Here is a 130,070-nt window from a genome sequence, read left to right on the forward strand (position 1 = left end):
TAAATATTCAAGTGTGTGCTGCGCATTTTACAAAAAACTGTTTCCTGAACCTGGGAGAGTAGCCCACAATGCCAGCTGTACACAAAGGGTTAAGGCTATAAAGTGGGGCAATTCCAACTTTGCAAGTACAGTCTGGCGCTTCTGATTTACGGCCTGTAAATACGTTTTCATATTTAAAGAATTTGCTACTGAATATTCAAACAGCAACAATAATGTACAGTATGTGGAAAATAATATGATTTTTGAACCTCAAACTGCATAAACACATTGCATTACACCAAATACACAAAATAATGTTCTTTTTAGCAACATCATATGACCCCTTTAAAAACAACCCAATACAGCCCAGCAGGCTGAACCCAGCATTTTTTTTTTAAATGCTGGTTCAACTCATGGTTTCTAAAAAAAAAAATAAAATAAAAAAAATAAATAAATAAAAAAAAAAAAGTGAAGTATGTTTACAGTAATGCACTTGCCATATTCATATTTATTATGTCGACCTAGTTTCATGGCACAGCAACTTTTTGCATTTGTGTACTAAAGGTAAAATGCAACTTTATTTTCCAGTGATTTGAAGGAAAAAACCTTATGCAATTACGGCTAAATGAAATGAAAATTAAATCAAGAATGATGAACAGGCAAAGGGGTAGGAGGGATCAGGGTGAAATATGTGTTATGATTGTGTATATATATTGGACATGATTTGATCAACAACACTAATAACAATCTGAAAAGACCCTACAGACGTCCATCACCCCAAAATCAGTCACCTGTCCCGTGTGAGACACCTGAGAGAGATGGATTCTGCTACCAATCAGAGGTGAGTGGCACTTTCGTCCTCTAGTAAAATCAAGCATATCCGTCCCTCGGGTCGAGCTTAATTGCCATGCAGAGGAGAGGAGAGAGCCTGTCACACTTGACCTTGCCTGACATTAGAGTATTGTATATCTGCAATGCTAAATAATGAGGATATCACAGAATCAGGTGCTCAGGTATGAATGGGGATTACTAAAATAAAGAAAGAACGGCATGCACACCAAAGTAATAAACACAAAATCATTCATCAATTAGACCGCTGCGTCCGCCCACCCGGGCTCCGTCCCCGACCACTGAACAGCAATAACCCGGATTGGCCTCCATATTTATATAAATCTTCCCAAAGTGCCGTGTATAGGATAATGGGGGTCATTCACAATGGCTTTCAGGAGGTTTGTACCTTTCAAGGGCTCAAACGAGACCCATCATCCTCTCCTACAGAAGGCTTTTCTTGCTGTACGTGCGCTGTTCGCTAAGGAAGACGTATTGACCGGTCCGGGGCAAAAGGTGACTCACTAAAAACACTGTTGTACATCAGAACATGAATCGCCGTTCACAATGCATTGTACCAGTGTGGAGTATTTCTAAGTGAAATATAGCATTCAGTTACTATATTACAAAAAAGGAGGCCAGGATTTGATAAGGTAAATAAAGAGAAGGTAAACAGAGTTGTTTCTGATGTCTTGTTGCTTTTAAACCTTTTAAAAGTTCAATAAATCCATAAAAAATATTTGTTAGCACAATGGTTTTCAACACTAATAATAATCAGAAATGTTTGTTGAGCAGCAAATCAGTATATTAGAATGATTTCTGGAGGATCATGTGACACTGAAGACTAATGAGTAATGATGCTGAAAATTCAGCTTTGATCACAGCAATCAATTACATTTGAACAGATAATGACATAGACAACAAACATTTAAACAGTCTTTTTTATTTTAAACCTTATAAATGACCACCAAACAAGAAAGGCCTCACTTTCATGCTGACAATGGGAATAAAAGCAGTACACAGACATAAAAAGACAACAGACAGAGAATACTGAACATTCACAGCTCATGTTCAAATTGATTTCCTGTGTCCTACGAAGTCAATGTCTTCTTGCTTTGTTTCAATAGTTTGCCTGTTTGACCTTTCCTTCTCATCTTCTTTTGGCTGAATTTAGTCTTAGTGTTTGTCTGTGGCCTTTTCAATTTGTTGTGTCCAAACCCGTTCACATTACACGTCCCAACAAACTGAACAACTGCTCCAATGATGACAAACCAATCGTAAATATATATATATAAACACTCAGACTTTGTGTGAACGTAGAGGACACCGTAACTATACATACAGATATGTTGTGTTGACATCATTTTTTAAAGACAGCTTATGAAAAACTATTAATAGAAAAAAAAACGTTAGTCTTAGAAGGCATTAATGGAACTACTTCACTTAAGTTCTTATAAAGCATGCACTGAAAAGATTTAATGTGTTCTCTTATATACAGTATATTTTTTAATGCAGACACACTGTTTGATAGAGTCACAAAAAAATGGGATGTGCACTGTCACATAAAACTAAGCCTAGTGGAGTCAAAGCACAATAATGGCATTGTTTTTGTTGCATGCAACCTCAAAATCTTGCTGACGACTCAAGTATAAACCAGGGATAAGCCCAAAAGTACATTTCAGTTTTGGTGCAAAAAGTTAGCGTACATGTACGGCTGAATATCTAGCCTCTTTAAAGTGTACTTCACTTGATAGGGTGCACAAACAGACATTTGTCACATGCTCATTAGAAAGTTTCATCCTTGTTCAGCTTCTGCACTATGAAGTTATGAACCTCTTTTAGAAAAAAATTAAAATCATTTCAATACTTAACCAGAAATCAGCACAACTGTTGAAGAACAGGAGAAAAGTGTTCAATAGAAACAATTCACACAGCTAAATTCTGGACCAGCTTTAGTTTATGAATAGTTTAGAGGAAGGAAGGAAGACCAGAGAAAAGAGCTTTGCAAAAATCAATAAGAGAGGGACAAAGATGATGAAAATATGCAGATAGAATGATATTATTTACATGGTCCTAAAAGGATAAGGTTCTATCAAGGATGACACCCAGACTCTTAACCTGTGATGGAGAAACGGTAAGATTTTGCCTAATTAGATTTTGTGCCTACAAGGAAGATTTCGGTTTTACCACTGTTTACCACTGTTCCATATTCAAGGAGCCGTAAATAAATAATAAATAAAAGAGGGCCCAAAACTGAGCCTTGGGGAACACCAGTGATAAGTTGAGATTACTGGAGATTGAACATTTGAGTTGTACGAACTGTAACGTGTCCCACCTTCTTTGATTTGACTGGCCATTACAATCATTTTGACATTGACGAGTGCTCTTAGACTGCTGAGGCAGAAAAGGGTTAATATTGTTAACTAAAATGAAAATTAAAACCATAAAAAATTACTAAATGTTAACTGAAATATTAAAAAAAATAAATAAATAAAAAATTCAGCTAGTTGCCAAGGCAACATTTCTCATTTTCATTTAATTTAACTTGAAATGCTAAAATTTTCAAATAAGAATAATAATAATAATAAAAAAAAAAAAAACATAAATAAAAGTAATACTGAAATAACAGTTAGGCTTTTAAAACTTTACTTTTAAAACTATTTCTCATCCTATAAACAGACAGATAAGATTTCTAACCATGAAGACTGATTCAAATCACTCACTTATGAGGTTTCATTTCTGCATTAGAAAGCAGCTGCTAAGCAGGCAGTGGACAGTCAGGCAGCTCAATAGCCAATATGTTGTTTAAAGGCTTTTTTTATTAAATCATTGACAAACTTTTTATGCAAAGATGGCAAATTTATTCACAGCACTAATGTTTCTGCAGTCCACTTTGGTTTCTGCTGTTTATTTTGCCAGCATCTGTTCGGCTCTCAGTGTCACAACAGTCTGTCAGATGCAGCCTCACGCTGAGCTAATTGTTAATGGGAAGCTGTGTTTTTATCTTCCATTAACCACGCCTCTAATGACAGACAGCGAGACAGATACACGTGTCTGACCTCTGCCACTCGAGCTGCTGTCTGTCAGCACAACCGAAACACCCAACATGTGGAGCGTCACCAGTCATGAAGGTGTTCGCAAGTTAACCGTCACTGTTATTGGTCATTATTATTGGTACAGTACAGTTCAGTTTAAGTGTTTGGGGGGGGACAGAAAATAAGAAAAACAAGTTTTTAGGTGGCGACTTAGGGATAGTAAAGGGATAATGAGGGTTAATGAAAATTAATGAAAGGGATAATGAAAATTAGCCCAGGATTTACTCACCCTCAAGCCATCCTTGGTGTATATGACTTTCTTCTTTAAGACAAATACAGTCGGTTATATTAACAAAAAATGTCCTGGCTCTTCAAAGCTTTAAAGTGGCAGAGAACACTGTAAAAAAAAAAAAAAAAAAAAAGTTAGTTTTTTAGTTAGTAAGTTGACTCAAATTTTTTTTTTTTTTTACAGTGAATGGGGGTTCAGATTTGGAAGCAAAATAAAGTGCATCCATCCATCATAAATAGTAATCCACACAGCTCCGGGGCGTTAATAAAGGTCTTATGAAGAAAATCGATGCATTTGTGTAAGAAAAATATCCATAATTTAATTTTTATAAACCATAATCTCTAGCTACCTGTTAGTGAATGCAACGTGAGGTGAGTGGATCCAAATGCAAGCTTTTATTCAAAGACATGGTCATACACAGGCAGGGTCTAACACTGGCAAACTGGTATACTGAGGGCAACACACAAGATTAGTCCAGTAAACAGACGAGGGTCGATCGACGGCAAACGTAATCCAGGGGGCAAGGTAAACGGGTAACCCACAAGACAGGCTAGATTGTAGACGAGGGGCGAACAGAGTCCGTAACGGTGAGAAAACAGGGATAATCAAAGATGATAATTCCAGGGCAGGTGGCAGACAGGCAGGACGAGATAAACCAGGCTAGGATCAAGATGCAGTTATAACAAGACAAAGAACAAGGCTTCACGAGACTTTACTAGTGGCTCCGTAATGCTGCTATCACCATCACAGTGATATGCACAAACAATACTCGCCCCTGAATGATGGTAGGGGCCTCTACAGTTTTTATGATGGATGGATGCACTTTATTGGACTTCTATTGGACCAATGAATCTCAACACCCATTTACTGCCATTATAAAGCTTGGAAGAGCCAGGACATTTTTTAAATATAACTCTGATTGTATTCGTCTGAAAGAAGAAAGTCATATACACCTAGGAAGCCATAAGGATGAGTAAATCATGAGGTAATTTTTATTTTTGGGTGAACTATGCCTTTAAGTGAAATGGCCATATCATTTAATTAATGTGATGCACATTTTGAGACAACATCACAATAAACATGAAGGTCTTTCAACATAGTTTTCTACTTTCAAATTATAGCTATAGATTTAGCTTTTTTAATGCTGAAATTAAGTTGTAAAAAGACAGATAAATTATACTGACCTACATCATGTAATATCTTGGCTTACTGTATCTAAAGACATTAAATTGATTAGGTATGGTATGGTCTTTATACAACCCCAAATCAGAAACATTTGGGACAGCACACTAAATTAAAACTAAAACAGCAATTTGTAAATAACATTTGATGTATATTACAGTTAAAATAAATAAATAAATACATTTTTCCCATGAATTTTATCATTTTGTTTGCTTGTTTGCCCAAAATAAACATGTATATATAATTTGACTCTTGCAATGTTTCAAAAAAGTTGGGGCAGAACTTGTGGATGTACTGTAGTTTCATATTATTGTGCTTGAAAAACGTTTTAAGTAAGCCTGAGCCCATGTGGTTATATCAGCTATGAATGAATGCCGATTAAGTGCCGTCTCAGGAATTGGAGATAACGGGAGTTACGTTTAGGCATGTGCCCTTGCCCTTGCAGATTTCTGTGTGGATCATCATTTGTAAATATTTGAACAATTTTCTAATGCATTTGTTGGCAAACTCATAATCCTCAACCCATCTTTGCTTCTAAGGACTCAGCCCTTACTGGGTGCTGGTTTTGTACCAAATCATGACTACAATCACTTGTTGACATCACCTGTTTCAAATCACATCATTATTTAACAATATTCCTCATTATAGTGCTAAGCTCCCTCCTGTACCAACTTTTTTCTTAATGTGTAGCAGACCTGAGTGATCAGGAATGGATGTAAATTTAAAAAAGAAATGACAATGACCACACAAAACATGAAATATATTGTGTTCAGACTATCTGTAATGAAGAAGTCAGAGAAATTGCACAAATCACTTCTTTCTTTATTAATCTGCAATTGCCATACTGTCCAAGCGTTTTATGATTTGGGGTTGTAATAAATCATTTTTATCTTTCAGAAAAATAATAATATTTTTGATTAATATTACATTACAATGTAATTTTTGAACCCAAACCAAAAATGTACAGTAATTTGAGAAAATAATACATTTGGCTATAATAATTGAACCAAGTTGATCCAAACATCACTTTTTTTAGTGCAGCTTCATAGAAATAATCAGGAAAACTGTGTTAAAATGTGTAAAAGTTGCAAATTTCATCAGTTTTAAAACAACTTCAGTTTCAGCTAGCAGCTCTACAGAAGACAACATGTCATTATTCAGTTCAGTGTTGATTCAATTCAGGTCAAAACTGCAAAATTCATCAGTTTTTAAGCTCCAAACGCATCTCTACAGAAAACAAGAGTGCCATTAATCAGCTTAGTTCAGAAGTAGTCCATAACACACTTGTATTGCATTTAAGGAATACTGTATACATTTCTATCAGTCTTGTCTTGGGAATTGAATCCATGACTTTTTGGTTGCAAGTGCTGTTCTTTACAGTTTGAAATACAGGAATGCATTTGATTATGTTTTTCTCTTTTACTACTGACACTTGTTAAATGCAAGTGGTACAATCTAAAGACGTGGTGCACCAGGCATCAGTGCGGCCTTGTCAAATAAATGGGTTGATCCAAAGTATCACTTTTTTCAGTGCAGCTTCACAGAAATAATAAGCAAAACTGTGTTAAAATGTGTCATTGTTGCAAATTGCAAATCAGTTTTAAAACAACTTCAATTTGAGCTGTAAAGCAGCTCTACAGAAAACAACAGTTTCATTATTCAGCTCAATTCAAATGTATCCGTCTGTAAACCATTACACAATTGCATCAAATTTAAGAAAGATGCATTTCCATCAGGTCTTGCATTTCGTGGGAATCAAACCCATGACCTTAGTGTTGCAAGTGCTGTGCTCTACAGTTTCAACTACAGAAATGTATCTGATTACATTTTACACTTTTACCATTAACACTTGTTAAATGCAAGTGGTGCAATCTAAAGATGTGGTGCACCAGGCGTCAGTGCGGCCTTGTCAAACACATGGGCTCATATCTCCTCATAGGAGCCTCAATGAGCCGTCGCACATGTCCCCCATCTGCCGGGACTTCATAGAAGGACGCAGATGGAGCTCTCGAGCTTTTCCATCCAACTGGAGCCAGAGCAAATGGAGGAGAACGCATGAGCACAGGTGAGAAAAAATCAGCCGCGAGAACGTGTAGAACGCAGCCGCTGCAGCGACCGATGTGAAATGCAATCTTCTTCTTATAAACCACCGCCGCGGTTCATCTTATAAGGCGCTCTCATTTCGCTCTGCCAGGTGTAATCTCGCCAGTGCTTTTGCAGCCACGGGTGCACAAAAACTAAAAGGAAAGGAAGCCAAAGGATGCGACACAGAGGTGAGAAAAACAGCGGCCGCCTCAGACGGAAAAAGACATATAAGTTTAATAGTATCCTTTAACATCTCCTTAACCCGGCGCGCGGGACTCCCCTCGGCCCCCTCCAACCCGCGGCCCCGGGCGCCGCTCCCTCGAGGGCTGTTTGATTCTCCTGTCAGGGGGGCCGCAGGCGGCGGGCCGCTGATGAGCTGCTCAGGCCACCGTGAAATGCACCATAACCTGCCAGCGCGAGCGGCCCCGGCGAGATTGCCGTATTTACTTTTTAATCTGGCCGCCTTAATACACACGATAAAAACTTTGTCACATTAGATGGTGACAGATGGGCCCGGAGATGTTATTGCTGGTCCAGGGGCCGGGTGGAGAGGGAACGGCGTTCGGGGGGATGGGTGAGAAAACGGCAGGAGGGAGGCGGCTGACCGCGCTTGGCCCAATCACGATAATTTTTCATCACTCCAATTACATTGCTGAGCGCGCTGCCACACACGCACAAACACACACACACAACCGTACGCGGCGACGGCCATGCAGTTCAGTGACATCAATAAGATAAAATGAGGTGCCCTCACGGGTGTCTCTTCTGCACAGTCTATTTTCTCTTAAACAAGGCCTAGGCTGTGTTTGCAGTGGAATATAAATACATTGGGGCCATTCAAACCGAATGCATTTTTCCATTTCAATGTGTTACTTTTTCATAATTTTTCTATGTAAACATGCACTAGGCAGATGCGTTATGACTGTTGCGGTTGCATTTTGTGCATGAGCGTTGCATTTTTTAAATGCCATGTCAAGTTAAAAGAACTTCAACTTTTACATGTAGCGCCACTCATCAATGTCAGTTCCAAAACAGTGGACCAATCAGACAACCCCGGAGGTGGGGCAAGCATTGCAAGCTTTTGTTTACAGTAGCAAGTTGGTATGGCAATCGTTACTGTTTCATGTCTCAGAACCCTCTCCCGTTTTGTGCTGTGTTTGTTTAAAAAAACATACCTGAGTGTTCTTTTTTTCTACACAAAGACACGTTCTGTGTAAACAGTCCCTTATACTGCATTCTCCAGGTGTTTGTTTAGAACAGTTTGCAAGGGGTCATGAACTGAGAAATCAAAATTCCCTTGATCTTTTGACATATAAGATGTCAATCTACAACTCCAATTCCAGAAAAGTTGAGACATTTTGTAATATGCCATAAAATCAAGAATATGTTATCTGTTCATTCTCTTTAACCTTTATTTAACTGACTCAAGTACAAAGAAAAAAAAATTCCACTGTTTTCACTTGCCAACTTTTAATTTTATTTTGTAAATATAACCAAATTTTGATTTTCATGGCTGCAACACACTCCAAAAGTTGAAACAGAAGCATAACAGAAATATAAAAGAAGCATCAACTGTCCCTTTGGTCTTTGGTACTGAGAACTCAACGCTCATTTTTCCCAGAAACAAGCTGAAAGAAACACAGACTCGTCTGAGCACAGCACACATTCTCATCGTCTTTTTTGACTATCTGAGATGAGCTCTGGCCCAGAGAACCCCATGGCATCACTGCATAGAATTGATGTATAGAGCTTTCTGTTGGAGTAACAGAAATTCAAGTTGCATTTATTGATGCAGCTGCAGAATAAGTTAAGTGACAGCAGTTTTCTGAAGTACTCCTGAGCCCATGTGGTTGTATTTAACACCGCAGTGTGATGGTTTCTTATGCAATGCCACCTGAGGACTCAAAGGTCATGCACATTCACCTGAGGTGTCTTGTCTTGCCCTACACAGAATGACTCTGCAGAAGATCGTCAATGCCTGCTTCTACATCACTGCCTGTTTAGCCCGGCCTACCAATTCACTCATGTAAATAACGAGAGTGTCAATAGTAGGTCTATGTAGAAACTAAATGATAAACTTTATTTAAGTTCCAGACTACATCAGTAAGAACTTGGTTCTGTGTTCACTTCATTTTACCACAAATTTGTTTACAAACATGGCACAATTCGAAGCAGGATTTTCAGAAAGATTGAAACTAAAAGAATGCAGTGTCGGCTATATTGGATCCGACAGTAATGTCCCAACACACAAGTGTGAGTAACTGTTTTTATTACGTGGTCACTATTGCTTTGTCTGTTATTACAGATGATTACTGAGTATTCATGCATTGTTAACCTAAATCAGAGCAGCATCCATCTATGAAGGGTGTACTGTCAAACATACAGAAGTGTTATAGATAAATAAATCGCACACAATCAAATAATTCCAGCGAACAGCTCTGATGCAATCAAATCTGGAGAACTAATGATCATTTTCAGCCATGTATTAGTACTGACTGAAATTAGAAGTTATTATTATCCAGTCTATAAGACTGATTTGTGTCTTAAAGGAATAGTTAACCCAAAGATGATAATTTGCTGAAAATATGCTTACCCTTAGGCCATCTATAATGTAGATGAGTTTGTTTCTTCATCAGATTTGTAGAAATATGTCATTCCATCACTGTCTCACCAATGGATCCTCTGCAGTGAATGGGTGCCGTCAGAATGAGAGTCCAAACAGCTGATAAAAACATCACAATAATTAAGATGTTTTTAACTTTAAACCATCACTTTTGGCTATAATCCATAACAATGCTTTCAACAGTGAACAAGTCCATCTCCAGTTGTTCATCAGCTGTTTGGACTCTCTGCAGAGGATCCATTTGTGAGCGAGTGATGGAATTTCTACAAATTTGATGAAGAACAAACTCATCTATATCTTGCCAACAAGGTAAGTAAATTTTCAGCAAATTTTCATTTTTGGGTCAACTATTGCTTTAGAACAATTTCAACCCAATCCTGTATTTTAATTAAGTGAACTTTTTTGCAACCAACATATTAATTTCAAATATCTTATTATAGTAAAGCTACAGTTACTATTAACATGTGAAACAGACACTTGTGAATTTGCCTGTCAGCATAGTCCCTAGTGAGAGACTGTGTTTGTTCTTGTGGTGTGTAATGTCAAGGTCAAGGGTTCGATTCTCAGGCAATGTAAGAACTGATCAAATGTGTACCTTGAATGCAATGTAAGTCGCTTTGGATAAGAACATCTGCCAAATGCATAAATGTACATTTTTTGTAAACGAAGATTTGTGAAATCTGAATGCCGCTGTATTATTACAACAGGAGCAGAACGTTTATGCCCCATATGCATTCACAGCTGGCAATATAATCACTGAACATTTGTTTTTATTAATTCTTTCTTCATCTCAGTCCACTGCATTTCCCTCTGTCTGTCTCTCTGTGCCTCCGGCGGCCCGAGTTTACCAACTTTGATTCCCATTTCCCTGTCTTTAATTTTTGGCTAAATGTAATAAGCGGGTTTGTTTGTGAAATGAATGCGGTCGGTGATCAGGAGAGCGATGAACAGCTGCTGGGGTTGCGGCACACTGAACCATCGCCCCGGCTCTCCGGCTCTGTGTCGCTCTCTCCCAAGTGCCATGCTGGCGTAAGCCGCTAATGAAAAGAATGTAGTCACAGATCTCATTTTTCAGGCAATTCTTGTGTAAACGGGAGATTTTCCAGACTATGCGCTCTGCTGTGAAGGGGCTCCCATAAATCAAGCGGGCCTCCTCCTCCGCGACTGTGACGCCGCGCGCTGCTTGACACAGATGTGCACCTTTCGCACACAATCCCAGTGACTAGCACAGGCTAACGCGACAAACAGCAGCTGGAATAATCAGAGACGCTCAACTTTTTGCCTAAATACTACACTTTTTGATGTTGAAATAATTTCTCATATTCCAGGTGAATGTTTGGACCATGGGCGTCGCTAGGCCACTTTTAGGGGGGGGTATATGACTGCTCAGCCCCTCTAAAAAACCTGCGATCAGCTCCACTCTACACAAATTTGTGATCAGTCAGCTTTAAATTTCATATGAAAATGGCGGCAGACTTCGGCTCCTCCCTGTCTTTCAGCGCGTTTTTCAATCCGCAGACTGCGGTGGCGCAGAGCGAGAGGACAAGGTGTGTGTTCATCAATAGATTGTTATAATATCTGCATCTGTGCAGTTCTTTGTCATAAATACAGTTTACAAAATATCATGGCGAAGCAATCTTTTTCCAAGTTTTCGCTGTGTTCACCCCTCGTCACACCACAGCTGTTTCCTCCAGCGAAAATGAAGCCCTTAACACATATGAACACATACTTTAAAATTTTAAATTATACTACACAAATTGTAATATAAGTAATAGAAATATATTTAACAAAAATGAGATAATGATACTGAGTGAATGCTCCTGACACATATTATACGTCCATCAAATACTTTTACTTAAAACTTGCTAAATTCCAGCCTCAGCCCAATCAGAAGTGCCAGTGCTTACATAGAAACCTATACAAAGTAACCAGAAAGAAATGATAATTTTAAAGAAATGCGTCAGATGGATTTACAGGCTTTTGCATCTGAACTCATCATATATATATATATATATATATATTAAAATATTATATGTGTGTATATATATATATATATATATGTATATATATATATGCATGGTCACATTATAAGTAAGCAATACCTGAGGTTAACCCTTATGAAAATTAAACCATGGTTTTATTATAGTAAAAGTGTAGTAACCATGTTTTTTGGTGCATTGATTACCATTTGTATAACCATAGTTTTACTGCAGATACCATGGTTAAACTATGGTTAGTGTAGCAAGAGAATGATTAATTTGTGGTTACCATGGTTTAACTACAGTAACCATCAAGCTCTGTTTTACAATGGCTCTGGCGTTAAAAGCGCTACATTTTACGATTTACGTCACATTAAGTGCGCCAAAATGGTTCAATTTAGTACTGAAACTTTTCAAACAACATTTGAAAGCTGACTTTGTTTAAAATCACAAGCAGGGTTGCCAATTTGGCTTGAGATTGAGTGAGATTGTGAGACAGAGCCTGAAAGCGTGTGTCTCACACCAAATGCGTGAGAGTTGGCAACTCTGATCTAATCAATACAGTTGAATACTGCAATAAGTTTAGTAAACCACCCCTATTAGTCAAACATTTTTTTTTATTTTATTTATATATTTATTATTTTATTATTAGGGCCCGAGCACCGGTGGTGCGAGGACCCTATTGGAATTGCTCCGTTTATTATTATTATTATTATTATTATTATTATTAGGGCCCGAGCACCGGTGGTGCGAGGACCCTCTTGGAATTGCTCCGTTTATTATTATTATTATTATTATTATTATTATTAGGGCCCGAGCACCGGTGGTGCGAGGACCCTCTTGGAATTGCTCCGTTTATTATTATTATTATTATTATTATTATTATTATTAGGGCCCGAGCACCGGTGGTGCGAGGACCCTCTTGGAATTGCTCCGTTTATTATTATTATTATTATTATTATTATTATTATTATTATTATTAGGGCCCGAGCACCGGTGGTGCGAGGACCCTATTGGAATTGCTCCGTTTATTAGGGCCCGAGCACCGGTGGTGCGAGGACCCTCTTGGAATTGCTCCGTTTATTATTATTATTATTATTATTAGGGCCCGAGCACTGCAGTGCGAGGACCCTATTGGAATTGCTCTGTTTATTCTTCTTCTTCTTCTTCTTCTTCTTCTTCTTCTTCTCCAAAGTAAAAAGTCTTTTTGAGGGCCTAAACATGCTCGAAAACTCATGAAACTTTGCACACGCATCAGTCCTGGTGAAAATTTACATCTGATATGGTTTTCAGAAGTGGGTGTGGCAAAATGGCTCGATAGCGCCACCTATAAAATTTCAACGGAGTGCGCCTCGAGCTGCGTTTCACGTACATGTACGAAACTCGGTACACAGGTGTAGCACACCAATACCTACAAAAAAGTCTCCTGGTACAACATCCTAAACCCAACAGGAAGTCCGTTATATCGAATTTCCTGTACGATTTTTGTGCAGTTTTTGCCATTTTCAGGCCTCGTACTTTAACGAACTCCTCCTACAGTTTTTATCCGATCATCTTCAAATTTGCTGAGTGTTATCATAAGGCCCTTGCGATGTTAAATTGCGAAGCTTTTGAGTTTTCGTCGAGGGGCGTGTCCGTGGCGGCCTGACAAAATTTGACGTGTCGCCATGAAAAAGGAAGTGGCTGTAACTCAGGCAAACAATGTCCGATCTGCCTCAAACTTCACAGGTGTGATAAGAGTCTGGTCCTGAACACATGTCAGTGCCCATATTCAGTTATAGTCATAGCGCCACCTGATGACAACAGGAAGTGACATGTTTAACACTGTTACGGACTCCTAGCAACATATTAAAAAGCATTAGCAAGTTTTAAATAGGCTAGCAACATGCTACAGTCATGCTACAACATGCTAGCAACACTTAGCTAAGAGCTAATGCATGCTATTAATACAAAGAAAAAGAAAATTGCTGTAACTCATGCACACAATGTCCAATCTGACCCAAATTTAATATTCAACATGCTACAAACATAGTAAAGCATGCTAACAACACTTAGCTAATATGCTAAAGCATGCTAATAATACTATAAAACAGGAAGTTACTTTAACTCGGGCATACAATGTCCAATCTGCCCCAAACTTGACATGTTTGATAAGAGTCCTGGACTGAACACATGCCCATGCCCGTATTCAGTTATAGTCATAGCGCCACCTGCTGGCAACAGGAAGTCACATGTTTAATACTGTTGTGGATGCCTAGCAACATTTTAAAAATATCAACAAGTGTTAAATAGGGTAGCAACATGCTAGAAACATGCTAAAACATGTTAGCGACACTTAGCTAAATGCTAAAGCATGCTCTTAATGCAATGAAACAGGAAGTTACTGTAACTCAGGCATGCAATGTCCAATCTGCCCCAAACTTAATATGTTTGATAAGAGTTCTAGCCTGAACACTACGTGCCTATATTCAGTTATAGTCATAGCGCCACCTACTGTCAACAGGAAGTGACATGTTTAACACTGTGATACACTATTATCAACACACTAAAAAGCCATTGAGTGCTAAAGTAGTTAAAAACACACTCAAACATGCTAGCAACACTTACTTAATGCTAAAGCATGTTGTTAAAGACATAAAACAGGAAGTTACTGTAACTCAGGCATACAATATCCAATATGCCCCAAGCTTAACATGTTTGATAAGAGTCCTGGCCTGAACACATGCCCATGCCCATATTCAGTTATAGTCATAGCTCCACCTGCTGGCAACAGGAAGTGAGATGTTGCACTCTGTAATGAACGCAACATTTTAGAAATATCAACAAGTGTTAAATAGGGTAGCAACATGCTAGAAACATGCTATAACATGTTAGCAACACTTAGCTAAGTGCTAAAGCATGTTATTAATGCAATGAAACGGGAAGCTACAGTAACTCAGGCATACAATGTCCAATCTGCCCCAAACTTAACAGGTTTGATAAGAGTCCTGGTCTGAACACATTTACATAACAATATTCAATTATAGTCATAGCGCCACCTACTGTCAACAGGAAGTGATGTTTAACACTGTGATACACTATTAGCAACACACAAAAATAAGCCAGTGAGTGCTAAACTTGCTAAAAACACACTCAAACATGCTAGCAACACTTACTAAGTGCTAAAGCATCTTGTTAAAGCCATGAAACAGGAAGTTGTTGCAATTCCTGCAAACAATGTCCAATCTTCCCCAAACTTCACATGTTTGATAAGAGTCCTGGCCTGAAGATATCTACATGCTCATATTCAGTTAAAGTCATAGCGCCACCTGCTGGCAACCGGAAGTGACATGTTTAACACTGTGATGGTCTATTAAAAGCACAGCAAAATATGCCATATTGTGCTAAATATGCTAGACACACTTTCTAAGTGCTAATGCATCCTATTAATGCCATGAAACAGGAAGTTGTTGTAACTCAGCCATACAATGTCCGATCTGCCCCAAACTTCATATGTTCGATAAGAGTCCTGGCCTGAACACATCTAAAGGCCAATATTCCATTACAATTATAGCGCCACCAGCTGGCAACAGGAAATGACTTGTCTTACACTAACTCAAGCATACCATGTTCAATCTGCACCAAACTTCATATGTTTGATAAAAGCGCTGACCTGAAGACGTCTACATGCCAATATTCAGTTATAGGCATAGCGCCACCAGCTGGCAGCATGAAGTTTGGCACATCTAAATGACTTTGATATATTCCTCCTAAATTTACTATGTTAAAAGCATAGTGCCCACCGTTCGCTGTTTCCCTAAAGCCACCGGTCGGCGGTGAGCCCGGGTGCGAGGGCCCGTTCATCGCTGCTTGCAGCTTTAATTATTATTATTATTATTTATTATTCTCCAAAATGAATCGCATTTTTGAGGGCCTAAACATGCCCGAAAACTCACGAAACTTTGCACACGCATCAGAACTGGCGAAAATTTACGTCTGATATGGGTCTCAGAAGTGGGTGTGGCAAAATGGCTTGATAGCGCCACCTATACACTTTCAGCGGAGTGCGCCTCGAGCTACGTTTCAAGTACATTTACGAAACTCGGTACACACATGTAACACACCAATACCTACAAAAAAGTCTCTTGAGGTAAAATCCGAAACCCAACAGGAAGTCGGATATTTTTAATTTTCCAGCAAATTTTGTCTCATTTTTGCCATTTCCAGGCGTCGTACTTGAACGAACTCCTCCTAGAGATTTATTCAGATCAACACCAAATTTGGTCAGTCTAATCTAAAGGCCTTTGTGACATTAAATTGCGAAGATCTAGAGTTTTCACCAGAGGGCGTGTCCGTGGCGGCCTGTCAAATTTCGATGATTCGCCATGAAAAAGGAAGTTGTTATAACTCAGCCATACAATGTCTGATCTGCCCCAAACTTCACATGTTTGATAAGAGTCCGGTCCTGAACACATGCCCATAGTCATATTCAGTTTTAGTCATAGCGCCACCTGCTGACAACAGGAAGTGACATGTTGTACTCTGTAATGAACTCCTTCTAAAGATTTATTCAGATCAACACCAAATTTGGTCAGTCTACTCTAAAGGCCTTTGCCATGTTAAATTGTGAAGATCTTGAGTTTTCGTTGTAGGGCGTGTCCGTGGCGGCTTGACAAAATTCGATGTTTCGCCATGGGAATAGAAATTGTTGTAACTCAGACATACAATGTCCGATCTGCCCCAAACTTCACATGTTCGATAAGAGTCCTGGCCTGAACACATCTAGAGGTCAATATTCAGTTATTATCATAGCGCCACCTATTGGCAACAGGAAATGACTTATTTTACACTAACTTAAACATGCAATGTCTGATCTGCACCAAACTTCACATGTTTGGTAAGAGTACTTGCCTGAAGACACCTAAAGACCAATATATGTAATGTCTTACACTAGCTCAAGCATACTGTGTTCAATCTGCACCAAACTTCATATATTTGACAAAAGTGCTGGCCTGAACACATCTACATGCCAATATTCAGTTATAGACATAGCGCCACCAGCTGCCAGCAGGAAGTTTGGCACATATTCATGACTTTGACATATTCCTCCTAAATTTACTATGTGAAAAGCATATTGCCCACCATTCACCACCGATCGGCAGTGAGCCCGGGTGCGAGGGCCCGTTCATCGCTGCTTGCAGCTTTAATTATTATTATTATTCCCTCATTGGCGGCTGAGCCCCCTAAAATGAAAATCCTAGAATCGCCCCTGGTTTGGACCAAACTATAAGCAGTCCATCAGCTGGCTGATTTAAAGAGTGCAACGCCATGACACGACAACCAAATAAACACAACAGCATCATGTATAGAAAAGAACAGTTTATCACACTTCATGTCATCCCAAACACACATACTGTAGGCTGCTTGGAAAAACATGCATCTAAACATGCATTCAGTTCATGGAAGTTTTCAGCTGAAATAAACACTTTCACACAAATTATGATTATCCATTAAAAAGGACAATTCCTTGCACAATACTATGTTACCACCCCATCAACTAAACTAATATATATTGACGTTATCTTCACATAACCAGCTCCACATGTATGGCTTTTCTGATGTAGTATACTTAGAGGTCTTACTTCCAAAGTTCCATGATACTGTATTTACCACAACCAGCATAATAAAATTGCAGATTTTTCAGATAAAACTGAACCTGCTTTTAGTGCCACTTATTTAGCGCACATAACTCACACATTTCATTTTGAAAAGTGTGGCAAAACAAGCAAGAAGCAACATTTTTCCAAAGAACAGTGAGCTGCATGTGATACTTTGGCATGAGAAACAGACTGAAAATATTTCCTTTGTCATAGTGCTCAATTCTTATTTTTTGTAATATATTCAAAAGTTCAGATGATGTGGCTGATCATGTGACTTTCCAAATGCCTTTTCCGCACCATTGAAGGGCACTTCAGGAATGGGGTGCCATTTGTAGGGACGTTCTAAACAAAAGTGAACAACTGAATTTTATAGTGTTTCTTGTCATTTTTTTTAAAAACTGAAAATGTAAATTACCATCCACATTCATTTTATATGTAAGTGGCCTAACTGTTGAACTGTTGAAACTTTCATTTTGACAACCCAGAGACTATTATTTTGACAGCTCTGAGAACACCTGCATCTGAGCACAGAGCTCCACAGACCTTAGTCAGGTTAGATGCCAAACTGAATTTAACACAGATGAAAATGAGGCTTTGAGGGACAGATATAAGGCTCATGTACACCAAGAATAATAACTATAACGATAATTAAACACAGTTCTAAATTTAAAAGAATAGAAGAGTTCACACTACCATTAGGATGAAGGACACAAAGAATATTGTTGAAATCACTTTCAGAACTTTTTTCTTCCAGCTGATGAATGATAAAAACACTGACAGCCAATCAGACTCCATCATGCTTTAAAGTGCTTGAGCTTTTAAAGTGACAGACAACAAAACTGCAACATGGCTTCATAACAAATAGAATGGTATTGTGCATTGGTGTGCTAATATATTTACTTCTACAGTATTGTTATCTTTATATTTATTGTTTTTTGTGTAAATGGGCCTTTACAGTCTTAGCAATGGAATTCACTGCATAAAAGTTCTGGATCACATGCAACTTTCAGAACTGTTTTATGCAGTTTTGTCCAAGATTGAAAATCTTTTGGAAAGGTATTTCATTAGCTGAACAATCCATATGTTGTTAAACAACAGTACAATCCATTGAGGAGACTGAGCTTCTGTCCCTCACAGCCTCATTTTCGCTCCTGTCAGAAATGAAACTCTGACTAAGGTTTATTCTCTGTTTTTATTTTACCATCTTTATGTAAAAGTTCTTTCAAACTAATCTTAAAGTAAGTGGTATATGAAACAGGAGCGTTTGCCTTCCTAGTAAGAACAAGCTGTCAGCATTCAGAAAATATGCATTTATATCATTTAAATAAGACATTGAATATCTAATAAATATTTAATTCTACAAACCTAACAAACCTTAGAGAATCCAGCTGTCAGATACCTTTTAAGTGTGCATTTGTTTATTTTATATATTAATTCAATTTTAATTATTTATTTCTAATTTAGTAAATGTCAAATAAATATACATTTCATTGCAGCATGTGTTATTTACTATTTTTAGATCAAATCCTATATTTCAGTCACCCTGCTGTCTAAACACTTCATCATCAGCCATCAATTAATCAATCAATCAATAAATAAACAAAACAAAAAAAAAAAAAAAAAAAAAAAAAAAAAACAGACAACCACTAGGAAATAACAAGCAGCTCATACATATTACCTGACAAGCAGAGGAAACAGTGGAAAAGCATTAACAACACAACTGTGTTACAATATAGAAACATGCTGAACATCAGCAACAGAACTGAACTCTAAAAGGACCTTCATCACATCCTCCCTACTAATACAACAACCTACACACACACACACACACACACACAGAGCAGCCTAAGGCAAGGCAACCGGTCGGTGATGCCTGCCTGCCTGCATGCAAGCCACTGAAATGGGTCATTTTTTAATTAAATACAATATTAATTACTGCGAGCATCATTAACGATATGTGAGATTTGACTAATTAGTGTAATAGTTTTGGAGTCACGCTCATTAAATATGAAAATTACAGCGGTCTGAAGAATCGCTTTCGTGATCAATCTTGTATGGACAGAAGGGAAATGATTTAGAGAGGCGCTTTTATTGTACAATTATCTTCATTACAACTCTGCCATACTTGAAGAGAAAGAGAGAGAGGCAAGCGCCGAGGGGCCACGGTGGAAAGGGGCCCGCAGCGCTCAAATGCAATCGACTGCCTTTAACAAGACGAGACACGGCTTCAGTGATGGAGGCGCTCAGGATCGCTTTTTGGTGGAAATGACACGATGTGCGTGTGATGCCTTCAGTCACACTTGTTTGGCCAAAAATGCCGTTCCGATTGGCTGAACCAAATGGTTCGGGTTAACTCTCAATATGCTGTCAATGTGTGCCATAAATCTGCCAAAGACAAGCCTATAAACTTCATTAGGTTTCAAGAAAACTAAAACCATTAAAAAACCTTTTAATCACCGAAATAAACAGTAAAATAAAACATTTTAACATTTTTAAGCGAGGAAAGCATTTCAGGAGTTTTCTCCATATAATGGACTTCATTGGTGCCCCAATTTTGAACTTCCAAAATGCAGCTTCAAAGGGCTCTGAACGATCCCAGCCAAGGAAGAAGGGTCTTATCTAGAGAAACGATCAGTCATTTTTTTCAGAAAATAAAAATTTGTATACTTTTTAAGAACAAAAGCTCATGTAGCACAGGTTCTGGGATGCATGTTCACGTACTATTGAATCACGTCGAAAGGTCACACGGCACGTAGGCGGAACCACAGACCCAGTGTTTACAAAGCAAATGCGCAAAGACTAAGAAAGTGCAAGTAAGTCAAACGCTGTTTACAAACAAAAAGTTACAAGGATGTCGGACAATTCTGAAATTGTAGGAGAAAATAAGATAAAATAAGTTTTTCGCCATTCTCTACCTTTTTGAGCTGGAGTACACAGACAATGAACTTAGACTTGATTCGTAGTAGTGATGAGAAGTTCAGATCATTTTACCACAGACACACCCTCCAACGGAAATTCAAGATCTTTGTTGTTTGTTTTTGATCTGTTTAAATCTCTAGGAGGAGTTTGTTTGAATACCATGCCTGGATTGGCAAAAATGGCACAAAAACTTGTCAACAAAATTCAAAATAACAGACTTCCTGTTGGGTTTCGGACTTTGTACCAGAATACTTTTTTGTAGGTATTGGTCTGTCACGTGTCTACCAACTTTCGTACATGTATGTGAAACATAGCTCAAGGGGCACTTTGTTGAAATTTTATAGGTGCTGCTATCATTTTGAAACACCCACTTCTGAAACCCATATCAGATGTAAATTTTCGCACTGCTGGTGCGTGTGCGAAGCTTCATGAGTTTTCGAGCATGTTTAGGCCCTCAAAAATGCAATTCATTTTGGAGAAGAAGAAGAAGATGAAACTGAGCAATTTTAATAGGGTCCTCGCACCATCAGTGCTCAGGCCCTAATGACAAAAACACAACAAAATTACAAAAACTTTGACTAAATTTAAACAAAATATAAAAGCAATTTTTTTTTTTTTTTTTTTTACTAATTTAAAGGGGCCATTAAATGGAGAATCAAAATGGTCTTGATATTAACACTTCAGAGGATACACTGTAATAAAACAGTGAATTTTCAGAACTCAAAACTAACTCCCCAGTTTAAAGTATGAGTTATTCTTTTCTAATCTTTTGAAACAACTTGAGTCTTGGGAAGTGTGACATCATGATTTTCCCTTGAAACACCCCTTCCAAATAAATTGCTATCATTTTTATCATTTATCACTTCATCTTGGCAACTGTGCTGCATGTAATTTTCTTGACTGTACTAAAGCATGATACATAATACATTTGCAGATATTCAGGAAACATGCTAAGTTCACATACCTTTTTCTTTGAAAAACAATGTTACAGTCAGTTATTCTACTTTGTGAATTCTGTGTCAGAACATCTGTTTTTGTTTTGGTCTGTGTGACTCCACCCACTGCCAGTTTATCTAATAATATTTTGACAGCCTGGGTTGCCAGTTTGCAGAAAACACAGCATACTGCAGCTATGGAAGCAAGCAAATGAACTGGGTCAAAGACCACAGATTCTACAGAACCTAACAAGCCTCGAGATCTAAAAAGCTCTATGACCACAGGCATATTAAAACGTAGATAAATCAACTCATCAGTATACAGCGTAAGGTTTGTCACGCTTGTTCCTGTTGCGTCCTCAGTCTGGCAACCCATGTTTGCGGTGAGTCTGAAGGCCCAGGTATACTTTACTTTCTGTGTTCCGTTCCGTCTCGGGCACAGCCGTGTCCGCACAGCTTTCAAAGCATACTCATCCGCGGATGAGCGCGGATTGCCGAGTTCGACAAATGCGCAGTATAATTGTTTGGATTTGCGTCTCTGCTGCCTTTTTCTTGCGTGTGCACTGTTGTATGCGGCTGTCTGCGAGTCCTTCTAATGACAAAAATTACGTACTGCGGACGGTACATGGATGCGGGTACAGGAGAAACAATATTTGAATTTAGTCCTCAATACCCATTTCAACCACTAGCTGTCAATATTACATTCGGCACCTTTAAAGAAAAAAGTGCAGTGAAGTTTTTATGGGATCTCCACATGTAATGCTTACTTCATATTCAAAGATGCTAGCCAATCACAGCCAATGATGGGAATAACAGCGTTATAAATAAACGGCGTTACTAACGGCGTTATTTTTTTTACGAGTAATCAAACGAATTACTTCCCCAGTTACAACGCTGTTACCGTTACTGACAATGAAATGTGGCGTTACTAACTACTTATTTATTTTTTAGTTAATCTGAATTGATGCACTGTGTACCTGATGAACCGTAGACTCACACCCACGCAAAGAGAGATATAGAGCGAGAGTGTCTTATATACCATGCAGAATTGACGCGCTATATGTAAACAATCCTTTGTTGTATTTTCCTGTCCAAATAACAGAGTTCCTTTGGAATTCTTTAGCTTTTAAGAAGTGCCGGTTTCTCCAGTAGTAGGCGGAACTAATGCGCAAATCGCAATCTTATTGGCTGGCGCTCACCTATTATCTTCCCTGTTTTGATTTCAGCAAATCAGTTTGAGCGAACGCAGTCAACGTGATTAATATTCATGAACCCAGCAGCTCATTAATCCTTAGTGCATTTTATATTGTTATTGGTAGTAGAATTCGTAGTAGTTTTGTTATTTATCAGTATCATTTTTATTTTTTTTTATTTTTTATAGAAACACTAAATGACAAACAATATCTTAAGCACCACCACCAAGTTCAGTCAACATGACAAATATGCATTCATACATGGTAATTATAATTACTAAAGTTCTAATTACTAAAGTTTAATGCTAAATTATTATAATATCATATTATAATGCTTGACTGACTGATGCTATATGTACTTTCAGATATTTAAAAACTATAGGTATTTAATATTAGTCTGGTGAATAAACAACAACAACAAAAATTTACCAGCCAGTGGAGTGTCTGTAGAAGGTTGATAATATTTATAACACTTTTTTTTTTAATTTGATAGGTGTCTCTCACATTGTCCCACAGCAACACTAAAATACATTATAGTAAATTAGTGTACAATGTTTTATAATAATAATTTATTCTATTTAGTGTCCATTTCATTCATTGAACATATTTAATATTGGGGACATTCAAGTTATTTGACATATTTGAGCATTTTTTTTAAAGTAACACAATAGTTACTTTCCCCGGTAATTAGTTACTTTTTTTTATAATGGTGTAACTGATTTCAAATCAGCACAGTGGCCTGTCTCTGCTCAGTCACAGTGACAAATGACAATCATTCATATATCTGTTAGCTGTGAAAACGCTGTCACGACATATCAAAACATTTCCCTCTACGCCTAGCATGAGATGTGAAAAGTTTGTGGTAGGAAGCCGCAGTAAAGTGATACGGTGCTTTGAATCTCGGGTGACCTTGTATCTTTGATGCCCCTTTTGAATATCTTCATTTTAACATAAATACATCTCGCTGGCGCTTTAAATACATGCAATAATGCTATCGGCCGGCGAACTCGAGTCCACTCATAATATTGTAATGCTCACCTCCAGTCGAGGTGCCCGATAACCAACGCTTTATCACATTTCATTTATTTTGTATTTTATACGGCCTCTGTCTTTGTGAAACGATTGCACCTGTTTTGATCTGATTAATTTTGTGCCAGCTCAAACAATTATTTCTCATCTTTATCAGTTAAAGGAATCACCCTCCTTTTATGGGTATCATTTATAACAAGCGGACAGCTACCTGTTTATTAGAATTTCAAGCAGCATATCGCCAGCGAGATCTTTCACCGTCCATATTTACATTTCAACTTTGGCTAAACAAGCATGACAAATACACACACACACACACGGGCAGCAGGCCTCATTTTAATACTGCCCTCTCTCCCCCCGTTCAGACGCGCAGACTTTATGCAGAAGTCGTCCGGTGGAGCGCGAGCGCGGGGACCTGACAGCGCACCGCGCTTTGAGCCGGCTTTACGGTCAGAATGAGCGTGCTGCAGATTACAGGTGCGTGTCGATCAGTGTGTGTGTGTGTGTGTGTGTGTGTGTGTGTTGAGCGTCTGTTCACAGTGTGTGCGCGCGTGCGGACGGCAGACAGAGAGAGGGACAGAGATCGTGACCCCGGGAAACGCAGCCACGGCTCTGAGGCGCAGGGTAGGAATACAAACATATTTGCATGTGCCACGGCCGGAGCCGCATTTGACATCTCAACAGCTGTTAATTATGAACTGGCCTGCCGAGAAGTCGACAGAGCTGTGAATATGCAAAACGAGGAGGAGCGGCCAGGGCCCGTCCAACACGCGTGTCAACTCCCTCCCTCCCTCGGCGCCGCGCTGCGCACGCTGAGACCGCGCCTGCCGGAAACGTCAATCATTCCTGTGGCCGCGCACTTGACTTAGGAAACTTACACGCACTTCTATGGCAGACCTCTGTTTTTGCCTGTCAAATCGAGCAAATACTGCAAGACTGCATCTTTTAGTAGCACTAGATACTTAAAAACAGATACTTCAGTTATGTTAATTCCCATTTAGTCTGTATGCTCCTAAAAATAAAGCTTTCAAAATGGGGTTTTGCAGCAGTTTTTTAGAACAACAATTTCTAGTTCCTCAAAGAACCTTTCAGTGAACAATTTTAAACTATGAAGAACCTTTTGTGCAATGAAAAGTTGGATGTTTTCAGTGCACATGGAGTTTGTTAAATATAGGATAAAAGTATTTTATTAGCATCTCTGCTCTAATCATTTATGTGAATCTGTTCAAAATGTCCTGTCAGTGAACTGATTAAAAAATAATAATAATAATAATAATAATAATTTCAAGCAAATACATAGAGCACTGTGCAAAAGCCTGTTAGAATGATTTGTGAAGGATCATGTGACACTAAAGACTGGAGTAATGATGCTGAAAATGCAGCTTTGATCACAGAAATAATTTACATTTTAACAGCTATTCACATAGAAAACAGCTATTTTAAATTGTAATAATATTTCACAATATTACTGTTTTTACTGTATTTTTGCAGCCTTGGTGAGCAGAAGAGGCTTCTTTCAAAAACATCTTAAAGGGGTCATCAGATGCCCATTTTCCACAAGTTGATTTGATTCTTTATGAAATGAAAAGTCTATAATATAATTTGGTTAAAATTTCTCAATGGTGAAAAATAAAACCCTTTTTACCTTGTCAAAAACAGCTTTGTTCAGAGCAAGCCGTTTCTGTGCATTTCCCTTTAAATGCTAATGAGCTCTGCTCACCCCACCCCTCTCTTCTGTGGGGTGAGAACAGTTCTCTGAGACACTGTAAACTTTAGCTGCACTTAGCCTCGAAAGTTGCTAACTTAGCACATTATTTGGAAATGCAATTTGCAAAGATCCATAAAAAACCCTTATACTCACTTCTGCTGAAGGTGAAGTGAGACATGAAAGATTTGCACAAACATAGATGCATTCAGGTAGATCGGGGGACGCATTCTCTTCAACAACCAAAGTAATCCTCTGCATCTTCAGCAGCTCAGAAGTTGAAATGTTCATTTTGACAGTAATTGTAGTAAATGACGACTGCTATGATCATTATTACATCCAACAACAGAACACCTCAGTGGAGACATTCTCGTCTTCCCCTGCTCAGGCATCGAAACAATGGCAGAGTGTTCACAACTCACTCAGGGTGGGTCTAAGGTAAGACGGCCATGTCAATCAACAGTCATGGGAGTGGCCTTGGTCTATGTCAGTGGTTTCCAAACTGGGGGGCGCGGCAAGGCTAGTGTACAGCTGATTTTTATAGAAATTCAAAAGAGATAAACGGCCGAAAATATCTGCCAAGCAGTCCGGCAGCGTTCAGCGCTCACCACTCAATGTGTGACGCTCCGCTCAATATTCCACTCTATGAATGTGCGTTCCGTTAAGTTGATCATGGCCCATATGAATGCTCCACTGGTGTACTGCTTATGCTCAGCGGAAATACAAAGACTGCTCAAATATCGCGCCGACAGAAAATTTCTATGTATACTCCGTTCCTGTTTCCAATAGCATCGCATACTGTGCTGTAACATGCTGTAGTACTGCTGTACTGGACAACGCTGGTAAAATGACGCTACCCTCTCGTGACAGTATGCTCTGCTCATGTGCTCTGATAATAATAGCTTTGTAGACTATACATTATTTTGATAATTAGTCAAAAAAAAAAAAAAGTTATATCTGTGGCTCATAAAAGTTGGCTTGTCATTTTTTTTTTTTTTTTTTATTCAGTATCATTAATACTATTGAGTTAAATTAAAAAATCTTACAAAATGACTATATTTATTAATAAAATAATAAATAATTATTACAAAGCAGTTTCAGTTTCAGGCAAGAATTTACATTTCGGTACATCCCTAGATTTTTATGTAAAAAGAAACATTTTCAGGGAGATACAAGACACCACTGTGAAATTATCTTGCTTATTATACGGAATTTCATCATATTTTATTACCTCAAGACGACTCACAGTACCCGCTGCAGCTGTCTGTTATCAGCTGTAGCGGCTTTTGTCGTAAAATAACAGACCACTAGATGGTGCAATATCAGAAATATCAGAAATGAGAATTGCCATTAGCCAAGTAAAATTATGAATGAATGACGCATAGTAGTTCTGCTCTAAGCATGGACAAGTTTTTGAAACAACAAGTGCCAGGTAAAGTAGATGATGAGTGTACTTCAAAGATCGCAACTACAACAAAGAGAAGAAAATATGAAAAAAATCTGTTTAAAAAACAATGAATGCTGTTACAAAGTGCAAAAAATAGTACATAGTAAAGCTGCATGCTTTACTTTTAATGTTTTTACTCTAAAAGTGACTAGTTCCTTGTTTAGTTCTTGTTTAGTTGTCACACACTGAATTTTAATTATTACTTTTCAAATAATTCCTTCTGAAGTTGTGTTTATGTTTATGTGGGGGGGTGGGGCTTGATTTTTTTAAATTCTGCCAAAGGGGGGCCCGGCAGAAAAAGTTTGGGAACCACTGGTCTATGTGACGTCACACAGCCAAGAATCAGAGAATTGACTTGAAAAGGGGTTATGATTTATAGGAATTAAAAAAGAAAACAGAGTTGGATTTTTATCATTATAGGGTGGTTGTGTACACACACTGCCAACACACATCTACCGGGGTTGGACAATGAAACTGAAACACTGGCCAATATAGTGTTGGAGGTTTCATGGCTATATTTATGCAGCCTGGTGGCCAGTCTTTACTGATCGCACATTCCACCAATAAGAGCAGAGTGTGAAGGTTGACTATGTGCACCCAATAGCTCAAACATTGTACCCTGAAGGTGGTGCCGTGTATTAGGATGATAATGCACCAATACGCACAGCAAGACTGGTGACAAGAGTGATTTGATGAACATGAAAGTAAAGTTAAACATCTCCCATGGCCTGCACAGTCACCAGATCTGAATATTATTGAGCCACTTTGGGGTGTTTTGGAGGAGCGAGTCAGGAAATGTTTTCATACACCAACATCACATAGTGACCTGGCCACTGTTCTGCGAAAGGAATGGCTCAAAATCCTTCTGGCTACTGTGCAGGACTTGTATTTGTCATTCCCAAGATGAAATAATGCTGTATTGGCTGCAAAAGGAGGCCAAACGGCATACTAATTGTGGTCTAAACCCAGGTGTTTTAGTTTCACTGTCCAACCCCTGTATGTTCAAACAACATATAAAAGAATGAATTTTGCATCTTGATGCTAGATCTACTGTAATAATTTTGGAAGGTAAAATTGTATTGGAAAATCTGGATGTGAAAAATCTTCCCCTAGCCATGTGCAGGTCTTTGGACTCAGTTATGCTATGAAATTAGAGACTTTTGATTTCATTCAGTGGCTGAACCGAAAATATGATCTCTGAAAAAATAAATGTAGAAATGTTACTGTGGTGTAATGGAGCATTTTTGTTCATGATTGACCATTATTGATTTAGAAAATGGCATCCGATGGCCCCTTTAATTATTCCAATTAATGTGTATATTTTAAAGGGGTCATCGGATGCTAAATTCACTTTTTCATGTTGTTTGAACATTAATGTGTGTTGTCAGTGTATGTACAAATCTACCCTATAATGATAAAAATCCATGCAGTGGTTTTTAATTAATCTGTACAAATAATATCCCCTTTTTTAAATCAAGCCATTCTCAGATGCATGTCGTTGTGGCGTCAGTAAACAGGCTCGTCACATCACAGAGAGAAGAGAGGGGCGGGGCGAGCAGAGCTCATTTGCATTTAAAGCAGCCTCGACCAGAATAGGATTATTTTTGCAGAGCTGATTTTGACAAGGTAAAAAGTTGTTGTTTTACACAACCATTGAGAATTTTTAACCAAAGTATATTACAGACTTTTCATTAAGACCCTAAAGAATCATATCAACTTGCGGAAAATGGGCATCCGATGACCCCTTTTTTAGGACTTTTGCTTCAGTGTGGTGGTAGGAAATACTAGTTTTCATTTCCAGACATTCAGACATTCATTTTGACACTAATTGTAATAATCCAGTAAGATTTCAACAATGTGAAAACATTGTTAATCTGAGACACTTTTAAAGCAGCATCCGTGCACATGCAGTCAATTTTAATGTTGCTTTGCAGGTACTGTATAGATTTTTCCAAGATCTTTGGAGTTTTTCTGTCTCTTCATCACAGACTCGATGATGGTGAGATCAGAGGTCTGTCTCTTGTCTGTCAAACATCTCACTGGATTATTTCTGCCAAAATGATTGTTTGGAAATGAAAAGTTTATTTGCAAAGTTAAAAAGTTTTTTTTTTTAACTTTTTCAAAAATCATGTTTTTATTATGTTATATTGTGTTAGTTAGCTGTATTTTTTATTTTATTTTTTTTTTAGTTATTTTTACTTCAAAATAACCCAACTGCAGTTTGATTGAGATTAATTGAAATGCACAATGAAAAACATGATTTTTGAAAATTGTAAAAAAAAAATAATAATAATAATTATCTGTTTTTGCAAATGAACTCTTCAAATGCAAACTGATGTTTCCTACTGCCACATGAAATCAAAACAATCTAACAGGCCTAGGACTTTTGTACAGTACGTGTCCCTGACACTGATCACAATCAAACGTGCTGTCAGGTCCTACTGAATCGGGCTGGTTCACCGGTCAAAAGTCTTTCTGGCTCGAGGAGAGCAAACATCACGGCACGCTCTGAGGACGGAGGTTGCGGTGGGTCTGGGCCTTTAATGCGAAGAGTATCTCTGGGAATTTTAATTAATTTCCCTCCCCCAACCGCTGAATCTGCGCTAATATTCCCCCCAAGGACTTTTATAAATTTCATCATTAATAAAATCGGACATTCAATTAGTCCCAAAATCCAGATTGCCAACTGTTTCATAACAGTTGTGCTATGATTTCCCCTTCTTTGTTATAAGTTATAGAACGAGGAGAGGAGGCGCGCGGGGGGTGCTGAAAGTTAAAACTAATTTCATTAATCTAATTGTCATCACTTCAAACCATCTCTTAATTAGTACAAATTAATATGATTAATCACAATAATGACAAAGACTCATTCAATTACAGCTTTTGAATGGCGAGGGGGTGTGCTGGGGGTGATACGGCCAGAAAAAACGGGGCGGCAGGTGGAATCAGCCGAGCCGGTCGGGATTCGTCCTGATTATTCTAATAACCGACAGGTTATCATTCACCCTCACACTTTAATAAGCTCCGAAGAGCCACTTTGTCACTCCTGTTTTGTTCGGCGTCTCACAAAAGCTCCTTTTTGAGCGTTAAATGCGCCCCATTTACAGAGGGCCGGCTGATTTGACGCAATGAAACGATGTGGCGGCTCTATTCAACGCTTACCGTGTGCTACAAGCCTTAAACAAACGGTGATACTGTTCACATTTTGAAATATGTTACTGTCAGGACAAACAAATCACAAAAGTCTGTGCTTCAATAGGGTGACGTGAGAAGTCAAGCATCACTGTTGATATTAGTTACCCAAAGTTACTTGAACAAACCCTGAACTATTAAATGTTTTGGTCCTAAATTGTTTCTCAATGATCTTGCTGTGAAGCGACGTGTTGAGAAGCAACATACGACCTGTTGAATGATAAAATCACAAAGGCACACTTACTCAAATGGTGATATAAACGTCTCTGAATATTGAACTGCTGTGTAAATGTGAAGTCTGCATGATGTGCTTGTGTCAGTTTGCTCTACTACACACACTGAAACATGCGTGACGCTCGCCTGCGTCTTACTATATGAGGACGTAAACTTCATCTCCAGAGCTGCTCTGAGTCACTTCTACAGCTTTACAGTGTTTCATTTGAGACACAAAACAGAAACAGAAATTATCACAAGAAATATATTACTATTATACAGTAGATTGCACTTAAAGTAATAACAGTTACAAAATTATTAAACATTCATTTATTTTTTACAGGAATATCTGTTTTAATTTTTAACAGTTAACATCCATTGTGCAGCACTTTGTTTGCCATATTTTAATAATAAATCAGTATTAAATTATACATCCAAAAAACACAGATTTTCCTATTCATTTTTTTAAGTTATTAAAGTTTTTAATTCAACTGATTAGACATGCCTTTTGATTATTAAAATTTAATTACACCATTCAAATGGACTCTACTTTAAAATGAACTGACAACCGATTACAAATTACAACTAAAAACACAGATTTTGGGACAAAAAGTAAATTAAAACAGATTAAAACGGATTTCACAGGGCCTTAAAAATTGTTAAACTGTATAGGTTTCATCATTTCAGTTAATTTGTTTTTTTGACTAGTACAATTGAATTCAAACTGAATTTTGTTCCATTTGGATAGATATATAAAAATTATAATAACAAAAATATCCCTCGGTTTCACAGACAAGGCTAAAGCCTAGTCCAAGACTAAAATGTAAGTGCTGTTTCAACTGAAAGAAACGTGCACTGACTGATCTTAAAATATATCAGTGTCTTTGTTTTGTCTCAGGATGGACACCAGTCTTTTATAAAAATTACTTAAATGTCCTAATTGAACTATGGCCTAATCCTGGCTTAATCTAAGCCCTGTCTGTGAAACCAGGCCGTTATGTCATAGAGCCTTACAAACTACACACAGACTCTGAACTATTTAACCAACAGGGCAGAAACACGCCATCATTTGTATTAACACCAGGTCACACAGACTAAAATGGGTCCTCAAGAGATCCACTGTCCCACCCAAGCTTCTGTCATTCAGTCACTTAGGGTGGTTTAGTAAGAAACTAAACTACTTACCTAGTTCAGCTGAGAGCAGCTCAGATCCTGCTCCTCTGTTAGTACTGGTGTGAAGATCTGCCAAGACACCAGAGAAAACAATCATACGCCAAACACTAATATCAAATTACCTGTCCTCAATATCTGCAAAGTCACGATTCACTCCCCATTTAGGAATTTAAAAGGTTTTTTAAGATAGGGCTACATTTAATACTACACAGAGAAACATACAGTAAATTTCCATGAACTATTGATATCCAGATACAGACTTCGCACTCAAAAAGAGCAATTTCAGTCAGCAAAATATGTTAGAGGAGATCAGAAATACATGAACGCTAGATTACATTAAAACTTACTGTCATCAGTGAGAGACAACCAGAAGCTACAGAAGTTCAAATAGCAATGTATTTGTATAGTACATTGAATAATGTATGGTTAAGTGCAGATTTTTCAGTTCAGTCAGTGCAAACAGTATCATAATGTGCTTTGGTATATTGTATATTTACTTTAATACTGATATTTCCAGGCTTGCAAATGACAATTAAAATTGAAATTGCCAATTTGCCACGATCATGTGAACCCTGATAAACGCAAATGCTCATCACAGACTCGTACTGTCACACAGCACACCCGTTTTCACAACATGCACCATGATATTCCTGCTCTTCCTGCCAAAGTGAACCCAATTTCCACGCTTTCCAGTTTAAGTGCCCCCCAACCCTCAACTAATAATGTGCTTGAGTATCCGCTAACTATCTGAGGAAGTGATTTATTGATGAAGTTGAGGGCAGGAGTTTGTGACAGAGGCTTCAGTGGGTCAATCCTGCCCTCTACTGGCTCATAAACCCATAAACTTCTGGAAGTCTGGAATGCACACATTAATACTGGAGATGCTCTTTCAGGATACAAACAGAAGGTGCTGGGAGCCCTAATGTTCTGTCAAGACCATTATTACAAATAAAAACACAACAGACTATTGCGAAAATGTGAACTTCAGACTGAAGGTCTGAAACATGCACAGAAGAGAAAAGGTTGAAAAGTGTCAAATATTTCAGTAACACTGAGAAAAAGAAAAAAAAAAATACCCTCATGCTGTTCCAAACTTGTATAATTTTCTGTCTTCTGTGGTGCACAAAAGAAAATATTTGGGAACACTTTATTTTGATGGTCCCTTTTGAACATTCTGTTGACAATAAGTAACACTGCACCTACATGTCTACTAACTCTCATTAGAGTATCAGTAGACTGTCTGGCTTTTTATTGTGATGGTCTCCCAACAGACATTCTACTGACTGTAAGTAACTTTGCAAGTATATGTCAACTTAATCTAACCCTAACCCTACCAGTCTACTAATACTCTACTAACACTCTAGTGAGAGTTAGTAGATATATAGGTGCAATGTTATTTATAGTCAACAGAATGTGTTAAAGGGACCATCAAAATAAAGTGAAACCGTAATAATTAATGTAGTTAATGTAATTAACGTTTTAAGCTCCAAAAAGGACATAAAGGCAGAGTAAAAGTAATTTAAACAACTCCAGTGGATTAATATGTTTCTTCTAAAGCAATACAATCACTGTGTATCATGAACAGCTGCATTTAAGAGGTTATTCACTCTTAAATAAAATTATTGATCAACTCAAACATATGGAGCTAAAATCAAATATGGCACATCAAACCTCATTGTAATGGTGCTTCATCACATGAGACGCATGAACAATTAGCTTTGGTCTTATTTCTGCACTTTTAAAAGCCATTTTTAGCTATTATCCTTACATCTGAGTCCAGACAAACTGACCAGTACATATTCAACTGCGTTCAAGTGAATTTCACTGTACAGGGATGGAGGAGAACAGAAATTTGAAGTAAAACGAAAACTTCCGATACGAGGCAGGCCAAACTGGGTGATGACGGGAGGGTAATAATTAATATTTTCAAGTGATCTCTGCAAATCATTCATTCATGATAAACACTTGATCGTCTAGCTTTCAAACCTTTTCTTTGAATGTGTGTGACTTCCACTTCATTAGCCTCTATACGTAAACAACCAGAAATATAACACAGCAAACGCCAGCTATTTGTGAGGACCACAAAACCAGTCATAAGGGTCAATTTTTTGAGATTTGTTGAGAATTGAGATCATATGAAAGCTGAATAAATAAGCTTTCCATTGATGTTTGTTAGGATAGGACGATATTTGGCTGAGACGCAACTATTTAAAAATCTGGAATCTGGAATCTGAGGGTCAAAAAAATCATAATATTGAGAAAATCACCTTTAAAGTTGCCCAAATGAAGTTCTTAGTAATGCACATTACTAATCAAAAATTAAGTTTTAATATATTTATGATAGGAAATTTACAAAATATCCGAATGGAACATGATCTTTACTTAATATCCTAATGATTTTGGCATAAAAGAAAAATGGATCATTTTGACCCATATAATGTATTGTTGGCTATTGCTACACATATACCCATGCTGCTTACGACTGGTTTTGTGGTCCAGGGTCACATTTGTGTTACAAACCAGTCTGTTTATGATTACTACAATGCATTCAAATTGTACAGCTGAAAAAACGGGACGGGGCTCACACCAGAAGCCTTGCACATTAAAGTTACAAATAGAATGGATGCACCCGCTCTTACATAAAAAATATTGTGTGTAGTGTGTAGAGTCCGAGACTAAAATTTAAAGGTCCACTTTAAAACATGTAGCACTATTCTATGTGTTGACGTAATTTCAACTGAAACAGGAAGACTGGGCGAGACATATCAAGCAGTCCCGCCCCCTGTTTTAATAGCCAATAGCCGTTTTGTTTATATCACTGCTTGGGCTAGAGCCGTTAAGCTGCATTTGACAGCGTATGACAGCTACAATCTCATCCATATCACTGTAAATTATACCGTTCTGTGTAGAATTCAAATGTGTCCGATACGTTTTATGCTCTGCGCTGACTCACATATATGATCCACCGTGTACATGTGCTAACGCGCCTCTGGACCAGAGCACAGCACGAAACCAAACTTCTTTCGCCCCAAAGGAATGCATAATTATACTGTCTAAATTCCGTATCTCCTATATAGTGCACTACATGACATTCACCATACAGAAAATGCAAACTCTGTGAACAAATGAACGATTTCAGATGGAGCTTCAGTGCCTATTAATGGATTCTATAGAGCATTTGATTGGACAGAAAGTTTGATGAAAAACTGAAGTGCAGGATGATGTCATCAAAATCGTTGATCCATATTGGCAGAAGTTATGGTGCGTTCACACCGAATATTCGCATTGCATCACTCGCTCTAGATTACTCGCGGGATGTTTTCTGCATCACTCGCGCAAATAACAACAAGGCGCAATCAACCATGTTAGAGATAACTACGATCGCTGCTTTGTACCTGCTGTTGAAGTCTCAAATACACTGGAAAGAGCAAACGCCGATGTGAATTCGTCTCTATTCGGGTCTTTGCATTGGCTTTGTATGTAATCTACTTGCGCAAATAATTAAATTCACGTTTGGTGTGAACACACCATTAGACACCGTAACATCTTTGAAACCAAACATGTCGCCCACATTTTTAATATGCAGCAACTACTTTGAAACCCCTTTGCGTTTCTGAATGGGAACAAATGTGAATATGAAGTGTGTCATTTCTGTCTGCCATTGGTCAATTAAACAGACAGTCCCGCCCCCAAGCTCACGTGATTGGTTGAGTCAGAAGGCCATTCAAACCAACAGACTAATGTTTTGAAAGTGTTACTGACTCACAGTGACATTTTAATATGCATTAAACAAGTTTGTCTTTGCTGAATATATAATGTGAAAAGTTGCGCAGTTGTGTGCAGGTCAGTCAGTGCTTAATATCATACAGTCTTGTTATCATACAGATTGTGTTTCATTGTGTGTTCTCCTGCTTTCCTTGATCACCGGTGAGGCGTCTCCTTTAAATCTCACACAAGTCTCGCGTGGAGGTGAAGACACTATTCGAGTTGTAAAACACACCACCAGCAGGCAAGAGGAAGATTCCCCCCTCTTTCCTTCATGTGAATTGGTCACAAGCGCCTCGTTCCCGGCTCCGTCTCTCTCTCTCTGCACTCCAGTGATGTGTCGTTACACACTCGGCTAGCTCCTCGTCCATGACAGACTGTTACCTCCTGAAGCGGAAACGCATTTGATTGTTAACATCTGGGCCATTACAATTGCAAACTAGGGCTCTGTACATCAATCAGAAAGTGCTTTCAAAACAAAGAGACCATCCTCCAATCAATCTATCGGGAAACGGGGGCATTACATGCTCCTGTAATCCTGGCTAATTAGCGGGATAATGGGAATGAGATTTATGAATCCGGTGCTGTTGAGGTGCTGCAGCAAATGAGCAGGGATGAACGCCAGAGCCGCAATAAATGCAATGAGCTCTTCACCACACTGTTGTTTTTAATCAACTTCTCTCCTCCCTCCATCACTGCCACTCACATCCACCCATCCACCTGTCTATCTATCTATCTATCTATCTATCTAATCATCAATATTGTTCTTTAGATTATTTAAATGTTCTTCTCACTAAGAGCAAATGGTTCACTGAAAGATTCTTTGAGGAGCCAAAAATGGTTCTTATATGGCGTCACTGTGGGGGGAAAATGGAACCTTTATTTTTTGGAACTTTTGTTTGTTTATTATTTGACCTTGTAATGTGGCCTTAATGTAAAGCCACAAAAACTCTATTTTTAGATGTGTAACATAAAAAACAATTAAGTTACATAAAACGTAAATCACTTAGGGATAAAAAAAATTCTCAGATATCTCCACAACATATTAGCAAGCAAAGGCTTATTTTATTTTTTATTTTTTTGTACATAGTTCTAATACTGGAACCCGGATCAAAGGAATGAGAATTTGGATCCACACCTAAATTTATCATTTATATGAAAATGGTTTATTTATTTATTCATGTGCACCAAATGCCGACGCTCAACTTTAACCTGAACACTCATCATACAACACACTTACAGGGCAGCTTTAACAACAACAAACATGTTTAGTTTAGTGTGTATGTCAGATATTTTTTAAATCTTAAGAGTTTGTATTTTCACTAGTCACTGTAAATTTGACTATTTTTGCAGTTTAACCGAAGGCTAATCATAATTTTGTGTTTGATTATTCTAGTCTTTGTATTATTTGTTCATTAAAGATCTGGTGTCACAGTGAATTTCACAGCAGCTGAGGTCACGAGTCTCATCAGTCTGATTATATTCAGAGTGTTAACTAATACTTGGTAGGATTATCAACTAGTACTTGAGTCAATGTACCTCATTACTTTTACTTTACTCAAAGTTTTACTTTACTCAAATAGCACTGAAATTGATTACTTACAGTTTTTTCAGTTGCTAACAAGCATTGTTCAATACTGAAGCCACATTTTCAAAACTGTTCACGCATTCAGTGAAACAGAGGTCTATGCTAAATTGTGAATCATTTTTCATTGCTTTCAGACAAAATGCATTCAGTGACCACATTGTCAGTCATACTCCACAACCTGCAAAACACTATACATTTTCAGCATATTTTTCAAATGCTGACACACTGCTTTCAAAACTGATCAAAGCACATTCAAATCAGAACAATGGCAAACTGTCCATTTCTGCAGGAATTACATTGAAATATAAAATCTTAGCAGAATAGTTACTATGAAATTGAATAATAATTATTCCAAACACAACCAACTGCTATTTCAGCCGAATATCCTATTTTTAGTCTTCTTCTTATTCTTTTAGTGATCTTTTGATAAACAAACTGGATGGATGGCTTCAAAATGATTTTGTTTGCAAACATGGATCATGGATTTTTTTTTTTATAGCTTCAGGAATTTATTAATGTTTTTATTTTATTTTTTCTACTTATATTTTTATTTTTCAGATGTAACGTTATTCTTATCCTATGATGAAATACTTATTTGACAAATCATTCAAACTTCAAAGATAAAAGTTCATAGTTCATAGTCAAGTAATGCTCCCTGTTGTTAGTATTGTTTAAATCAGTGTTATGAATGAAATGTTATGTTTTCTGAACGAAAATTGTTGCCGTTGTGAAACAAGCTTATTTTGAGATGTGTATATAGTGTTTTGTTGGTCTGAGTGAGTTTTGGAGGTGAGATCAACTGTTTGGCCTATAGATACATGTTGATAATGCAGTCTGTAACAGTTTTGAAAATGTGGCTTCAGTATTGAATAATGCTTGTTAGCAATTAAAAAAAAATAATAATAATTAAAAAAAAAAAAAAAAAAAACTGTGCATTTACTCAATTATATTCCCATGGAAAAATTACACTTTTTACTCCTTACAATTTCGTTTAGCCATTAAAAGTACAAAGTGCATCCAAGACTAATCAATATTACTATAACATTTCTATATGCATTTGGCAAATGTTTTTATTTAAAGAAACTTACATTGCATTCAAGGTACACATTTTATATTTCAGATTTCAGCTTAATCGAACCCGTGACCTTGGCATCGCTAGACCCTATGCTCTACGGATTGAGCTACAGAAAGCATTGTTAAGTGCAAGATCCAGTAACCATGCTCAAATAACCATGTCATAACAGGAAAATTGTTAATGAACGTGGTGTTTCATTTTTTCAAAGCAAAGGGTTTATGTGTCCTTTAAATGAATGCATAGACCTGAAGTGTTGGAAGAGAATTTGTTGTCTTGATTCCCAGCTGAACCTGATAAAAGCCTGACTTGTCAGAATGCTGCAGTTAGGATTCCTTCAGACTCACAAAACAAAATGCTTAAGCAACAAATAAGAAAAAGGTAAACCAAGACTTTCTAAGCAGATTCTTTAAGTAGACTTAAAGGAATAGTTTACACCAACTGAAATAAAATTCAGGTAACTTCATTCTATTTCTTTCTCTCTTACTCAATAAATTCTTTATTGCTCTCTCGCTCTCTTTTCACGCATGCACCATATTCTTAACATTTTTATACAATATACTGCATGTCTTTTTTGTCCCTTATTAGCTCACAGTGTGTGTAAAAAGAAAGTAGAAACCAAAAAACAGATACATGCGCTCTGATAGGAGAAAGACAATTTACTCATAATCTCAGAATTTTAATCAATCTTAAAGGACAATCTTAAACCATCAACCCTGTTATGATGTTCCATAGTAAACTACTGATTACTGAAAACATGGTATTTGTAGCAAAAAAAAACCACCATATCAGCATCAACTTTTATACAAATATCTTAAAGCGGCACGACCTTGAGCCTGTCAGCTCTGTTACTGTTCGTTTGTCCCATAACTCGGACGTTTGCGTTGCCAAGGTCATGGCTTTGATTCAGGGAATGTGTGAACTGATAAAATGTAAAATTCGTCTGTAAGTGTAAAAGTGTCTGCATACTGCATAAACATATAATTCAGCCTGAGATGTCACAATACCATGTATTCACCTAGTAAGCTTGCCGTATAAGATAATAGTAAAAATCAAGTTTGTTAATCTTTAGACAAAACATGAAAATAGTCTACAAAATAAAGTTTGCATATGTGATTTTTGTTGAGTATCATATTTGATCCATCAGGTTTTATGGCTCATACAGTATGATCAAAATATGAAAACAGGGTTTTCATCAGGTGCAGGACGAAAAAGTCAAACGGTAGCAAAGAAAACAAAAATATAATGTCCACACACTAATACGGATCAGTGTCCAGACATTACGTCTGTGTTCTTTCATATAGCATGATATAATGAAAATATGGAGGAAAAAACAGCTAAATTTTATACAGATACTCAAACCGAGCAAAAATATGCAGTTTGGTGCAGATGCTGATATATATATGATGAAATTCTGATGCTTGTAATGTTAATCAATCTTAATGTTAATCTTTATAACAGTACAGCAGATACTGACATAAAATGATCAAAATATGAGTGGTCACTCTACATCTCAAATAATATGTCTTAGTACGATAAGATTGAAATGAACCAAACATAAAATGCAATGCAATCCAATGATGATTGAGAGATGTAAATGTTAATAACGTTCCTCAAAAGATGTGAGATGTTTTGGAGGCTTGTGAAGATCATTCCTCCACTGAGCAACAGTGAAAGTAAAGCTTCTGGAAACAAACGTTCCTCAAAAGATCCTGATGATCAGATTTGAGACCAAAAAATGATTCATGGAGAATCAGATAAAGCCAAGCTGCTTCAGTAAGTGTTCATTTGGAAATATGACTACAGTTATTCTGATGTTTACTTGATCAAAATCAGTCAAGATTTGACAGCAAAAAGACACGTGAAGCACCAGCTGAAGGTGGACGTTTGGTCAATTATACTCTAAACTAACAATCAGGCATGGAGCAGATCGAGTGTGAAACATGTTTAACAGTAAAGTTTGATCATGTTGATCATTTAGACACTTACACTAAAACTGGAGACTTCTTATTTGAATTAAATGTATAAAAACATTATTTTAATGGAAAGCACCCACATGTAAATGCCATCATATCTTACCATGGTAATCATTACTACCAGCACAGTAGTATTTTTGTAAGTGTTGCCCTGTCAGATTGGACAGTTTAAGTCTCGAAGTGCTGTCTGTTCATGGCTTGTTGAGTTGATGGGTCTTGTGTAAATTGTCTTTGTGCTGGACCGAGTCGGGTCTGTCTCAACCCCCTCTGTCTAATAAGGCTGTAAACAGGAGCAGGTCATGAAAGCCGTAAGAAGGGACAATGACTGCAGTGAACATATGGACTCTTCTCAGCTGGCCTGGCAGATGGAGCAGCCATTCCTCTCTGGTCCTGAGGCTGCTTCAGTTTATCCAGCATCACTAACCAACGGACACACCATCTTTGCCTCTTTCCATACATTTCACAGCAGTACTGCGCAGAAGTTTATTGGTCTTAAATGAAAAGCACAGAAATGTTTAAAGCATTAAATGTTTAAGCAGTACTTGCTCAAGGCTACAATGCTTTTATTACTTGTTTGAAGCATTAATCTTGTTAAAAGTAGGGTACAATGGGTCTAAAGGCACACCCTAAAAAATGTGCTTTTCACTGCGCCCAAAGTGTATGATTGCAGAAAAATATATATGTTTGTATTGAACATTTACAGAGAAACAGTGTCATGATCGGGGCTGTGGGTCTTCCCTCAGCCTCTCGAGGTCGCTGTTCCCCTTGCACTGCACTCCCCTGATTGTTCACGTCTGTCTTGTCATTTGCACTGATTACGCTCACAGCTGTTCACACTCTGGACTATTGTATAAGAACTCTCACTTCTCACTCCTGTTCAGGTCTGCATTGTCTTTTGTCTTTTGTCTTAGTGTGTGTTTCTGTTCGGTTTGTTTTTGATCTTTGATTCTAGTGGTGTTGTGCCGTGTTGGCCTTTTGGTTTATGTTCATTTGTGTTTTAGTTTCATTAAATATTTTCCTTTTCTGCATTTTGGACCCGGACCTCATTTTTCCGTACACCCAACGTGACAGAATGCAGACCTCAAAGATGGGTCCAGCGGGGAGGATTTTTTCCGGGGAGGCGAAGCTTCCCCGTTTGGCGACGGCGGACGCGCGTTTGGGGGTGGCGACCACCCGCTCTTTTCCCGACACGGCGGGAATGTCCTTTGAGGCGGCGTCGGCCGCCCGTTTCGAGCTCATCTACGCCTGTCTGGCGGGGATGGACGCCTGTAGGGCCGAGGTTGCGCAGATGCGGCCCTGCTTTCTGGCGGGGGCGGAGACGCTCTTCCTCGGGCAGGCGGCGGCGACCGCTCTCTCTGTTCCTGACGCGGCGGTGACCGCGCTCTCTGTTCCTGACGCGGCGGCGACCGCTATCTCCTGTCCGGACGCGGCGGCGACCGCGCTCTCGGTTCCGGACGCGGCGGCGACCGCTCTCTCTGTTCCTGACGCGGCGGCGACCGCGCTCTCTGTTCCTGACGCGGCGGCGACCGCGCTCTCTGTTCCTGACGCGGCGGCGACCGCTCTCTGTGTTCCGACGACGCGGCGGCGGCGACCGCTCTCTGTTCCGGACGCGGCGGCGACCGCGCTCTCTCTCTCTGTTCCGGACGCGGCGGCGGCCGCTCTCTGCTCTCTCTGTTCCGGACGCGGCGGCGGCCGCTCTCTCTGTTCCTGACGCGGCGGTGACCGCTATCTCTGTTTCTGATGCGGCGGCGACCGCTATCTCCGTTCCGGATGCGGCGGCTGCGCTCGCTGTTCCTGACGTGGCCCTCACCGTGCCTTCTGTTCCTGACGCGGCGGCGACCGCTCTCTCTGTTCCTGACGCGGCGGCGACCGCTCTCTCTGTTCCTGACGCGGCGGCGACCGCTCTCTCTGTTCCTGACGCGGCGGCGACCGCTATCTCCTGTCCGGACGCGGCGGCGACGCGCTGTTCCCGGCGGCGCGCGGCGGCCGCTCTCTCTGCTCCTGACGCGGCGGCGACCGCGCTCTCTGCTCCTGACGCGGCGGCGACCGCGCTCTCTGCTCCTGACGCGGGCGGCGACCGCGCTCTGCTGACGCTGACGCGCGGCGACCGCGCTCTCTGCTCCTGACGCGGCGGCGACCGCTGTTCCTCTGCTCCTGACGCGGCGGCGACCGCTCTCTCTGTTCCGGACGCGGCGGCGACCGCGCTCTCTGTTCCGGACGCGGCGGCGACCGCTCTCTCTGTTCCGGACGCGGCGGCGACCGCTATCTCTGTTCCTGACGCGGCGGCGACCGCTATCTCTGTTTCTGATGCGGCGGCGACCGCTATCTCCGTTCCGGACGCGGCGGCGACCGCTATCTCCGTTCCTGACGCGGAGGCGGCTGCGCTCGCTGTTCCTGACGTGGCCCTCACCGTGCCTTCTGTTCCGGACGCGGCGGCGACCGCTCTCTCTGTTCCTGACGCGGCGGCGGCGACCGCTCTCCGCTCTCTGTTCCGGACGCGGCGGCGACCGCGCTCTCTCTGTTCCGGGACGCGGCGGCGACCGCTCTCTCTGTTCCGGACGCGGCGGCGACCGCTCTCTGTTCCGGACGCGGCGGCGGCCGGCCGCGGCGGCGACTCTCTGTTCCTGACGCGGCGGCGACCGCTATCTCTGTTTCTGATGCGGCGGCGACCGCTATCTCCGTTCCGGATGCGGAGCCGGCTGCGCTCGCTGTTCCTGACGTGGCCCTCACCGTGCCTTCTGTTCCGGACGCGGCGGCGACCGCTCTCTCTGTTCCTGACGCGGCGGCGACCGCTCTCTCTGTTCCTGACGAACGTGACAAACATATGTTGTTTAAAAAAATAAACCAAGTTGTTTATTTTGTTTAAAAATGTTAGTAACACATGGGGTAAAAGGCTCACAGTATTGATACAAATACTTGATACTAAGCTAAATAATGTTTTTGTTTGTTTTATAATGTCTAAGTTAATACTTGTTAACTTATTATTTTGATGAATAAAATAAATATTTTTTGTTCAGTAAATATACTGTCATTAAAATGTTAATATAAAACATACATTTTAAAATACAGAAACAACAATTTTAAATGTAAAGACTCTGAAAGGAGATCCCATAGTAATTTAATATAGATTTACAGTATTAACAACAAATTGTATTTTATTATATGATTATATTATTTGATATGATTATGATATGACATGATTATATAAAATGCATGTTTTTAAATATGATGGTTTCATTCTAAACATGGTGATTATCTCTAAGATGGACACCCAACATAATATATGATATTTGTCATATGATTCATGTCAACAAATGGAAAAGTCAGCCTTCTATTAATTATCGTGTTAATTATTGTGTCTTTTAGCCCCAAAAGCGGGGCACTTTTTTTTTTACACCAAATAGCATACTTTTACATACTCTTTTCAAACTGCTATTTTAATTATTTTAAACAAAACTGAAAATCATTAGGAAGACCTTTGTCTCAAGATATAGTTAATAATTTGTGATTCTCGTTTGCTACTTAAATCTACAACATTTTCAAAAACATCAAATATTAGATCAAGTAAGCACAGAATCGACTTTGCGCTGCTGCCCGTGATCGCGTCAAGAATGAGACAAATTTGCGCGTGTATCTTGAAAAGCGAATGTTTTGGAAAGTGCTACGCCACATTTCTGAGCCATCTAGTGCTTTAGTTTTTTCTAATAATTTGTAGCACATTGCTCTTCATCTGATTGATAATTTATAGAGCATCTTTTGAGAAAGTACTGTGATGGTATCATGGTATAATACAAGGTATCACGGTTCAGATACTACTTTATTCATCCAACTTGTTTTCCAAACCTCTCGTCCTTACTTTGGTCACACAGACACAACACTGCAGCACACTTGACGTACTTAAGTTAAACTAAATGAAAATGAGAAATTAGAACTAGCTTGATGAATTCAGTTTTACGTATGTTTTTATTATTATTTTAATAGCTTTAGTTTTATTTACGAATAATAACCCTGCTGTGAATTGTCACAGGTAACTATTTCTAGAAGACTCCTCGGAAGTTCTTTTTTCACAAAAGAAAGAAAGTCGCACAGTTCTGCATCAATAAGTAGTGACAGATTTATATTTTTTGAATGAACCGTCTCGTAGCGAACAGCGGCAGCGTTCAGTCGGTTCGTCGGCAGCTGCGTGTGCCTGCCGTGACTCTGGAGGGGGGCGGGTCTCTTCTTGATCTCCAGAGCGCGCCGTCCAGCGCGCCCTCGTGTCTCCGCGGCCCCTGCGGTCCCTGACCTTGCCCGCCGCCCGGAGGACATCTCCCATTACAGCGCCGCATTCAGATAAGCCCATTCCTTTTCTTGCAGCATCTCTTTAATGTCAGGCCTGAAATATGAAGTCATTAGGCGATATTAAAACAGTGCTGACAAACTAATTAACAGAAGACATTATACGGGATGGGCTCGATTAATCCGCTTTAATTGCTCTTTTAAATGGAGGCCCCAATTAAAATTAATAAAGATTTACCGGTGATCACACAAAACCTCGTCGAGGAGTTGCTGTCTGAAGGGCAGGCAGAAGTCAGGCGTCTCAGAGCTCGAGTTCTGCTCCCTTTGCCCTCGCGAGGAAACGCTCGAACCTCGCGGGACCGGAGGATGTTTATGAGTGATCCTCAAAAACCATGAGCAAAAAATTAAACAAAGATTACTGAGAGTACATTTTACAAAAAAGATACTATTTTAGTCTCTCTCTACTTTCTACTCTAATTTCATTTTACTTCGTATTTTTTGTGACATTTACCATTAGCGTCTGAGTAAAAATTGTTTCTACACCATCTTTTTCAACCAGTTTTATATTCTGGGAATCTATCAAAGTGATGTATTTGCTCACTTATCCATCTTATCCATATCATTCACAGCAACTGTGATCAGGTGAATGACAGGACAGAAAGAGCAGTGTGTCTATCAGATGCAGATACAGACTGATGGAGATGAATAAAGAGTCAAAGAGATATTTCATACTGTACGTGGACGAGTCTGACAGATGATCCTGATGCTGCACTGACATTTACATTCAATTCATATTCAAGTGTTTCCCTCTTGTGGTCAAAGTTATGAAGCACAAGACCAGAGTTGCTCTTGTATTGGTTTGTACAGTTTGTATATACCTGTATGTATGTCTGTAGGCCTATGTATTTATTTATATTTAGTAGGGCAGCCTACTGTTTTTCCCAAAATAACTTCAAGATGAAATCAACATACATTTTACTGTAACTGTGGATTGCGTTGACATAGAAGTGATGTGTAGAAGTTTTCACCATGAATCTTACCCTGCTGATGCACCGGAGAGAAAACGGATTTCTCCGTAAATGATCTCATTTTCAGCACTAGGTAAAAAAAAGTTTGTTGTTTTTTTAGAAAATCACAGTTATATGTGATATGCGAACAGTAGACAGGGAGTATGTGTTATTTAATAAAAATAGAATTATATTTTCAGAATGACATCTTTTCTTTTTTTCAAACACAGTCAGTGGGGTAAAACACCCCCAGTGGGCAATTAGCAATTAATGTAGTCACTCTGTTCTGAACATCAAATCCTTTGTTTTTCCATTAAATAAATTCTAACAAGTTGGTTGAATAAAATTATTTGGACTTTATATTTAAAAAAAAAAAAATAAAGTTAGCATCAGGTAGCTAGTTAGCTAGTCAGTTAGCATCAGCTAACAAAATGTTTCAAATAGGTTATTATAATTTTGTAATACGTAATAATTACTGATTATATTATTTTTAATTTTAAGCTAAAACTGTCTGTACTCTGATTTTGCTGTAAATGTTTAAAGCAAATAGAAATAAAAAAAAAATAAAAAAAATTTAATTTAATTTTTGTTAAAAATCTAATAACATAAAAACTCCGGACATTTTTCATACTTTGTTTCTAATTTATGCAATTGTCACTAAAACTATGACAACTTTTCTGAACCCATTTAACTTTTGTTTCACAGAAAAAATTATATAGTCCTTAAGGGGGGTGTTTTCCCTCTCTCTCTCTCTCTCTCTCTCTGTATATCAGGGTGTCATAACTTTTTCACATGATGATACTGAGCGAATGCTCCTGACATATTATACATCCATCAAATATTTTTACTTCAAACTCACGAAATTCCAGCCTCAGCCCAATCAGAAGTACCAGTATTTACATACAAACCTATACAAAGTAGACAGAAAGAAATGCTCATTTTAAAGAAATACGTCAGTTGGATTTAGAGGCTTTTATTTATTTATTTATTTATTTTTGTGGCCAAAATATGAACTATATGCTAAGTATATATTGCAAACATTGAAGCTCAATGAAATACATTTTTGAAATAGAACAGTGGTTCTCAAACGTGTGGATGCAGTCAGTTTTGACCGCAAAAGATGAGGTAATTTGATATCATTTGACCATTTACAGCACTCAATTTGTCCTGTTTTATACTAAAAGCGATAATTTGCTTGTCGGAAATACATGCGCCATTTTAATGTTATTTTAAATTGGGGTAGAATTAAATGAATGGCAAAGCTCAGCATTTTGTTCGCGTACCCCTCCGTCACCCCAGTTTCAGAACCACTGAAATAGAAAATATGTTTGGTACCAACCAAATACCAAAATATATTTCTATATACATTTCCAGTCTTACAGTAGCCTACATTACAGTAGTACTTATAGTTGTGGATGGCCTACTAGTAATCAAAGATAGTTTTATAGTGATTTAGTAATGTTTATATATATATATATATATATATATATATATATACTTTTTTTTTTTATTTTTTTTAATTATTTAAAATTATGTTATTTGCTGAAATTTATTCAAATCTGTTATATGTTCACACATGTTATAGACATTACATTTTTGTCCAAATGTGTCATATGTGAATGCATTTTCTTGGACTGAAATATATAGAGGGCAAATTATAATTTTAAAATGCTTTTATACACACATATTTACAAAAAAAATACAAAAAAATACATTTACTTAAATATATTTTGAAAAATGTTAGCAAATATTTTTGGCCTTTTTGTATCTTTTTTGTATCTTTTTGTCTCAAAAGAATATTTAATGCCAGTTTTATTCCATAATTATTGACGTTTGCACACAATCAGACACTGCATTTCACTTGAATTATTTTTTTTTCAGGTAAAGAGAAACAGATTTTTACAGTGTATGGTTTTATGTCATATATGTTGAAATTAGATTTTTTATACAAAACAATTATACAATTTTTTTTTCTTTTTTTTCTTCTATGAAAAAGGAAAACAAGATTATTAAATGAAAGAAATTCATTGAGGAATTATTCCAGTTGTTCCTTCTTGTTTGTTTTCTTTATAAAATTGTTTTAATTGCTAATGGTCAGGTTTTTTTTTGTTTGTTTGTTTTTTTTTTCAGTCATTTGCAGGAAGTGAAGTCATTTTGGAGGGAAATCAGCAGCTCAAGCATCAGTAAGTATTAGTGGATTTCATGAATTCAGTGATTTTCCTGTTTTATTATATGATGCAGCTCAGGTTGATAATAGTAACAGGTAAGTGAAGTGTCAATCCCTTCTTTATCAACACACTGCACGTTTTTTATTGAACTTGAATAAATAAGTCAGTAAAGTCAGAGTTTGAACGCTTTTATAGAAATATGTCTTTAAATCAAAACTCAAGCTTTTTTTTAAATAACATGCAGAATTTTTTTGCATTCTACTCTTGAAAAAAAAAACTGTTTTCCTATTCTTTCCTCTCCTTTCCTTTCCTGCTTGCATTGGTTGAATGTGTGTGATTCCACATGATGGCGCTGTTCTGCTTGTGCAACATCACAGGATCTTCTGTCTCTGTTCTGCCCATCAAATCCATGCTGTGAGCTGATTTATTCTTAACAGGCAGATTAGATTTTTTCCTTTATCTAATAACCTTTGAACCCTTGTGGGTTAGACACATGCACTTCATTTTCCTCTGATTTCTCATCTCTCGTGTGGATGACTGAAGTCAACGACTTGAAAATTTGGTTGCAATGATGTTTAGAGCATCCTGGATACTGAAGGATGTCAAACAAAATGTACTGCGTTCAAAAGCATTTGCCTGTAACGGCAGCAGCATCTTGTTTTGTTATCAGAAGGTTGAAACCTGTCTGGTTTACATGTGGTGTTGTTGTTGATGATATGGATGATGATATGGAGTGCATGGATTGAGCTCTGCCACATAATGACTGCTCGCATCTGTATATTTAATCGTATTCTTCATTAGGCAGCAGCTATTTTGGTATAACTGAGATACTATTATAGTTTTGTACATGTATATATATGTGTGTGTGTGTGTGTGTGTGTGTGTGTGTGACCCTGGACCACAAAACCAGTCTTAAGTAGCACGGGTATATTTGAAGCAATAGCCAACAATACATTATATTGGTCAAAATGATTGATTTTTCTTTTATGCCAAAAATCATTACGATATTACGTAAAGATCATGTTTCATGAAGATATTTTGTAAATTTCCTACCGTAAATATATCAAAACTTAATTTTTGATTAGTAATATGCATTGCTAAGAACTTCATTTGAACAACTTTGAAGGTGATTTTCTCAATATTTAGATTTTTTTGCACCATCAGATTCCAGATTTTCAAATTGTTGTATCTCGGACAAATATTGTCCTATCATAACAAACATCAGTGGAAAGATTATTTATTCAGCATTCAGTTGATGTATTAATGAAGAGTTCAGATGCAAAACCAGCTAAATCTTGGTCAAAAATGAGATAATGATACTGCGTGAATGCTCCTGACACACAGTATAAGTCCATCAAATACTTTTACTTCAAACTCACTAAATTCCAGCCTCGGCCCAATCAGAAGTAACAGTTACCAGAAAGAAATGCTAATTTTAAAGGAATACATCAGATAGATTTAGAGGCTTTTGCATCTGAACTCTTCAAATCTTAATTTTGAAAAATGTATGACTTTTGTGGTCCAGGGTCACACACACATTAATTAAAACTAAATTAAAATTAGAAATATTGTTTCAAATACTAGATTAAATAAAATACGTTTTTTATATTGTACTTTATTCAGTTAACGTTTATATTATTTCAGTAATGAATATGTTTTCTATGCTTTTGTATGGTTTCAGTTTAATAAGTCAGACAGAACCAGACCTGTTGCACCTCCAGCTGTTCTTTATGTGCACATGAAATAAATGATTGATGTTTATAAAAACAATTTCACCGTGCTCCGTTATTAGCTCGGCAGATCTTCCTTTTGTTGTTGATGAGAATGAGAACGTCTGCTGAACTCATCATTACAGTCATCAGACAAACGTCTTGCAGTTTACAAAAAACAGTCACAGCAAATTAAAGTGAGAGACACACCTCCACACAACTGTGTGCGATTTAATTGGAAACACAAATCAATTAATGTGTGCTAGATTGATCTAATTGGAAGAGAACGCCGCCTAAATAATTACCAGCGTTTCTGTTTTGTACTCTTCCTCGCAAACCAATTAAACTAATGTTTTAATTTCTTTAATTTTATCATTTCAGAAGTAATTGCTGCTTGAGTGCCTCGCAGGGCTTCCAGTTTAATATGTTCCGCTGCCAATACGAATAAAACAACACAAAAGGTGTAAAGAGTACAAGGTGTAAGGTGTACAGCAGACAAATACAACAGCGTTTAAGCAACTTCAGTTCTTGGACCTATAACATACAATGCACAGCGGTAAAGCAGCACCAGTGCATGCTGCACAAGGGATCCTGGGGTCTAAAATGAGCAAAGAGAACAAAAAAAGTGTTCCCCACTCTACAGCACTTTCAGGACAATTATCAGATGTTTATTACCAGAACACATCAGAATGTGAAGGCAGTTTATTGCGAACGCACTAGAACCAGCGAGATGACGTGCGTCAGGCCGGAGCGATGGGTCGACTGCGCGGGTGCTTGGAGGAAGAGCAGCTGCGCGGCTGGAATTCTGCAGCGGTTGCAGATCTCTGCTATGAGGTCATGTTGCACATTACTCATGAGGAGAGAATGCATTGTTGTTGTTTTTAAGACACGGTCGGCGCGAGAGCTCGCGTGTCCCTCACAATGAATGCGGCCTTAGAAATGTGCCTTGAATTGACCACAGGAAACAATGTGCGCAGCATACTTTCCTGCGCGGCCTTTATGTCGTGGATTAGTTTCACCTTAGTGGCCTGGAATCGCGGAAAGATGTTTTCAATGGAGCTTTACACACTTACACGGGGGACGTCCAGTTAGCAGAACAGGAGAGCAGCCGTTAGGAGCTCTGAAAGGGTAAAGGAGGCCTAGTTCATCCCAAAATGGAAACGGTGTCATTGTGCCAAACCCGTATGCTGCTGTTTGATGTGTAAAACACAAGAGGAGAATCTTCATGCAGCTCTTTCTCATTCAGCCAGAGTGACCACAACTGTCCAGCTCTAAAAGTTGTGCTACAACACTACAACGGCTGCGTTTACACAACTGGAACGAATCTGATCCGACTGCAGATTCCAAAAGCACTGTTTATATTTGCAGTCCACTTCAAATACTACAGTTTACATGTGCATTACATCTACTGGGAGAGAAAGCAACTGTAATTAATGACATATGCCTTAATGACACATCTAAAATATCAGAAAATCGGTTAGAATATTAGAATAGCTTGTTGTATGTGCATAATGTAGGTTTGAGTGTGATTGAGAAAGCAGTTGCAACTGGACTGAAATTTGATTTGGATCGAGCTCGGTCAGATCATTTTACATTAAGGATTTTCAGGCCGAGTGAGCTGTCAGTACGAATATCAACAGATTATTGCATGTAAACTTTGCTAATCAACGTGTTTTGGTGGCAAAGCATAACAGTGGCATTTTTTTAATCTCTTTTTCTTAATAAATGTTTTGCTTGCATGGAAAAACAGCGTAAGAGTAAAGAAATAATGAAAGGATTTTATTTTATTTTTGTGAATTATTTAAGTTTAAAGAAAGCAAATATATCTGAACCATAAAAAAACTCATATTAACTGCTACAATATGAATCTTTTTTTAATTAAACGAAAAACGACACACTCCTACATAAACAATAATATGCAAACTAATGTACATGATAAATATGTCAGTATACTGGCAAATGTTGAGGAAGCTGCTTCTACATGCAGTATTGTTTTTGTTTGTAAACGTCAATGTTCCACCTATTATACACCTAAATGATGCGTATTTACACCTTCTTTAAATAATTATTACAGATGTTTGATGAGATACTCCACAGAGGAAACTCAACAGACAAATCCACATTAAAACACAAATCAAAACTGCTTATCCATTTCAAAACCAGAACATTTGAACTAAAACACAGCACACATTTGTCTACAGTGGCATCATGAAAGCAAAATATATTACACTGAAACCCAAAATCCAAACTATTAATAAACAAGCCTATTCCACAGACAACATGAAACAAACTCGCTGGTGTACACACGCATTTCAGTCAACAGCAAAATACTTAGAATATATATTTAGATTTGTTTTTATATAAAGCAGACGATTCACTTATAAAAAGGAACATGTATGATTGATACTTCTGATAAATAAACAGGGTCCTGTAGGTGGCGCTGTCTGTTCACAGGTAGGAAGGAGATTTGAAATCCTCAGGAACGTCACTGTCTAGTTTGCAGATGACCTTGTAGATGGCTTTTTTCCAGGAGGGGTCTGAGTCTTTGGAGAGGGAAATGGCACTGTAGAACTCCTGAAGAGTGATTTCAGCAACCTCCAGAAACCGCTCTGGAACCTGACGGACATTTACAACACACATCAGTCACCGTACATACATACAGCATCAATACAGACTCAAGCACTGTATACAGCCATAATTACTGCTGTTATTTAATCCTCACTAGTACTAGTGCTGATAGTGACGAAATGAAATCTGTAGCAGTGAGTATTACAGTTGAGTGACTAAGTGCAGCGTTTGAGCTCCAGATTCCATTCCTCACATCATGTGTGCTGATGAGAAAAAACACTCTCAAAAATCAGCTGGAAAAAAATCTCACAGATCCAAATTGAAGGAGGAACCGAGATACATCTACAGACCAGAAGATCACAGAGACACGAGGACGTAAGCAGAGCACCTTGCAAACACCTTAAACACCCTAGCAACCACCCAATAGCCACACAGAACACCCTAGCAACAACCCAGAACACACTAGCCTAGCAACCACCTAACAACCACCCCAAACACATTAGCACAGAAACCACCTAACAATGCCTTAGCAACCACCAACAACACCCATGCAAGCACCTAGCAACACCCAAAACACTCTAGCAACCACCCAGAACACACTAGCACAGAAACCACATAACAGTGCCATGGCAACCAACCAGAATGCCCTAGCAACCACCAACAACACCCATGCAAGCACCTAGCAACACCCAAAAGACCCTAGCAACCACCCAGAACACAGCACAGAAACCACCACAGCCACACAGAACAGTGCCTTGGGAACCACCCAGAATACCCCAGCATCAACTGAAAACACCTTAGCAACCACCCAGAACACACCAGCCTAGAAACCACCTAACAACCACACAGAACAGTGCGTTGGCAACCAACCAGAACACCCTAGCAACCACCCACAATATCCATGCAAGCACCTAACAACCATCCTGACCACACTATCCTAGAAACCACCTAACAATACCTTAGCAGAATACCATAGTAACAACCCAACAACCAGAATACCCTAACAACAACCTAAAATGCCTTAGCAACCACACAGAACATACTAGCCTAGAAACCACCAAACAAAACATTAGCAACCACCACCCACAACATCCATGAAAGCACATAGCAACCACCTAACAACCACTCAGAGCACCCTACCAACAACTTAAAATGTCTAAACAACCACCAAGAATACTCTAGCCTAGAAACCACATAACACCACCTTAACAACCACCCAGAATGCTCTAGTAACCACAAACAACACCCATGCCAGCACCTAAAAACCACCCAGAACACCTTAGTAACCACCTAGCAACACCTTGGTTACCACCCTGCATACCCTAGCAATGACCTAAAAAGCCTTAGCAACCATCCAGAACACACTAGCCTAGAAACCACTTAAAAAACATTAGCAACCACCCAGAACATCCATGAAAGCACCTAGCAACCACCTAACAACCACAACAGAACACACTAGCTTAAAACTCACCTAAAAATGCCTCAACAACAACAACAACAACCCAGAATGCTCTGTCAACCACACACAACACCCATGCAGACATGTAACAACCACTCTGACCACACTATCGTAGACACTACCTAACAATGCCTTAGCAACCACTCAGAATACCCTAGTAACATCCTAAAATTGATTTGATACTACCAGGACAAACTAGCTTAAAAACTACCTAACAATGCCTTTGAAATGAACCAAAACACCCTAACAACTACCTAAATGCCTTAGCACCTCTCAAAACATTCCAGTCTTGAAGTCATCTAACAATACCTCAGTAACTACTCAGAATGCCCTGACAACCACCCAGAACCACAATGCAAGCACTTAACAACCCCCCAGAAAACCCTAGCAACAAACTAAACTGCCTTAGCAAACACCCAGAACACACTATCCTAGAAACCACCTAACATCACCTTAGTAACCACCGTGAATGCCCTGACAGCCACCCAGAACCACCATGCAAGCACCTAGGGATCACCCAGAAAACCCTAGCAACAACCTAGAATGCCTTAGCAAACACCCAGAAAACACTAAGCCTGGAAATCATCTTAGTAACCACATAGAATGCCCTAGCAACCACCTAACAACCACTCTGAACACACTAGTCTAGAAAACAGTGTTAACAGATTTAACTTAACAATGCCTTAGCAATTAAAGAGTTAATCCACCCCAAAATGAAAACTGTGTATGCCGGATACACAGTTTTTCAAATCAAAGCGTAAATATACATAGAAAACGTATCCGTGTGGTGTGGCTGACACAGAATGGCGTACACAGTTTGCATCCAGCGGACACTCTCCAAAATGGTGCTACGCTTTATATTTATATATTTATAATCTTTATATTTTTTTCTTTTTTTGTACAAAAAGTATCCTTGTCGCTTCATAAAATTAACATTGAACCACTGAGATCCACTCAGAACACACTAGTCTAGTAATCACAAAACAATACCTTAGCAATTAACCAGAACACCCTAGCAACAACCTACAATGCCTTAGAAACCACCCAGAACACACTAGTCTAGAGACCCCTAACAACACCTTAGTAACCACCTAGAATACCCAAACAACCACACAGAACACACTAGTCTAGAGAGCCCTAACAACACCTTAGTAACCACCTAGAATACCCTAGCAAGCACCTAACAACCACCCAGAACACACTAGTCTAGAGAGCTTTAACAACACCTTAGTAACCACCTAGAATACCCTAGCAACCACCTAACAACCACCCAGAACACACTGACCTAGAGACCGCTAACAACACCTTAGTAACCACCCAGAATACCCTAGCAACCACCTAACAACCACCCAGAACATACTAACCTAGAGACCCCTAACAACACCTTAGTAACCACCCAGAATGCCCTAGTAATCACCTAACAACCACCCTAGCAACCACCTAACAACCACCCAGAGCACACTGGTCTAGAGACCCCTAACAACACCTTAGTAACCACCTAGAATACCCTAGCAACCACCTAACAACCACCCAGAACACACTAACCTAGAGACCCCTAACAACACCTTAGTAACCAACCAGAATGCCCTAGTAATCACCTAACAACCACCCTAGCAACCAGCTAACAACCACCCAGAACACACTAGTCTAGAGACCCCTAACAACACCTTGGTAACCACCCAGAATGCCCTAGCAATCACCTAACAACCACTCAGAACACACTAGTCTAGAGACCCCTAACAACACCTTAGTAACCACCTAGAATACCCTAGCAACCACCTAACAACCACCCAGAACACACTAGTCTAGAGACCCCTAACAACACCTTAGTAACCACCTAGAATACCCTAGCAACCACCTAACAACCACCCAGAACACACTAGTCTAGAGACCCCTAACAACACTTTGCTTGATAGTAAGGTTGCGTGGTCAGGTCTTGACGGTCCAGCGTAACTGCAGCTCAGCCTCAGTGACAGCGTCAGAATCCATGCTGTTCCCTTCCAGCGACTGATGTTAGAGTACGCCGACGTGAAGCATCACACATGCTTACAGACTGTTCATACCCACAAAACACTGAGTCAACACTGTCAAGCCCTTGATCTCAATGCACCATCTTCAATGCTCTCGTTTTAAAGTGCAATGCTTCTTTGTTCACAGTGGCAATAAAGCAAATACAGTGTCAGAATCATTAGGAGAGCGGTGTGGATGGACGCTTTGATTTTTTGCAGCCTGTTGCTTCGAACTTAACTGCTCGGAAAATGCATGAAAGGGCCCGGTTCCCATCGCAGGAATTCAGGCAGCGCTTCACACACTTTGAAGGACCCGGCTCGGGTGTGAGGGTGGGAAGAAGGTGGATCTATCCGCTGGCATTATTTCCCCAAGAGTAGCTCCGCTCTCTGTTGACACGTTTGTTTCTCGTGCATCTCCAGACACAAAAGCGGGCCCTGGGAAAGGAATGTCTTGGTGCTGAGGTAAAGACAACTGTCTCCGCTCGTTCCCATCGGCCGGTCCGGCACTCTTGGGATTTCTGGCTTCTTTCGCATCAGTAGCAATCCAAACGGCAGTCAGGCATAGCCTGGCCGTAATCTCAAGTTGTTTTAGCAGATGCTGCAGCTTCCTCTTCCCACAGTTTGATGCAGGGCTCTGGGATAATGGGGGTCTGCGGCCGGGCAGCTACAGGTGCGGCTCGACTCCCAGGTCAGAGCGAGGACAGCCGACCGGCTTAGATCAGCATCCTGCCGGTCTGGTCTGGTTTATGCTGGTTTACCAGCCAAAATTGATCATAATGGTGAAGCTGGCGGAGAAGCCCATTTGGGATCACCAACACACCAGCATGCCATGCATCCAACACAACATCTTACCACAGAATTTCACATAACGCTTTCTAAATCTCTGACGCACATTTAAACAGGATGTTCCATAAAACGTGAAGCTGAACTGAATGAACTTTAGTTAGAAAATAATCAATATCATTTCAAAGAGTAGCTGTTTACTTAATAACTTAATAACTGATTGACAGCAGGTCCACATTTCTGTGAAATTCAAATGCTCCTCATTCAGAAAGTTCTACATATTTCTGACCTTTTGCAAGTTCATTTAAGCTCAGTTGACAGCATTTATGGTTAATGTTGATTACTACAGTAAATGGATTTTGGCTCATCTATCCGTTCTTTAAAAAAAGCAAAAATCTATTTACATTGAGGTGCTAACAATAAATAAATAAATAAAGTAAAAGAGGCAAGTATATAAACATCAATATCAATATAGTCAATCTTTCAATAGTACAGCCACAAAACGCACAATGTTGCCATTTCTGTAAAGTTAGTTTTACTACTTCATGACAACTTAATGTCCTAAACCTTAAAACAACTGTAAAAATGAGTATTTAAACAGCTCAAAAAGAAACAGCTTTAAAGAAATAATCAACATTATGCCGCAAATGCTGTTTGAACTTCCTGTAATTCGGCTCATTTCTCTCACTGTAGTTTAGCTGTAGTAACACATTTTACCATGTTTACATCCATTCCACAGAAAGTCAATGCAGTCCCTGCAGATTTCAACTGGGCCTACTTAGTTCTCACAAACATGAATTATTATATTATATATTACATTAACAAAGCTGGGTAGATTACTTACAAGTTGTAGTCCGTTACTGATTCCAAAACAAAAACTGTAATTAGTAACGTAATCCATTACATTGCACATTTTAGGTCATGTAATCGGACTACTTTTAGATTACTTTTGACCTAACTCATTTATCACATTGATTTAAATAGAATAACATTGTACCATAGTGATATAAAAATAGAAAGAGTAGGAAAAGTTAAAGTTAAATAAACATTACATTATCAGGGCTTCCCAAACTGCGGTTTGTGAAGGAACTGCAAAGGGTTTGAAAAGCTAATAATTAAATAAATCATAAAAATGTCACATTAAAATAAGGGATTTTAAAACAACAAATCACAAAAAAACCACAAAAATGTGTTAAATATTTTATTTGTTTACTGCTAGTTTATTGCTATTGTGTGGATAATATGTAATCATGTAATCAATAAGAAAGCAAATGTAATCTGATTCTGAGTATTTTAAAATGTAATTTAATTACAAGTACTTAACTTTTGGCATCTGATTACATAATCTAGATTACATGTAATCAGTTACTACCCAGCTCTGTACATTAATGATGTGCTCTGCTATATGGTGACTGGTGTAGCAGTGTAAGTACCTGGAAGTCATTGGCTTTGTTGTAGTGCATGTTGAGGGCGCGGAAGAGCTCGGACTCTCTGGTGACGGATATATCTTTCACATCATTAACGCCGTCTATGATGGCCTGACGAGCGAACTTCTCCATCTGGATGTAGTAGAACTCTCTGAAGTTACTGAACCACTTGATCAGCTGAGACGTGATGCAGCGATTGAACTGAAAACAGGGAAATATTAGAAAATACAAATGTCAGATGCAGTGTTTTTAAGAATGTTAACTTCAAAATACAACAAAAACTCCATATGTTGAAGTTCATGAATGAGTAATCACACTTTGGTGCAGAACTCATAATGTTTTTCAACTGTGGAAAGACATTGATAAAACAAGCTGTTGTTACATGTTCACTTAGGAAAGACATTTAATGTCCATAAACTCAACAGTCAGCTAGAAAAAAATAATAATTCTAGACAGGAGCATTTTGCTAAATAGATGCACTACATTACATATTCATTATAAATTTAATCTGTTAGTAATGTGTTTGAATAAATCTGTCATTAAAGATTTTATTACAGCCACAGTTTAAATCTTTATATTTCAACAAAGAATTGATCGAAACAATTAAGAAACTAATCTATATTATTTATTTGTGCACTGATTATGTCTAAAAATAAATCGCATTTGAATTTAATAGTTTCAATAGTTTGAATTCAACATTTTTTTTCGGTTGTTCATTTTAACCTTTAATATTAACTTGATGTACCAACTGACGGGGATCCAGGGATAGTTTTCCTTAAGAAAAATGATGCACTACTGTACCTGATATTTATCCTAACTGAATCAAATTGAATCAAGATCTTGAGATTTGGAATGAACATATGAGGACATGAACTTCATCATCATCATCATAATCATCATCAACATCATCACTTCACCAGCATTTTACCATTTCATTTGAGAAAACTATTATCCACTACACACAGAAACTCAAAGCTCTTCAAGACAAACTGACAAAATTAACTACTATATTATATATATATATATACTATATTATATATTTTTCACAAAGTACGCTTGATTTTTCACAGTTGTGAATAAAACAAATATTAAATTGTTGTTCCAACTGACAATTAAGAAACATGAGGCACTACTGTACCTGATATTTATCCTAACTAACTGAATCAAATTGAATCAAGATCTTGTGATTTGGAATGAAACTGATTTGTGAAATCTGTGTCAATATCCAGCAGTAGCTCTAATTTGATTCATGATAAAACCGGTGACACATAGAGACCTGAAAATATCAGAGATTCTGAAACACCTAGCAACCACGAACAACAACAACCTAGTTCTGCTTAAAAATATAAATAAATAAAAGTTTAGTTTTTTTTTTTTTTTTCGTGTTGTTATTCTGGCAATGATGGTGTAAAGCGTTTGCTTTCCAAACTATTTTCAGCAACACAGTCTGTTTAATCAGCTGTAGTCTTTCCCAGCACTTAGAATAACATCTATCCAAACAGCAGACGAAACTCTGTCTTCACATTAGCCGTGTTATTATAACTGCTCATCCGATAACACAGGGGCAAAAAGAGCTAAAACCTGCCCAAGGGCTCAAAGACGCTTCTTCACGCGGAGTGTGAGAAACGGCAAAGCGCGAGACGTCTTTCTGAGTGACTTCGGCTGACGGGAATGGAATCGGACACTGGGATTATCCCAGCCTTTGTCTGCTGCGACTTCCCACAGAAGGCTCGGCCGTGACTCTCCTTACTGATCTCAGGGGTCAGGAGAGCCCGGCCGGCCTGTGACGCCCAGCTGGAGTGCGGCCACACAGGAGACAGTGTCCAGTGTCCTGAGACCTCCTCACGTGTCCTTTCCAGTGATTGCTTTCTGCCTTATTTGTGTCATTTCCTTAAATATCATGGATTGGTAACAGACTTTTATGCCACAGAGAAAGCAGCGATAAAAATGGAATTTACAATATAACACGGAATGTCGTGGAATTTGGTCAAAATTGGAAAAATAAGTCAAACGTTGAGCTGTACACATATTTAGATGATGATAATGAATAGTGTCTATGAATATTGAACTGCTGTGTAAATGCGAAGTCTGCATCTTGTGCGTGTCTCAGCTTGCTCTACTACACATACTAAAGCACACATGATGCTCATCTGTGCCTTACTATATGAGGACATGAACTTCATCATCATCATCATCATCATCATCTTCATCACTTCACCAGCATTTCACCATTTAATTTGAGAAAATACTATTGTAGTCTTTCTGCTTCAAAAACTTAAATGTTTGTGAACCTCTGTTGTGCAGCACTTTGTTTGCTAGAAAGTAAAAATTGATTTGAATTTGATTACATTTTAAAAGATTAATTAGACTGTCAATGTTTTATACCACGAATAATAATAATAAAAAATATTAAATCATAAATCCAGGAAAATTAAAACAGACAACACAGAATTATGAATTTGTTCAATTTGTATAAGACATGCTTTCTGAGTATTATTTTAAACCATTAAAATGGAATCCAGAAAAACGAAAACAAACAAACAAAAAACATAATTCGGGTGAAATATATATATATATATATATATATATATATTAATGTAGTTTAACAGGGCCCGGTGTGCATCTAAATGTACATATGATGTAAATCTGCTGCAGTTGTTGGGTCAAAAACATCTTTGACATCACCATAACCAGAAATATCACCATAACCAACCCTTCATGAAACACCACCTTTACAACCTGAATGAGCAGTATTTTTAGACAAGCTCATTACTGATGCAAGGACCTGCATTTTGTCTGTGCAGTGTCATATGTTTTTGTGTTTGTCTGACTGTTCATTGTCTACGTATTATTGTACCCCTATTGTAAAGCGTCCTTAAGCTTTGGAAAGGCATAAATAAAACTAAGCATTATTTGTTTTTTTTTGTTTTGTTTTGTTTTGTTTTGAATTATACGAAAAACATTGTTGCCGGGGTAAAAAGTAAAAACCTATTAATGAGTCATAATACATGTATACTGTGTCGCCCTCATTTTCAAATAAATGTGCCAAACACCAGTAAGAAAATGTTAAGTCATGTCATCTCATTAAGTGTTACTTCATTTACATAGTGATTCAGTGACATTATTTGACATATTTGTAAATATATTATTTTGACATATACTTTTTGGCCACATTATTTAAAGTGACATTCAGACTTACGGTTTTATGAAGCTCAGTAATTCAGTCACAACCACATGAAGATTTCCTCACACCAAAATATCAGAATGATGTGGTTTAGTGATATTTACTGGCTTTACTTAATTAATTAGTAACTTCAACAACGAAAATTAGATTTTGTTTCTTTAATTATGTACAATTTGTTACAAGACACAGAAACTGGAGTTTTGGTTAAGGCTTTTGTTTAGGGTTAGTAATTATAAATAACTAATAGTACTTAGCAAGTGCATATTTAAGATATTTGGATAATAGTTCGCGAATCTGCTATTTAAAAACCTTTGTCGATCACTAATCTAACACTGGTGAGATGCGTTGCTTTATAGTGGTCACTCAATGTCTAAGCTGGTTACGGCACAGGTACGTGAAAGTTAATTTTACTCAAACAAAATGATTAATTGTTTTTTTGGGTTTTTTTTTTTCAAGCACAAGTGGAACAGTTTCCTGGTTCTTAAACTGACTCTACATATTTAAAAGGAGAGTCATGAAATAACACACAAGCGCTCAGCTGCACGAGCTTTTTCCTGTTGTGTCGACTCATCACAACACTTGTGCCTCAGGACACGTTACACACTCACAGGATGCGCGTGTTGTTGTAGGGCCTATCCTGCCCTCACTATCCGCGGCTCAGCGCTCTGCTATTGTGTGTGCTGAAAGCTGGCGAGCTGAAGGGTTAACGCTGAATAGAGGAGGTTGTGCTCCTCTCCGCCGCCTCTTTTGTCTCCTTTTGCTGACTTGAGAAACTCCTCTTTTAACTTTGTCAAAGTTAAACCAGCAATTCAGGAACTGCCACCCCAACATCCAGGAATATTTGCTCAAGCGTCTAAATTTGTGTTAATATTCAGTATTTTTGCCAAAGCAACAGAACGCATATTTCTGAATTCACACGTGAACAATCCTTTACAGTTCAAGGTGATTTCCACATCAAAACTGATTAACAGGGTGAATATTTTTTTATTATTCTTAAATAATATTAATCATATTTAATTATTATTCACAAATATAATTTATTCCTAATAATCAAGTAGACATTAAAAAGATTTTTGATTTGACTCCTGACTGTAACCGTTTATTAGAATAAAAAAAGTGTAAATAAATAAACAGAAATATGAATAAGTAATACATGAAACAATAATGAAATTATTCATGTTATTTTAAGTAATAAAATTGTAATATTTATATTCAATAATATTTAGCTCTAAAAATCACTTACTAAAATAAATAAGCATATAATTGATCTATCTGTGTCTGAAACACAAGAATTAACATCACCGGAAGCATTACTGAAGCGTCATTTGGTAAAACATGACATACCTTGACGTCGGGAAAAAAATTCTTGAGCAGATTTGAGCTCGGGTAGCGTGTGTAGAAGAACATCAGCTTGGCTTTCTTCAGATGGTTTGGGGTCAGACCTTCCTGAATGTGAAGAGAGTCAAGGCCTCAAAAACCTCACCATGAATGCTTTTCTTTGAAGATCTGCCAAATATGACACAGAGATCAAAGCCACCTTACCCTTCGTGTACAGAGCTCAATTTACGTGCATTTTTAATAACCAAACAGCATTAACTCGTCCCCAAACAAATAAGCATCAATACGCCCAAATGAATGAACAGCTGAACAGCTCTGTATTGACCAGAGAGTCGATTAAGACACGACAGCATGTGCTAACTAGAGAAAGAGCCAAACAAATTAGATTAAGGACTTCAATTAGAGAGCTCCGATCCGAGCCGTTCGCTCCATATCTGCCCATAGTAATTGCTTTGCTGCGAAACACAGCGAGGATGGAGAGGATCAGCTTACGCCCCCGTACGTCTGAACGGAACTTTAAAAAAACGAGTTTCTTTTTTAGAAAGAGCCAGAGTTTGTGAGTAATAATAGCAAATGGTAATAGAAGTAATACTGCATCTATGCGACGTTGCTTCGTAATGTAGCAGAAACGTAACAACGCACAAACCGCTGCTATTATTAAACCATCGGTTCGAATGAGGCAATCGCTGTTCGGCCTCAAAAAGAGCCACAATACTGAAATGATTTCCAAAGCGCATTATATAAATCTAATGATGTTTAAAAGCCGAGCTTTCTGCATGCTGCGATATCGTCACATACGTATACGCGACACTCCGAGCATTGATGATGGTGTATAATGACGGCTGAGAGCTTGCTTTTCACAAACAACCAAAAGTGACCTCTCTCATCCACTCCAATCACATTGAGAGTGCAGAAACATATTCCGCACCTTTTCAAGTCTGAGCGAAAAAAAAAAATCAGAGAATTTCCAGAAGAGAAACTGTTGCTTTTTCTGCCTTTGAAAATTGGCTTTTGTTCCTAACAATTCTTATCAAAGCCTTGTATTCCTTTTTATTTGTCTTTTCCTGGACTTAAAGTCATTACTGAGCCCAGATTAAAGAAGATGCTACAATTTTCTTTGGGGTTACCGAGATCAAAGCAAAAATTCTCCTTGAAGTCTGCGTTAGTGGAACTGCTCACCGCTGCACTCAATTCAACGATTGTTCGCCGAGCTCGAGAGCTGGTAGTTTGTTCAGCAATATCTCAATGTTAACTACTATATATTAAATAAAAACAGTCAACTAAACAAAGAGGGGGATTTTTCAAAAGCAGCTGAAGCTAAACAAAGAACATAATCCATAGATAAAAACGCCTTCCTGTGACTCCTGAAACACGAGTCTGATGCTGCGCTACACACAACACATTTGTGGCACGTTCGCATGCAAAAAATCTTTACCAAATTGTAGATTTAGAACAGAAAATCACTCATGTCAATCTGGGCGGCAGTAGGGTTAAATGAAGACGTTTGTCCTGCTTTTGAGAAGTTTCTCCTTGCGTTTCTGATGAAAAGAGATCTCGACAGGGTTTGCCAGGATATTAAAGACTTCAATATGAAACATTTCTCAAACACTTCTCATCCCACAGTCAAATGATCTGAGCTGCTCTCCATAACTCTGTACACACTGAATGACAACCGGTGACTCATTTGTGTCTAGTTTTATGGAAACATCGAGTTAACGAGTCAGTGAACAATGCTTCTGTTAACCTTAGTTAATGCTAATTTGATGTTTTCAAATGAGATGTTGTATACGTTAACATTAATGCACTGTCAACTACCACAAACAAACAATAAATACATGTATTTCTACTAACTAGCATTAACCAATATTAATAAATGCTTTAAAAACATGCTGTTCATTGTTAGTTTGTGCATTAACTAACCTGTAAAGTGCTACCATTTTATGTTTACTAATACATTTCAGGATCAACAGGGAAAATGCGAGGGAAAAAAACACATTTGAGATATGAGATGTGGAAGAGCAATATAATTTTCCTCGTGTGCTTTCAATTTAGTTGAGAGAGATATCATTTTTCTAAATCATTTTTTAAGTTTATTGTTTTAGTATTAAACAGGCAGTTCACCCACATGTATGACTGACTTTCTTCTGAGCAGCACCAAAAATAAGACTGTCGGAAAACCAAACCATTTTGCTTACCACTGAGTCACACTGAGACGTTTCTCATAATAGCATCTACTATGTTCCTCAGAAGAAGAAAAAAAGGTCACACTCTAGTTTAGGGACCAATTTTCACTATTAACTATGCCTTTTGCCTCAACAAACTGCTAATTTGCTACTTAGGTTAAGGATATAAAATATGGTCATGCAAAATAAGATATTATTTGTTTACTAATAAACAGTCAGTATGTTAGTAATATGCATGCACAGAATTGAGAATCCTTATTAATACATGAGAACTGAGGATCCCCAAACTGAAGTGTGACCAAAAAAAAATGTGAATGATGACAGAATGATCATTTTTGGATGAAGCGTTCAAAGGATATATTGAGCGACATGTAGGGGCTCCTCTCAGCCATGCTCTGCAGATCTCCACACTCCATCTTGACGTGCGGCAGGCAGAGCGTGTCCACCGACACCAGTCCAGGAGGTCCGGCGCGATGGTGCTGACCCAGGTGCCCCGAGGTCACCTTGGATCTCATGGCGACGCTTTCCCACGGATGCTCCATGGAGTCCGGAGACGCCCTCTCCAAGGTCGCCGGCAGACACGGCAGCGCGGAGAAGGTGGAGTGAGGTCCGTACTTCAGAAGGTGCTCCAAGATCTGGCTGTCGTGCAGAGGAGCGCTGTAGCCGAACTGGAAAGGCGTCTGGTGGAGCGGGTAGGGTCTCTTCACAGCCTGGCTTAGGGAGGGTTTACGGACCACCAGGGACAAGGCTTCGGTCTGGTGCTCCGGGCTGTCGCTCTCAAAGTGCTCCGCAGACCTGCTTTTGATGTTATCATCAGAGTCCGACAGCTCCGAGGGGGAATCTTCTGGGAATCGCTTTTCGGTTTCCGAGTATTCCGGGCTGTGGCACGGATGTGGCTGGGACGACTGATTTAGTAGGGGCATGGAGAGTTTCTTAAAGACCATATCGACGCTTTCACTCACAGTCCTGGTCAGCTCGCATTTAAGAGTCTCCTGAAGGTTCTTCACTACCCTGTCAGAGCTGAATCCACCGCATTCGACTTTAACTTGGTCTTTGTGGGTGCCGTGGTGGCTCGCGCCTCCGTCCAGCCTCAAAGTAGGTTGCACGTCACGCTCTGACCTCGTATCTTCCCGTTCCTCGTTCTCTGAGTAATTCTGGTCGTACACATGGGAGATCTTCTCCTGGAGCTGATGCAGCAGACGCTGCATGCTTTGGAGCTGCTCCTTGAGTTTGTGACACTCCTCGTCTTTGCTGGTCTTTGCGTTGGACTGACTGGGTTCCTGGTGTTGGGGGAGCCTCTGCTTGCGTTTGTTCTCCTTCAGAAGCTCTCTTCTACAGCGAACGGCTTCGCACTCGCTTTCCGCCTCTCCGTGCGACCTGGCGTTGGGTGAACCCGCCATGCCTCGTATGATGTTCTCCACCCGGGCGCGTTTGGCTTGGAGGTGCTCGCTGCGCTCGGCGCTCGAAGACAGATCCTCGTCTTTGAAGGACAGGCTGCTCTGCTCCTCTTGAGCGAAATCGTCGCTCCTGTTGGACTCCGGATCGACCCCGCTGGCGTTTGCGGAGGGCAGGTAAAGGAGGCTGTTGTCGAGAGAGGTCAGTTTATTGTGAATAGTTTTACGCAGAAGGTGCGATATGATGGAGCCGTTGTGGTAGGAAGCGAGAGGCTCGTCGTACGTGCTTCTGCGAAAGCAGGGGAGCAGGTGCTCGGCTTTGCTGCCTTCCATGCAGCCGTCGCTCGGCTTGTGCATGCTTTGTTCAGACGGGCTCAGGTTCATGTTTTTCACAGGCTGCAGTCGATGGACTTTCCGTACACAATACAATAATGAACTGGTGATCTGTAATACATTGTAAAAATAAATTAGGCATTCATATCTCACTCTTACATTATTGTAAACAATATTACACTCTTACCCATAGTTGTATGCAAAATAGATGGTGTACAAACAAATTTCATATTCAAACATATAAACATATTCATCCACTGTTCTGGTATTATATATGAAAATAATTCTGTTTAACTTTTTGGAGCTGAGTCATTTGTAATGATTTCTCTACAAACTGAACAAACAGAGAAATTACACATACGATTTCATTAGATAAAAGAAGTAACATTAAAATACAGAAGCAACAAACTAAATTTTTTTATGATTAAAGTGCATTTCATATTAGTCTAGATTTAGAAACACATCTATTCGGGATTTTGCTCGGTTAAACCTTCTTCTTGTGACATTACCACAGATTTTTTTTTCCTGTTTCTCTTTATATATTTCTAAATCTTTATCTATATACAGTATACTTTCGCACTTATTTCATACTTTGCCCGTGAATGTTCGCTGTAAACACGTCTATGAAACACACATACTTGCATATTCAATACGTGTCTTGCGTCTGTCATTTCATATCTACATTCTTTTCATATTAGTATTATTATCAAGAATTAAACAGTTCATGTAGCAAGGATTATTTCCCGAAATTAGATGTAAATTAAGCCAATAAAAGCATCAGTTTTATGAGAAAAACTTCAGTAGGTGATGAGAGTGGAGACCGCGCGCTTACCTGTTGCTCTGGAGACGCTTGACTGACAGTGTGTGCTCGCCGCGCGCTCTCGTCTCACTCCAGTCGAGGCAGGCGTGGCCAGAGCCGCCCTTAATCAGCATACCAGCCAATCAGAAACGGCACAGCGCCAAATATGGTAATAAGTGTCCTTCAGTAACTACTAAGTGCACCTCCTTATTTTAAAGTCGTTTCGTGAATTTTGCTTTAAACCTTTCGCTTTTGGTGAACTGCATATACATAAAAGAAAATTTGACATATCTAAATCGAAGAAATAATATTTATAAGAATTATAATAATAATATAAGAAATCTACTATTTGTAGCTTAATTGAATATTAGAAATGAAACATGCCGTCACTTACTTGCTTAAGTATTGTACTTGTTTTATCCTATTTCTTTAATTTAGGTGCTTTGTCCATTATTATTGCTGAAAATGCTAAAAATTATAGGCTATTAGGCTTTGATACTTTGAGTTTTCATGCTCCGCATAAAAAAATAAAAAATAAATAAAAATAAATAAATAAAAAACACACAAAGAATAACATATCTCTATAAAATAAAGTATTAATTTCGCATTGGCTTTTTTATGTATGAATAAAATAAGGTTCTGTGGTTAAATCTTTTAATTTTTATACAATTTAGATGTAAGTTTTGTGTTCTACTGAATAAATTACAGACAGACGTATTTATAGCATTATAAATTTTAGACTGGATTTTAATGAACTGCAGTCGTCTTATATGACATATTGAATTATGTAAGCACCGGGCTTACATTTAATGCAGTGGGTGATTCTATAATTGGAGATACATTTGGCATTTCAGAAAATTAAGAAAATTCACTAACACTAACAGAGAGTGCATTGTCAGTTGGTAACAGAGTTTGATGGTAACAGAATTGACTATTTTATTTATTTATTTTTTTGCCCAAAACTCAAAACTCATTTTTGCCAAATTATGTTATTATGACCGAATTATATTTTCCTTTTGATATTGTGGTAACAGTTTTGACACTTTATAAAATAACTCTTGGTGTAAGAACTTTTCAGATGAAAATATCTTTCTCAGAGAGAGCACACAGACTTTTCAGTGCTTCAAATCTTATCAGTGAAAGATTTAATGATCTTTTTCAAATCTTTAAAACGTATGCATCATAAAAAAGCCCTTAATCTATGTAATCTTTTGAAGGTATTTTTTGGTGATTAAGCCCCTTGTATTGTATTTTTTGTATTTTTTATTTTTTTATTTTTATTTTTTTTGTATATTACCATAAAAAAATCAGTGAGGGAAAGTGACATCATTTCCTGTATCTTGCGTGGTTGTGGGTGATAGTTTCACTAATTTAAATGTAAAGATAAAAAAAATAATGTTGTAGAATTAGGCAAATGACTCTTTAGGGCTTCTATAAATAAAATGAATGATATGTTAACAAAACAAAAGTACAATAAAATATTTTGATACATGATTACATACACTGAATATTTTTTGTAGAAATTATTATATTGTTATGGACTGTAACATATTGCAATTCATAACAACGAGTAGCACATTATTAAGATAATTACGTGCAGAATAATCTCGTGCAGAAAAAAGAATGACTTCGGACACCGAATGCATCTGCAAATTATTGAATCATCCCACTGTTGAACTATAAAAACTTGCAAAAATAATCCAGCTGTCAATCAAACCTGGCTTTGTACATTATGAATATTGCTGAATCCTTGACGATTGTCTTTTTTTCACACTTTTGGCTCGTTTTGGATAAAACGTAAATGTATAAACAAGTGACTGATCGATGGTACATTCCATGCACTCCTCTCTGATTCCTCGTGGTATGCTCCGTGCTGTTTCCGGTTCGCGGCAGCGCTGTTTCCGGTGCTGTGCTGTGAGAGCTGCAGTGCGCGCGGTCCACCCCGACGACATGTTATCCCATTCCCGCTGTCTCACCCGGAGCCTCGGGCGTTCGATCACCGCCCTGCGACAGGTACGTGCGTGTCTGACCCGTCCGTTTCCCGCTGAGTGTCTAAAAGATCGTTAACCGTCAGCGTAATGACGTTAATAATGACGCGCTGGAGCGGTAGGCCGCACGCGGGCCCAAGGGCAGCAGGACACTCAGAACAAAACATACAGAGAGAGAGTGTGTGTGTTTACATCAGATAAATGACATTTACACCAGCGTCTCGTGTGTTATGTGATGTGTTTATTCAGCTTTAAATATGCCGTAGATGAGCGCGGTCATGAGGAGCGGCTGCTGTCAAAAGTGCTCACGTGAACGAGCTGTCACTCCTATATCATCATAATAGCGCGTCTAAAGCTAATGTTCATGTTTGCTGTCATGTGTTGTGCTGCTGTGTTTGTTGTGTGTGCGCTCTTACACTGTCCTTTACTGTTCATGTGTCTGACTTTGTTCAACATGTTCACCGTTTCATCATGTTCACATTACCATCATTGTTAATATCTGCAAGGGCAATTAATCTGCCATAATTTGGTCATATTGAGATTACTGACTATAGCTAAAATTAGCACTGCTTCCCAATTTAACACAAGTGGTCAATAGAACACAGGTCACTTTCAACATATGTCGGCCATTTTTTTAAGTATGTAAATGAGAGAAATTCACTTCCAAAACAAAAATTTACACATAATGTACTCACCCCTTTGTCATCAAAAATGTTCATGTCTTTCTGTTTTCAGTCAATAAGATATTATGTTTTTTAAAGAAAACATTTCAGGAATTTTCTCCATATAGTGGACTACAATGGTGCCCCGACTTTGAACTTCCAAAATGTAGTTTAAACGCAGCTTCAAAGGCTCTAAACGATCCCAGCCGAGGAAGAAGGGTCTTATCTAGTGAAACGATCAGTTATTTTCTGAACATTTTTACAATTTATATACTTTTTAACCTCAAATGCTCATCTTGTCTGGCTCTGCGTGAACTCTGTGTATTCAGGGTCAGTACAGTTATGTTGAAAAACTCATCTCATTTTCTCCTCCCATTTTAAAATCGTCCTACATCACTGTTTTACCTTTTTTGTAAAGGGCGTTTGATCTTCTTTGCACGTTCACTTTGTAAACACTGGGTCGATACTTCTGCAGCCATGTAGGGCCATTTTGAAGTTGAAGGAGAAAATGAGTTTTTTGACACACCCTAACTGTATTGACCCAGAGTGCACAGAGTACGCAAGCGCATCACAGATCTGGACAAGATGATCATTTGAGGTTAAAAAGTGTGTATATATATATATATATATATATATATATTATTATTATTATTATTATTATTATTATTATTATTATTATTATTATTATATTTTAATAAAATAACCTATCGTTTTGTTAGATAAGACCCTTCTTCCTTTGCTGGTATCATTTAGAGTCCTTTAAAGCCGCATTTAAACTACATTTTGGAAGTTCAAACTCGCGGACACCATAGAAGTCCACTATATGGAGAGAGATCCTGAACTGTTTCCCTCAAAAAACATAATTTCTTTACAACTGAAGAAAGAAAGACATGAACATCTTGGATGACAATGGGTTGAGTATATTATCTGTAAATTTTTGTTCTGGAAGTGAACTAATTTAAAAATGTAAAGTGTTTAACTTTAACATTTTGTACATATTATTTGCAGTAATTTAACTAAACTATGTGTTTACATATCTGTATTAAGTTACATCACATAGTTTCAAAGCGGCTTCAACAGTAATAAATTGGAAAATAATAGAATCAGTGATGCAAACTTTTCTGTCCAGTTTTTAACAGTGGCACAGGAAAAGAATCACTAAGATGAGGAACAAAGACTGAACCAGAGCTTGTGATTTACTGTAATTTACCAAAATATTAAGAATATTAATGGGTAATTAATTTATCTGCCTCATTTAGTAAATGTCCTCCCAGCTGTCCTATTGGTCTTTCTTATGTCCCGTTGACCCTGTAGACCCTGGGAAACTTTGACACAGATGGATCACATGACTCACATTTATGCCTGACTGACACTGCAGCCTGTACATGCCTTCAGCACTGGCCTATCAGATGCAATGTTACAGCAGTGCTTGTGTTTGTGGGCTAAAGATTTTCCATAATGTTTGTTTGCACTGCTACAGAGTGTGACTGCTTAGTAATTAAAGGCAGCATGACAGCTGGTGCATGTTAAAACATAACGTGTTATGCTCCTCTCTCTTGGAATTTCACCGTATTCGGTGTCGCTATCTAAAAGCCATTAATAATAATAATAAAAAAAATAATATTTTATTGTATGTAATTGCGTATACCAAATATTTATGTTTTTTTTTTTTTTTTATAAAATATATATTTATATTTTAAAATAAAAATATTATATTTTATTACATATTTTACTTTATTTTAGTTTTAATTATATTTTATTGATGTATTTTTAATAATATTTTCAAATAATCTCAAATAAATAATATAAAAACAACAAAATGTTCAAGTATTATTAAGCACATTGAATGTTATATTTTAATATAAAACAACAATGCCTTTCTTTTATATTTTTTGCATTTTCAGAGATACAGTTAAACCAGACTTTTATTTAGGCAAAGTTTTCCAAATGTAAGTTCCCTACTCCAGGTGAAATGCTCAGGTGTTCATAAGTAACATGCAACGGTAAATTAGCATCCACGCATAAGTGTGTACGTGCAGAAGACTTCACAGAGCGTCTTCAGTGTGTTTGATGCGAGTCGACGGTGGCACATCTGAGGTTCAGATATTATGGGTGTGAATCAAAGTCAACCAGATGTTGTTTGTCAAAAGTCTGGCCAGGCGAGATTATCTCGTTTCTTGATGAGCATTGTTCCTGCTGTTTGTTTTGCTGCTTGTTCAGTGCTCTTTTTGCTTCTCTGCTCATCGATAAACTGGTGTCATCTTGTTCTTTTAGGGTAACACTGTTCTCGCAAGACGGGCTGCATCAGGTGAGTTGAGGACATTTCCTCTGCATTGCATGACATAGAAGGTGTTTTTTTAAAGGTACAGGTTTTAACGGTCTTATATCTCTCTTTCTCTGACAGTGCAAACAAACATGATTAGATGTTCCTGTGTCTCCTTTTTCCTCCAGGTATATCAGCGAGTCAGTGTGTCACCTTCAAGAACAGCCCGTAAGTATCACTGACGTCTCCCGGAGGATTTTGTTGGGAAGACGCGTCCTCGGTCACGGTGTTCCCACAGATACAAAACCAAAGATCTGACTGGACTGTGTTGTGATCATGTGTGCTGTTGATTTCTAGGAGGTGTGAGACCCGGTCAAGCGTCTATCAAATCAGATACTTCAACACCACAACCGCTCACAGTACGTATCAGCTCATGCACTGCATCTCTAAACTAAGATGTGCTGGTCTTAAAGAGTGTTGCACAGCATCATTTTCACTACATATGTAAGTTTTGCCTTAATTTTTAGTCATGATAAAACTGGGTACAATTCTCTATATTGTTCATAGCGCATAATTCTTTTGCTTATTTATGGTCACTTGTTTGCTGAAGCTCAGGGTCAGCTGTCACTGATACACACAAGTCTTAACACACGGTCCTCTGCATTCCTCATTGTTTTGTCATAAGTTAATTTTGTAGAGGTGGCACCATTGATTATATTTGAGTCTGCTGGTTATTTCATATCAAGGTCAGAAAATAAAATTATATATAATGAAATATGGAAAAAGAGTCATTTTTGATTTAATTTTGTCGATTTAAAACCTTAAATATTGAACACTGGTCAAATACGACTTTTTTTAACATTGAAATAATTTTAGAATGATAGATATTAGAATGGTTTCTATAATGATGCTGAAAATTCAGCTTTGATCAAAGCAGTCAATTACATTTTACAGTATATTCACATATAAAAGTTATTTTAAATTGCGATCATATTTTAAAACATTAGAGTTTTTACTGTATTTTTTTTATCAAATGCATCTGCTAGACAATGGTGAATATTAAAATGTGATGAATCATCTAGAATGACACTAGAGTAAAAAACGACATCTGGCAAAACTTGAATTGGTTTGAGTGCAGCTTTACCACTTCAGGTGATTGTGACATTTAATTATTAGCTCTGTTAATTATTTACCTTACCTGTAATGGAATCTGCTCAACGAAGGCTACTGCGGATGTGCTCATTCGGAGCGTCTCTTATCTTGTTGCTGAAGTGCTTTTGTTCACTGCAGATTTAATTTAAGTCTAATTATCAACACAACAAATTTAAGGCATGCTTTTCTTTCTAAATTAACAAAATTCTTCTGTATTTGGTGTTGTGTACAGTCATGTCTTTAGCAGGGTTTCTGCTGATCTTTCTAAAAAGTATTAATTTACTTAATTAAGCCCTTAAAGGTCTTTAGTATAGTGTTCTTGGAGCAGCAGTTCTTCATAAAGTCAAGGCATTAAATGCTGCATACCTTGGAGAAAAATAAAAAAGGGGGGGGTATGTTCTTTCTCAATATTTTTGTCTTGTTTTCCAGTACAAATATCTAAACATCCTTAAATCAAGATTTATTTACTTGAGAAGTGAACTCAACTTGAGATGAATGTTGCACAAAATTATTGACTAAATGAACTGGTGTGAGTTTGAGCAAAACAAGAACAAATATCTGTGTTGATTTTTCTGAGCCTATTGGCAGATATTTGTTTTAATCAAGCTCACTTCATTTTGACCAGTTTATCAGAAAAGAAGACAGTATATGTTATTTTGCTTCACAAGTAAATGTATCTTGATTTAATAATGTTCAGATAATAAAGTTCAAAAATACTGAGGAAGAGTATAATTTTTTTTTATATTTTTATATATATATATGTGTGTGTATATGTATGTTTTTGGTGTGATCAGAGGGTTCAGTAAAAGTTATGTTTTCTGAAAATATTTAAAAAGTAATGGGGATCAGTTGTTTATTTCAGAATTTATGGTGTTGCTAATGCAACTTATTTTCTGTTCACTAGACATTTACATTTAGAGAGCTTATTACTGACTTACTTTGTTCCCTTTAATTTAGTTCTTACATTTTCTTTAATTCTTTAATTTACCGTCCTAAAAACTGCTGAAACCTTATTCAGTGGTATAAACGCTATAGAAAGCTCTTTGTTGGTTAACACCTTTGTATTGTGGCACAGCATGCAACACTCAACAGTAACTTCAGCATGCCACATTAACTGTGTTGTGTGATTGCAGGGAATGAAGTTATTACAGTAAAAACACCAGCGTTTGCTGAGTCTGTCACAGAGGGAGATGTCAGGTGGGAGAAAGGTAAGATGAGTTCATCAGCTGTGTGGTGCAGACGTCTCATCCGGTTGAACCCCATTCACCCTTTTCTGTGTCTCTTTAGCTGTTGGAGACACAGTCTCTGAAGATGAGGTTGTCTGTGAAATTGAGACTGATAAGGTAAGAAGCACTTTTTTTTTTGTGCATGTCATGTCACTTTGTAAGGAATAAAGTTTTTAATGTTTACAAGGCTAACGATTACAGTTTAGTTGTCAGTCTGTGTTCACATCCATCTTTGGCCATTGTGTAGCATCTCACTGTTTGAGCATTGTGTTTTTTAAGAAAATGTGTCACGTTAAAAATAGTTTAGCCTTTAATAGCGTGTCTCTGTTTTTGATAGCGAAAATGTGTCCTATTTCAGCAACGCCTAAAAAACCCGTCTGATCAGGCTCTGGTGAACATGGCACTAAATCAGCCTAACATGATAGGACTTCCTTAAGAGCGTCCCTACCACTGGAGTGGAACTGTTGATTAAAATGATTAAAAATAGTAAATGATGTTTATCTGAAAATGTAACAATGCAAACAGGTTTTCTGTGAGGGGTAGGTTTAGGGTTAGGGTTGGGTTAGGGGATAGACAATATCGTTTAGTCAGTATAAAAACTATAGAAGCCGATGGAAAGTCCCCACAATTCACAAAAACAAACGTGTGTGTGTGATTTAATCACCTTTTTTCATGCCCAGTGTGCTCAGATTAATATTGTGCACAGTTTAAGTGTGCAAAAATGTTTAAAATATACAAAAAAATGCAGTTGAATACAGCAGAAGAGTTGCATATCATAGACATGTAGGGTGAATGTGCAGGAGCACTTTTGCTTCATAGTGTTCATAAAACAGAAGGTGAAAAATACACTGACCAATGAGTGAATCCAGGTGGTGCATTTAATGGAGACTTTATACTCCCATGAGGATTTGTGACACTGTAGGTCATGTGACAAAATATTATTTTGATCAAAATGTTTGCTCTCTCCAAGTAGTCAATGATAATAATCAGACTTTTTTTTTACACTAGTTTGTTAGCAGTTTTTAAATTAGTTGTAGCCCAAGGTAAACCCTTAAAATTAGGTGCAGTCTTCTCAGAAATGTCTGGTGCGTTTGTTTGCCGTTGTGTACGTGTGAGTGTGGTATTGGGCTAAGATGAGCTGTGTCTGTCCTGCAGACGTCGGTGCAGGTTCCCTCTCCAGCTGCAGGAGTCATCGAGGAGCTGCTGGTTCCTGATGGAGGGAAAGTGGAAGGAGGAACTCCTCTCTTCAGACTGAAGAAAGGAGGTCAGCTATGTGTCTTTTTACTAAATGTACATTAAAGGAGATTTGTGCTCTTAATGCATCTCAGATTGTAATCATTACAATCACAATCTGTGATTTCCTAACATTCTCACTGTGGCTGTGTAACTGATTACATGATGTCCACATAACGTGTTATCTTATAGCTGTATGTAATTGCAATATGGCTGTTGCGTTAACGCACTCATTTCTGACCAATAACAGAATACTTCCCGTATGTAACACTAAAATATGCATAATATGTGAAGCTACTTTGAAATGTGAACCGCGCTATGTGAATAAACTTGGATTGAATTTAATTAAAGCCAAGGAAACTTTACTTGTAAACTAAACCATCTTTTGAAATATTTATTAGGGCAAAATAATACGACCTGTAGTACTGTAATTTTATAGTTTTATGATGGACTGAGATCGCATTTTAAGATTGGAAGTATGGGAGTATTAAACTAAATCTAAAACAAGAATTACGTTTTAATAAAACTGTTAGCTGAAGAAAACCCCCCATTAAAAATGTCCGTCTTCATAATAACCATAACCAAAAATAAAGCGTCTGGTCTTTCCGTGCTAGGATGTGGTTATTATTATAAATGAGTGCTGCTGTGCTGCAGCGGTTTCAGCTCTGACTGTGTTTCAGCTGGAGCTGCTAAGACGACAGCAGCACCTCCTCCTGCAGCAGAGACGCCTGCGGCCGCCGCTGCACCTCCTCCTCCTCCTCCTGCTGCTCCTGCTGCTCCTGCTGGAGGGCCCATCCCCACCACTATGCCCCCTGTACCCCCTGTGCCGGCCCAGCCCATCCAGTCCAAACCAGGTTAGGAGTTTTTCCCATGTACATAAAATCTCAATCTAAGATTGGTGTATTGCGTCATTAACATTGACCAGCACTGAGTGCGGGACTGAACGATCCTGAAAATCTCATCTTGTGTCTGTGTTGCAGTTTCAGCCATCAAACCCACTGCAGCTCCTGCTGCTGCTGCTGCTGCTGACGCTGGAGCCAAAGCACCCCGATCAGAGCACAGGGTAAGACTCGTCACACCTGCGGTCTGCATCAACACTCAGTGTAGTTTACATACTGAACGTTTGTGAAATTTTGCATGCTAATGTACAACATATATTGCATACCTAGTTTGAAAACACTTGCAGCACGTGACCCGAGTACACGCGTCATTTAAAACCACTTTAAATCTTAAAGTAAGCATTATTATTGTGTTTTAGTTTCATCTTGATCTGTTTGTCAGTTGAATGTTAGTTTAATTTCAGGAATTGAATTGACTTTGTAATATGGTGTACTGACAAACAATGTTGGGGTTAACGCATTACAAGTAACGCAGGTTACGTAATTAGATTACTAGTAAATTAATGCATTACTTTTTTAATTTAAAAGAAAATATCTGAGTTACTTTTTCAAATAAGTAACAAATAAGTAATACGTTTTCCACTATCAGCTCTCCTGTCCCCATGTTGAGAGAAATCAGGAGTAAGATACTTTAGTTCTAGAATAAATGTAAACATGAATTAATTCATCTCACTCGCAAAAAAACAGTATTCAGTATTCATCAAGATGAATTAAAACAGTGAAGTGCAAACTCAGAATATGACAAACCTGCAAAAATTAAATGTTAAATAACATATATGTACCCCTTATGTATTTAATCCCATTTTATTAACCAATGTCTTTGCTGCTGAGCTTTAATGATCCAGTTCAACCATGTTAATAAGTAAAATATGGCGTTCGATAAACTAACATTTGTGCTTCTTTTTGGTTTTTTTTATTGCTGAAGAGACCGTCTTCTCCTGCGTTTTACTGTACAGATGTGAATTGACTTTTCCTTCAGCCTGAGGCTTATCCATTTCACTTTTTGGTGTGAAATGGCTTTTCATTTGCTAAAATTAGAATGTTTTATGTTAAAAACAAACAAGCAAGCCCTGCCCAGATTTAAAAAGTAAAGTAACACATTACTTTCCATACTTTCTTTTTTTTTTTTAAGAATAACACAATATTGTAATGCATTACTTTTAAAAGTAATTTTCCCCAACACTGCTGACAAAGCATAATCATGAACACACCATGAGCCCTAAACCTACCCCTCACACAAAACTTTTCAAATCACTTCATTCTATTTGATTTCTAAGCTGTTTTCCACATGGGGACCAAATAAAATATCCCCACACTGACTAAATCAACTGGTATTACTATACTTGTGAGGACATTTAATTACAGGCTACAACGGCCTAACAAACCGTTCAACATAAAAGTAGATCATTTGAAATAAATAAATATTAATAATTAAACATAATTAATTTTTTTTTTTCATTTAAAACGCACATTCATTCAAAAAACTAAACACCGCTGTGTTGCTCGGAGATGCACAACAATTCTGCTGTGGCTTTAGAGGTAATATTTTTGTTGGCAAAACTGAGCAAAAACAGACAATATTGTATTTAAAATATAACAATATTAACTTTTTTATTTACTGAACTGTTGTGTAAAATCATATTTGGGACAAACAGCACTCGTGTGACTGCTCTCGCTGCCCGTGTGATATCGCTTATCATATAAATATGAGACAAAAACTCATACAGTTTTTGCATTTTTGCCCCAATATCTTGCATTTTAGGGCATAACTGTCCATAAATGCCCTGCATCATATCAAAGTCCCTTTCTATATTCCTTGATCGTATTTGTCGTCATTCAACTGTATGGACTGTAAGATGATGTACAGGTCTGGGGGCGGGGCCAGTGCATTAACAGCGTAAAAATATTTGAATCGTGTTATTTTTTCATAAGTAATTAAGTTAATGTGTTAAACAGACAGCCCAGTTATGAAATTTTATACTGATTTAAAGGGAAAACATTGATTAAAATTTATTTGACATCAACAGATCCTTTATCAATATCAGTAACAAATAGAATACCCTTAAATAATGTATAGTTTGCCAGTACGTCAAACTTTTCTTGCAATTCTGCTGCTTGTCATTTGATGCAGACACTTTTCGTACGTGAGAAGTACGTTAAAGTATGTTATTCGAACACTGATCCTTTATTTAAAGAATTGCTAAGAACATCTGTCTAAGCTAACACTGGTTAAGTGTACGCTTAAGTTTAAATGTATTATAATGCAAGGCAAGCACGTCGCATGCATTTGACCTATTTTTCAGCAGCTTGTTTTTTTTGTTTTTTTTTTTTTTGAGTAGGCTATTTTAAATGGATCGTTCATTTATTTATTTTCTCACATTTTGTGTTTAAAGTCATTAGTACACCATAAATTATTTAGCATATTTTTTTTTGGGAAGTGAGCATTTCTTTCAGATGGGTTTGAATAGTACAGAAGCACACATGTATGAACACTACTGAAAAATAAATATACTAAAATGTATTTAAAATACATGCTATATTTCATGCTAAGTATACTACAAATACATTTACATATTATGCACTTAATAAAATAACCCTGCAGTCACACTTTTAGTATACCAAACTGGCATATTTAAAGTCTGCTAAATTGGAACAAATGCACTTTAATTGTGAGAAAGTAAAGCTCAAGCCCAACTAAAGATGTGTTTAGGGCGAGAGACTGCAGGAAAATAGGGTAAAAAAAAAAAACTAATAATTATTGCCTTACCCAGTTGATTGCTTACACTGATAATTGCAAACATTTTTTGTATTACATGTTTTCTAAATTGTTAGGTTTAAATATGCAAATTAAGCATTATTTAATGTATGGGTAATTTGATCTAAACACTGGATGTCAGTTTCAAAATTCTTGCTTTTATTTTTTTTTTTTTGACATTAGATTCAAATGTTTTTGCAGAGGGAATTTTGGGTATCTCATTTTGTCACAGTTCAATTTGCCATAATTCAGAAAATACTAAATGCAATGGATTTTTCAAAGTTTTGGGGGGGAATAAAATGCTGTATATAATCAAGGTAATTATATATGAACAAATTCCTCGAAAAACCTTCAGGATATAGACAGGAATAAAAATGTAAAGTCTGGTGTGTGTAAGTGTTACTGAAGTGGAGATTTATGACTCAATGTAGAAGAAAAAGCTCATTTGGGGAAAACAGCCTTTTAAAAATATGCATTGTAATTGAAATCTAATGAAACAAATAGATAAAGTGCTATAAAAGACACACTTAACAGTGTATTTTGGATGTTTTCTTTCCACTAGTCTGAAAAAAGAACAAAAAAAAAACATCATGAAAAACCCCAAAGCACAAAATCTCAAATTTGACAGGTGCATGAAAAAAACAGTGGTTTTCCCTGCAGTGTCCCCTTAAGTATATTCGATTGCTTTAAACTGGAACTATTGCAAGTATACTTTAGGTACACTTTACATATTTTGAATTTAAGACCAATATTATTTAAAGATCATACAGTCCTCATCAGTAGTTACATTAAAACTTGTTTTAGGCTTAATATTAAGAAATGTGCAACAAATAAAGTTTAATTATTAATTTTATATCAGTACATTTCGAGTGATATGTCCGTAAGTATAAAATAAATGCATTATGAATCTATTAATTTTATACAAGGGAAGGGTTTAAATGAGAACAGCAATTGTTTTTGTACATGAGCAGGTATTTGTAGGTGTTTTACATTTTACTCCATCAAATGTAATTTAATGCATTTCTGATATGTAGTCAGTGAAACATGTCTTTTATGCCACATATATCTGTTTCATCATTTAAGGCCACTGCCATCTTTGCGTTTATGCCTTACATTACAAAGACACTGATGTGCTCATACTGTAAGGATCTTGGATAGATAGAAGCTGTATAATTTATCATTTATTCATGAAGTAGACCAATTGTTACTTACGTGCCATAACTTCTGCCATCATGTTAATGCACAATTTCTGCAATGTTTGTGTATTAACATGATCCTGTTAGACTGGAAGATTTCAGTGCCTTTAATTTCACCTGTGACTGGAAATAAAACTGGCTTATTTTTTTATCTAGATCATCTTCGTCTCTGTGATGATATTCAGTATCTCTGTATTTGGTCTTTAAAGCATTTTGTTTTCCCACCTCCCAAATCAGTAGAGCCTGTTGCGTTGTCACCGATTCAGAATGTTTCATGCAAGAACTTAGATGTTACAAATGTAACGAAAAATAATCAAGTGGTCTTTTTCACCAAATGAAGCGAAATGTACTGCCCATGTACATAGGTAATGTGTTAAATGCCGTTTGGAGATTTTCATGAACATTTTGAGTGATGCCTAATTGTTAAATCAGTGACCCCAATCATTCTGTCTGTGCTCTTTGGAAACTCGGTGGCCAAATAAAAAGCTGCATTAAAATGGTCGCTCTATTAACAGTGGGGTTTTTTTTGCATGAACTGATATTAAAAACAGCACAAATTCTGCCGAGGCCCAGCGTTCCCTTGCTCAGCCCTTTTGTGGTTTTGTTGTAGGTGAAGATGAACCGCATGAGACAGCGAATCGCTCAGCGACTGAAGGAAGCGCAGAACACCTGTGCCATGCTGACAACCTTCAATGAAGTTGATATGAGGTTTGTTCCTGTCACAGCAAACCAGGCTACTCTAGATCATGCAGTCTTTGGTTCTTTCGAATGTGTTTTAATATGCTACCAGTCAAAGGTCTGTTCTGCTATTTGGATTTTTTAAAATAGGAAAAAAGTGATTAACTGTGAAATAATACAAACGGAGTCTAGGAATAATGTAGAGATGAAACGTGACAATAGGGCTCGGTGTTGAGGCAAATTTCGCAGTTTGATTTAAATATAAATATAATAAATATGAAATATAAACATTTAAACAATGGATATCATAAATTGTTTTCATGACGTATTTATTCAGACATACATTAAAAAAATCTGCTCTTTGTGCATAAATCACAAAGCTTATTGTGATTTATTGGATGACAGGTGCTACAAATAATGTTTAGTGACATCAACTGAAAACACTGATTAAAATCGAGATATTGATAGTTTTAACCCAGCCCTATGTGTGACACAGATAAAAACTCTTATACGTCTGGATGTCTACTCCAAATTCATAATAATTGATAGTTTTATGCAGAAAGTATAAAGTATTCATGTGCACACTTTAAATCTGTGCAAAAAAAACAGACTTTTAAGCCATAAAAGCATAAATTTGGGCAAATGTGTCCGAACGTCTGCCTGCTGGTGTGCGGTATAGAGCGCTGACACGTAGGAAGGTCTGTCGACGTCCCTGTGAAAATTTTGCTTATTGGCCAAACCCGATTAGAAGCTCCGCAATGCCCATCCAAATGGTTATAGATTGGAATCTGGCCTACAGGAAGAGATTTCTGAAACCCAATCTCCACTTAAAGCGTGGAATGTAAATATTTGGTCCTAATGTTGGTCAAAACAAAGATAAGAAGGGCAAAATGGGCTTTATTAATTTACAAGGAAACGTTAATGTCCACAACCTCCCTCGCTAACCCCTGAAGAGGACACTTTGAGGATTTCTCCCCAGCGCAAATGGCCGTATTGGCTTTCAGCTGCTCGGGGTTCGTGTTCAGCCGCTAATCTCGTTGGCATTGATGGGATGGAGGAAGACTCTGCCGGTCTGGAGTCGAAGGAGCGCGCTCGTCTGCGGCCCGCGAGCATCTGCCTCGCCGTCCCCCGAGACGCGCCTTCGGAGGGAGCGTGCGAGACGCCCGGAACGTTATGGCCTATTATGACAGGCCAATAAGATTTGAAGGCTCTGGAAAGTGAAGATTTTTATCGCGTCTTCTCTCCTTTCTCTGAGAGCGCGTGTCTTGGGACGGTCCTAATTCTGTTAGCGGAGAAACCGGAGAGGCTAAACGGTGTTAGAGACAGGAAAATAGAGAATTACAGTCTCAGCCCTTTTCACTCAAAACCTGGCCAGACTCTTGTCCGCAATATCCTCCGTTGGTGTTTTAGTAAGGAAACTTACCTTAAATGCCACGCGCCGCTCAAACCGACATCTGTTTGCTTGTCGCAAATCATTGCTGATGAATTTTTAGTGGGAAAATTTGCATCGCAATTAGTCAAGAGTGCCACTGATTTCAGGAATCTTTACATAAAAGTTTGGAATTTGGGTTTGAATGTCACGGTGATAATTAAATGATTGTTAGGGTTAGAGAAAAGTGACACTTGGATTATTAAAAATATCGGTGTTTTAAAAATGAAACATCTAAAAGCAGTATTAATGTTTCGAACATTCCTGTCATAATGTTGTCTTTGCCCTTTGAGGTGTTGACAAAAATATGATGAGAAAAATGTATATATTATCAATGTTTTGAAAAGGAAACATCTGAAAGTGATGTGAATATGAATATGTTTCAAACTTTCTGATCATTATAAAGTTGGGCTTCGTCATTTGAGCTGCTGATGAAAATATTATTAGAAAAATAACAGTTAGATTAAAAATGTAAAAAAAAAAAAAATGTTTTGAAAAGGAAACATTTTCTAAGCAATATGATTGTTTTAGATGTTCCAGTTATAGTCAGTAATGTAGGGCTTTGGATTGACAAAAATAATAGTCAATTTTGTCATCAGCTCAAAACAGAGAAGCATTAATATATTTGAAACAGTCATATTCCCTTTAGGTTTTAGTTTTTTTTTTTTTTTTTTTTCCCAAAGCCATTGTTATATTTCTAATAATCTAATGTGTTTAGAAAAACATCCAAAAGCAATATGAAGTTTTCTACTTTTGATCTATTTTTCGCTGTTTTTTTATTTTTGGTATAATATTTCTTTTTCCTAAATCATTGATGTTTTAATAATTTAATGTGTTTAAAAAGGAAGCATCTAAAAACAATTAAAAGCAATTAAAGTGTATTTGGTGATGTTCGTCATTGACATTTGACCTGTGTGAGCTGTAGTCTCAATGAACACCTGTAAACTGAAGCGCTTTACTAAAACGGGTTAATTGACTCAAACGCACACTTTCTGAGTTTTCCTAATTTTTCCTCAAACTGATTCCGGGCATCACTGCACACTTTCAAAGCTACAGATCAGTGCATTTAATTGATCGTATTACTGTATATTATTTTATTTTAAGCAGTTCATGGTAACCATGTCAGTCAGTCTCTCATGTAAATGTAAAATATCTTAACAATTATAAATGTGCTGCAATCTAGGTCTACTGAAGTCATCTGATGATTTTTTTTGTTTGTTTTGTTTTGTTTTACGTAAAAATAACACAAATTTTTGACAATTTGTCATACACAAACATAATATGATTTGACCTGGAAAACAGTGCACTGGTCACACCCTTATTATTCCTAAAGCTCAACTGTAAATTGTTATATTCTTTTATTGGATGGTAAAGAGCAGCGTGAAGATTCTGCTAAACATCTGCATTTGAATTTTTTGGAAGAAAGTGAATTGATTGCTTGGTTGCTGTTGTCTTACGTGTTTCTGTGTTCCTCCATGACAGCAACATTACAGAGATGAGGAAACAGTATAAAGATGCTTTCCTGAAGAAACATGGCATCAAATTGGGCTTCATGTCTGCGTTTGTGAAAGCGGCTGCCTACGCTTTGACAGACCAGCCTGCCGTTAATGCTGGTGCGTACACACACACACACACACACACACACACACACACACACACACACACACACACACTTACTCACTCTCAAGCCTTGATAGTTCAGGCTGAGCATCTCACCACTTCAGATTAAGCTGCTGGTAAGCGTGTGTGGTTATGTGGTCGTCTGTTCGAGTCTAAAGAACATGTTTTACAGATTACCTTTCTGTCGCCCCCTCCTCTCTTTCCTTCCAAACCTCATTGGCTTGGCCTACATAGACAGGCACGTTTAACACGGTTTTACCAGGCCAGTGTGTGTCTATATTTGCCAGACTTTCACCATTTCATGTTCTTCATCGGATACTTGCATGTACCTGCTCATGAGGCCGCCGTGTCTGACCAAATGCTAAAATAGACGTGGAGAGTTGTTGTCACCATTAGGGTTGTAGTTAACGAACAGAACTTTGTTTTATGCTTTTAGTTTGACTCGAAATACATTAAATGTTAACTGAAATAAATGATTAAAACTTAAACTTATTTTATTTCAGCGAGTTGCTGAACATTTAAAAAAAAAAATTATGGAAAATATAAAGAAAAAAAAAATTAATAAAAATAATGAGCACAACAAAATTACTAACACTTTAAAATTAAAAACAAGACAAGAAAAACATGAAAATATAAAAAAAAAAAATTCAAAATATTAATAAAAGTGTATAGTATGTCAATAATAAAAAAAATGCCATTAGTCACGTTACCAATACATGTATTTTTTTCAAAATGTTTTTCAAATAAATAAATCAAATAACCCATAAAGAACAAATCAAATGTATATTGAACTCTATTAACTGTTGTTGTTGTTTTTTTTTTTTTTTTCCTATTTGTACAGTCATTGATGATACAACCAAAGAGATTGTGTATCGGGATTATGTGGATATCAGTGTGGCGGTTGCAACACCAAAGGTAAATCCTACACATTTATTCCTCCTATGAAAAAAAAAGTTATACTTTTTTTTTTTTTTTTTTCAGCATTGATGCATTGAATTGATGAAAAGTGACAGTAAAGACATTTATAATGTTACAAAATATTTATATTTCAAATAAATGCTGTTCTTTTGAACTTTCTATTCATCTGTGAATCCTGAAAAATAAAATGTATCAAAGTTTCCACAAAAATATTGGTCAGCAGAACTGTTTTCAACGCTGATGATAATCAGAATTGTTAGTTCAGCAGCAAATCAGCATATTCGAATGATTTCTGAAGAATCATGTGACACTGAAAACTGTAGTAATGATGCCGAAAATTCAGCTTTGATCACAGAAATATATTTGAGTTTAACAGATATTCACATAGAAAGTGGCTGTGTTAAATTGTAATATTTTTACAATATTTTAATATTCAAATTTTTTTTACAGTATTTTTGATCAAATAAATGCAGCCTTGTTGAGCAAAAGAGACTTCTTTAAAATGTTTGTGGAGAAAAAAAATATATATATTTTTCAGGATTCACAGATGAAGAGAAAGTTCAAAAGAACAGCGATTGATTGACGTAGAAATATTTTGTAACATAAATGTCTTTACTGTCACTTTTGGTAAATTTAATGCATCCTTGATGAATAAAAGTAATGAAGACTGGAGTAATGATGCTGAGAATTCAACTTTAATCACAAGAATAAATTATATTTATTCACATAGAAAACAGCTATTTTAAATTGTAATAATATTTTACCATATTATTGTTTTTGCTGTATTTTTTAAAAATACAAATGTCTCAAATGTCAAGTCTTATAAAGGCAGTAGAGTCATTGTCGCTGTGTTAATGAGCAGATGTCATTTCCATGTAGAGCAACTTCGTGAAGTTCAGAGGTGATGTTTGTGCTCATTTCTGGGCCCTGTGTATTGAACACGTTCTTATCCGAGCTCTTTCTCATCTCTCAGGGTCTCGTTGTTCCCGTGATCAGAGGAGTGGAGGGAATGAACTTTGCCGACATCGAGAAAACGATTAATGAGCTGGGAGAGAAGGTGAGAGCGATGGACTGAGCGAACGGTCGAGCTGCTGTCTGAAGACATGCTGATTTGGCTGCAAATGGAACGACTAACCAGAAATCTTTATTTAGCTAAATATGTTACATGACCTAAAAAAACAGCGGTGGTATCACTGGTAAAACTGATGTCAAGTGAAGGGGGAAAAATTGAACCGTGCAGTTTCTGAAAAACGCTGCGGTTTATTCCTCTGATGACTCTAATGATGTTTTTAAGAGCGCTCATCGGAGCACGATTTACATCTGTGCATTTAGCAAATTATTCTTTCAAAGAAGAACAAAAGTCATTCACAGAAGTGTCAAAAATAATCATAATGTACATTGCCAGACTTATTAGACGACTTGATTAGGAAGCAAACCAGAGGAGAAAGGCGGGTGTTTTTCTTTTAAATGTTAAAAATACCCGCTAGATTTTGGGTATTTCATTTTCAAGTCTTGCCACTTTATGACTCGTTTTCCTGTTTTTTTTTTTTTTTTTTTTTTTTTTTTTTTGTTTTTTTTTTTTTTTTTGCATAGGCTCGTAAGAATGAGCTGGCTGTGGAGGACATGGACGGCGGCACCTTCACCATTAGCAATGGAGGAGTGTTTGGGTCCATGTTTGGGACTCCCATCATCAACCCACCTCAGTCGGCCATTCTGGGCATGCATGGCATCTTTGACCGGCCCGTGGCCATCGCTGGAAAGGTTAGACGACAATGTTTTTGCATTTCTGTGCCTTATGTCAGTAGAGTCAGCGGTCGGTTCAGGAAGTAAAACCTCCATTCATTTTCACCAAAGAGAAATAGTTTTTTGACTATAACTATAAACCGTTAAAGACAGACTTAATGTGAGCTGAGGTTTTAATCTGTGATTTATAATCATGTATTTAACAGCTGAATGTGTGTAGGAACAAATACATTACCCATGATTCTCAAAGCAGCCTCCACCAATCAGAGAGATGGAGTGGAAAAAATGTGGCAAAACAGCACTTAAGCTCCACCCATGGAAATTTATTTTCACTACATGAAAAAAAAAAAAAAATAGAAAAAAGATAACGACAGCTTATCTGACAATTGAGATTACAGTTGGAAGTTTATATCTTACAGTTTTCTTAGGATTGCAATTAATTAATAGTTAATATCTCTCAGTTGTAAGTTTGTCTCAGTCTGACATTTTTCTTGTAATTCTGAGTTTGTCTCACAATTAATAACTTAGAATTCTAAAAATAAAAATTATGAATTGAGTTAATATCTCATAATTGCAATTCTGAGAAAAAAGTCTGAATTGTTAGATTGAAAAGTCAAAATTTAGAACCAGCAATGTTGCATAAACATGGCTGAAGATGTGAAAATAGGAACAGATGAACTGAATCAATTGAGTGAGTCATTTACACTGGAAATGCTCTGATTGATTCAAATTTGTGACTTCGATCATTCATTTCAAGTGATTCACTAGAAAAAAAAAAAAAATCACAATTTTCTCAATCAGTCATTTTTTTTAATTTAGACATTGCTTGTAACAATTGTAAAAAGCTTGTAGCGATGGGTGAAAGTAATTTTTTTTTTTTTTTTGTTTGTTTTTTAAACTCTGAAGCGCTCTAATTGGATCACATATTGCAAATCATTTGATTAGGTTGGATTTAGGTTGGAACTTTGGAGCAGGTTTGTGAATCTTTTGCATGACATTGAAACTTCGGAGCACGGAGCGCAAATCATTTGATTTAGATTGAAACTGGAGAAACTTTTTTTTTTTGAGGAAAACATTTCAGGATTTTTCTCCATATAGTAGACTGATATGGTGCCCCCAAACCTGAACTTCCAAAATACAGTTTAAATGCGGCTTCAAGTGGCTCTAAACGATCCCAGCTGAGGAAGAAGGTTCTAATGAAGTGACATGATCGGTTATTTTCAAAAAAAAAAAAAAAAAAAAAAAAAATGTATTATATACAAGACAATTTATATACTTTTTAACCTCAAATGCTTGTCTCGTCTCGTCTCTGCGATGCGCATGTGTAGTGTGTGTAATCTGGGTCAATACAGTTAGGGTATGTTGAAAAACTCCGGTCTCATTTCCTTCTTCAATGTCAAAATCGCCCTATATCGCTGTTTTCCCTTTTTTTGTAAAGGGTGTTTGATCTTCTTTGCATGTTCACTTTGTAAACACTGGGTCGATACTTCTGCAGTGATGTAGGATGGTTTTGAAGTTGGGGAAGAAAACGAGATGAGTTTTTCGACATACCCTAACTGTATTGACCGTATTGAACTGGAAAAAAACAGAGTTCACGCAGACTGATGAGATGAGCGTTTGATATTAAAAAGTATATAAATTGTCAGTTTGTCAAGTATATAAACTGCATTTTGGAAGTTCAAACTCGGGGCACCAGTGAAGTCCATTATATGGAGAAAAATCCTGAAATGTTTTCCTCAAGAAACATAATTTCTTATCGACTGAAGAAAGAAAGACACAAACATCTTGGATGACAAGTACATTATCTGTAAATTTTTGTTCTGAAAGTGAACCTCTCCATTAAGGCAGAACAGTTATAAAAACAAAAAGAAAAAAAGTATACACAAATAAAAATCCCTTAGGAAAAGGAACTGTGGTTTTAATTTGAAAGAGAAGACAGTGAGATCTCTGATTGAAGTCCTTAAAAAAAAAAAAAAAGTCCCTGAAAGTCGTGGAATTTACTTTTACAGTATCTGCATGAACCCTGCCTCAGTCTTTTCAGTTCAGTCTTTTATCTTTGTGTTCTTGTCTGATTTTTGCCTTAAATCTGAGTTTGTGATATTGAGATTCTCCTCTTCACCGGTTGGTTTCATTCATGGATTTAACAAAGACTTTATAAATCTCTGTGGGAAAAATGAATGGAGAACTGCTTCCTGGAACAGCGGCGCAGTGAAAGTGTGTCACTGAAGCTGTGGTGCTCTTCTGTTCTGTGACGCGGTGTTGTTGTGTGGGTTTGTTCAGGTGGAGATCAGGCCGATGATGTACGTGGCTCTGACGTACGACCACCGCTTGATTGATGGCAGAGAGGCCGTGACCTTCCTCAGAAAGATCAAGTCGGTGGTGGAGGACCCTCGGGTGCTGCTGCTGGACATGTGAACGCTCCCGGACCCACGGCCGTCTCCCGCCGCTCGCCACACACGTTCTCATCTCGCCAGAAATGGTTACGACCCACAAACCCCATCCGACACACTAGGGACGGACGCGTCAGCGGTAGAGTAATTGACGGAGTGGGATTTGCATTGATTAGCTTCATGTTACGTTGTTTTACCATGTATACGTCCGCTGGGTTTTCACTGTATTACGGAGGAAGCGGCCCTGTCATTCTATGTACAAAGCAGCGCACAAAACATGACCTGTACAATTATTTGTTTCCAAATGGAGAAGAAATGATAGTGATATACAGTATAACATATTTAATCTCTTCGGTGTAAAACGATTGGAGCAGCCGAGCAGAAACACTATGTTCCAGTGAGTCGCAGGTGCTTGTTTTTGTACACGCACAACAACTCCAGATGATCAGATCCTGTCTGCCTGTGTAAAGAACCAAAACTATATGAGATTTTAAACAATAAAATCAATGAAATGCTCACGCTCTCTCGCGTCTTTGTGTTTCTGTTCTGTTCTGTTGTTTCTTAGAGGGAATTGAATGCTGAACAGTTACAGCTACAATACCAATTCTCAATTATTTGCCATGCAAACTCATTGTAACGGGGCTGACAAGCATTAAATAATATAAAGAGATTTGTCTGTGTCTATATATAGTGAGAGAGAGAGAGATGTTATTTTAGAATTACTGCAGTACTATTGCATTTTTGTTTTTTGAATTAGAATTTATTTTTACATTTTCTATTTACATTTGTTGTGTTTTTGTCTTTTATTATTATTTTACTATCTATATATATTTATTTATTCATTTATTTATTTTAAGTCATTTTTAAATGAAAATGAGAATTTTTGCCTTGGCAGCCAGTGTTGGGAAAAGTTGCTTATAAAGTAATGCATTACAATATTGCATTACTCCCTAAAAAAAAGTAACTAAATTGGTTACTTAGTTCATTTTTAATGGAAAGTAATGTGTTACGTTACTTTTGCATTACTTTTTAAAATCTGGGCTGGGCTTGCTTCTTTGTTTTTTTTAAATATAAAAAAGTTCTGTTTTTGGCAGATATAAAAGCCCTTTCACACCAAAAGCCTCAGGCTGAGGGAAAAGTAAATTCAAGTCTCAAGAATGCAGAAGAAGAAAGTTCAACATTCTTCACCAATAAAAAAAAATAAAATAAAAATATTCAAAACATCTTGAGTTATTTTTGCTTATTAGTATGGTTGAATTGGATCATAGAAGGTTGTCAGCAAAGACACTGGTTAATAAAATGGGATTAAATACATAAAGGATGTTTGTATTATTTTACATATTTAATTATTGCAAGTTTGTGTCATATTCTGAGTTGCATTTCACTGATTTTATTCATTCTGAAAAATACTAAATCAGTTGTTTTTTGTTTTTTTTTTTGTTTGTTTTTGTGACAGATGAATTAATGCATGTTCACATTGATTCTAAAGTAACATCTTACTCTAGATTTCTCTCAACATGAGGACAGGAGAGTTTTCAGTCAATAGATGGAAAAGAGTAACTGGCGTTACTTATTTGAAAAAGTAACTTCAATATTTTCTTGTAAATTAAAATTAATGCGTTACTTTACTAGTTACTTGCAAAAAGTAATATTACGTAACTTGCGTTACTTGTAATGCATTATCCCCAACACTGTTGGCAGCTATCTAATGGTTTGCTAATTTTATTTCAGTTAATGTTTAATTATAGTTTAGAAAATGTTTCTCTGTGGTATTAGTTAAGATAAAAGCCCTGGTGGGAATACAACTTAAAGTCTTATAATAGTACATTATTTAACAAAAATTTTTAACTATATAAAACACAGGATAGAGGTGGATCTTGTAGATGAGTCCAAACGTCTTGCCAAAACATCTTAAGCTCAGATAAAGAGGAACTGGACACTATTTTCTTTCAAAAGAAAATAAAGACAAAATGCTAGATTTTATTTCTGTATATTTTTGTTTTTATCCAAATGAAACATTTGCAAATAAAGAAAAAAAAAAAAAATTCACAACAAAGATAGTTATTCAGGTTTATAAAGTGTTTTAAAGAGTGCTTATAATGCATTTAAGGAGTACAAAAGACACCCATTTTGTTGAATGATGTCTGCATTCAGACGGATTTACACGGAACTAACACTGGACACACATATTGCTAATGCAGCTCAGATGAGGTTAATTTCTCCTTCAGAGCCTCTGTGTGTGTGTGTGCACGTGTGCACGTGTGGTTGCGTTTAACACTCATGCAAGGCTTCTGGAGAATATGAAAGTAAGTTACAGTGCAAGAGTCTCGTCCACGTCTTCATGCTCAGGGCCGGATGTGGTGACAAGAGCTTCTAGTTTGGTCACATGCGAAGGATGCTTTGAGGTCACTTGGTTTGTTATTCTCACGCCTGAAAGATTAGAAACCATAAACCTCCCCTGCTTTACTATTTCACAAACATGTGGTTTATTTATTAATACTCTTCTTAAAAATTTATATAAAGTTAATAAAAAGTGTTTTGTGCTTCTCATTAGACATGCATGTTAATACATTTGCTTGACAGATGATATGCATTTGTGTACTTTCAGCAGCATTTCTCAGAAGGACGTGCAATAAACTCGTAAGAAATGAGTAGGTTTATTCAATGCGATCACATAAGAAACACTGAATCAAAAATGAAGAGGACAGAACACAACTGAATGTGTAATATTGCATTTCATCTGCACGTCCGCAGTACAACGAGTGCAGTTTTAATGCCCTGAATGTGTGCCGGACGACCCGTCTGCTCTCTGCAGCTTCATGCAGGTCCATTTCTGTAGGAAGCGTGTGATAACTAGGACACTGCAATTCATTTTCCAGACATTTAATTGTCCTTGATTTCACTGCAAGTGTGGTGTAGAAAACTGCTGATGTGGAGAAATTACTCCTGCTGCCACCAGATGGTGGTAAAAGTACAACGAATAAAGCATGAATCCTCCTGAGATGATCAGAGGTCTTTGGGACTTTCAGTGCTGTGTGATCCATCTCAGACCTTCTCGAAAGATTCACCTACAATTATTGTTTCTGCCCATCAAATTAAAAATACAGTGACCTGTTTCCAGTATCTGCACTTTTAATAATCATTATACCTGACACTCTTAGTCCATGTTCAGATTAGCACGCCACTCTTACCATTTCATCTTAATGATGGATTTGTTTCATCTTCTCAAGATGTGAACTGATGGACTGGAGTGGTGTGGATTACTTGTAGATTATTGTGGTGTTTTTATCAGCTGTATGATGGCTGCCACTGCAGATGGCTGTCCTGTGACAACGTGTCAGTGTTCCATACTTCTTTTTATTGTGCAACAATGCATACTGCATTATTAATATTAGGTATTAATATTAGTATTAGTATTAGTAATCCAGTCCAAACAGAGCTTTAGTGTGCTTTTCAGATGGTGAGATTAATGATATTTACTCTCATAAATGAGGCCATTCTTACACATTGTGCAATATTTTCAGAAGTACAATCATTCGTAAATATGCTCTCTGTTTCTTTTTTTTTTTTAAGAGAGTAAATTCAGACTCAGAAAGTGAATCATCTGAAATATCTGGAGGTGTAACAGGCAGAAACAATCGGAGGGGGTGAATACTTTCGGAAGGCACTATGGCGTCAGTGAACTGCCGAGCGTGAGCCACGGGACGGAGTTAAAGAACGGATGACACTTGATGTCGCTCACACCGCCTCCTCCTGATCCCAGACGATAACACGCGTCGAACTGGAGCAACTGCGGGAAACAGGAAGAGGAAAATATCAGCAGCAGCTCAACGCCTGACATTTTTAGTTTAGTTAGGAAACGCAAAAACAGAAAAGATAAGACAAGCATACACCAGACATATGGGTCATTCTATAATCATCTCGTGTCCATGAAGTATTTTTTTAATATATTGTTGTGAGAAGAGTGAAGGACCCAGAGGCGAAGGCCGGGAAAAGAAAACAGAAGTCTTTATTCGTTCTTGGCAACGATAGTAATAATATTAACACAGGCTGTCTGCCGTCTACTTCCACTTCTGTAGCGCAGAACAGGGAAAATACAGGAACGAAAAGTCACAGTCTCAGCTGGAGCGCGCAGACTCCGGCAGCGCAGCAAGGGGGGATTCCTCAGCAGGTACGAGTAAGCCAGCGGTGGGCGTCCCGGGAATGATGAGGCGCCGAAGGCGCAAAACAGGATGACTGGGCAGACGAAGAAGACTCTAGACAGTTACTTGCAATACGACAGGACCGGACAATAAACACGACAGGACCAGACTTGGCTTGACACGACTAAACTTATCTTGCAACAGGTAGAGGGTCTCAGAGAGACGGCGTTCAGACATATAGAGTAATAATCTGGCAGTAAAGCCCAGAAACAAACAGGTAGAAATAGAGAGGGTAATCAGGGCATAGTGGGGATCAGGTGCCGTAGCCATCAGCGCGAACCCAGATTGCGATAGCAGACAGCTGGGGGAGAGAGAGGGAGGGAGAGATGACATAGAAAGAAGAGGCTAGATGACGAGAGTCAAACCCGGCTCGTAACAGTACCCCTCCCCCGAGGAGCGCCTCCGGGCGCTCCCAAGGCCGAGGACTGACGCGAGTGAAGGAAATCATCGATGAGCGAGCGGTCCAGGATGTCCCGGGCCGGAATCCAGCTTCTCTCCTCCGGACCGTATCCCTCCCAATCGACCAAATACTGAAAGCCCCTTCCCCGAGGGCGGACAGCCAACAACTTCTTGACCTTAAAGACAGAGGGGTTCTCGACAATGACAGGGGGGGAGGGAGGGGAAGGACGGGAGGGAGGGCGGATGACAGGTTTGATACAAGAGACGTGGAAAACTGGGTGAACTCGACGTAAATAATTGGGAAGTCTTAGACGTACCGCTACCGGATTGAGGACCTTGACAACGGAAAATGGACCGATAAACTTGGGTGCAAGTTTGCGCGACGGCGGTTGAAGAGGCAAATTACGAGTGGACAACCAGACTCTCTGACCACAGACATAACGAGGGGCTCGGGAACGGTGGCGGTTGGCGGCACGGCGAGTGCGCTTTCTAGTTTGACATAAAGCCTGCCGCACCTTCCTCCAAGTACGTCGACAACGACTGATTAGGGCTTGGACGGAGGGTACGGAAGCCTCTACCTCCTGAGAGGAGAACACCGGAGGTTGATAACCGAGACACGCATGAAAGGGGGAGAGGCCAGTAGCGGATGATGGCAAGGAGTTATAAGCATATTCGGCCCATCGAAGATTCTCGCACCAAGAGGCGGGGTTATGGGCTGCAAGAGTACGGAGCAGGCGCCCGAGAATTTGATTGACGCGTTCGGCTTGACCATTAGTTTGTGGGTGAAAGCCTGACGACAGACTGACCGTAGCCCCAATCTGTCTGCAGAATTCCCTCCAAAATTGGGAGATAAATTGTGGACCTCTGTCAGAGACGATATCGGAGGGTAAACCGTGAATCTTAAAGATGTGGTCAAAAACCGTAAGAGCGGTCTCTTTAGCAGACGGGAGTTTAGGTAGAGGAATAAAATGGGCTGCTTTCGAGAAGCGGTCAATAACGGTAAGAATTACCGTATTGCCTGCCGAGGACGGCAGCCCTGAGACGAAATCTAGCGCGATGTGCGACCACGGACGGGACGGAATGGGTAGGGGGCGAAGCAGACCGGCAGGAGGAGAATTACTAGACTTAGACTGAGCACAGACTGGACACGAGGCAACGTAGCGGCGTACATCACGGACGATGGCAGGCCACCAAAAACGTTGGCGGACTGAGGTCAGGGTACCCCTAACTCCTGGCCGGATGGCCAGGAGTTTGCGGTTGCCAACATCATAATTGCGCTCGGCTGGCGAGAGACGATGGGAGAAAAATGCGCACGGATGAATCCGGTTGTCCAGCGGAGAACGTTGGGACAACACGGCGCCCACACCAACATTCGACGCGTCGACTTCGACAATAAACGTGTGGTGTCAGGGGTAATCAAGATAGGTGCGGAGGAGAATAATTTCTTAAGCTTATCGAAAGCCTCCTGGGCCGACTCGGACCAGACAAAACGAGTCTGAGTAGAGGTGAGGGCGGTCAGGGGTGCGGCTACTTGACTGAAGTTTCGTATAAAGCGCCGGTAAAAGTTTGCAAATCCCAGAAATCTCTGGAGGGCAGTACGGGAATCAGGAATGGGCCAATCGATCACGGCACGCACCTTCGCTAAATCCATACTAATGCCATCGGCAGACACGACATGGCCCAAAAAAGTTACAGACTTGACATGAAAGACACATTTCTCTGCCTTTACAAAGAGGCGATTCTCCAGCAGCAATGTAATACACGACGCACATGCTGGACATGATCAGAGACAGAAGGCGAGAAAATCAGTATGTCGTCCAAATAGACAAAGACGAAAATATTAAGCATATCCCTCAGGACATCATTAACGAGCGCTTGAAAGACAGAGGGCGCGTTAGCCAAACCGAAGGGAAGAACCCGGTACTCAAAGTGACCGAGCGGGGTATTGAAAGCCGTTTTCCATTCGTCTCCCTCCTTTATGCGTACTAGATGGTAAGCGTTACGGAGGTCTAGCTTAGTAAAGATCTTTGCTCCCTGCAAAATCTCAAAGGCTGACGACATAAGTGGCAATGGGTAACGGTTCTTGACAGTTATGTCGTTCAAGCCCCGATAATCAATGCAGGGACGCAAAGAGCCATCCTTCTCGGCCACAAAAAAGAACCCCGCGCCGGCGGGAGACGAAGAGGGAACGATAGTACCAGCGGCTAGCGATTCGGAGAGATATTTTTCTAGCGCTTCACGTTCGGGGTTGGACAGGGAATACAGTTTACCTCGCGGAGGCGTGCTACCAGGAATAAGATCAATACTGCAATCGTATGGTCGGTGAGGAGGGAGAGAAGCGGCCCGGGACCGGCTGAACACTGCCCGCAGATCGTGATACTCCCTCGGGACACCAGAAAGGTCATCAAGCTCCTCCTGAAATACAGAAACAGAAGACACAGCAGGTACAGCCGAGACTAGACACTTGACATGACACGACAAATCCCAAGAAAGAATGGTTCCCTTAACCCAATTTATCTGAGGATTATGCTGAGTTAACCATGGGTGACCCAAAACAATTGGGGTAAGAGGGAAGCGAAAAACTAAAAAGGTAATAGTCTCTTGATGGTTGCCAGAAATGGTAAGACTAACCGGGATGGTGACACGGAGGATCTTAGACAAGACGCTCCCATCCAGAGCGTAAACAGGGAGAGGATCTACCAGTTCTTGAAGGGGGACGCCGTGCTGGAGAGCCCAATCCTCATCAATGAAATTGCCCTCGGCTCCCGAGTCAATGAGGGCAGAGCAGGAACGGGAAGATCCTTCGAAAAACAACAAAGCTGGAAAGGTGGTGCGAGGAGAATTAGCTGGGGAGAAGGTAGTCACACTCGCCCGTACTCCCCGATCTACGGACGAGCTCTGTCTTTTACTGGACACTGGATAGCGAAGTGTCCCTCAGCGCCACAGTAGAGACACAGCCTGTGATGAATTCTGCGTTGGCGCTCGGCCCCAGAGATGCAAAGGCTGCCCAGTTGCTTAGGCTCAGGATCGGTCCTCGGCGTGGCTAAGGAAGAAGAGGTTGGGATGGGCTGGAGAGGCGGGACAGGTACACGAGCGCGGCGGCGCCACTCAAAACGCTTGTCAAGGCAGATAGCCAACTCCACCATCTTATCCAGACTAGACGGCACATCGCGAGAGAGAATCTCCTCCCTGACCTCCTCCGTCAAACCCTCCAGGAAACGCGCCGTGAGAGCTGGCTCATTCCACTCGCAAGTGGCGGACAGGGTGCGAAATTCAATCGCGTAGTCAGCCGCGGACCGCTTTCCCTGGCGAAGAGATGAGAGCAGACGAGAAGCCTCCTGACCGAAGACAGAGCGGTCAAACACCTTTATCATCTCCTCCTTAAAAAGAGAAAAATGTTCACAAAAAACAGCCTCCATCTCCCACACTGCCGCTCCCCAGTCACGAGCTCGTCCAGAAAGGAGAGAAATGACGAAAGCGACCTTAGCGCGATCCGCCGCATAGGTGGCAGGCTGTAGAGAAAAAACCACTTCACATTGAGTAAGAAAAGCACGGCAGGGAGGATTGTTAATCCGAGGCTCTGAATGAAAACGGGGTGGTATGACGGTTGGTTCAGAGCGCAGGGACTGCAGCTGGTTGGTCAATTCAGTTACTTGGGGTGACAACCCCTCCACGGCATACCTGGCGGCGGAGAGCTCCTCCTGGTGTCGCTCCAGCATGGCACCCTGAAGTTCGACAGCGGAGCGAATGGGGGTCTCCTTCGCTGGATCCATGATATGGCCAGATTATTCTGTTGTGAGAAGAGTGAAGGACCCAGAGGCGAAGGCCAGGAAAAGCAAACAGAAGTCTTTATTCGTTCTTGGCAACGATAGTAATAATATTAACACAGGCTGTCTGCCGTCTACTTCCACTTCTGTAGCGCAGAACAGGGAAAATACAGGAACGAAAAGTCACAGTCTCAGCTGGAGCGCGCAGACTCCGGCAGCGCAGCAAGGGGGGATTCCTCAGCAGGTACGAGTAAGCCAGCGGTGGGCGTCCCGGGAATGATGAGGCGCCGAAGGCGCAAAACAGGATGACTGGGCAGACGAAGAAGACTCTAGACAGTTACTTGCAATACGACAGGACCGGACAATAAACACGACAGGACCAGACTTGGCTTGACACGACTAAACTTATCTTGCAACAGGTAGAGGGTTTCAGAGAGACGGCGTTCAGACATATAGAGTAATAATCTGGCAGTAAAGCCCAGAAACAAACAGGTAGAAATAGAGAGGGTAATCAGGGCATAGTGGGGATCAGGTACCGTAGCAATCAGCGCGAACCCAGATTGCGACAGCCGACAGCTGGGGGAGAGAGAGGGAGGGAGAGATGACATAGAAAGAAGAGGCTAGATGACGAGAGTCAAACCCGGCTCGTAACATATATTCTCATCAATATAAATCCCCGACGCTTAATTTTCTAGTACACAATTACATTTTTCCCAATCACACTACTACATGTTGAAAAAAGCCATATCTTTTGTTCAAAAATGATGTTCATATCACATATCACCCTGGTATTCAGCTGTCCGATTTTCTAAAGTTGCTTATTCTACTCTGCATTCAAGCATGAAAGTTACCTCAAATATAAAATAACTTCACAGTTTTTCCTTCAGTTAGATTAGGCTATCAAGACATTTGGGTGTGCGCTTCTAAAACAATACGTGTTTATTGTGATATAACTTTTTATTTGTCTGAAAAACCATTGTCAACTAAGTTACCCACTAGAAAACCCTCCTCAAAAAGGAATGGTTTGTCCCATTCTCACATAATTTGCACAGTATGATCATATTTCCTATAGAAACACATGGATTAAACACTAGAAGTGATGTTCTCTCTCTTTCCCCTAATATTGGTTAAACTAGCAAACCTGTGTCAGGAGTGGATTAATTGACTGTCAACAGTGTTACACTAGTGTTACTGATAATTTAACTAAAACTTATGTTTTGTTTATAAAAATATATTTCTAAACATACCATATGATCAGTAGTTCTAGGCTTCCATGTTGAGTATAGGCCCAAAACACTAAAAATTGTTAAATGTAAAATGTTAAATGTTACCCAGTAAAAGTAACATGGTGGACAGTAGCAAAAATAAATTCGTACAGATCACCTTTTTTTATATATACACTTTATACGATATAGATTGTTTTAAAGCACTATGTAAGGTCATGTTGGGGTTTTTGGGAAAAAAGAAAACTTTTTCTTCACATTGTCAAATTCTATATGTACCCCTAATTATAGCATGACCCATATGAGTACAGATCATACATAGAAATAATTGATAAGTATTATTTACATTGCTTTCATGCTTCATTCATCCATTCATTCTCATCATTTTTCATTTAATGTAATATCATGTATGATTTAAAGAGGACATCGGATGGTTAAACATCCTTGATGGTCGTGTTAAACAACATCCTTTTTACCTTGTCAAAAACAGCTCTGTTCAAGATGACTCGTTAAATGATAATGAGCTACTGCTCACTCTTCTGTTTTTGGTGTATTCACAAAACATACTGACATATTTTTACAAAATCCAGCAAACCCAGTGCAGTTCTGTCCTGCAATCACTGAGCATGCTGTCTATCACTTTGTATTGAGAAAACAGTTACCTCAGTGAGCAGCGAGGCAGCTGCAGTGCTGAGGAATTCTGGGATATGGAGCGGAGTGTGAGGGTGAACGCCTGCAGGGTGGCACTGCCACAGGGGCTGCGGAGAAATAGAGTTGAACAAATGAAAACAACGGACTCCTCTCAAAACAGTCAAGACTTTTTGTCAGATTTTTGTGTATTTTTAATTGAAGTAGTAGATTTTATGGAACTGCTATAATACCTCAACATCCTGTTTAGCTATCTCTGTGCTTGACAAAACAATGGCGTTCGCTAACATAAAAAATGTCTCATCCAACAATTTGAACAATTTTCAGTCATCCCATGATTTAGTTTAAAGTTTGTCCATTTTAAACCAGGAATAAAAAGAACTGCTTACCATGCCAGTCAGAAGCTCATATAATAAAGCGCCGAGACTCCACCAATCACACGCCTCTGTGATTTTTGCCACACCTCCAATTTCTGCTCCAAATCAGTAAACAAAAATACAACTACTTATTACATCTCGAGAGGAGAATGTGTGTTAGAAATGTACTGTTGCAGTTTGATAAGATTGTAAAAAAAAAAAACATCTGAAATGTTTCACCTGGTGCGCAGTACATCTCTTCCATTGCTTTGGGGTTAATTTCAGGCTGAACTTCAGTCCACTGCCCAAAGTACGTAAGACACGCCTCACCTGTGCGCAAAATGTTTGAGCAACTCTTGAAAAATGCTAAAAACTGTTGTCTCTTTTGTGAAACACAAAAAGAAATACTAGGCAGAATGTCCAAGCTGCTTTTTTTCCATACACTGAAGGAGATTTACACTATCAAGCGCTGAAAAGGACAATAATAACACTTTTCCACTGCATGGTACAGCACGGTACATTTTGGTACGCCTCACTTTTGGGGCGTTTTCCACTGTGTACAGTACCTGGTATCTGGTACTTTTTTCAGTACCACATCAGCTAAGGTTCCAATCGAACTGGTAATCGTACCATTACCAAAATGTGAAATGTAAAACCCTGCTGATAATTGATTGGCTGGAGAGAATCGTCACTGAACGACACTGAACTTCCGACACGAGACACCAGACCTGCAAGATTTAAATCAGCACAGCCAGTGAATGATCGAATGCAACTTTTTTTTTTTTTAACAACCCAAAAATGGCTGTTTCGTGGTCCGTTGAGGAAGTACAGACATTCCTTTTGTGGATAGCCAAGGAGCGAATCCAGCGAGAGCTTGATGGAGCGATGTGTATAATCCCACCCACTCTAAAGCAGTACTAAACACAAACGAGTCGAACCATACAGTGGAAAAGTGCCATTAGTCATATATTCCACATCTTCTGAAGTCATATGATGAACAGACTGAAATTGAAGACCTTATTCATCAACAATTTTTCTCTCCTTTGCTGCGCCTCTTTGTGGTCAAATGAGATTTGAGGTAAAATCAAAGGTAAAGAACCAATGCTATTTGGTAACAATCCTGTTGTGATACATTTAAAGCCATTTTTCTAATGAATCATGGCCTTTTTGGATCTTGACAGTGTAAATCGCCATTCGTTTCATTATATGGAAAAGACCAGCGTAAACAGATATCTGAATAATATTCTACCTGTGAGAAGTTACATATTAATACTGCCATTGTCAATGTATAGTTTAAGAGTAGCCAACCCTGCTCTAGAGGTCTGCCTTCCTGCAGACTTCAGTTCCACCCTGCTCTAACACAATATTTTCACCTAATTTTCTAGTATTCCTGAACATCGCATTCATGTGTTTTGGAGAAGGCATGGCCTTGGAGAGTGATTATGCAGGGAGGGTGGGATCTTATCCTTTCAAAGCTAGCTTGCTATTGCTAGCCTCTAGGAAATCACCTACGCTACCTTTAGTTTGCTGTAGCTGTAGGAGCAGGTTGGAGCTAAACACTGCAGGATGGTAGCCATCTAGGAGGAGTGCTGGCTACCCCTGGACAGTGGCCCTCTATGACTAGAGTTAAAGAGCCCTGACCAATGATAAAGACTTACCACTATTGCGGAGTAGAATATTACGTGGGTTGAGGTCCTGGCACACAATGCCCTGCTCATGAAGACTTTCCAAGGCCAACAGAATCTGAGCCCCCCACAGTCGCACCTCATCCTCAGGGAGTCCCCGTCTACCCCACTTCGATTTGGCACTGAAGTTCTTGGGCTTAATTTGGGGGTTATGCTGTTCTAGTTCAGTCTCGCTCCAGTAGGAGGTGTTTGTGGTAGGTGCTGATAGGCTGGAGATCATGCCAACTTGTGGTTGCTTAAATGAAGAGTTGAAGAACTGGCAGTTCTCCACGTCCTCATTCCCTACCTCCCTCACCATGTCAACACTGTTTACCCGAGAAGTCATCTTTGTAAAGTCTAAAGAGATACTTTCTTGTTTTTGAGGTGTACATTCAAATGGATTGTGATGAGAACCGACTTTGCTCAATTCAGCCACAAACTGTGAAATCTGTCCATTTCCACTGGGTTTACAGGTAGTGATACCTTGTTCATGCATTTGGTTTTGTGGAGGTAAATGTGATGTGTTGGGAACTATCCGCACTCTCTGTGGAAGAACATCAACCGTGCTGCAAAGGGTTGGTTGTGCGTTTTCACCAAATAAAGAGGCTGGAGTAATCTGGGATACAATGCCGAATCCTAGAATATCAGAGTTTGATCCTGGTACAATGAAATTCTGACAGTCCTGAGCAGGTTCCAAAGCATTCCAAGCTTTGTTCAGATCTATGCAAGAGTCAATGCGCTCAATGCGGACATCATTTCCTAGAAGGTCGGAAGTGACATCAAGAGGATCCCGAGTGTCCACAATCACACAGGGATGAATGGGAAGAGGAATATTATCCTGAGGTAAAGACTTGAGACCATTGGGTAGACCGACAGAAGGAAGCGCATTATCTGTCCTTGTTGCATACAAACCTAGAGAACCCCCCTGCTGGCATCTTGAATCTTCACAGTAGGAGTGGGTTGTACAGTTCTCAAGACCATGTTTCATTGGGCTGCCTGGCCTCTCAAGAAGTGCAGTTCTCCCATAATTCTCATTGAGGTAAATCTCCTGGCGGAGAGCAGGGAGGGTGTAGCTGTTCTTCAGATAGATCTTGTGCTGGTTGGGGCTGAAGCACTCTGGATGCTCCCTGACTGCTTCACTTCTGACTCTGTGAAGTCTGGAAAAGAGTCTTCCACCTGTAGAAAAACAAAGCCATCAAACCCTATGCCATTGTGAGCAGGTGGGCCACTCTTTCAAATGCTCTCTGAGTATCCTGTGACTATGAGGAGCTTATGGCCAGTCAACTTTTTGGGTGGATCAGTGTTCTTCAAATCTGGACCTTGAGATCCACTGTCTTGCAGAGCTTAGCTCCGACCTTAATCATACTCCTGAACCAGTTACCCAAGACCTTCAAGGATTACTAGAAAATTAAAAGGCAGTTGAGATTGACCATGTTAAGGCTAAACTCTGCAGATAGTAGACCTCCAAAACAAGATTTTAAGATTCCTGAGTGTGTACAACAAACAATATTCCCATGTATGAACTCTGCAACAGCAATGCTTAACAAGTTTTATCGCTTTCATTATTAGACTTTGATTTGGATACTATAGAGCAGGGGTGTCCAATTTTGTTTCAGGAGGGCTAATGTCCTGTAGGGCAGGGGTTCTCAATTCTAGCCCTCGAGGTCCACTTTCCAGCAGGGTTTTTCTCCTTGATCAATCTCCCCTGCCCATAGCTTTCTAGTAATCTTGAAGGCCTTTGTTAGCTTGTTCAGGTCTGTTTGATTAGGGCGGTAGCAAAAAGTCTGCAGGATAGTAGCCTTCCATGGACCAGGACTGGACTCCCCTTGTGTAGGGCATAATATTCTTATGGATATGTGTTGGGAATCATGTTGGTATTTGTGAACAGGTTTTAGTGTAGTTCAGATCCTTCCTATAAGATCAGTCTCTCTATAATTTGATGAGAAGCTGTCCAACCTCGCACAGGTTAAAATGGAGTGCCGCAAGGCTCTGTCATTGGACCAAAGCAGTGATTCCCAACCCTGTTCCCGAAGGTACACCAACAGTACACATTTCGGATGTCTTCCTTATCTGACCCATCCATTTCAGGTCTTGTACTCTCTGCTAACTGGCTGATGAATTAAATCAGGTGTGTTTGATTAGTACAAGTTTGAAAATGCGAACTGTTGGTGTGTCTCCTGGAAAAGGGTTGGGAAACACTGGACCAAGGCTTCTGAATGAACTGTCTAGGCTAAAGGATGTAAGGTCTTATCATAGATGGATATGAATCGCTTCTGGGTGATGTTTAAGGCACCAATACACATTCATCTTGAGTGCAGAATGAAACCCATCTGCTGAACAAGGACAATTCTCAAATTCATTTAGTTGGTTTCCCCAGTGGTTCCTTGGTTCTTTTTAAAGTTTGTTTCTCACCAACAACCTGGGACCTTTTTCCTTACTGTTATCGCTTTTTGTCAGTCAAACTGCTTTGGAACAATATACAATGGGAGAAATGCTACAGAAATAACCTTGAATTATCTCACCTTGAACATGTTCTAGATGAAGGAACACAGTGTCTTCACTGATATAGTATTTTAGCAGCTTCACCATAAAGGGCACTCCCTGAGGAATGATGGTCGACCTCTCACGACTCTCCCAGCTTGACTTCGGTAAACTCTGTCCAGCAAGCAGAATTTTTCACAGTTTTACAGGTAACACACACTAGGCTCTGTTCCTTAACTTACAGTAATAAGCTGCTTCTTCAAACAGCCCTTTAAGGCAACATTAAAGTGCTTGTGACATAAGGCCTGTTCCAAAAGATAATGTAACTGCAAGATGATGGTTACAGTGAGGTTTCAGAATTTCTCTTTACAGAAAATAAAGTGATTTCTGGATTTTGACATTTTTTTAATAATGAAATAATTTATTATTAGAAATTGTATATGAACACCATGGTAGCATTTTGTATTTCCTTTAGTTACTGCTAATTTAAAATGTAGCATTTTCTGTGTTTGTCCACACGTCTTTGTGATGTATATACTTGAGCTGTAGCTTAATATCTCAAGTGTCTGGTTTCAGTAACCTGAGAAGAGTTTGTACACAGATTCAGGCACAGCAGCTTTTAACAGGATCAATTCAAACAGACTCGCACTAATAACAGAAGACGTAAGTGTATTCCCAGAGCTGGATCCAGCTGGCTGGCCTGATTCCAGCAGGCACTCACACAGCGCTGTGGTTAGACCATTTCTGAAAGGAATCCATACACTACAATACTTCTGTCGCAAATGCCTACCTTAACGATAAATGTCTCCTTGCTTATCAGACTTTCAACCGTCAGCACCTGTTGAAGACACAGATTTATAACTAAATCTATATATATTTTCCTTCCAATGGCTTTAACTTCCTGGAATTTAAAAAAATGACTGACGAGTTGTCAACCACGAAGAGCAGATATTTCACACATACCTTATCAATGATTCCAATGACTTTGCACGTCGCCAGGTTCTCCACCGGTGAACTCAGATGTCTGATCGACCGAAAGCGTAAGCTACTATAACCCTGATGACCAGAAAAAGAATGTGTCAAGAAAAAAATAAACAGACCATGGCCTGTATCTGTCTTAGACTTACATTGCCATAATATGTTTTTGATAGCAAAAGTCTGGTTCACACTGCAGCAAAGAACCACCCAGTTAAGGCCAGTTCACATCAAGGACAATAATCTTTTAATAATCATTTTAGCACTAAGAGACTCCTATAACAGTACCAACACAGTCGGACAATACCACATTCAGAGCGGTCTGACTTTAAACAGCTTGATTATTTAAAGTGGTATGTTGTGTTTTACAAGAAATAAGAGAAATATTAGAAGAAACAGTAATATTAGGACAAGAGGACAGAATGCATTAAAGTGTGGCTATAAAAGTCAAAAAACTCAAACCAAAAAGAGAAAATCATGTTCAGTGGAAGCCTAAACTGATATTCTGTCATGCACACTCGTCACCTACTCCTAAATGAGTGGATCCTTTAGTGATGTTGTCCTGTAAGTAAGAGATGAAGATCTCCTCGGCTCTCTTCAGATACTGAGTGGTCTTCCTTTTCACGGCTTCACGTCTCTCTTTATTTGGATCCACTGTAAGACAGAGAAAACTCTGCATTAGTGTGGAGATCTGTGATTGGGTCTTGGCTAAATCCTGGCCTTAATCTTAATGCCTACCGGAATATCTGCTATTTTATCAGACATGCCTTTATTTTTTTTCCAGGACACAAGCATTTTGTTTTCCTCTTCCAAACCATAATAGCTCATGATGTGGATTAAATTATGTTTCACCTCACTCATAAATGAAAATGTCTGTATACATGGAGTCATAAGTTTCATTTGTCAAAATATTTTGCATATGAGTTTTGAAAACACTTCCTCTAATAACTGTTTTGGTATTGCTTTTTATATATGTTTCACATGGTTTAACCACAGCAGCTGACTTTCTGTCACGGCCCTTAACAAATTTTGCTTACGCGGACTCAGCTCAGGAAGATTCTTGCTCAGTGATACAAAAAATGATCTCTAGAGTCTATTACAAGATACATGTTCATTTTGCACATTCTTCCTCGGACTTAGAATTTAAGGCCAAATGATCAAGATTTCCCAGGTTTCCACTTTAGGACCCATTAATAATGGGAGGGATTTGAGTCAACCTCCATCGGACCATTTAAGATTGATAAACCCTAAACACAATGTAAATAAGAGATGTATTGTGGAGTGTAGTCAGCTTTAATGATTCTAACTGGAGTTTTTCCAGGAGTGCAAAACTCAGACAGTGAGCTTGTGCTGAACTTGTGACTGACAGCTTCAGTGATTATTAAGGCAGCACTCTTTACTTACTTTATAACCCATTCATGCTGCTAACACCACACAGCAAAGTTTCGGTAATGAAATCCATATTTAAATGACATGTCAAAACAGATTTGTGCGTTAAGTCCTAATAGACCTGCCACTTGTTCTGTTACATGTAATGTATTTCTTTGTTCTTTGTTTTTTTTTTTACTGGCTTATGACTTTCTAAACAATGTTTACCTGATTGAAAAATATTTGAAGGCCACATGCTGTTAATGTTTCCTTTCCTTTTCTTTCTTAGTATTTTCTTAACCGTTCCCTCCACACCTGCCTCTTGTTCCGCTCCTCATTATTCTGTGTATTTATAGCACTTTCAGTTCAGTTTTTGTTGGCTACTGTCTATTCATGGACCTAGATGGTATGATGTTCTCAGCTGTTATGCTCATCTCAACTACTACTTATTTTATATAACACAGTTGTGGCGCTAGGGGTGGGCTAAAGGGGCTGAAGCCACCAAAATGTTTAAATAATCGCTATAGTACCAATTTTGCATTTTATTAAAATGGGTTTGTTACTGAGAACTGTCACTGTCAAGCAACAAATATACATTTTTAATCACAGAATTATATGCAGTTTTCCATGGACACACACATGAAATTTAGAGCGATTATTTTGTGGTTTGGTTAGCAAAGTCTGTGGCAGACTTTTCCCTTATGTCAAGGCAAAAATTAAATGAACAAAAGAAATAAATATTAAGTGATTTAAATTGTAAATCAAAAGTGTTCTTCACCATCAGTGAAAATCAAGGTTCAAATGTGTTTTTCAAAGATCAGTTTTTCACACTGTCTGTAATTTTAATCACTATATAATTTGAAGACATTTCAATCTGGCATCATGACAGCAGCCAGCTGCCCAGAGGACGTAACAGTAAAGTTACCTTGAACTCCATTGAGCAGCAGATCGACTCCATTCTTATAGTAGCTGAATGCCGCCTCATAGTCTTCATTGACTTCTCGGTCCAGTGCCATTCGAATCTGTTGGGCTGCATCTAGCAGATAGTCTTTCTTTGCCATTTTTGTCAGTCAGCTGGAAAGGACAAGCGCCCACAGGAACCAGAACCAGGTGTCGGATCTGTAGTTGAGAAAACGCTTGTGAAGTGGCACATCTCTGGTCATTAAAGACCCTCTCAGCAGCCCCTCGTCTCTCCTGTATTCACACGCGTGTGAAGCGAGGCCAGTGTCCTGCAAGACAAATTACAAAACACCACATTATACACAAAACATGAGCTTTTTACAGACATATATCCATTAGTTAAGGTGGTACTATAGTACAAACTGTATAAAAATATGCCATATTTTAAAATCCAGACTAAAACAGCTGTTTCACTGTGTTTCCTTTTTTTTTTTTTTACCTTATTTTTATTAGAATCTTAATTTTTTTGTTGTTAATTTTATTTCTTAAATGTTATGATCTTTTTACGTAAAGCACTTTGAATTACTATTGTCTATAAAACTTACATTTGCAAGACAAATAACTGTGAGATAAAAAGTAACAATGACCTTTTACATTTGTATTCCGTAGAAGAAATAAGCTTCCACAAGAATCAGACTGATGTGCATTGCTGGCATTTCACATCCGATCAGAATCTAGAGTCTGAACTACCTGTTTTATTAAATTTGTAAAAAAAAGGCGCACAATACACTACGACTCACCTTTGCCCCTGAGATCTGTCACATAAAACAGCCATGTGACTCAGTGTTTCCATCTAATCACAGTCTCTCATGGGCCTCCAGTGCGAGCGAGGCTTTAACCTGAATAAAACCAAAGTTCATATTCACCCTATATTGAAGAGCAGAGACTGTGAGACACTCACTGCTTTCCGATGAAGGTTTCTGAGAATGACTGTAATCCTGTAATGTTAATTCTCCTAACAAAGAACATTAAGACAAGTACATTTTATTTACAGTGCTTTACACATTACACAAAGCAGTGTGAAAAAAAAAAATATAATACTGCAGAACTGATGTATTAATTCCTCATTAATAGCCAAGACTGGAGACAAGATCATTGCACATAAACACAAACATAAACAGTGTGAAAGAAAAAAATAAGACAAGATTTGCATTATTTGTAATTATATATGACATCAGTTATGAATAAGTAAATCTATTGTGTAAAACAACAAAACTTACTCAGGTAAAATGTCACAAAATTTCTTGCTGCAGTACAATGATAAAATAGAAATAAAATAATAATAATAATAATAATAATAATAAAGTTTTGTACTAAAACTCAGGAAGCAAAAAAATAATAATAATTAAAAACAAACACATAACTTACATAATTTACGAAACCAAACATAGTTTCTGTAAAAATACCATAAATTACAGTCACAATTAAGCTTGAGACACAGTCACCAAAACAGCTGGGAGACTCGTCTTACACAAGAGGACACCATACTCATTTGAATAGAGAGGTATTTTGTGTGGTAATGTTGTGTACACGTTCAGTTGTGTGTTTGTAGATCACACTATATTCACAGCAGCACTAACGCTGATGAACAGAACAGCATTAACGCATTGATGGATGAACACATGAAGCCTGTGACGTCACGCCTGACCTCATCCCGTTATTTTACGGTGATGACGATGACTTTACACTGTACATACTGTCATACCGTTACAGCGCTAAACGGTGCCTGTATGTGAGGCAGAGCCTTTATGACAGAGCGGAGATTATTACTAAATAATGATGGGTCTATATATTACCGAACTACAAAATGAAGGGAAAACGAACCTTGTGCGTGACTCGCCTCCTCATCCTCATCCTCAGCATCCGCTCCGCTTCAGCTCCTGCTGCGCCGCTGTGAACATCAGGAAGACCAAACAACAAACGCTTCCTATTGGCGGAGCATGATGTCACCCCGTGACGTCACCACGCTGCTTACCAGTCCCCACCCTGGATGCGGTAATTAACTCTTCGTTACACAGCGGCAAAATGCTGTAAACAGTAAAGCTTTGTTTGGGCCAGCAGAACATGTCATTAATCAGATGCATCAGAAAATAAACAAAATAAAAAAAGCGTGAATATCACAGCATAAAATGTGGCAGCATACATCAATCTAACATTTATTAAAAATGCTCTTGTCATCAAGCTTTTTGCGGTTCAAATCTGCCTGTATCATCTCTTGTCTAAATACTTCATTGTGCTTTTTATTGTTTTGTTATGCTTTATTATCAAAATATGATGATACTGTCTGGAGGACAAAATGCACTGGAGAATCAAACACAGAAAACACTGCTATAGAAAACTAGCACAGGCATTCTGTGGTGAATTCATATGTACTGATGTGTATTGTTTTGTGATGGGATTATTTCAAATTGCAGACACCAATACATTTTATTTTTTATGCATGACTTAGTATTGTTTTCTCTTTTTATTGTTCACAATAATAGTACTAGTATTATTATTAAAAAAAAGAAAAAAAAAGTAAAAATAAATTGTGCAGTTTGTAGTGTAGAAGTGTAGTTTCTTTTATAAGTTCTTTATATGTGACACACATTCTACACGACTGTACACAACAGGTGTTTGTATAACTCTTTAAAGGTAAATAATATACGAAGAAACAAGAGGTATTACATATTCCTGTCAAATTACAATAGCTGCCAAAGAAAAAGGAGAAAAGGAAAGAAAAAAAAAGAAAAATTACAGAAAATTAAATGCTTTCAGAGCATTACATGTTTTGAGTGCATTTTTGTTTTTTGATTGTTCCAAAAGATTTACATATAATGTAAAGTCATTGATAAAATGGGAAAAATTAGTTCTACACTGAGCCCACTTTTTCCTATGTATATGGTATTTTCCTAACAAAATAAGCAATTGTATAATATGCTGTTCTTTACGATTCAATTTTTTGTTTTCTGTACAAAACAGCACATCAAATATACAAATTTCTATCATATATTCCATCTTTCTATTAATATAGAATTCCACAGATTAATGTGTCATTCATGGAGAGTTTCAGGGATGTATAATTTATACTAATGCATTAAAATGACCAAAATTTTGTATAACAATTGTCTACTTTACACTGTTACATCAGGGTTACTGAAAATGACCCATTTTTACTTTCTTCAGATTTGATTGAAGAAAATAAGGAGGGTATTGAATTGAGTGAAGAAAAGGAGAAAAAATCTTGTCAAAATGGGAGAAATACCACTGAGCTGCTCTCAAACCAAACAGAAAGAAATCTTTCACCTGCACTCAGTGTGAAAAGTGTTTTACACGCAAATATGGTCTTGATGTTCACATGAGAGTTCATACCAGAGAGAAGCCGTTCACTTGTGATCACTGTGGGAAGAGTTTTGCACACTCAACAAACCTGAATGTAACCATTAACATACACACTGGAGAGAAACCATATAAGTGTTCACACTGTCACAAGAGATTCAGTCAGTCAGGAGACCTGAAAGCACATGAGAGAATCCACTGGACAGAGACCGTACACGTGTGATCAGTGCGGGAAGAGTTTCACACAAAAAGGACACCTTACACAGCATATGAGAGTTCATACTGGAGAGAAGCTTTTCACCTGTGATCAATGCGGTAAGAGATTTAGTGTAGTGCCGTGTAAATAAACTGGCAGAGAGTTCTGCTTGATAATCTGTGGGTTTATTCACCACGCATACATATCACACAACCGTGATATATACTTAATGTATGACTACCACACAGAGAGAGGGGCGGGGCTAGATAGAGAGACCACATTATCACATACAATTAGTGATGTCACACATATTAATGTACTACATCCTCTTTCCTAAGCATGGTATCAAATATAAAACAACATTAGACTCTAGATGCATTTACATCAGAATTCTTCTGCACAATGAACACTGTTTCTCCACTGTTTTTGTTTTTTTTGTTTTTTTTTTTTTACACACCTTTACTCAAACAACAAAGGCATATCAAACTTGAAACAGCAGCAATAACCAAAAAGAACTATTGTGTATTGTAAATGAATAAAATGTAAATAAAATGTGTTGCACTATAGAGAAACTGGTATTGTTAACCAATATAAACAAGGAAATAAAATAAGTGTGCAATTCAGCAGCATCTCAAGCATTTCAGTCCTTGTATTTTGGGTTAGGTCGAACAACGCGTCCAGACCGTGTCACATAAGGACTAGCTCTCAACTGTGCATGTGTCTGAGAGGTTACTTGACCTGTGGTTGAGTGAGTACATCAGGTTTTCTTGAAACTGGGTCATTCACTCTGGTTGGAGCATGGATTACCTGGTGATCATCATTATCATTTTGACTTGGCCTAGGCTCTTTCACAGTTAGGAGATGTCTGCGGTTCCTCCTATATTCTTTACCTCCAGACAGGACAATGTAAGATCTTGGTTTGCTGCAGACATCCTTCACAACTCCTTTGCTGTCATAACCACGAGGGGTTTGCATCCTCAGTACTTGCCCTTTTGAGAGTGTGCTCAGTTGTTTACATCTTTTGTTGTAACTTTTCTTTTGACGCAGTCTTTTCTTTGTCAGCTGTGCATGGATCTCGTTGGATGCCAGGGGAGAAGGTTGCAGCAAAAAGCTGTGGAGTGGCAGGGTTGTGCATGTTTGTCTGGACATTAGTCTCTGAGCTGGACAGCCAAGCCTAGGATCTTGTGGAACATTTCGCAGATTCAGCAAGTTTAGATAGATGTCAGTGCCATCTCGTTTGGACTTTTCCATGAGTTGTTTAGCGCTGCGGACTGCGCGCTCCGCTAGGCCATTTGGACTACTAGTTTTGTGAACCCCAGGCCATGGTGAAATCTTTAAACTCACTGCTCAGAAACTGTCTCCCATTGTCTGTGATGAGGGTTTGAGGTGATCCATGAACCAAGAATTGGTGACTGTTCCATTTGAAGATGTCAGCTGCTACTGTTGACCATGGCAGGCTTGGAACTGCATGCGGCTGAAGGGGTTCTTTCTGCTGGTGGGGCTTGGTGCTGTTGCATGTGGCACAAGATGTGATGTAACCATCAATGTCTTTTGTCATGGTAGGTCAAAAGAATATGCCACGTGCACGTTGATTGGTAGATTCAGCTCCAGGGTGAAGCCTATGCACAATTTGCATATATTCCATCTGAAGTGTTGCTGGGATGATCACTTTACGGCCTTTTCACACAAGTCCATCATCCGTGATCAGTTCATGTCTGTATGGGTGAAATGGTCGCATTGCTGGGGGAAGACTGTGCAGTTTGGTTGGCCATCCTTGCCTGATTGTGGTCATAAGCATTTGTATTGTGGCATCGTCTACTGTGTGGCATTTAAATTCATCCATGCGTGTTGGTGAGATATTGCAAACATTCATTACCTCATAGGTGTTTTCTTCCTTGGACTGTTCATGTACAGATGCTTGTGGCGCCCGTGACAAGGTGTCTGCTATATACATGTGCCTTCCTTTTTTGTAGACTAGGGTGATGTAGTATCGTTGAAGCTGAAGCAACATTCATTGGAGTCGAGCCGGAGTGCTGTGTATTGGACGTTTGGTGATTGTCACCAAAGGCTGGTGGTCAGTTTCAATGGTCACTGGTTTGCCGTAGATGTAATCATTGAACTTGGTACAAGCACAAACTACAGCGAGGAGCTTTTGTTCTATTTGCACATAGCGCATTTCAGTTTGTGTGAGGACCCGTGAGGCATAAGCGATAGGCTTATTGTCCTGCAGGCACGCCACTCCTAAACCAAACTGTGATGAGTCACATGTTAAAGTGACAGGCTTGTCGACGTTGTAGTACGACAGGACAGGAGGGCATTTAAGACATTTTTTTAAGGCGTTGAACACATCCTGGTGCTGCTGCAGCACCAGTGTCTTTGAAGGTCTTTGTGTGTGAGCTGACATAGTGGGGCAGATATGTCACTGAGGTTAGGGATAAACTTGCCCATGTAGTTGACCATACCAAGAAATCTCTGAAGAGAAGTGGCATTGGTAGGTTCTGGGATTTCACTGATGGCTTTAATCTTCGATGGATCAGCATGTAGTCCGTCACTGCTGAAGACATGGCCCACATAGCTCACCTCATTCAGTCTGAATTTGCATTTCAGTGGATTTAGCCTTAGATTTACTTGTCTTGCCCGCTCAAGCACTCTTTCTAGGTTGTCGTCGTGTTCCTTTACTGTGCATCTTCCAACCAATATATCATCTACAAGGACAGCACAAGGGTATCCAGCGAAAATTTGCTCCATTGAGCATTGAAAAACTTCACTAGCCGAGTTTATACCAAAAGGCATTTTCAGAAATCGATATCGGCCAAAAGGGGTGCTGAATGTTGTAAGTAGTGATAATTTATGGTCTAAGGATATTTGCCAAAATGATTTTTTTGCATCAAGCACTGAAAAGATGGTGGAATTTGACATCTGGGCTGCAACTTCCTCAACCGTTCTCATTGGATGGTGGGGTCTTTGTAGGCTGTGTTCAGGTCTCTAGGGTCTATACAGATTTGGATGTTGTCCTTCTTATGAGCAGCAACCATGGTAGACACCCACTCATTTGGTTCAGAAATGGGCGTAATGACACCAAGATCTGTCATTTGCTGAAGCTCCTTTTTAACCTTGTCTTGCATGGCGACTGGAATGCGTCTTATGGTGGGGTCAGTTTTCAAGGAATATGTGACAGGTAGTCTTCCCACCTCATCCTTGAAAAGGTCAGCATATTTGGTGAGAATTCCGTCCTTAAATTCATGCTGACTGGATGTGTTCAGCTGGTGGACTTCCTTGTTAAGTGTAAGAAGTCCCATGCATAGACAGTCGGGTAGACCCAGTAGTGGCTGTGCAGAGCTTTTGATAACATAAAACAGCAGGTCGTAGGTTTGGCTGGCTAGACAACATGGTAGTGTGATTGCGCCAAGTGTGTGTAGTTCATTGCCACCGTATGCAATTAGCTTTGTTGTGTTTGACACATTAAGTTCTTCCCCTTTTCGCAGGTGCTGGAAAGAGTCCAAATCCATTACATTAGACTTGGCTCCGGTGTCCACTTTCAGTTCCACTGGCTTGCCATGTCTGTGTATAGTGCTGTACAGTTAACTTTTTTGTGCTGGGCTGGTCATAGAATCAACGGACTCTGCAGTTACCCTGTCAATGAAGAATGATTCACACTCTTCACTGTTTGTCTGGTGTGGTTCAACATTATGGACAGTTTTAGTATAACGACTTTTTTCTTGGTTTGCTTGAGTGGACCTGCAGCATTTCTTAAAGTGGTTCCACTTCTTGCAGCCATTGCATTGTTGACCATATGCAGGACACTTATCTCTTTTGGCTGGGTGATCGCCATCACAATTGTTACAGTTTTTTATGATTGGTGGTGCTTTGCTGTCTGGTTTGTGTTTTGATTTGATATGTCTATTCTTTCCTGCAAACGCCTGGTGCACAGCATTGACCGTAGCAGTTGTTGTGTGGAGTGTTGCAAGGTCTTTAGTGTGCTGTTCAGTTTGTTCATAGATCTGGCATGCTGATATGGCTTTAGTTAAACTGAGTTCTGGATCACGCAGCAGTGATTTTCTCAGAATGTCACTGTGTACTCCACAAACTAGTTGATCACGAATAAGCTTGCCTCGTAATGCACCAAATTTGCAGTTTTTTGCTTTTAGTTTTAAGTTGCTAATATAAGATTCAAAAGTCTCACCAGGCTTTTGTGATTTCATGTTGAACTTGTGTCGTTCCATTGTTATGTTAACATGGGGAGCACAAATCTCATGGAACTTTCTCTTTAAGCAGTCGGGGTCTTCCCTGGACTGGTGTAATAATAACACTGTAATTTTCACCGGGAACTCTCACCTCTTGTGCATAAACAAAGGACCGTTCACGTTCGATGGCTTCGGGACCCGCAAGGTTTAGGAGAATGAAAGCTTGTGTTCGACGTGGTTTGTCACCAGGAGCTGCAGCAATGAAGATATCAAACTCTTGTTCAAATATACACCAGTTCTCTGCAATATTTTCATCGAAAACGAGAGGATCCAGTCTTCGGAATTCCCCTGCCATAGCTGGCACGTGCGATGCAGCTGTTTATGTAGCTGAGCGGCTAGTTAGTTATTCACAAGTCGTGAAACCTGCATGGAAACTTTTCCAGCATAGACAAAACTCACTTTCGCATGCAGTTGTAGTTTACTTCTGACACCATGTTGACTCGTGCAGTGTAAATAAACTGGCAGAGAGTTCTGCTTGATAATCTGTGGGTTTATTCACCACGCATACATATCACACGGCCGTGATACATACTTAATGTACGACTACCACTCAGAGAGAGGGGCGGGGCTAGATAGAGAGACCACATTATCACATACAATTAGTGATGTCACACATATTAATGTACTACACTTAAGGAACACATGAACATCCACAAGGAGTGTGGCAAAACATTCTTGTGGGCATCATACCTGAACAGTTTTCATTTCTAAAAAATTTGCAAGTACATCAAAAATACATGCTGGTGTGAGAGAGTGTGTGTTTTGAGTGTGAGAAGACTTTTACTTCACCAAGCTATTTAAAACGGCACCAGATTCACTCTGGGGAAAAAACGTACAAGTGTTCACATTGCAACAAGAGATTCAGTGATTTAGCAAATCTGAAAAGACACAAGAGAATCCACACTGGAGAAAAACTGTATCACAGCATGTGGGAATAGTTTTAATCAATTATTGCTTACACAGTCATACAAAAAATACTCACCAAATAAGTCCTGTATCCTGTATCAAGCAATGAAATATCATCTGGATAGATCTTTCCTAATCAGTCATAACAAGCAACATGACAACGAGACATTAACTAAAGTTTCCACAGTAAATGAAGGTCTGCTTCAGGAGCTCGAGCTATGTCAGAACACTTTGGGAATGCCTCCAGCATGACCACACTCTGAAACACGTGTAATCAGTCAAATGGAGCAACGAGACGTCAAGGGCGGGGTGATATGGAGACCAGGAAGCATAAAAGCACGTGCGGTGAGTAAGCCGGTAGCTTCTGTCATTCCAGCAAGCACTCTGTTCGTGCCCCCTATACAGGCTGGCGCACCAGATCCTCCTCTGGGCCCAAGGAAAACTCCTCTCGCTGAGAGACATCCTGTCAAGGCAGGGGATGAGGTCCGGGGAATGGAGACTCCACCCCAAGCTGGTGGAGCTCATTTGTCATCCAGTTCTTCCGGCACCCCACCCAGAGTTGTGGAAGGTGTAGGTGTGGCCCCCGAGGTTGTTGAGACCGCCCTCCAATCCAGAGCTCTCTCAGCAAGGAAACTGTATGCCTGGAAGTGGGGACTTTTCACTTCCTGATGTGGCAACCACCAGCTCAACCCAGTCCACTGCCCAGTTGGTTCAGTGCTGGAGTTCCTGCAGGACCAGTTCGCCACAGCGTTGACCCCCTCTACCTTAAAGGTGTACGTGGCGGCTATAGCTGCTTTCCACTCCCCTCTTGGTGGTCAGTCGGTGGGAAAACACCCCCTAGTTACACGTTTCCTCCACGGTGAGTCTCTGGTATCTGATAGTGCCACTGCTGAACAATATCATTAGGGGGAGTTCGAATCTCATGGTGGATGATCTGGGCCTGCCCAGGGAGCTTGCTGAACACATCCTTGAACTGACTGACCAGGATGATTAATTCGCCTTTTGCACTGGAGAGAGCTGTTCCCCTACCGCCACCACTAGGGTTTAGTCCTGGACGAAGGCTACAAGTTGCTCTCAGTGAGCTGACCACTTCTTGAGCAGGTTAATGTAGTAGATTTGCTCCTCCCTTCAACGTCCCACCTGGTGAATGCAGCACATGACCGGCCCCACTCTCTTCATGATGGTATGATGACCCTGCCAGGATGCCAGGAATTTGAAGGTGGCGGTTGGAACCCACACCCAATCTCCTAGCTGAAACTCCTGTGGTTTGGCTGGCCGATCATACAGCCGTTTTTGGGTGCCCTGATAAATGGAATCACTAACTCAATCCTCTAACGCATTACACGCACGTGTTAAATAACGGTTCTGAGTAAACTGTCCCATTTTCATTGAATATGAGCGTTTTCAGCACACGACTGAATAATAACATGGAAGTTTTTCCACATTCATGTCACAAATGTAAAATTAACGTAAAACGTTTTCTTTTTTTCTTTTTTTTCTTTTATTCTTTTTTTTTTTTTTTCCATTTGTCACCGATGGAGTTTTGGTTCCTTGCCGCTGTCTCCTCTGGCTTGCTTAGTTGGGGACATTTTATTTTATTGTATTTGATTAACTGCCTTTACCTGAGGGTCATTCCAGCTGGAATCATCAAATTTTGGAAAAGTTCCCCACCTGACCTCCTCAGATTTGTCTGAAAAAAATCCAAATATTTTTTGTATAAGTGGAACATTAATAAATTCTGTTGAAATGCCCATACCAAGTTGAATAGCAAAAGTGAACAATAGGATCAGTGATGAAACTGAGTTTTAAAAAAAATCATTACAGAAAAATGAGGCAAAACCCCATCCCAATTTTTTAATATTTTATCAATAAGAACATGCTCATTCAAAAAAAGTTTTATGTTCACACCTGGTGTCATTCATGGGAAATATTGCTCTGAACATTGGTGTACATGAGTTTTTTTCAATTTTTGGACCTTAATATCTCAACATCCATAAGACTCTATTGTCTGATGTCAAAGGATGTGAAAGACATGGTACATATCAGACCATTTACCAAGTTTGATGCTTATACATTGAAAATTGAGGTTTCTATGGACATCTGAAAACCCTTAAAGTAATAGTTTCAAAGAAAAGTAGAGGGCCAGCATTCAGGTGTAAATTCAGTAACAATGCTGTGAGTTGTAATTCTTGCAGTTCTGGACTAAGACTCTTAGCCCAGAAAATTTCATGGACCTGGCACAAATAGTTCTGGAGATATTTTAGTCTGAACATGGTCACTCAGACAGTGATGCCAAAACGGGGTGAAAAACAAACTTTTTTACAGATTTTTTGTAAAAAAAAAAAAGTATAGATCTGAAGTAGTAAAAGTAGAGATCTGAAATTTTGTATATGATCTATTGGGCATATTACCCATCACACAGATTTTTTTCAGACAAATCTGAGGGGGTCAGGTGGGGACCATCTGATGATTCCAGCTGGAATGACCCCTGAAAATTGAGTGTTTATTGTTGCCCTTTTGCATTATTGATGTACTATTTCCTATTTAGTACTGTACAGCCGCTTTGTCACAATTCTGTATTATTAAAGGCAGTATATAAATAAAGGTGACTTGACTTGACTTGACTTTAACAAATTTGCCCGTGTTTACAGATGACCGTGACTACAGTAAGCTATAATGCTATAATGTATGAATGTCCTAATGCAGTAGTTCTCAAATATACGTTACCACTTTTTAACAAATCAGAATGTTCATCAGTGTTACTTTTTTCAGTAGGGAGATAACTGACAAGGCTGTGCCATATTGTTATTAATATGCTGTAAGTTTGTGACCCGATATAATAAAATAGAATCACTGTCCTATGATTACATTTGTAGCTGGTATAAGTGTGTATGAAACATTGAGTTTTCAGGGATTGCTTTAAAATCGGAAGGGAAGAAAAGGTAAGACGATTAATTATGTAACCATATAAAACCTGCTGTTTCATATTTTTATACATTTCTAAGGTTTCTAAATCAACATCAAGTCTCTTGATCAACATGATCAAATGTTGCTGTTAAACCTGTCTCTCACACAATCTCCTCCTTTTAGTGTAATTGTACAAACGTCCATCTTCAGCTGGTGCTTCATGTGTCTTTTTGCTGTCAAATCTTGACTGATTTTTATCAAGTAAATGTCAGAATAACTGTAGTCATATTTCCAGAAGAACACTTACTGGACTAAAGCAGCTTGGCTTTGCTTGATTCTCCATCAATCATTTTGTAGAAAAATCAGTGAGTGTCAAATCTGATCATCAGGATCTTTTGAGGAGCATTTGTTCCCAGAAGCTTTACTTGCACTGTTCCTTAGTGGAGGAATGATCTTCACAAGCCTCCAGAACATCTAACATCTTTTGAGGAACGTTTATTTGTTCATCTCTCAATCTTCATTAAACTGCACTGCATTATATGTTTGGATCATTTCAATCTCATCTTACGAAGACATATTATTGGAGATATAGTGACCATTATATTTTTAGATCATTTTATGTCAGTATCTGCTCTACTGTTATAAAGATCTCATTGATTTGCATTGCATGCAGCAGAATTTCATCTTACTGGACATATAAACATCAGCATATCCTCCATAATCTCACTGTCATACAATATGAGCCTGACATATATAATATAATATAATACTCAACAAAAACATATGCAAATGTTAAATTATTTCAAGTTAAAATATTTTGATAAACCTGACATATAAGATCAAAATATGCAAGAAATAATGCTTGTATACAATTTTATTGCAGTATTTGCATTTTCACATGAAATTGATTACATTATCAAGCTATTTTGAAAGCAGTAGCTCATCTAAACAACCTTGAACTTTATGTTGTAATACACATAGTAACCGTTGTTGAACATGTAAATTCTCTGATCGGTGGGATTGTAGTCCAGGTACACATAAAAGTCCTGGAACTTCTCAAAAGGAATGCTTACATAGCTTTCCTTATTTTTATTGGTGTCATAGGTGTAAAAGATCTCTTCTGTTTCAGTATCTACTGACCTGGTCACATACAGGACACCACAAATCATGAAGGCGTTTGTGACAGACTGCTTAAATACGCTGGTTTGCCAGACCTCCTTTATTTCAAATGATTGCTCATTGATCTTCCCTAAAACTAGTGTGCCGTTTGATTCCTCTGTGACGTAAGTTATCCACAGGCCGGATTCATCAGCTGCAAAGTCCAGGTTCTGGTTGGCTGAGTAATGGTAAGAGAATTGGGCGCTGGCCTTGGGAATCACCTTATATGTAGGTGTTGCACTGGTCATGTTGAACTTTCCCATAGCAAAAGGGCTCCTGTACTGATAGTACAGGGTGTTTTCACGCACAACGTAGTTGTTTCCTGTGCCTCGCCAATCATATCTATTATAGACATAAAGCTCATGTGTCCTAAAGGCCTGTCTCATGATCAGTTTGTAGTAGTCTGAGTACTGTGTGATTCTGCTGACCAGTGTGTCGCTATAGCCGGAGTACCAGTACATGTTTTCAGACCCAGGCAGGGGCTTTGAGTCTTTGCCCCATCCTCCGTACTTATAACTTGCACTCAGATATGCATTCAGCTGGTTGATGATGGGTTTTCCAATCCTGAGAATACCTCCATGCTTACAGGTCCCTAGGAGAAATCAGTGAAAGTAGCAGATGCTAAATGCCGCACTTCACAATAAACCATTAACACTTGATATGGCTTAATGTACTAAGATGGTCGACGCCACAGAGCGCTGAACACCAGAACGGCCAGGCACTAGATGTGCTCTGTTTGACAGAAATCAGACCATCAGGGCACCGTACAATGGTGACCGGGAGGGGACATGTTCGGTTCACTTAAATTTGTCGTGGCCACGACATATTAACTCGTGGATAATATGTTGTGGCCATGGGATATTGATTTGTGGGAATGTCATTTTATGTTGTGGCCATGAGATCCTTTTGTCCTTATGTTATGGCCATGCGATGTGAAATAAAATAAAATATATGTTAAATTCAACCTTTAAACTGCATTCTGGTAAAAATTCCATCCATATAGCATAATCAAAACTTTACTGGCATGTTGAGCATTTACAGTAGGCTATCATTTGCATTCAGAACATTAAGTAAAGAGATCGAAATGAAGGGAAAAAACAAATATGAACGAATATAAAAATATAACCAATAATAATAGGCTAATAATAATAATAATAATAATAATAACAACAACAATAATAACAAATATTACAAGAAAAAAGACAATCAGTTAATGAACTTACAAGATTGTGGATCAGATAAAAATTTTCTTGAATAAATTTTACATGAAGTACATAAAATAAAATAGGCCTATTTTATTTGATGTACTTTATGTAACATTTATTCATGATAAACTTCATTCAAATCCATAATCAAAGAATTTGCTGATGTTCTATCTGAGTTAGTGCTGACTGCAAATAAAGTCTTACTGAACTGAGCTAGACGATGACTTACTACACTAAAGCTTTTATTCACAGACAACTGACAAGTGTGACTTAAATATGGTTTTCCTTTACAATACTAAATCCTAAAATTTGGAATTAGTTTTCACGGCATCAGTCATGTACGAACTGGCGCATTAAACTCGTTAACAAATCAGACACTGCTATCGCGTCTTAGAGCGGGTGACAATTTCTCCAGCTAAAACGTTTTTAAGAAATGCAGTGGAGTAAAAAGTACTATGTTATGCTTTAGAATGTAGTGAAGAAAAGAAAAAGTTTCTCAAAATAAAAATACTCCAAAAAAAGTCCAAACTGAAAAATGTACTTGAGTACAGTAATGAAGGTCACTATCAAAATTGACCCAAATAACCAATGAAATTAATATTTTTTTTCTGTTTAGTATCTCTTTGCAGCACAATTGGATATGTAAATAGTCATTTACATGTGCAATGCTTAAAATTTATTTAAATGATAAATCAATAAAAGATATTTTTCATAATAATCTCCATCATGTTGCATGTATCCTATATGACATTGCTACAGGATATATATTAGCCAAAGCTAACATTTTTTCTTAAGATTCACAGAGTGAAGTGAGAGTTAGCTTACCTATTTCTGCATTAGAGAAGTCATCCTGATCATCTTGACATTTCTCCAGTTTCCGCTGAAGTTTGGCAAACTCGATGCGGATCACTTCTAAGTTGCTTCGGTCATAGTTCTCCAGTTGGTCAACAATTAAGCTCATATTGCGAATCTTACAAAGAAAACAATTTAGAATCATGCAAATACTACAATGGCATGTTTATTGTAAGTGAAGGAAGCTTCACCTCGGTGTAGAGACTCTCAAAGGCTGGTGAAGAGGAGTTTAGAGATGCTTTCAGTTGTGTGACCAGAACCTCAAACTCTCTGAGCTCAATGCGGAGGAGCTCAAAGTCCAGTTTGATGTATTTGTCTGGTCCACTCTCTAGAATCTCCACACGAGCTGTGAGGTTGGAGAGACTGCTGAGTAGAACGTCCAGCTGAACTTTCAGACTACTGATCTGAGTGTGTGAAATAGAAATTATTAGAATTGCAGTGAATGAGAAGCAGATGATCACAGGTAGGTGAGTTTGATCAGAGTTGGAGCCCACTGCAATTCACTGTGCTCCTGATTTCACACAATCAGACTATTAATAAAAACTCCAACTCTCCAACTCTCCAACCAATTTTGCAGCGCATTGGCCCCCTAGGGCAAGATTTGAGGAACCCTGATCTAGACTATATGAACATAATGTACCTTGTTGATCTGGAGCTTGACATTTACAGACAGTTGATTTGAGGTTATCTGCATGTACTCCATGCGGTCTGCTGGGAATGAAGTATCAGGCAGGAACACATTACAAACACACTGCCCAAACTCTCCGACGGAGCCTTCAACACTTGCCAGAGCCCCAATCCTCTAGTGACTAAACAACAGAAAGGAAAATAGCATTATAGCTTCATTCTTCATATGTCTGAAACCACTCAACAATGAATCAAAACTTAAATTGTGAGAGTCAGAAGGACTCTTACCAGCCAGGAGTGAGCAGGAGCCACGAGCAGGAGGACAAACAGCAGGAGATCCATTGCGCGTGTCTTTTCCAGTATGAGCTCAGCTCCTACCTTATATAGAGCATTTTATCAGAACGAATCTACAGCACATCTCTTATTCTCATGCAAATTGCATTTGATGTCCAACGGATGCACAATGACGTGTTAAGACATATGCACAGTTCATGTTTGCTTAAGACCTTGTGCATGTTTTATTAGTGGATGGTGGATCATAACTGACCTAACAGAAGACATTGTTTGTAAAACTTGGAGAAGGATTGTGGGCTACTGTAATAACATGCAGTCACAATGAATGTGTCACACCCCTGTGGACTGTCTATGCTGGTTTCTCCCTCTTGTGCCAATATTTGGTCGTTCCTGTTTCCTTTCCTCGTTTAGTCATCATTAGTTAACCTTGTTTCACCTGTGCCTTAATTATGTTCATCGTTATCGCCTGTCTTTATAAGTTGTATTCACTTCTGTGTTTGTCGTCCGGTCTCGTCAATGTGAATGTGAGTATATGCTACCCAGCCTGTGGATTTATCTGTTTGGAAACTATCTGTGGATTATAATAAAGACTTTATCTTGAACCGTCATCTTCGTTCGCCCATTCCTTCCACGTTACGTGACAGAAGACCGGACCTACAACAGTTAAGCGGCGTTTACCCCACGTTTTCTTTTCATTTTCATTCAGTGTTTTATTTTCTGTTTTTCCCCTGTCATGGATCATCCTGCCTTCCGCCTCCTCCTCCTGGAGCAGGGGAATTGCTCTCTCGAGGACCACACCAAAGACTTTGTGTTTCTCGCCCCCATGACACACTACCCGGACAACAGCCTTTGCTCGTTTTATTGGACTGGACCGTGGACTTCGTGGACTCCGCGGATGACAACACCAGCCCTACTCTTGACCCAGAGCCCAGCCAAACATCACCCCGACTCGCGGAGCCAGAGCCCACCGCGGACGGAGAGCCAGAGCCGAGTGCGACAGAGCCATCACCACTGGAAGTGACAGCACCAGAGGGATCACTGCGGAGCCTGAGCTTATCGAGTCCGACCAGGTGCGAGAGCCAGCCACAGAGCCCGCAACAGTGGATGTTCCAGATGGGCGTGAGGGTGCTGAGGACAGCACCGCCCACTGAACCACCGCTGAGGGTGAGCAATGCCTGGATCTGGGACAGTTAAATATGGAAGTAGATTTGATTTTATATAGAACTGATATAGAAATGGAACTTCCTGCCTGCCCTGAACAATCTGTCCACCTTGAACTGTCTACCTGCCTGAACTTCCCACCCACCCTCCCTCTGTTATCTCCATCAAGCAGCCCTGCTACTTCAGCTCTGCCACCGCTGTTTCCTGACAGCCCCTCAGCTCACCCTCAGCCCACCATCTGTGCGGTGGGCTCGCCGCGGGTCTGCCAGTCTCCATCGGCATCATGGCTGGAGGATCCCTCGTCTTCGTCTCCAGCCTCAGAGTCCTGGACTCCGCCTCGGCCCTCTGACCCTGCGGCTCCACCCCGGGTCTCAGCTCCCTTGTCTCCACCGTCGCCCATTGGCCCACCAGCTCCACCGGGCTCCCTTGTCCCTCCGGCTCTGCCTTGGTCGGTCGTTGTCCCGCCATCGCCTCAGGACTCTGCTCCTCCGGCTTCACCTCGTCGCTCCGTCCCACCGGCTCTGTTGGGCTCCTCCCTCCCTCCGGCTCCACCTCAGTCCTCTGTCGCTCTGGCTCTGCCGCGGACCTCCGGAGCTCCGCCTCCACCTCGGTCGCCAGAGCCACCTCCACCTGCTCCACCACCGTCAGTCGGCCCCCTGGAGTCGTCAGCCCTTCCTCCACCATGGCTCCTCCCTCCGTCGGCTCCACCGTGGGCTACCATCATGGCTGCGGCCTGGGTCTCACTTGGCTCCTCCTGCTCCAGGTCCCTTCTGTCTCCTCCATGGCTCCTCCCTCCATCGTCACCACCCTGGACTTTGTTTGTTGTCCTCCTCCTGGGAGTCTGTCCTCCGCCAAAGCCTCCTCCTACACTGACTTTCTGTTACCATCCCACGCCCACTCCTTTTGTTTTTCTTTCTTTTTTCACGGTGCGAGGTCGCGCCTTCCGGGAGGGGGGAGTAATGTCACACCCCTGTGGACTGTCTATGTTGGTTTCTCCCTCTTGTGCCCATATTTGGTCGTTCCTGTTTCCTGTCCTCGTTTAGTCATCATTAGTTAATCTTCTTTCATCTGTGCCTTAATTATGTTCATCGTTATCACCTGTCTTTATAAGTTGCATTCAGTTCTGTGTTTGTCGTCCGGTCTCGTCAACGTCAATGTGAATGTGAGTGTATGCTACCCAGCCTGTGGATTTACCTGTTTGGAAACTATCTGTGGATTATAATAAAGACTTTATCTTGAACCGTCATCTTTGTTCGCCCATTCCTTCCACGTTACGTGACAGAATGTCTGTCTGTGTCCATCCATGCTAATATAATGCAGTAAATTATACACTGAAAAAAAAGGTCTAGGATTTACTTTGAAGGTATTTTCACTCCGAAATTGTTCACTCAGAAATTGAGTTCCTTCATGTCTTGAAAAGTCTTAATTCACCCTTCCACAAAATATTTATTTTATTTATTTATAAGAACATTGTATAAACACATCCACACCACCGGATGAAAGCAGCTAGCCTTCCCTGTTGAGTCATCACTGGCTCCTGGAGAAAAAGAAGCACACATTAACCACAGACAACACAAATCACACAAAATAATCAAATAAAGAATACAAATAAAGTAGGGGGTTAGAAACTATCAGCCCAAATGACCTGCAAAGAAGTAAAGCTGTGAGTGAAGCAGCACAAAGGCCAATAAACGGAGACCGCCAAAAGATTTTACAGTACCATTTCCATGATAACACGATGTCTGATTTCAAAATGGATTTCAAAGAATGATTATTGGGCTTCTAAGCTTTCAAATGATATATAATCGTTTAGTAACATGTTTGATAGACAAAAAGGACAACGCAAAAAGAGCGCCAAGGCCTCCTGTAGCAAATTTATGTGTTTTTGTAAGAGAAATATCCATATTTAAAATGTTATAAAAAGTTTTCTCCATCAAGACGTTCTGGGTGGATGACGTAGCCATCCTCTGGGAATGAGGACAGCTGTCCATTCAGCTCCTCTAAGAAGGTGTCCAGTTGACCAGGAGGGTGGTAAAGTTACCACCACATAGACCATGGGACTGTGCTATAGACCTGCTGCCTGGAGCTACTCTACCAAAAGGCAAGATTTATCCACTGTCCATCTCGGAACAAAAGGGCATGGAAGAGTAGAGGAGGCTTTATTTGTCCATCCACTTGGCATGTACAACCATATTTGGATACATAAGGGAGACGATTGGAAAACAGCATTCATCACTCCTGCGGGCCACTACGACTATCTTGTTATGCCATATGGGCTATCTAACTCACCCTCCATGTTCCAAGGGTTTATGAATGAGGGTTTAATTCTCATCTACTCCTGAAACCTGGTGGACCATTGCCACCACATTACATGGGTCCTGCAAAAGCTGAGAACTCACCATTCCTATCTCAAATTGGCGAAATGTAAATTTCACAAGACCACCATTTCATTCCATCACCAGCCCGCAAGGTATTGAAATGGACCAGGGGAAGGTACAAGCTATCTGCAACTGGCAACAACCCTCAACTATCAAATACTTCAAAGATATCTGGGCTTTGAAAACATCTACTGATGATTCATTGCTAATTACAGCAAGATCACCTTACCTCTTACCACAATGCTGAAAAACCGGTCCAAGTCTCTATACTGGGATCCATCTGCCACAATAGCCTTTCACCAACTAAAAGAAGGTTTCCCTGTCTTGGTTCACCCAGATCCTGAACTTCCCTTCATCGTTGCGGTGGACACCTCCACCACAGGAGTAGGAGCAGTGCTATCACAACAGCAGGTTAATTCCTGAAAACTTCGAAGAAACTGTCCCCGGTGAAGCAAAATCATGCCATCGGTAACCAGGAGCTGTTGGTTATCAAGTTGCCCCTAGAGGAGCCAAATAAACATGATCACATGACCGGTTACTGACCACAGAAATCTGGAGAATCTGAAGGCCAATGGTTTATCCCAACTATATTCACCAGAAGGCAGTCCACTATCACTTGAACCAATCCTCCCTCCAACCATCATCGACAGTCCCATCCAATAGTCTTTTGGTGCATAGATTACTGAAGCTACTCGCTCCAAACCTTTTTTTCTTTTCTGTTTAACCATTTCTGTTATGGACTCAGTGCATTCTTCTTCAGGCTCTGGACACCCAGGCAGCTAACAGACTCTCTTGCACCTCCGTAACAGCTACTGGTGGCCATTGCTGTCCAACCTGTGCCACCACGAAGACCTGACATCGCTTACCATTGGTTCCCCTAGCAATTCCTAGACAGCCCTAGTCCCACATCAGCATGGATTTTATTACTGATCTTCCTTCATCTGACTGGTATACCTGCATACTCATCACTGTGGACAGATTCTATAAGGCCTGTCACCTAATCCCTCTAAAAGGTCTCCCTTTAGCTACAGAGACCGCTGAAGCCTGGAGCTGCAAAATGGTTAGTCGTGATTAATTCACTATCCACAACAAATGAATGAAGCCACATATAGTGGCCCTGGGTCCCTCGGGAGGACATTCTTAGTCCATTATTACTCTCTGATATCCACAACAACCACCTTAACCGTCCTGCATCTAAAAGTAAAAGCCATCCTCATCTGCCTCGGATTTCTGGCGCCACCCGTGGAGTCAGTTACATTTTCAGTCAGCACCAGATCTCATCAATCCACCCATCTGATCTCAGTCACGGGAAATCTAATTTGAAACACCTGTTATACCTCAAGACTACTCATATATACCTGCACATCCCAAGTACTCACTGCCTGGTCTCATCGATGAATAATGCGACTAAATTCCTACTCGAATACTCATGTGGATCTTTTCCCTTCTTCGGACTGTATTCATATTCTGTCACCATTCTTCCCCAGTGTGATGGGGTTAAGGATGAATCGTGAGACGGTGGATCCATCTGCAACAGCTTTATTAAATCGGACAACTTTAACAGGCGTTGGTCAGAACTGGCAGACAGGTGTGGTGAAGGCAAATCCAAAGGAGTAGTAATAGTCCGTGCAAAAGGTCGGGGCCGGCGGCGAGACGATAACAATAGTCCGAGGGAATAGCAAAGGTCGACAAAGGGCGGGCAGCAAAGGTTCACACACAGCAAAACAGTCCAGTTGGCAACGGGTAGGCAGTCCGATAAAGAAACGCTCAGGATTGACGACATAACCGACAAAACTTCGCGGTGAGCGAGCCGGCGAGGAACGCTGAAATGGCCGCCGGGGAGGAAGTGACCCGGGCGACCCGGAACCGGAAGCGAGAGCCCCAGGCACGGGATTATGGGTAATGTAGTGCTAATACTCCGGTGACGGTTCCCGCTGGTGCGAGACGGGGGGAGCCACAGAGACCGCGCTTGTGACACCCAGCACCTGCCAAGAGAATCAAGAAAAATTTTACATAAGCTAAGTGACTCTTACCTGCTTGAATTCTGAGTTTCTGTCAATAAACTCCATTAACGCTAACACAACATTACTAGTCTCTTCTTCTGTGTATGAGTGACAGTTGTACAGTCGTCAAATTTATTTCTATGGTGCTTTATGCAAAACATATTGTTTCATAGTAGTTTCATTGATCAATGAACAGAATCAATGACGTAAACAACTTTATATATGCCTCTAATTCAAATGTTCCACTCTAAAATATCTGTTATTTAGCCATTATAGTAAAAGTATTGCCTTAAGTATACATTTTTTCTGTTAATTAAAAGGTAGTTCATACTCCTTAAAAAAAAAAAAAAAAAAAAAATTTTTGACAGTAAAGGTATATGTATTATCTCTTAAAATATAATATTTCACTCTATATTGTAAGGAATCTTACCATTAACCAGTTAACAGGTTTTTAGTAATTACTTTATTTTTCTTTTAAAATTACTGTGCAAATTAAGTCAGCCCAACAACATTATTATGCCACCATATCTTGTAGGCATGGTTTGGATATTGATGGTTGAGACATGCATTGTGTTTCATGTTTTTATTTATAAAATCTCATAAAATATCTGAAGCATGGAGTAGCCTACCAGTTTCACAGATTGTACGTTCAGATTGACCTTTTTTTAGTTCATACATAAAAGGTAGTGGAAAACTGCAATGTTTAGTATTATGTTCACCATGAGCACTAGGAGAGTACTGTTAATGATATTGTAAAATATACAGAACAAACGAGTTTCATTGATTTGCCTACAAGAGAACCTGATGCATATGCTTACTATGCACATCATTTAACCATGCACAGTAATGTATTATTTGATCTTATTTATAATTTCATAGAAAATAAAATATTTTGGTAGTTTATGACTACCATAGTTTTTAATACAAAGTTTTTAATACAATTAATAGTTTTTAATACTATTGCATTTTGCAATTTATTTATGTATTTATGCATAGCTAATTTATGCATTTCCGTATGGGTGTCTGAAAATTCAGTGACTATAAAAATGGCCTTCTTAGTGTTTTTAGCCCATATGAGCTAAAATGGTCTGTGACTGACCTGCATGTCTTCGCATGGCTCATCAGGGGAGGCAGGGGAGGCACAGCTTCCCCAAAATTTTGAAGTGAAAATGGGAGGAGGACGATTTTATGTTAATAAAATTGACAATTCATTTCAGTTCATGTCTCAGAATGTGTATTTTTTTGTTTGTAATTTCACAGCTGTACTACTTGTTACTGAAGTTGAAAAGCGTAGATTTACTATCGCAAATGTGTCGAATCTGCTGATGTAATTATAACTGCTAAGTGATAGAGAAGGGGAGGGGGAGAGCTGGGGCATGTTCAAGCTCAAACCGGTGTGCAATGTTTTGTTATGGTTTTCGTAGTTTTCATACATATATATAATACACAAATTAAAAATAAAGGGAGAACATGGCTATAGGATATGGATAAAGGCTACAGCAGTCGGCTTAATTGGCACAACAGGCATTTAACACAGACTTCTAAGATGGGATGGAAGGCTGCTTCAAGTGATAAGCCAGGTAAGTGAAATTATATTACCCTGCATAATCTTTAATCAAAATAACTTCCCCTCCTCCTTGCAACATCTCTTCTCTAATGATGTGTTCACTGGCGTAAGAGCGGGACAACCTGTCCGTCACATGAGATTGCAGCAATAGCAAACCACAACTATCCAATCAGTACTTAATGGACAAAATCAAGTCCCATCCTACATTTTTCTTGTTTGTGAAGCCATTTCACTCAAATATGTCACAGTAGAGACTGTAACAACCTACATTTCATGCAGAATTTTAGGGCATGTTTTACTGTCAGTACGTGATTCAGTTTATGTTTTGGGCAATTTAAAAAAATATGTATTTTCAATGTTTTGTTGGCTGAATGATTGTCCCAACACTAGACTGATGACATGATGTCTGTCCACCCTGACTAGGTCTATTGTTTTGGGTATTTATGATATGTAAAAGAAGAAATTTGTCAAATTCTGTTTGTGTGTTGAACCCAAGCTGTTGTAGATCTTATAATGCCTTTGTCTTATCACATCAAGATGAGAGTCAAATTAAAGCATCTGGCTAGAATAAAAC

The 130,070-nt window shown here is 39.0% G+C and overlaps 4 protein-coding genes across 7 annotated transcripts; 1 reads left to right on the forward strand and 3 right to left on the reverse strand.

Annotated features, from left to right (window-relative positions):
* Window positions 1-50,840: 50,840 nt before the first annotated feature.
* Window positions 50,841-66,662, reverse strand: prox2 (prospero homeobox 2). The gene is made up of 5 exons (XM_051132774.1): window positions 66,519-66,662; window positions 64,319-65,797; window positions 61,783-61,890; window positions 57,261-57,455; window positions 50,841-51,624 (listed from the first exon to the last, which is right to left on the reverse strand). The coding sequence occupies exons 2-5, from the start codon at window positions 65,735-65,737 to the stop codon at window positions 51,457-51,459; spliced, it is 1,890 nt and encodes a 629-aa protein (XP_050988731.1). The 5' UTR covers window positions 65,738-65,797; window positions 66,519-66,662; the 3' UTR covers window positions 50,841-51,456.
* Window positions 66,663-68,340: 1,678 nt separating this feature from the next.
* On the forward strand, window positions 68,341-89,155 carry dlst (dihydrolipoamide S-succinyltransferase). The gene is made up of 15 exons (XM_051133569.1): window positions 68,341-68,498; window positions 71,410-71,443; window positions 71,587-71,626; window positions 71,756-71,817; window positions 73,684-73,758; window positions 73,838-73,893; window positions 74,932-75,040; window positions 75,690-75,863; window positions 75,990-76,072; window positions 80,470-80,567; window positions 83,449-83,579; window positions 84,428-84,501; window positions 85,478-85,561; window positions 86,098-86,265; window positions 88,528-89,155. Exons 1-15 carry the CDS (start codon window positions 68,349-68,351, stop codon window positions 88,660-88,662), a joined length of 1,473 nt encoding a protein of 490 aa, XP_050989526.1. The 5' UTR covers window positions 68,341-68,348; the 3' UTR covers window positions 88,663-89,155.
* Window positions 89,156-91,278: 2,123 nt separating this feature from the next.
* Window positions 91,279-108,755, reverse strand: rps6kl1 (ribosomal protein S6 kinase-like 1). Of its 4 annotated transcripts, none has more exons than XM_051133911.1 (12): window positions 108,505-108,755; window positions 107,421-107,519; window positions 106,646-106,949; window positions 104,882-105,006; window positions 104,341-104,433; window positions 104,168-104,215; window positions 103,419-103,551; window positions 100,891-102,072; window positions 99,473-99,562; window positions 99,266-99,351; window positions 98,891-98,986; window positions 91,279-92,427 (listed from the first exon to the last, which is right to left on the reverse strand). In XM_051133911.1, the coding sequence occupies exons 3-12, from the start codon at window positions 106,779-106,781 to the stop codon at window positions 92,305-92,307; spliced, it is 2,112 nt and encodes a 703-aa protein (XP_050989868.1). In that variant the 5' UTR covers window positions 106,782-106,949; window positions 107,421-107,519; window positions 108,505-108,755; the 3' UTR covers window positions 91,279-92,304. The 4 variants fall into 4 exon arrangements, with proteins under 4 accessions (XP_050989868.1, XP_050989869.1, XP_050989871.1 ...); XM_051133912.1 differs by having other exon boundaries at window positions 107,421-107,635; XM_051133914.1 differs by having other exon boundaries at window positions 99,266-99,348; window positions 108,505-108,753.
* Window positions 108,756-119,182: 10,427 nt separating this feature from the next.
* On the reverse strand, window positions 119,183-122,435 carry olfm4.2 (olfactomedin 4, tandem duplicate 2). Its single transcript, XM_051133900.1, is given in 6 exon segments — window positions 119,183-120,001; window positions 121,440-121,584; window positions 121,658-121,870; window positions 122,107-122,250; window positions 122,252-122,275; window positions 122,382-122,435. Coding segments are annotated over 6 exon segments (1,386 nt in total). The 3' UTR covers window positions 119,183-119,195.
* Between the last annotated feature and the right edge of the window lie 7,635 nt (window positions 122,436-130,070).

The sequence above is a fragment of the Labeo rohita genome, chromosome 17 (assembly GCF_022985175.1).
Source record: "Labeo rohita strain BAU-BD-2019 chromosome 17, IGBB_LRoh.1.0, whole genome shotgun sequence".
Classification (NCBI taxonomy): domain Eukaryota; kingdom Metazoa; phylum Chordata; class Actinopteri; order Cypriniformes; family Cyprinidae; genus Labeo; species Labeo rohita.

Coding starts and splice junctions, on each gene's coding strand:
- prox2 (XM_051132774.1), bottom strand. CDS start 65,737: ATGAACCTGAGCCCGTCTGAACAAAGCATGCACAAGCCGAGCGACGGC. Junction 61,891..64,318: donor GCCCCTACATGTCGCTCAAT/ATATCCTTTGAA, acceptor GACTCTCTTCAC/ATTCAGGAAGGTCTGACCCC. Junction 57,456..61,782: donor ATTTTTTTCCCGACGTCAAG/GTATGTCATGTT, acceptor CCCTGTTTTCAG/TTCAATCGCTGCATCACGTC.
- dlst (XM_051133569.1), top strand. CDS start 68,349: ATGCTCCGTGCTGTTTCCGGTTCGCGGCAGCGCTGTTTCCGGTGCTGT. Junction 71,627..71,755: donor GTCACCTTCAAGAACAGCCC/GTAAGTATCACT, acceptor GTTGATTTCTAG/GAGGTGTGAGACCCGGTCAA. Junction 84,502..85,477: donor TGGCGGTTGCAACACCAAAG/GTAAATCCTACA, acceptor CTCATCTCTCAG/GGTCTCGTTGTTCCCGTGAT.
- rps6kl1 (XM_051133913.1), bottom strand. CDS start 106,781: ATGGCAAAGAAAGACTATCTGCTAGATGCAGCCCAACAGATTCGAATG. Junction 104,434..104,881: donor AAGGATCCACTCATTTAGGA/GTAGGTGACGAG, acceptor TCTGGTCATCAG/GGTTATAGTAGCTTACGCTT. Junction 99,352..99,472: donor AGAGATGTACTGCGCACCAG/GTGAAACATTTC, acceptor ACTGATTTGGAG/CAGAAATTGGAGGTGTGGCA.